Raw genomic sequence first — 125,571 nt, 5'->3', positions numbered from 1 at the left:
TTATCGAGGCAGGCGGATCCAACATCCAAACGGTCCACAAGCTGACGACAAAGACGGAGAACGCAATACGACTTGTACGCAGGGTGGCCAACCGTCACCACGGCCTTAAAGAAGACAATCTGCTGCGTCTCGTACATGCGTTCGTCCTATGTCACTTCACCTACGTCGCAGCAATGCATAAGTGGAAACAATCGGAGCGTGAGAAGCTCAATACACTAATCCGAAAGGTAGTGAAGCGGGCCCTTGGGCTCCCGATCACGACGCCGACGTATCGACTCCTCGAGCTCGGGGTGCACAATACCCTCGAAGAGATCGCTGAGGCTCAGGAGAGAGCGCAGATGATACGACTGACGATGACGAAGACCGGCCGTCACATCTTGCGCGAGCTCGGGTACTTCCCACTGAACACCCAGGATCCACCGGAGCTTACGCCGGTTCCCCGCGAGCTCCGCGACCTGATCACGATCGCGCCCATTCCGCGAAACGTCCATCCGGAACACAATCGAGGCAGGCGCCAAGCCCGGGCCACCGCGTTCCTCAAACGAGTAAACAAGAAAGCGGATGACGTCGCTTTCGTGGACGCCGCCGCCTACCGATGCAACCGAGCTTTCGCCGCGGTAGCAGTCTCGTCTTCGCAACGAACTTTAAACGCCGCCACGGTACGCACACGTGATCCCGAGGTGGCGGAGCAAGTGGCCATAGCCCTGGCAATGCTCGACGATAAGCGAACCACAATATTTAGCGACTCGAGACCAGCCATCAAAGCGTTCGAGAGAGGAGTCGTCTCCGTCAAGGCATTACGCATCCTCCGCGGCGCTGATCCAAGCACCCTCAAACACCACACCGTCATCTGGTTTCCCGCCCACCTGGGTCGGATTCCGGGCGCCCCGCCCAACCTCAACGAGACAGCCCACGACGCTGCGCGCGTGCTTACCGACCGCGCCGTCACCCCCGGGCAACTACGTCTCGATGAGTTGGAGGCGAACAGGGATGCCCCAATAACATACAATGAAATAACCAAACACTTTTCCTTGGGACGACGACTCTTTCCGCCCCCGCACCCCAAACTAAACAGGCCGCAGGCGCTAACGCTACGCTTATTACAGACGGATACCTATCCAAACCCGGCCACCTTACACATAATCTACCCGGACGTCTACCCAGACGATGCGTGCCCCTCGTGCGGGGTCACGGCGACACTCGCACACGTGCTCTGGGAGTGTAGAAACGCTCCGCCCGACTCTACCTCCGACAAGTGGGAGAAGACCCTAAGAAGCCCGCTCCTACAAGACCAGCAATGGGCCGTCCAGCAGGCTCGCGCAGCGGCCGCTAGGTATTCCCTGTCGGTCCCTGCGTGGGAAACGCCCACTGCGCGCTGACGTGCGTCCTGCAGGACTTTTATTAAAGTTTTTCCAACCCAATCCAATCTCAGCAACATACCATACAACGGAGAACACATTTTAATGGCTCTAGACATAAAAGGAGCTTTTGACAATGTAAGCCACGCGGCAATCCTGGAAGGCCTTAATAGCGTAGACTGCGGGAAGAAAGTACACGGATACGTCAAAGCCTTCCTCTCCAATAGAACAGCAACAATATGTTTGGGAGAGATTCGATCGCAAAAATTCGCCACACCAAACAAGGGGACACCCCAAGGTTCAGTAATTTCCCCGATACTCTTTAACATCGCAATGATTGGCCTAGGGCATAAACTAAGCAAAATCGAAGGCATAAAACACGCCATTTATGCAGATGACATCACCATCTGGGCCACTAAAGGCTCGCTGTGCCAAAAAGAAAGCTATTTGCAAGCAGCAGCCACTTGCGTGGAAGAATACGTCGGGGAAAGAGGCCTTGAGTGCTCCTCGGAGAAATCCGAGCTTCTGAAAATTAAACGGGGCAAGAAAAGCAAAGAAAGCCTTAACATATGGCTAAAGGGGCAGCTCATACCGGAAAGCCAACAAATCAGGGTCCTTGGAATGTGGGTGAAATCCAACCAGCGCTGCACCCACACGCTGAAAACACTTAAGCAGTCAACAACCCAAATAGCACGCATGATCACGCGGGTGTCACAAAAGAGAGATGGGATGAAAGAAGGAGACACACTTAAGTTGGTTGGCAACCTGGTGGTCAGCAGGGTCGCATACTCACTCCCGTACTTCAACTGCACCAAACAGAAAATACAAGAAGCGGGCACAATTTTACGCAAAGCGTACAAAACAGCAATTCACCTGCCGAACAATACATCGACAAAGAAACTAATGGCACTTGGTTTAAGCAACACCTTCGAAGAACTAAAAGAAGCCCAAAGTATCGCACAGCTCGTGAGACTCCAGCAGTCCAAAACGGGAAGGTAACTGCTAATAAGGCTAGGCTTCGCGGAATCAATCAAAGAAACCCAAAGAACGGAGGGGATTCCTGATGAATATCGGAAAACATTCACTGTTAGCCCCCTACCCAAAAACATGGACCCAAATCTCCACACGGCGCGAAGGGACGCAAGGGCGAAATACGTCGAAAAGTACTTGGCCACAAAAAAACACAACAGTATGCACAGATGCTGCAGTATACGCCAAGCAAAGAGGCACAAACATAGTAAAGACAGCTGCGATAGTAATAAGCCAGGACTACAAAGAGATCAGCAGCGCGTCAATGAAGGACTGCTCGGTAACGGAAGCTGAGGAAATAGCCGTAGCGCTAGCGGCAGTGGAGGGCTACCGATCCGAAAGGTCCTTAACAATACTCACCGACTCGCAAACTACGCGTCGGAATTACATGAACGGCAGAATAGGACGCAGAGCGCTTCACATCCTCCGCTCCTGCAGGGCTAACAACAAAGTCAGGCATACAATTTTCTGGGTACCGGGACACGCTGGAATAGAAGGGAACCTAAGGGCAGACAAGGCAGCTCGAGTGCACACAAACCGAGCGGCCACAAGCACCGACCCTGAGGAACCCATACCAGTCAACTCAAGCTACTCAGACATATTGAATTGCTATAAGGGGATCCGAATCAAATACCTTCCGCCCCACAACTGCCTAAATCAGCATGAAGCAACCTCTTGGAGGAGGCTGCAAACAGGAACATATCCAAACCTAAACACACTAAGCAAGATGTTTCCCACCCAATATAGAGACATTTGCCCCTGGTGCGGCGCCAAGCCCACCTTATATCACGTTACATGGGAATGCGTTCAGAATCAGCAATTCCTTCAAATAAAAGACCCGAGTGCGGAACAGTGGGAGAGGGTGCTCTCCAGCAGCGATCCGAAAGTCCAGCATGGACTAGTAAGGCACGCTCGCCGAGTAGCCACCCTCAGTGGTGCCCTGGAATAGGGGCGTCGACTCTGCGCAGATGGGGAAGAAGACCGTGAAGATGGCCGACCACATCTGCCACCGCTAATTTCTACACCATTAGATCAAATAAAGTTTTTCCTCCTCCTCCTCGTGGAATATATTGCCTGCACAAATGGTGCTGTAGGCTAGTCGTTCGGCTCACTGTGGCGGGAAAAAAAGGCTGCAGGAGCCATGGCTTTAAGTTCTCGCCACACTATCCGTATCAGGTCATCTGATAATGATGGTCGCTGCTATCCTAGGTTGTCGTCACAAGGGGATGTCACAGCTGTGTTCGGGAGACGTGCGAATGGCATTGGAATGCGGCGGCTCTTGGCTTGCTCAAAGTGTTGACACTCTTTTATGATGTAATGTACTGTTTCACAATTTTTGCACTTCAGCAGGTTGAAAGCATCGCCAGTGATCCTCTTCAGTACATGCCCAAGCTTGTCTGACTCAACCATATCGCTGTTGGCGTTACAGCACAGAACCAGCACGGCCTGGATGTAAGAGACGTGTGATTCTGTAAGCTTCTGGGCGCAGGTCGCTTGTTCTTTCAAAGCAGTACTCTCCCGCCCGACGGGCGGCCGAATAATTCTGACAGCTTCGTTTTGCGCCTGTCCCAGTCGTTAAACTCTTCCTCGTGGTTGTCATACCACACCTATGCCGTGCCTTGCAGGTATAAGACCAAGTTAGCGGATCTCATTGGTTGTGGGCACTTACACGCTTCATACTTGGTGATCCAGGCTTCCATGACGAAGTGGTCGGTGCCGCAGAACGCGAGATTTTTCAAGTGATGGGCTGTTTCGGACAATCCCATTTCTTGGCTACCATATTACATGGAATCCCAAAATACGACAAACAAGTGGACATAGAAAGAATTCTCGCGAAACAAAGAAACCGGAGCATTCCAGATGCTAGGCGAATGGGACAAAAATGTTAGGCGGGAAGTAGTGTGTGAAATAACATGTGTGCCGTATTTCTTTATTATCGGGGTGCAGACTACATATTTTCCTTTTACAAGAAGCATTAGGAAACAGGCACCACTTGCGGAAGACTCAGACACAGTGCTAATGTCTGTCCACAACCTGAAAGAAGAAAAGGGCACCATGTTTTCGGGACACCAAGCCCACCCGAAGAGCACAAATGTGAGCCACATTGTTTTGTGCGCGGTAAAGGACACTTAACAGGAGACAAAACATCCAAGGGTGCTTCAAAACACCCTACTTTTAAAAAAAGGAGATGAGAACAGCGTAAAGGACAACCGCAGAAGGAGGAAAAAAGAAATGAAAGTGACACGCTACTACGCAATCCGACCGAATTGGTTACAACGCAAGACAGAAGGCAGAAACCAGTGGACAGAAGTGGTCTCCAACTAAAAGAAAGAGCAAAGCGGCTGGAAGTACTTTCCACAGACTCTAAGAGATGGAAAGAAAAGGAGCTCCATACAGGGCCAGGTGCATATCCGGGTCCACGTCAAGACCCGGTTGAAAGATAAGGGATGGACCAAGACCAAGGGCCCGTTGTGGATCGAGACTGAAGACAGCAATCGGAGCAAAACCCATAAGTGGACTATGCCGGTGGCCACTCATAGGCGAACAGAGGTGAGCTCCGAGAGGGCGCCGTCCGTGGCTTCCCCCTCGACAGGGAGGGCGCTCGGAGTGGCTGAAGAGGGAGCCGCCCTAGGGTTGGAGTCAATGCAAATTAGCAAAAATGATTGAGCAAATCACAAAAGAAAATGCAAGAGAAAGACAAGAAATAAAACAACTGATATAAAAAACCCAAAATCAAGAAAAGACTAGCAAAGGGATTTAAAATACAAAACCTGTGATAACTCAAACATCTGGTTCGCAGGCGGCCAAAAGAAAAGCCAAGGATTACGTCAATGATGACGCACAATATGCCTTAGGCAAACGTGTGGAGAACATGTTCGAGGAACTAACCAAGGGAATGCAGAAGCAATTAGCGGGTATACAAATGCAGCTCAGTGCAATTAGACAAATATTCAATAGTGCAGAAAGCAGATTGATAATCGTAGAAAACATGCAAGAAGATCACACGACCATGGAAGCAGGTCCATTCAAAACCATAACTAACCCATATAACAGGCGAGCTACGGCTGGAATGAAAAAAAAAATTCCTGTGAGGCTTCCGGAAATAGCACACATGACCAAACGTAATCAGTACAAAAAAATGGCAATGCAATTTTAGGCGATACCCACAAAAAACGAGGAACTCATAACAATTTCTAAATGCAAAGCAGGAGGCATCTGACGTCATCGCCCCGCAGGAAAGTGGAGGTACCACCAAATTTGCAGGCTACACAGAGTATGGCACCACTAATGTCAATAACAAAATAAATGTCAGGACGCTAGTGGGAAGGAATATCACGACAATCAGACATGACACAGTACTCCATGGCATGGACGACATTCTAATCACGATCACTCTGTCCAGGAATAATAGTTTCTGTATCAGACGTATACAGGGTGTCCCAGGTAACTTTAACCAGCGTTTAAAAATATGCGAATGCCGCTTAGCTGGACAGAACCAAGGTAACCTTTGCCATCGCTTGGAGATACTCAGGTTATTTTTTTAAATTCTACGTAATTGCATAATTATTCCTACTTGATTATTCAACTTCTCAAACATTATAATTAGGTGAAAAGTGTCAATGAGAAGATTGTAGTGACATGAAAAACTCCTGGCACAGCTTTCTGTTGCTCAATAAGTACTACATAAAAGTGTTTTTCCGAGCATGAAAAACGCCCGCAAATGCGGGCAACATTGCCGCGCAACTGGCCGCTCGAGGCAAATAGCGTGCATTCGTGGGCTTCTTTCACAACCGCCAAAAACAGTTTCAGGTAGCACCTATTGAGCAAAAGAAAGCTGTATCGGGACTTTTACATGTTGCTCTACAACTTTCTTATTAGCACTTTTCGTATAAGTATATTATTTGGGAAGGTCATTCATTAGTGAACACAAATTATCTAATTAGGCGGAATGAAATTGATTGTAGCGAAAAATACGGGCGCCAGCAGAAGGCGAAGAGATAAGAAGAGACGAAGACGAAGAGGAGAAGAGAGGGTTTGTTGCTTCCGCTCGCCCCGCTAGGCCATTGTTTCTTTCCGTGCATTCATATAAAGCGCCGAGTGCATCTAACCGTAAACGCGTGCTATCTATAAAACTAAAGCATTCCTTAATATTATACAGGATGAAGTGCATACCAGATAGTTTCTAATTTTCAACGAGAGGGCGCTGACGAGTTTCTTTCTTTATTTTATTTCGAGATATTCCCGGACACGCTGAGACGACGCAAAGCAGATTTGAGGCTTTTGGGGCCCCCACGCTATTTTTTGAATTTTAGCGTTAAGGGCGTGCGGAAACCCAAACACAAATATACCAGTTGGGTCTGACGCATGCGCTGTGCTGAGACAATAATCATAGTAGCCTCCTATCCTAGGGGACCCCTGTTCATAAAGGTCCAAAGAGGCTTAGACGCACGATAAAAACCGCAATCAGTCGAAGCCAAGCATGATGCTCCCAGTGCATGCCCCTTTCTGTTAGCCTGTCTTTTGCTTTGAGACCTAATATGCAACGATAGCATGAATCAACCAATCAATAAATTGGGAAATGACTAAAGATTTTCTTTCATTTCTTCTTAATGTGCGCATGAGGAAAAAGGACAAATGCAATTTCGAAGAGAAGCATAATAATTTAGTTACGGCAAAAAGATTTCTGTCTCAGAGGCGACAAAAATAGCGATCGGAAGCTTTGAGTAAACAGCACAGATAATGAATGAATGAATGAATGAATGAAGGAATAAATGAATGAATGAATGAATGAATGAATGAATGAATGAATGAAAAACTTTTATTTCACATAGGAGTTATCCCAGCGAAGGTGGAGCCCTCAGTCAAGGGCCCCTGTGACCTTTGCCATCTTGCTAGGTCTTTCGATGAGCTTGAGCTAGCGTCGTCTCTACAGCGTAGTTAAGTAGCCACGTCTGTTCTGCATGAACTTTGCAAAATAGCGTTCCTGGAAAGAAAAGCACGCTCGCTCGCCGCTGCCAGCGTTTTCCATCGCGTTGGCGTTTCGACGCGCATAGAAACCAAATGAAGTACGTGTCACAACTGTTTCTAACAGCGAGAAGCTATCTTGTGACACACGGAAGACATAAAATTATTACAAAAAACACACACGTGTGACATCTACGTGTTCGGTTTTCCTAGCAGCTTGGCAGTGTTCCTAAAGTAGGACCCCTGTGACTATAGTGATAAAGCTGATGTTTTGTCCCTTTTTATGGACGCGTATGCTCGATTCTCTATGCATGCCTTTTCTCGCCCTGCCATATTCCACTACACAGTATAAGAACTATCCCAGCAGCACATTATTGCTAAAAGCAGTCAACCAATAAAACACTCCTCTTTATCTTTTTCAACCGCCTTGCCTTTGCAATTATTACGGTCAAAATGTTTGTGCTTCTTTTTTTCTTTCCGGAAATGCAATTTTTCCTGGTGTCTTGCCGAACAGACGCCGATATTTAGCGGGCCCCTAAGTACCCCATAGATGGCCAGGCCAGATAGAAAATTTTGGCTACCCGTTGGAAGTTGTTACGGGCTCTATGAGGAGCGTTCTACCACAAGAATTTATCAAATTGCTCCAGTATTAACCAAGATTTCCGTGTCACGAACCCATGATTTCAGGAAGCGAGCCTCACCGCCAATATAACGCTCTCTCCACTTGCCCCCATCTAGCCTCCGCAAGCTAAATTCCCTCTCTGCGGTGTCCCATACCAGAGCTGGAAGATCGCGTGAGGCATACGTCATGGGCCCGCCTGTCTTTTTTCTCGCTTTATTATTGCGCGGCGCACCTCCGCTGACGTCGCACGCGAGCTGCTGTGTTTGCATCGTTCCGCAGAGAGTATGAGACGAGACATTTTGCGCGCTGTGCATGAGAAGACCTTACGAGCGGAATAAGTCAGTGCTACACGAGCACTGAGACAGACGCAAGCGGATCACAGAACATGATCGCGCGCTGCAACACGGTAGAAAATGACATGGTTTCGCTCACTGAGCGCGCAACTGTACGACATGTGAACAAGCAGACGATAAGGAAGTCCATCTCTCTTGAAAACAAGACCACGCAGACATTCGGATTGTGTGTTTTATTATTTTTCTAAATTTTATTTCGTCTACTGAAGCAACAGATTACACAAATAGCAGATGTTGCTTTGAACAATTCTCGAAATCACGTGCCACTACGAGCGACGTCATAGCACTGCCATGACGAGCTCTACCACTGGAAAAGCCGGCTCTGCCGTCGGCGTGACCTGGCATAAGGGATCACGTGGACACAAAGGACGCGTCGGCTGCATCGGAAGCGCCGAAGCAAACTGAAAACGAAAGTTTACAAAGTCCCACCTGCGCTGCGGCTCTGATTAAGTGGGGAGGTTTTCCCGCTTCGGGTGTCTGCTTGACAACACTTGAAAGCACTGTAATACGTGGTGCCTGCGTCCGAAGGCACCCAACATAGCATACTCCTGCTCGGTGCCGCAGTGCCGGATGCACGCAACGTAGCCCCCTTTCAGCTTCCACACGTACCAACAGGACGAGAAGCTGCGTAAAGCGTGGATCCCAAAACTCATCGCTACAACTCGGGTGTGCAGCAAGCGATTCCGTGAGAAAGACTTCTACTATGGAGTCGGAGTCGCAATGTTCTCGGCGAGTAGCAGAAAGCCCGTGCTGAGACGCTCGCCCGCGCGCGCTGCCCGGCTAATGTCGCGAATCTTTGGTCTATGAACTTGTTGATGCCAGATACTGGCAAGTTCACTGGAAAGGAGAGGGAACGGTAAGAAGCACATAAAAAAGGCACCGCATACGCTAATGTTTGTCATCATCATCATCGTCATCATCATCATCCCATTTTGTGTCCACTGCAGGACAATGAATGCAATTGATTACGAATAAGCAGCAGGGAATTGCTCGCCGGGAAAAACGATAAACATACAATACGACACAACTTTAGAAATAATGGCATTGAAACACCAAGGATTTGGAAGAAACGAAAAAAAGAAGGTTGAATCATCGTGGTAGCATCTCAAAAGTTGCTGTAGGCATCGAGGTCCCTAGTTATAAGGAAATTATTTTTGAACAGCTCTGACAGCCGTCCACGCAACAATGGTCGCTTGCTTACAGTTAAATGTTCGTATGTCGTGGCCTAAAGCTCATACCACGGTGCGAAAACGCGCTCACAGCGAAAGCGAAACTTTGTGCGTGGACATTCATGCAGACGCGCAGTCGGTCGCTGAGAACCAGTGCGATCATAGCATTAATGCTTCATTCTGTAATGCATTATTTAGTTATACCGACAGCCCACTATGAGAACATATTTCACATAATTTACTCCAAGCGATTCCTTACCTTTCACGCAAGAAACTGGTGCGAGGTACTCCACCACTGCAAACGCGCACAATAGGCGTCGACCTTACGTATTGTGTAAAGAGATCACGTCTATAAACCATTCTGTGCTTTCTGGTTGCCCTGGATTATTATTTTGAGAACAAGAATACCTCTCTAATTTAGAGAATACTTACAGAAATGCCCAGGAGGGCTACCGCGTGGTGTTTTTCTCGAGCGCCGATAGCCAAAGCTACAAGGAGCGCGCCGCGTTATTCCTCATACTACGCAAGCGAGGCGCTTCCGGTAGATGGCGACTCCGTAAGTCCTTAGTAAAGGGGTAGAGAAATGCAGCCAAAATGAAGGGCCGAGCGGAATGGGGATAGAATAGTTACGATGTGCTCCGGGATATGTGGAAAGGTGTAATGGCTCTAGGATTTACTTTTGGAATGCGGTTGTTTCCTTGAAATCAGGGGTAGAATCAGGACTTGATGGGAACCAAAGGTCAGTGGGTTGCTTCGCATTGGGCGCTCACGGGAAGACTACAAATGAAGCTGTGCAGGGTGGCATGGGCTGGACTAGTTTTGAAGGGAGGGAAGCTCACAGTAGAATTGACTATGAAGAATGACTGAAGAATATGGAAGTACGTAAATGGGCTGGGAGAGTGTTAAGGCATCTGTACAGGAAAAACATTGATTCGCAGTGGAAGAAAAAAAACTAGGAAGCTTAGCAGCAAGTATGCGGCCTGTAGGGTGGGCAACACTGCAACAAAGAACGTCCAGCGGAATGTCAGAGAGGCTGAAATAATCTCATGGGTGGAGACAATGGAGAAGAAACCGGCCATGAGTAACTACTTAAGAGGAAAAAAGGAAATCAGCAAAGAAACAATTTATGATAACTCAAAGGGAAGCTCATTACTTTTCGAAGCGAGATCAGGATGCCTTAGAACATGCACCTATAAAGCGAGATATAAGGAAAAAGAAGAAGCATGTGCTTGCTGCGGTAAAGCTAGGAAAACGTTGCAGCAGGTTTTATTAGAATGAGAGAACATATGCCCAGCGGTCGATTTGGGCACCGCTGGGCTCCTTGAACCCCTTGGGTTCAGCGAGAGCAGTGGAAAAGAAAACAAGTCCGTAATACAGATTAGTACGAGGCGTTTGGATGATATGTGGAAGAAAAGTTCGGAAACGACAAAAAAACAGATACGTACAAAAGCAAAGTTCGCGAAAGGGGGACATAAAATTCGGTTGTGGGAGTTCACAGTGTTTTTCTTTTTTTTCTTTTTTAACTTATGTAGGACATTAGGCAGTATAATAGCAAGAGCTTGATGGCACAACTCACCGCCCTGTTCTAAATTGAACGCTCATAACATCCATCCATTCATCCAACCCGCCGTGGTTTCTCAGTGGCTATGGTGTTGGGCTGCTGAGCACGAGGTCGCGGGATCGAATCCCGGCCACGGCGGCCGCATTTCGATGGGGGCGAAATGCGAAAACACCCGTGTGCTTAGATTTAGGTGCACGTTAAAGAACCCCAGGTGGTCAAAATTTCCGGAGTCCTCCACTACGGCGTGCCTCATAATCAGAAAGTGGTTTTGGCACGTAAAACCCCAAATATTATATTATTATTATCCATTCATCCAGCCGCCAATAGGGAGACCGTGTGATGGTGAGACAAAAATGGTGGCTGAAAACGTGCTGCCTTCCCGTGTGCTTTACGTGGCACCCACTGTTGGGGGTCACGGGGTCTGCTCTATTTTTGGGGCTGCAGCGCAATTAAAATGACGAACGAGTGGCAGCGTGAAACTTTCGCTTTTTGACAAGCATGTTCGCTCGCAGCTGCCAGCGTTTGTCATCGCGCTGCTGTTTTGACCACGAATTCAGATGGTCATGTGAACTCTGCTCACATGTACGCTTGGGCGTGAGATAGCAACCTTGTCTAGTTAATAAACGAATGGTTATTTCTTGATTTTATACTACCTTTTAAGCAATGGCCTTTCAGCGGCTGTTTGCGCTGCTTATGTCGAGAGCGCGGGTTCGTTCACGGCCACCCTTGGGGAGGTAATGCATTTCCATCAGGACGAAGTGAAAATGCGCTCGCTAAAGTTAGCTTAATAAAAAAAAATGATAAATTAATGAAAAATTAAAGCGGATGCAGAAAGCAACCGGCAGCAGGCAGTATACGAAGCCACGCCTTCGCATTACGCATGCGATGCTCTTACCGACTTACCTACCACGGCGTCTTTTCCCCATCCACATTACGGGAAATGTTAGAGGTTGCGCTCGCCGACACTGTAGATGCTACGGACTGAGCCAGCTACGGATGCTACGGACGCTAGGATGCTACGGACTGAGTCTGAGACAGCAAGTACGAGCCAGGTCACGAGCAGGGGCACTCGTGACGGGGCATCGCAGTCGTCGCAGTAGCTGCCGTTGCGCAGCTACAGACGACGCCGGCTTTTTCACTCAATGGACCATTTGACGATTTTGCATGAATGAATGATGCGTACATATCCTCGCTGCGACATCTTCAAAGAAGTGGCGGCGCTCATAGAAGCCAGAAGAAGCACGTCTCGCAACGTTTTTAAGGTCGATAATCAATTTCGTGATGCACTGAAGAATAAAAAAAATTATCTGGCTCTCCCTTAATTGTCAGAAGACGTAAGCATGAATGGCAACTTCAAAGCAAATTGCGTAGGGATGACGCTAGCCAAAATCTAAAAACGGGTGCATTGCATGTTCGCAACGGCACACCCCACCACACCGCAAAACACCGCCCCACGCCATAGTTTACACTAGTCGATATGGACGCTGTCCAGATAAAATAAGAAAACCAGCTGAAGCCGCCTCGACAGGCAGCGAAAAACGCCAGGGAGACAGCACACCGCATAGGTAGAAGAAGAAAAGTGCCTGAAGCAGGCGCCACGCAGCGTGGCGCCATCTCTCGAGGCGATTCAAAACCTGCGCCATGCAACTAACGGACCACTGGCGTTCAAAAGAGCGCAGGCAACCTTGTATCAATGAGAAATGATGACAAGGAAGTGTATGGTACCCTGAGTCGGCCTTTTGAACGTCGCAATTGGAAACGACAAGTAAAACTTCAGCGTACCAGACGTTACAGTTTGATTGATATTGTAAACAAACAATAGGATGAACTCGGAAGCAATATTTTAGTAGCTTGTTTGTGTAGTAATTAGTGAATATAATTTAGTCCGTCATAAAGCGTTCGACGCCGGTGACCGCATTTTCTTAAGTTTTCACTGGTTGCCCGGAGCATTTCGTTTTGTTCTCACAATTTGTCCGGACAGCGGCTCCGGCTTTTCGCTAAAGGTTATTTGGCCTCCTATCGGCCTCCGAAATGTACGGTAAAATACATTGGCGTTAGGGTTAAAATAGTTCTGAATTCGTAGTGGGGGTATTGGTGGCCATGCTGCAGGTTACGTTAGCCTGGCATACCTGGCCTGTGAGTTGCTCTGCCTGGGCATCTCTCTCTGCGCCATATTTGTTCTCTTGAGTCTATTGGGCCTGACTCTCGCAGGTATGTGAGAACTAGGGTCTGAGAGGCTTTCCTAGCCCGAAAAGGGAAGTTGGTATTCCGGGCGAGTTCAAGCAATTTTGCCAAGTGCATAACGACGCATTTCCTATCGCGTGATATTTTAATTCCCGCATCAGAAATGTCCTGTTATATTACGGTAACGACGAGTACGTACATTAAATCCACAAAAACAACAGAGCTTCAAACTGACACCATCACTGACAGAGCGCCCGCGTCGTCGTCGTCTAACTTGGTTCACTTCATCGTTGTCACCTTCTGTGGCAGCGTAAAAGGCCACAATCCGGCTGACAGTAATTCCACGCCACGAAAATGGGCTGTTAAGCGCGGCATTGTAAAAGTGTAAATACCCAAGCTGAGTTTAACATGCAGCATTGAAAGAAAACAAGTACTGGTCATATTTTCGTGTGCCGAGAACTGAAAGTCGCAACTCGTTTCACTCTTGGTTACTGCCTTTTATAACCAGCTTCCTTTCAAAGCCACCTGCTTTTGGTAGGCAGTTCACAAAGCGCACGGCCCGGCACAAGCCCGATTGCAGTATTAGGTAAGTCTTTGTTGTTCTTATTTTTTTATTTTTCGTAATCAAACTAGTTAATTATTTTCTTAGCTATCATGACTACTGTATATGTTTACGACTTGAACGTTAAGAGAATTGCATTTGAATACTAATTTGCTTGAGCCTACTGTAGGTGGGAGGGGCGGGCGCTTCTATTCCGAGATGTTTATAACCAAACTTGCCACTCAGTCAGCTAATTTCCATTACAGGAATCGCGATCTCGGCAGAACGTGAACGTGCGCTTGTGATGTAGCTGACTGCGTTTGGGACATAGTTTGCAAGATTCGCAAAACCGATAAAAGCTACGATCTTGCTTTCGGCTGTTGAAAACAAGGTATGGCTGAATTTTTCTTTTTCCCTCATGTTGACGTGCGTTGACGGCTTGACGTTGAGTCGAGATGCGCCTCTGCGCTCCAAGCGTAGTTCGTGCGTGCATCGACCATTGGATTGACGCATGCAGGAGGTTGGTTGATTTGTGATTGATTATGTTGAAAAGAATAGAGTTTAACGCTCTGCCATGGAGCACCCCGTGTTTAATACCTTAAGGAGTGCGGCAGCCGTTCCTCGTCATCGTATAGACACTGCGCGGAACAGTAAATGTCAAATCAAACAAAGCAGTCATCCTTTTAGCCCTAGACTATGCACACGGTACAATAAACCTACGCGGCCAACTGGGTCCAAGCCCCGTGCGGTGAAAAAGAGCAATTTTCGTCCGTGTATGGCTACGATATGCCCAAGCCACTCAATGTATAGTGTCTTTTACCGCGACAGCGGTTTCGGGGTTTACTTTCCTAGTCATTACGGTCCTCCCTTGTCACTCACAGGAACCTGCGAACCTAACTTGGAATAAGAGACGTTAATTCAAGAGCGGCACACACCTATTGGCACATATGCAGTGACCCAAGTTGGCATCGAAGAGGTTCATTGAAGAGCAGCACAGACCGAGTGACACATACCTAATGTTTCGAGTAAGCGTCAGACTTGCTGCGAACAGAGGTACCTACTCAGTTCCGGATATACAATGGCACACCTCGGAGAAATCGAGGATTCCCCTCCCTATCTCTATGAGATGGCTCACAGGAGCGCGCGATACCTTACATTCCGCGACGCCACCTATTCTGGTCGTGACCATCCCAGCGAGAATCGGAACCCTTCCTCCACATACAACGAGAGCACAAAGCACTTTTATCTAGACCGCAAAATATAGAGCACTCCTGACAATAAGCTCACCAGGCGTCGAGCACTCACGTTCAGAATGCTTCAACCCAACGCGTACCCCACGCAGAACAGACTACATCACTAAATGTCTTAGGTATACACAACATCATATTGCGAAATTTGCCTTAGCACATTAGAGGTACATCACTTGCTCTGGCTGTGTGGTCGAGCCCACGCAAATAAAAATCAAGACTCCGCGCATTACGCAGCATGGACCTTCCGCAACAGCTCTGGGCAGTCCAGAGAGCTCACGATGCGGCCAGGGAGTTAAAACTCCCGCTCCCAACGGTGGAGTAGCCCGCTCTATGGGGACTTGCGCCCCGTAGCTCGCAGGGCCTTTCAGTAAAATTATTCCATCCATTCATCCACGGCCCACGTCGGGATAAAATAGGTTATTTGAAAAGCGGTACGTATGTAGACATCGCGAATTATTCAGTGACCCAAGTTCGGCCCATGCTTGATTTCGAATTCTGTTCACTCCGAATAGCATCCGGATGCGCTACCCATTCGACCACAAACTACCCAGTGTGCCAGGTAGGACGTGAAATGATTAGATCCAAATTAAGTGCATATAACGTTGCGGCAGAACGCATCTCACGATGACTGCCGGCGGTAATGCGTTAGCATTACATCAAAATAGGGACACAACGTATTGCTACCATCGAAATGAGGTATATATGACGCGCTTACTGCCTCTGAACTCCTCTTTCGCGTAATTTCAAGGACACTCGTCACCATCTAGCGCCGCTGCCGTGATGCCTGCGCGTGGCCTGCGAAAGGCATCGCGTGGCCGTCCTCCCTCGATTTTCGTTAAGGACACGCTGCGCCAGCTGGTGACACTGCCAAAAAGTCTGCGCATGGCCTCCGAGGCTTGAGGCGTAGCGCACCAGTGCCTGCGAGTGCTGAGAATCTTTTATTTGCGACCCCAATTGGTGAGAGCTTCGTCGAAGAGCGCCACATATCCAGTCAGTTCATGGCTTAGCTCACAAAAGCTTGGGAGTGAGAGGCTTTAAATGAAAAGCGGCACGTACCGGTGCATTTGTGGCGCTGCCTGATCATGCGTCAGGTAGGTGCCCTTGAGGAACGCTTGGGACGGCGGTTGCGGTTCAGCTTAGCGTAGGATAATTTATGGGATCTTTTTCAAAACTGTAGAGCGGTAGATGCACCGGAGCACATATCTAGTTACCGAAGTAGACGCCAAAGACGTTGATCAAAAAGCGCCACGCAGCTACTGGCGCAGCATAGACCGAGTGGCACATGCCCAATACTCCAAGTCGGCGTCAAACAGTTTCTTCGAGCAACGGTCCCAGTCCTGCAACTATATTGACCCACGTCGGCGTTGAAGAGCTTTGTTGCATAGACGCACGTATGGGGCACATTGGCATAAACTGAGCGACCTAGCTTCACCCGATGGTTGGTATACAACCCAGTTACCTTAGCAGAGCAGCACGATGCACTAACCATTCGTCCACGGACGCATTAAAATCGGGCGAAAAGTGTAATATTTACCCATTCCTAACAAAAAAACTATTTAATATGTGCCAAATAATGACAGCCCTTTCTTTCTGAATTTATTTGCCCCGGAGAAGGATGCACCTTACTTACCAAAGAGGCCCGCAACCCATCAAACCTAAAGTACATATATCATTTCTTGTGTTGAGAAGACCATGGAGCGTATGGTGCTTATGCGTCTAAACTAGTACGCAATCTCTTAGCCAAAATGCTCTTATACTAAGATTAGGGTGCAACCAAAGTGATGGCGCATGTAACTTACGGCGTCATATGAGAGCAAGGAAGGAGCAAAGATTGGAATAAACGTCAAGAAATGAAAGAAGCGTGGTCAACTCATTGCATGAACGCACATCAGCCATCTGTAATATCGCCTATATTCTTACGGCAAATCATTACACACTCCTATGCGACAACTTCCCTTTGCGGAACAATAAGGTCTCCCGGCCCGATACGGCAATTCTTATGCAAAAGCACCTCACTGCCAATCACTCCCAATTCGACAGCGTCGATATAGAGCACGATTTTCTAGAAATTATTCCTCGCAAAAATAATGCACCTGGCCTTTACATTCTCAATATCTATAGTCGCCCACAAGACAAACATCACCGCTTTGACTCCCTTTTCGCTCAAGCTATTGCCGCTGCCACCCACCACCCCCTCCTAATCCTTGGAGATTTCAACGCACCCAACCATTTGTGGGGTCACTCCGTTTCTACTCCTAAGGGCAGAGCCCTATGGATCCACATACAAGACCACAGACTCACATTACATAACGACATCGATGCGCCAACCAGGCTAGGCAATAGCGTAGCTAAGGACACCTCCCCCGATCTTACGCTTACACACAGAATACAACACGTCACATGGCACAACTCACAAGTTAACCTCGGTAGCGACCATTACATCATTACCATCACACTACAATTCAAACACAAACCCTTTGCACCCAAACGCCTCAGCCTTACCAATTGGGACAATTTTCGAGAGGCCCGCCAGATATCAGCTCCCACAAACATTCAAGACATTTTAGAATGGGTTCAGCAGCTACACTCAGACGCCCAGATGCACACTACCACTCTGCCTCCCGAAACCGCTCTCACTACGGTTGATTCCAAGCTTCTACACATGTGGGAAGCCAAAGAGTCTCTTCTCAAACGGTGGAAGAGGCAACGGTTCAACCGAAAACTAAGACTCAGAATTGCCAAATTAGACCTTCAGATCCAGGAGTACGCCACACAACTGGCCTGCCAACAGTGGGGCCAGGTATGTGAAAGCATGCATGACAACCTCGATAACAAGCGCACATGGCAACTCTTGCGACACTTATTAGACCCTACCACATCGCGCACACGCCACAACCATAGCATAAACAAACTACTACATGCACACAAAAACAATCTCAACGGATTCTTCGACGACCTCCGCCATAAACATCTGCCTCCCGCTCAGAAGTATGACATGCCAAAATATACTGGCGAACCCAACGAGCTACTTAGCGCCGCTATCACGGAAGCAGAAGTTCGCCATGCCCTCGCTTCCCTGCGCACAATGTCAGCACCAGGCCCCGACCTTATTAACAATAAAATACTCCGCAATTTAGACGACAACTCTGTCACAGCCATCACGGCGTACTTCAATCACTGCTTTGACACAGGCACCCTCCCTAGTTCGTGGAAAGATGCCAGGGTAATCTTTATCCCAAAGCCAAACAAACCACTCAACATTTCTAATCTCAGGCCTATATCACTAACCTCTTGTCTAGGTAAAACACTCGAACACGTCATCCTCAACCGACTTAGTAAATACATGGAGGACAACAATCTTTATCCATCAGAAATGGTAGGTTTTCGAAAATCTCTGTCATGCCAAGATATCATGCTTCGAATGAAGCATGACATCATTACACCTAATAGCAGTCTAGATACGCAAGCAATTCTCAGTCTGGACCTCCACGGAGCTTTCAATAACGTTTCACATTCCGCCATCCTCCGAGAGCTTAATCTCATTGGGGTTGGCGGAAAGACATATGACTACATATCTACCTTCCTATCCAACCGTACCGCAACGATACACATAGGCACAGAGCAATCCCTTTCATACGCTTTAGGTAGCTACGGCACGCCCCAAGGCTCAGTGCTGTCCCCTTTTCTTTTTAATCTTTCTATGATGCCGATGGCGCAAGCATTGCGGTCTATTCCCAATCTCAAGTTTTCACTCTACGCCGATGACATCACTCTTTGGATGACTGGCGGTTCCGATGGAGAGATTCAAGACACTCTACAGGCCGCAGCAGACGCCGTCATGGCTCATGCCGGGGCTATGAATCTCACATGCTCCCCTCAAAAATCCTAGCTGCTACTTCTGCCATCCCACCGGGGGTCCGGAAAACACATGTCTAGTATAGAGGTCATCCTAAACCACATCCCCGTTACTAGAGTGGACAGGCTCCGGGTGCTCGGCTTACACATTCAAAGCAACCGGCTCAACACATATACCCTACATACACTCCACACTACAGTCGATCACACCCTGCGCCTTCTAGGGCGAGTCTCCAATAAACATGGCGGACTAAAGGAGGCCGAACTTCTCCGCTTGATTCAGGCCTTCGTTATCAGTAAGATTACATTCGCAACACCATATCTACATTTCCTTAAATCAGAATCAGATAAGATCGACACTCTTTTACGCAAAATATATAAATTCGCTCTGGGAGTCCCCATACGTACCTCCACTGATAGGCTAATGCTTACTGGAACTTTCAACACACTTACTGAACTCACAGAAGCCCACCTCACATCCCAATATAGCAGACTTTCTAACACCGCAACAGGTCGACACATTCTACAAACCCTTTCTATCACTCCGGCACCCATCATCAAGACTAAATACACCATTCCACATCACATACACGAGAACCTCTGCATCCCCCCACTTCCTAAAAACATGCACCCTGTGCATCACAAACAGCGCAGGAGGCAGCGAGCAAAGGCTCTCCAAAAACAATTCTCCACCTCTAAAGACGTGCTCTATGTCGATGCCGCCGAATATGGGAGCAGAAATCATTACGCAATATCAGTCATTAACTCTCACGGCCAGGTCGCTGCGGCCGCTTCCATTCCTGGCTCTTCCTCGGAGGAGGCGGAGGAAGCGGCCATAGCCCTGGCCCTCACAATTCCAAATTCATCAGTTATCGTTAGCGACTCCAAAGCAGCCATACATAACTTCGGAGCGGGTAGGGTCTCTAAGCCAGCCCTTTCTCTCCTCTTGGTCCATCCTTTCCACCAAACTGTGGCATTAATCTGGACTCCCGCGCATGCGGGCCTTGCCGGAAACGAGGCGGCTCATGCCAGTGCCCGAGGATTTACTGTCCGGGCTCAGGCATCAGATGTGTCGGACCTCGCCACGGAGGAGGCGTCGTTTACAGCGCGGGATCGACTTATTACTTATCACGACATCTGTGCACACTACCGATTAGACCGCTTAACCTTTCCGCCACTCATGGGCAAATCCCCGCGTAGGTGTGAAATTCTGTGGCGACAGCTGCAGACTCGCACCTTTCCGTCCCCTTACCTCCTCCACCGCATTCATCCCGCCATTTACCTTTCTCCCTCTTGTAAATTCTGTGTCTCTCCCAAAGCAGACTTAAACCACATCATGTGGGGGTGCCCTAAGCACCCCCTTCCCCCTTTCCTCAAACAATTAATATCTAGTGAGGAGCAGTGGGAGGCTGCCTTGCGCAGCTCCAGGCCCGATCTTCAGGAGGCCATCCTGGAGTGGGCTGAGAGGATAAAGGAGGCCTACTTCAAGTAGTTCCTCCCCCCATCCTCTATTCCATTGCCCCCTTCCCTTTAAAGAGGGATAAATAAAGTTTTTCATCATCATCATCATCCCTTTGCGGGCGTGTGCTACAGCACCGCCAAACAGAACTACGCTAGCCCGTTCGCCGCACCACAATGAAAAGAATGGCAGCGGAAGTCTGACGCATTCTTCTCATATTTCTGTGAGAGGCAGCACTTATGGGAGCATGGTGGCATATTTGGCACAGAAAAAGATGCTGAGGCGCAGCAATGGCCGCCCAGGCCAGCCAGGCTAATTCCTCTCGTCCTCGTCTTTTCAGTGTCCCTGCGCCCTGCTTCGCTCTCCACTACTTGACATTATGGAAAGCCAACTAGCCCAAACTAACACCCTTCTATGCTAATCCCGGCTGTAGCAACATCACCAGCACCACCACCACTATATTACAAAACGACAAAATGTCTTTATTACGATGCTAATTGCGGGAAAAGAAAAAAAAGGAAAGCTGCTTAAAACATAGTTCGCATGGCTTCAAAGCAACGCAAGTAGCACCCGCACGCTTACCGGCATGGTATGTGATCGCGCTGCACAAGTTTTCAGGTGCGGTTACAAACAGAACATTCTAGCACATAGATGCAGTTGTTAGTGTCAAACGTGAAATTACCTTTACTTTCATTGTGGAAGTTGGAGCAGTGCTATTGGCAATACATGATGTCGTCATGGTGCACAAACTTTGCACCGTGTCATCTTGCAAGGTAGATAAACCAGTCTCCGGAATCCCCGTTTTAGATGACGTTAACATGTCATGCAGGTTCCTAGATCATCTGAAGACTACCCGAGGTGGTTCTGGTAAGATAACCTTAAGGTGATTACTCTTCGCTAGTAAGTTAAAATGTTGTTGTAATGATTGAACGAAACATTTGGAACCGATGCTGAGTAAGTTAGAACAAGGTTACCTTGTGTCTGAATGGACGATTGCATCTTCGCGCGGAATAAATCCGTTCGACTCAGCGCACGAGATTTTTTAGAATTATCCTCAACAATGTGACGTGAATATATATATACGTCTGCTACCGCATCTAGCTGCGGGTGTGCGATTCCTACTCCACCCTGTCGTCCTGCCGCCCTATACACATACAAATTCCTTTTCTTTTCTTCGTAGCCCATGCGCCTCTTCACCCTAATTATCTATATTATACCGCACTCAGCACGTTTACTCTTTTACTCTTACACACCTACGATTATTGCCAGCGCCTGTAGATGGAAGGTATTGCTTTCCAGGGAAGGTGGGAAGTGCGCAATGAAGAGGTGCTCAGCCTGTTTAACGCTCGCCGCCATCGCTCACACCTCGTGGGCTTGTTTCCAACTGACGCGTCACTAGTCACCACTATACCTGGAAGGGCGGTATACTGATAAAGCGGTGCAGCGCAAAATCATAAACCAGATACCTTTAACTTAAGCATACAATGTGGGACATTTAACTGGTACTGCGGAGGAATAACAGAGCACATTAGCGAAGGCCCGAGAAATTACACTGCACGCGTACGATGCAAGAACAGAGAAGTCATTTGGGAAATAACTACTTTACACATCTCTTAAATGACTTCATTTTTTTTAGGAGCGTCTCTAACAGCTTTTGGTTTAGGTCCTACGTGTGGCTGCTCAGTCGAAAGCACATATCAACACACACCCTTGCTCAATGATGCTCAAAAAGGTTTAGGATGCTTGCTTTTAATGACATGGCACATCCCAGGTTATGATCCTAGGCGTCATTTGTAGTGCAGCACGAAAAAACGCGGTCAGTTTATTTTTCCCGATATTTGTATTTCACTCCATGTCCACTTCTCGATATGAATTACGCCACAGCGACACACCGCTGCACAAAGAATGACATTTATATGATCGCTGTCCCACTTGTGAATATTTTATTACAAGAAGGAAAATGATCGTGAACACTAGTGAAGCATCACGCAGTTCGCGGCCTCATACTAAGGACAAGCTCAATGCCTCCGTCCGTATGTCGCCCCAAAGGTCCATAATAACGCTAGAACAACTGGTGTTTCCCGCGATTCTGTCCTCCATGCGTCGTAGCTGCTCAGGCGAGAAGTGCTCCTTCCACTCTCCCATCTTGGCGTTTCTGACAAAATTATAATGCTTGGTGTCTCCTCCGTTGGCCACTCTCGATGAGACGTCCAGGCTCTTCAGCTGCTTGTCAATCTCCGGGTCGGGATGCCCGCTTAGGTTGAACACCATCACTTTTCTCATGCTTTCGGCGCTACTCATTTGGACGATAGCGTCCAACTGCGTATCCCCTTCTAAGCCACGTTCTTTGATGAGGTTCCCGTAGTGTTCTCCGAAAAAGTTAGCCAAACGAAGTACCGCGTCCCGTATGTCTCTTTGCAATTCTTCGTACGTGAGAAAAAGAACGTTTGGCTTGTCCTTGAGCAAGTAACCGGCCTCCAGGTGCTCGAAGTAGCAGCCGTAAGGAAGAGAGCCTGTCAAGAAGGCCTCCAAAAAGTCATCGAATGTGCCCTCTTGGAAGCGATAGAAGCTGAGGGAAGTCATCTGCAATTGAAAAATGCAAAACAAGAACGCTTGATTAGCACTTTTAACTGCGCCTATTTCCCAGCGTACACATTTGATGCACTCAACGATGCCGATTTACTTAATAGTGCATTCCGTATTTTTAGGATACGCCACGCACTATCTGGCCCCCACGGCTGCCTATGTCTACCCTCATTCACGCCACCTAGATTCACAGGGTATGTCCAATTGGACGTGTGCTGCACTTCAACAAAACAAAAAAAGGAAAAAGAAAGAAAAAGAAGCGAGGCCAAGGACCTCCCACCTAGGACGATCCAAATAGGTCGCGAAGTTCCAGGCGAACAGCTGTTCACACTTTAGGCTGCCCCTTTGCGAAAACCAGCAGGTGACATCCACCACACATTATCCAACACATCCGTGATGGGCGGGAGATCTCCTACGCGTTCCTTCCTGCATGCTACCACATATTCGTGAAATGGCTGATGCATTGTAATGGCTTCTGCCCGCTGCCGCTCACTTTCTTCTTGAAGCGCTAAGTCGGAAAGTAGCTGTGAAGGACTAGACAAACGTGTTAATCGATAAAATCTGCAGCTCCTCGTCACGTTTACATCCTGATGAAAGCGGAAAACTGGTTTTTGCAAAACTTCCGTTTCCCGGCACAATCTGGCAGGGACGGGACATCTCGACAGCCAATCAGAGATTCAACATGGCGGATAACGGCGGCGGTGGTTCCGCCATGCGTGTCGAGAATAGAGCCTCTGGCTGCAGTAGAGCGGGAATAGAGCTTCTGGCTGCAATAGAAATGTTGTCTACAAAATTACTCAGATAGAAAACAAGCGGAACCAAAGTGAGTGCACTGCAACAAACATGCGTCATCAATACCGCAATACCTTTATGGAGGTAACCTTTTCCAACCTTTCTAGCGATCCGGTATCGAAGCTTCCGTAAAAGTCTGTACGTTCGAAAAGTGGCTGTTCATCGACAGTTCACGGGGTTTAGCTCCACGTGTGTGACGAGGCAGCACTTCTAGCGGAACAAAATGATGTAACGCCATTTACGTTAGAAACAGAAGTGATGACATTAAGGTTGTCAAGGGCGCAAGATTTGTTTCGTGGCCTGCTATGGGAGCTCTATTTTCAAATGAGCCGCAATTCGACTTGATCGGCATTTCGAGCCTTGGACGTGGAAAGCACTGCGGCATAATGTAAGCCGTGCGGGTGTCAGAATTACACCTATGCATGGAACATAATTTCTTGACAGGCAGAAGGTATTGGGAGCGGGGGGCTGGTCGCTTCATCGTACGCCAGGCTTGTTGGCCAGCACAGACAGGCGAAGGCAGTTAACAGTTATACGGCGGTAGCTAGTCATTACTTCTGACTGAACACTTTGTACAAAGATGAAACGCACCATGCCAACAACGCGCCACCAGAATTCGGACAAAGGGGGACAAGCAAAGCAGCACATGCGAGAGGGCCATGTTTTGGCAGCTTAATTTTACATGCGCGCCTTCAAGAGCTGCATTGCATTGTATTTGATAGCAGCTTCAATACTACGCAATTATCAGCCGATTATGATAAAATATGGATTTATTCAATCGATAAACTACAAATGAGTTGTATTTTCTATCCTGGCGACACATATATAACGTTCCTTAGGAACTTTATTTAGTTCAACGCAATCAAAGTACGGCTCTGTTTTAATTAAAAACAATATTCCCATTGGGTTGTTTGTTCCCTTCTCATATCGTCGAGCTTCAATCACTGCTCCCATATGTTGGTGAATATTGCTTTGGGACCGTTTTGACCCAAAGCTTCGCGAACCATTTGGATCGACCTTGGTGGGATAGCAAGTTGTTCCACACGCTATCATCTTTATTACCCGTGTAGATGTCGAGGCTGCCAGGCATGTTTCTCTGGATTAACTCAGAGATAAAACAAATGATACCAAATATCTCTACTGCAAGATGTATTCGTCACCAAGACAACAATTCTATTATCAAATAAAACCATTCTAGCATTTCTATGGTTGCTTTCCCAACATCTACTTAGGCAAAAACAGCAAGGCTATCGCCATGTCATAGATTTGCGGCATGACAACTGCATGACGTACGTGCATGAGAGAGGTTCTCGGGGCATCCTGGCCTATAATACTTTCGTGAATCTCCGTAGCATATAAACATGATTACTAATTACACAACCGGCATAAGAAATACTGCGGATCGTACTAATGTACGAGTCATGTCCAAAGTATGGATGGACTGTGAATATTTATTAATTAATTAGTTTATTTATATAGATATTGGTTTACCTACCTATGTATGTATGTAATAGAAACGTTCGTGACAATCACACTAGAGCGCATACATCGCCACTAATTATAATGAGTAATGAATTAGGGATGTTGATTTGTGGTATAAAAGAGTTTGCATGAAGTGCGACGTGGGCACTCGCCAGTAGAAGAAAGTTAAAAAAGTGCGAAAATAATAAACGCTGCATATCTCAACACTCCCTTACGTGATAGTAGAGGGACACGCAGACGTCCCAAGGATTGCGGGCCACGTAGACATACTTCGCCTCTGGGTTCAGCTTCTCCGTGCGCAAAGGCAGGTGAGTGCAGAACGTCCGCACTGGTGCGCTGGTCTGGTGTTTAGCAGCGTTCACGTGGTATTCGATGAACGGGGCCCGTTTAGTGAACTCCTCGTACGTGTCGAGAGGTTTCCCGCCATTGAGTATCAGCTGGGTGATGTACTGGACCCAGTGGGTGCCGCTTTTGGGATATGATACCTGCAGCAGGTCGCCTTTCTGGGCCACAAACTGCAGAGCATTCCTGATGGACTCCGGAGTCGTGAAGGGGCACCTCGGCTCGCCATCGATGATTTGGGCATACGGTTTGAACCTGTTCTGAGCCATTTCACTTCCGGTTCCACTTTTCGAGCAAGTGTCATTGAACCTGCAGATATAAAAAAAAGATAAAGCATTGACCATTTTAGTATACTATATATTCCTAACCGAGCCCAAAATGTCGCTAATCGAAAAGCATTATCAGCTGGCAAAGAATAAAGTTCGTGGTTTGGCTTAACTCTTGCCGTATCGTGGTGAAAATAGGGGTTTTTGGTAGGTTACGCGAGATTTTTCTTCTGAGGAAACTACGGAACTGAGTATTTTATGTTGTGCACAAAAGAAAAGCAGAATGAATGCACTTTTCGCGCATTAATGTTTTATAAACATGGTTTGTGTCGTAAACAAAATATAAATTGAGAGAATCAAGGTTGTGGAAAAAAATTGAGCAGAGTTTGTGAAGACACACTGGTATCTACTGAGGAAAAGAAAATTATGAGACAAAGAACACGTATGGCCTCCGAACTGCCACTACCTCCAAAAAATCAAAACTGTTTATTGAACAGGCCTTCCATTAGAAAAACCTAACTGAGCACATTATAGAGTTGGGTGTGCAATGCGGAGAAGCAGTTGCTCGATGCAGAACATAGCGGAACGTTGAATGTCTTGCAGTAAATTCTGATTTCGGCTGAGTTTTCCTATCGTTGTGGCATTTCTTGCAGTTTTTACAAGTCTCCAACTTGGCAGGATATCAAGCACTTCGAACGACAACAAAAACGGGGCGAAGCAGAAACAAAGCTAACTTGGCTGTGGCCACCGATTTTGCCGACTGGTTTGCGTTGTCGTCGCTATCAATGCGCGAGGAAAAAGCAGCATCCTCAGACTCGATGATGCTTCAGCAATTTACAAAACCAACCGCAGACGCAGCGGAATCACGAGATCTGCTGTGGTTCGAAGCGTGCGCCCCCCTGCAGGAGATGGCTATTTTTTATTGATTTATTTGTTTATTTGTTTATAGTGCTCGCCAAAGAAAATGCCTTCACGGGTGGGGGAAGAAAAATGCAAAAAAGTCGAGCAAAAAATGACAAGGCAGTACAGTCGCAATATCCATAAAGAGTGACATGCGGTGAACAAAGACAAAATACACTTGTTTCATGTGCATCAGAAACAAAAATAGATGCTTAGACGCCTACATATCACAGAAGACAAGACTCTGAACCAGCCGTAAAAGCACTGACGGAGGCAGATATGCCGACTGAATTTGGTAAGTAATACCATTCTCTATTCAGCCTCGGAAAATGCTGTGTGTGATTGTGTCATTCGATGTAACTGGCGGTTGTATCTATAAACTGCGCCTGAGTATAGAGCCTTAATCTGGCCAAAGTTACACACAATTTAGATGAATTAATTCTAGCCTCATTACCAATATTTAGAAATAAAAAGGATAGTCACTCAGACTTAGCCCTAACTTCTAAAGCGAAATGTTTTGTACGACTGCATAGTTGAGTGGGAGACTGCACGCACTGATTTTTCTACAAAACGAATATAGACGCCAGTCGTTGAACACGGTCCGATTTGTGACGGTTAGTAGCTGTGTGAAGGTCGCATACTATCGTAGCATACTCAATATTGGGCATACTTCAAAATACTGTTCACGAGACTGGAGGTAGGATGTAAACCAGTTATTAATATTTGCATTTCTAAATATTTCAAATATTTTTCGCAATAATTTAGGGTGCTAAATTTTATCAAATACTTCGGGAAATCCTAGGAAGGTCAGGTAAATCTGTCCTCAACTATTGTTTGTTTGTGAAAGATTGTAAACTGTCAGACCAAGCCACGCTGCTGTAGACAACCCCTTACGAAAACCATGTTGCACTGCTGATAATTGAAAGTTTGAAGATAATTTAAGACATGTCTACAGGAGTGGTTCGAAGCAAGTGCGCGTAAGAGAAATTGGCCTGCAGTTAGGCACGTCTGATTTGTGCCACTTATATGAACTTAAAATATATTAGCTTGTTTCCAGGCTACAGGAAATGCTCCCTTTGCAAGCTTGAAAGAGAATGGTAAGGTATTTAGTGACTCAGTGAGCCCGTCTATGTAAGAACATATTTGCGATGCTGTCGGGGCCAAATAATTTCTTAGGGGTAATGCGGTTAAAAGGTTAAGCACTCGTTCGTTGATCAGAACGTACGAAACACATCATCATTCATTGTAATTAAAAGAAGACCATGAGTAGTCCCTCCATATCTTTACTGCCTGGTTCCGAACAAGCTTTCCAAAAATGAATAAATGTACTTTTAAATTGCATGCATCACATCATCATGATGGAGGGGAATATTCCGAATAAATAAGAAAGACAGGAAGGAGGGCTTCTTTATGTCTAGCCTGGCCAAAATCTCTTAATAAATGGTTCTTGAAAACACCTCACTAGTTGAAGAAAAAAAAACTAAGAGCTCATGAAAGAGATTTGTGCTGTAGAAACATGTACAAGCACCCGCGGCAAGGGTAACTGCATACATTGTAGCGTAAAAATCAAATATGCTGTATGATTTAACTACAAGGAACATTATATTACGGACTACAAGCAAAAGTAACAGATCCTCTTGTAGCCTTACGCTGGAAAATGGAAAACAAAGCTCGAATTACTCATTTTGTTTCTGCTTTGCTTGAAAAACATTTGTCGTTGTTTCACTTCATGTAATTTGGAATGGATTGTTCACAGATGGACCATAGTAACCCGACTTTACCAGTCGGTTGGTGCAAAAGATTCAGTTACTTACGGCATTAAAAGTACTGGATAGTTCATTTTCGCATACGAATACAATAGGTTATATTTATTATTCAATTTATGTTCCAAACCTTGAATATTGGCCTACCTTTATTTATCAGAGTTCAATAAACGAGAAATAACACCGCGCCTAACGCCACACAAACACCTAAATTGAGTTGCAAGTTAAAGCCACTAAAAGGTTAAACAAAAAATTATATTTTTACCTATATCAGCGTGAGTAAACAAAATCTTTTCAGTTTTTCTTTCGCTGTTGTGAAAAAACCTACTAGTAGGTTACAAATTTTGTATTATTAGCAGGAAATCAAACAAATCTTCGATTACTGGTACATATAAGTGATGTAGTTGGATAGCTAAGGTACATGAGAGGGAGCCTATTTAGTTACATAGTACCAAGGCCACATTGCTATAATTCTTATTCCGAAAGATAATAATCTTTGTGTGCGTGATCATAGGAAAATTTTTTTAAAAATGCGCCTGGTTAGACATTGCCTGTACTATGGGAAAATGTAAAAAGCAAGGCAGTTGAGCTCATCATCAGCTCTTTCATTCTTTAGTAAATCTGAAGGCAGAATGCCTTGAATGGCTTAAGATATGCATAATTAAAAAATGCTTTATTTTTGCGGTGTTTCATGCTGGTTAGCAAAAAAGCAATGAGATGATGGCGCCTTCATGGTCACAGATGTTCCGTGGAGAAGTCTGGTTAACCAACCGAAAGATGTTACTTTTTGCTATTTTATATGTGTAGATCTCTAATGTCTTTCGAAACTGTCGTCATTATGTAAAAAAATTCTGTGCTGCGCCATCTAAAGTTGAGGAGGAAGGTCATATGACTGTGACCGAAACTCACCAGGAACGCCAATGTTGTAAAGAAGTTAACGAGAAACCTTGGGCCAGAGCATCAATGCGCTTCTGCTGTTTTATGAAGTTTACTATGGCGCATACAAAATCATAGGCCTGCATAAGAAGATATTCTTGTCTGTAATTTCTAAACCACGGTAATATGATGATTACATTGGTTACAATGTAGCTTCTGTACTTGCAAAAATGTGCAAGGCACCACATATATTTTGGTGTGATAGCGTCTAGTAATCGCTTAGGAAAAGTAAGAGAAGAAAACAGAACACGTCCATTGTTACTTGCCTGTGTTAAAGGGTGTCTCTAAAAACTTCTTGCGTGTGGAGCCAGAGCAGCGCTGACGATGGCTTCTTCATGAGTAAATGTTGCGGGCAGATATATAGTGCTTGTCAGTTGTCACGTCAGTGATTTACGCAAGAAAGCCGCGCAAAATATGAATAAAAGCATGAGTATTTTTAATATCGTCTTTTAACGCGAAGGTTCCTTTGCTTCTACATTTGACTTTCCCACTGCTTCTGCTGTCGTGGCTGCCACCTGGGACACCGCCTCAAGGGGTCGTTTAGAGCGTGTGTGTTCAAGACAGGAACGAAGCAGAGAGCAAAGACAACGCGATAAACTCGTTTCGATGCGCACAATGCTCTCTGGAGCTCTCTGCTCATCGCTATTTTAGCTTCTTGACGGCTCTAATTATCCACGACTCCCCACAAGAATATTGCTTAAATTGCAGCGCACCTTTATACAAACGTGCAAGTCCAGAGATAAGCTAGGTAGAAACGAAAGGGAGAGGAGTCAGAGAATAGGTAGAACCGAAGCAGTCGCGAAAAAGTAAAAAAAAAATCCCTGCCGGTTTTCTCTCGCAGTTCCGATAAAATGAGGGATCGGAGGTTGGGAGGAGATGACGTGGAAATGCAAGGAAACGATATAGACACGACAGTCATTGCCGGCAAACAGGATGAATTTACGTTCAAAGCAGTTACGGTGCTGCTTTTTCCTGGAGAATAAGCATCATGAAAATTTGTCAAGCGAGCAAAAAATTAGACAGGGCGCGCAGAAACAGAGGCACATTAAAGCCCACCTTATGGTCTAGGCGACACTACGGAACTGGCGACACCTGCAATCGACACTTCTGTGGCCACCGCGGTAGCGTTGCGGTTTGGCACTGCTCGAGGTCGCAGGTATGTTCCCGACCGCTGCAGCCACATTTTAACGAGGGCTAAATAAGAAAAACAAAAACACTCGTGCACTTAGATTTAGGGGCATGTTAAAGAAAACCATGGTGTCAAAATTAACAATGAGTCCGCTACTACGGCGTGCATCGTAATCCGGTTGTGGCTTTGGCACGTACAGGCCCATAATTCAAATAGAGTGTAATACTTCTGTCGCGATGCGATGTGCCATGTGAAGGAATGAATATGCTGAACCCTTTCAGATACTATAAAGTACGGTGTACAGCAAGACCTCTAGTAAACACTTCCCCTGTGTGTTCTGCACTCTACACCCAGGTGGCACGTGAGGTTGGGCCAACGTTGGAAACATATTGGCACTTCTTGGCCCAATGACGGCCTAAGATAAACAGCGTACGTGGTTCCAATATTGGCAGTGCCATTCTGGTAGAGATCCAACCTTGGCCCACATTACACAGTCAGTAAACAATATTGGTTGTGTCATTCTGATAGACATCCAATGTTGGCCCACATTACACAGTCAGTAAACAATATTGGCAGTACCGTTCAACAAGGCGAGAATTATTGGACCGACTTTCATATGGATTTGCCAATATGGATTACTAGTTGGCTTTTTTTGGAGGACATTGGCCCCTTAATAAGCCAGTTTTCGCCTTGTCGGCTTTTAGTGCTCTACGACTGGCTGAGATTGAACAACGTGTTTTGAAAACTAACCCACTGATCACAGGAACACTGCGCAGGAACCAGAAATATGTTCTCCCATGTGAACTCCATGAATGGTACACCGCCATTTTTGCACTTCTCCTTTACTGAAATGCGTCCCCTAAAGAGAAAAGCCAGTGTACCACGTAGCAAGCAGGGGAAGTCGCATAAATTTAGCCGGTGCTCTATTGATCGTGAATAAGAACATGAGCTTTCCATAAGAAGCAATGGTATTGCGAATTTGCCTCCGCATTGTATATTTTGCATGCACGCTCCGCGGCTTTGGTGGGTCAGGATTCTGAGGAGAATCGAGAATTACAGTGCCTCAGAGCTGATGGAATCGTTTTATATTGCATCGAGATGGAGCGCATATGTATCAGTGAAACTTTTGTTTCTTTCTTTAGCATGCATGGCATGTTGCGGCGACATAATCAACATGCTCCTATTCTAATATATTCTTTTGTTCGTGCATATGTAGTAAGTTCCTTGTATGAATGCCCCTGACAGAAAAAAAAAATTAATTGCACGTTTTGGCATTTGCGTGTCAACAACCTCTTGTCTTTGCCTTTAGTAGGCATGGCGCGTTCCTGAATTTTTTTTTCGGCCTAGCTTTCCATCCTTCAGCCACCACGCACCCACGCGAGCCTGGTCAATGCTACCAGTTAAGCGTTCAGACAGCCATAAGCTGCTGCGTCGAATTGGGTGCTCTCGGAAGCATGGGGGAAAGCGGCGGGGTCACTATTGTCCTCCTTGTCGCCCTCCGTCGCTGTCACCCCAAAACACGGTCGGGCTAGGTCCAGCGGGGGAAAGTGGCGTTTACGCCATATTCTTCGTTCACCATTTCCTTTCACTCTTTCCTTCTATGCGTCGCTACACTCTTAGGCAAAGTTACATCCTTTGGCTTGCCCCTTCTGCCACACAACAATAATCGTTATCTGCCTTTATGCATTTCCTTTTTTAACGCTGCGAGCCCGGTACTTTCCAGTAACAAACGGCAAGTGCGTTATCAGCATAGAACAGTTTACACCCTTTGGAGTGCCCCTTCTGATAACGCGCGTGCCGTTCGTTACTGGAAAGTTCCGGGCTCGCAGTGTTAAAGAAAGGAAACGCATCAAGGCAGATAACGATTATTGTTGTGTGGCAGAAGGGGCAAGCCGAAGGGTGCAACACCGCCTGATTGCTTGCCGTCTTGTCCCTTCTTGCCCGCGCACTCCTCTCGTGAAAAATGCTCGCTTGCGGTCGCCATCCCTACTGAGAAGCCTACATCTTGAAATACGTAGCAATGTGGCCGCGAATTTTTCTGAGTGTTAGAATTAATATAGGCGAAACAACAATTAGAAAAAAAGTCGGCTCTCGTGGCCACCGTTTTCGATGTGGGATGAACTCGGATACACAGAAGCATGGATCTTACAATGGTGAGTGCATTTGTTTTGCGCATGTTATAAGTTTTATAAGGAGCAATATCACGTGGTATATATATTAAAGAAACAGGCCTGGCTATTGTAGAGTGCCTGTAATTTGCAGCCTTTGAATAGTGCCCGGAGCAGAACCACGTGTCAATCTCTGTGAATTTCACCCAAATTCCAGGACTATAATTTTATCAAGCCACGCACGCGGCCTGATCCTGCTAGTGATACCGAGGAACCAGGCTTCTTCTCACTGTTATAGGTCAAGCATCATTTCCAGCCGACAGTATTTCTTTCTTTTCGTATAATAAATGCCTCTTTTACAAGTGTTTCTTGACGGAACTTCTCGGTTTCCACATTAAAAATTTCGCACGAAGGCCGCATTGTGTCTACACAGTCTGAAACTAGGCTTTTTGTGCTGTAGCAGGTTTTCTGGCAATTTTTTAATTATAAAGTGCTACGCTGACTAGGTGTGGGCTGTAAGCAAGGCAGATGGATCCTGCGCATTTTATGTCTGTTCTAAATATTACGTTACACCTCGTACAAGATATGCCATATATGTCGAAATATTAAGAAGTGTTACCTGACAAATCTCTTGCAAGAAAGTTTCTTGATTCACCCCTTCGAACTTTCTGCTCAGACTTATAATATTGTTGCAGTATGGCGCTTTTTCAAATGAAAACGCTGCCACATACATTTGTCATACCAACATCTCTAATAATGTTTCTTTTTATTTTACAGTGCAAGAATTTCGTCCAAGTAATGGTGAAGTCGCTATGCGATATGGTAGCAATATCAACGAAACCACCGCGTTATCGTCGTCCTCGGGGGCCTGATCAGCCCGTCGTCATCCAAGCACTGACCAACCTGCCTACCGACGTCAGCTCCCCGCCCTGAAACCCCTGGGCAGCCCACCGTCCTCGGTGCCTTGCCCAATTCCTATCCTGAGGGCAGTGCCTGTAGAGAAACTGTTTGAAGATAACCGAGCCTCACCCATCTAGGTCCACGGAAAATGCCTGTTTGTGAAAATTTCTTCGCAAATAAACTTTCATAAATATCAATTTGAGTATTCTTTTATTATTATTTGTAAGCATATATGACTTCTGCTTCTTGACATCTTTTTGTCGTGCTTTCCTACCTACTATTGAGGAAGACGGTAAGGGGACAATTGCTACAAAAAATGCCGCTAGCAAAAGGAGGAGGAAGAGTAGATTTTAATGAAGAGAAAGGAGGAGTGGTGGGCCTGGAAAGCGTGTCTCTAGCCCGCTACTCCTCATGGGGAAAGGGGAAGTGGGAAATACAGGGAAAGGTAGGTGGCGGGTGAATATGTTATGGTACAATGAAATACTATATACACGTCGTCCAATATGCGTATGCGCACTGGAGACGCAATACACGGAGAGTAATCTTATCCATACAAAAAGTAATCTTGCATCAAAAAGTTTTTGCGCAAACACGCTTCGCACTTACTGCACGTCTCACAGCTTCTAGAGGCGATCGTCTAAACCAGTCTCACTTAAAAAGTTCAAAAGTGCTTTTATGGCACGTTGGGCACAGTCAACCCTCCTCCACGCGCCCAAAAGCTTTTCTTCTGAAAAGGGGTGGGAGTCCAAGCTGTCAACAGTAGATTTGAGTTTTCTTCGTTCGGCCACACATTGAGGGCACACGCAAAGTACGTGAGCTATTGTCTCGAGAGTGTGACAGATGCCACATTCAGGGTCCCGTGCTTGTACAATCTTGTGAAGGTATCGGTGGGTGTATGCCACACCCAGCCGTAATCGATGAATGAGTGTTTCCTGGCTTCTCCGCAACCGAAGTAGAAGCCGGAATTGTAATCCAGCGTCAAGTCTATACAGGCGCCATTGTCGATGTTCGAGGTTGCCCCAATGTCGCGCCGTAGACGTTTTAATGGGTTTGCGGTAAGAATGCGTGCGTGCTCTAAAGCCAGCGTATCTAGAATATTCGTCATGCAAAGGCATTGGCTCAAAGCTGGCAATAATAATGGCAACAATATGGCTCAACACTGGTCCTACGATGGCTGCTGCATTGGCATAACATTGGTCCAATCTTGGCTTTAACGCTGGTCCTACGATGGCTGCTGCATTGGTATAACATTGGTCCAATCTTGGCTTTAACGCTGGTCCTACTCTGGCAGCACAATGGCTGCTGCATTGGCATCATCATCATCATCAGCCCGGTTACGCCCACTGCAGAACAAAGGCCTCTCCCATACTTCTCCAACAACGCCGATCATGTACTAATTGTGGCCATGCTGTCCCTGCAAACTTCTTAATCTCATCCGCCCATCTAACTTTCTGCCGCCCCCTGCTACGCTTCCCTTCCCTTGGGATCCAGTCCGTAACCCTTAATGACCATCGGTTATCCTCCCTCCTCATTACATGTCCTGCCCATGCCCATTTCTTTTTCTTGATTTCAACTAAGATGTCATTAACTCGCGTTTGTTCCCTCACCCACTCTGCTCTTTTCTTATCCCTTAACGTTACATCTATCATTCTTCTTTCCATAGCTCGTTGCGTCGTCCTCAATTTGAGTAGAACCCTTTTCGTAAGCCTCCAGGTTTCTGCCCCGTAGGTGAGTACTGGTAAGACACAGCTATTATACACTTTCCTCTTGAGGGATAATGGCAACCTGCTGTTCATGATCTGAGAATGCCTGCCAAACGCACGCCAGCGCATTCTTATTCTTCTGATTATTTCTGTCTCATGATCCGGATCTGCCGTCACTACCTGCCCTAAGTAGATGTATTCCCTTACTACTTCCAGTGCCTCGCTGCCTATTGTCAATTGCTGTTCTCTTCCGAGACTGTTAAACATTACTTTAGTTTTCTGCAGATTAATTTTTAAACCCACTCTTCTGCTTTGCCTCTCCAGGTCAGTGAGCATGCATTGCAATTGGTCCCCTGAGTTACTAAGCAAGGCAATATCATCAGCGAATCGCAAGTTACTAAGGTATTCTCCATTAACTTTTATGCCCAATTCTTCCCAATCCAGGTCTCTGAATACCTCCTGTAAACACGCTGTGAATAGCATTGGAGAGTTCGTATCTCCCTGTCTGACGCCTTTCTTTATTGGGATTTTGTTGCTTTCTTTATGGAGGACTACGGTGGCTGTGGACCCGCTATAGATTTCTTTCAGTATTTTTACATACAGCTTGTCTACACCTTGATCTGTAATGCCTGCATGACTGTTGAGGTTTCGACAGAATCAAACGCTTTCTCGTAATCAATGAAAGCTATATATAAGGGTTGGTTATATTCCGCACATTTCTCTATCACCTGATTGATAGTGTGAATATGATCTATTGTTGATTAGCCTTTACGGAATCCTGCCTGGTCCTTTGCTTGACAGAAGTCTAAGGTGTTCCTGATTCTATTTGCGATTACCTTAGTGAATAGTTTGTAGGCAACGGACAGTAAGCTGATCGGTCTATAATTTTTCAAGTCTTTGACGTCCCCTTTCTTATGGATTAGGATTATGTTAGCGTTCTTCCAAGATTCCGATACGCTCGAGGTCATGAGGCATTGCGTATACAGGGTGGCCAGTTTCTCTAGAACAATCTGCCCACCATCCTTCAACAAATCTGATGTTACCCGATCCTCTCCAGCTGCCTTCCCCCTTTGCATATCTCCTAAGGCTTTCTTTACTTCTTCCGGCGTTACCTTTGGGATTTCGAGTTCCTCTAGACTATTTTCTCTTCCATTATCGTCGTGGGTGCCACTGGTACTGCATAAATCTCTATAGAACTCCTCAGCCACTTGAACTATCTCATCCATATTAGTTATGATATTGCCGGCTTTGTCTCTTAACGCATACATCTGATTCTTGCCAATTCCTAGTTTCTTCTTCACTGTTTTTAGGCTTCCTCCGTTCCTGAGAGCATGTTCAATTCTATCCATATTATACTTCCTGATGTCAGCTTTCTTACGCTTGCTGATTAACTTCGAAAGTTCTGCCAGTTCTATTCTAGCTGTAGGGTTAGAGGCTTTCATACATTGGCGTTTCTTGATCAGATCTTTCGTCTCCTGTGATAGTTTACTGTTATCCTGCCTAACGGAGTTGCCACCGACTTCCACTGCACACTCCTTAATGATGCCCACAAGGTTGTCGTTCATTGCTTCAACACTAAGGTCCTCTTCCTGAGTTAAAGCCGAGTACCTGTTCTGTAGCTTGATCTGGAATTCCTGTATTTTCTCTCTTACCGCTAACTCATTTATCGGCTTCTTATGTACCAGTTTCTTCCGTTCCCTTCTGAGGTCTAGGCTAATTCGAGTTCTTACCATCCTGTGGTCACTGCAGCGCAACTTGCCGAGCACATCCACATCTTGTATGATGCCAGGGTTAGCGCAGAGTATGATGTCTATTTCATTTCTAGTCTCGCCGTTCGGGCTCCTCCACGTCCACTTTCGGCTATCCCGCTTGCGGAAGAAGGTATTCATTATCCTCATATTATTCTGTTCCGCAAACTCTACTAATAACTCCCCCCTGATATTCCTAGTGCCTATGCCATATTTCCCCACTGCCTTGACTCCAGCCTGCTTTTTGCCTACCTTGGCATTAAAGTCGCCCATTAGTATAGTGTATTTGGTTTTCACTCTACCCATCGCCGATTCCACGTCTTCATAGAAGCTTTCGACTTCCTGGTCATCATGACTGTATGTAGGGGCGTAGACCTGTACAATCTTCATTTTGTACCTCTTATTAAGTTTCACAACAAGACCTGCCACCCCCTCGTTAATGCTATAGAATTCCTGTATGTTACCAGCTATATTCTTATTAATCAGGAATCCGACTCCTAGTTCTCTTCTCTCCGCTAAGCCCCGGTAGCACACGACGTGCCCGCTTTATAGCACTGTATATGCTCCTTTTGGCGTCCTAACTTCACTGAGCCCTATGATATCCCATTTACTGCCCTCTAATTCCTCCAATAGCACTGCTAGACTCGCTTCACTAGATAGCGTTCTAGCGTTAAACGTTGCCAGGTTCATATTCCAATGGCGGCCTGGCGGCCTGGCGGCCTGGCGGCCTGGCGACCAATGGCATTGGCATAACATTGGTCCAATCTTGGCTTTAACGCTGGGCCAGCATTGGATTGGGTTGCACTTTGCCCATATGCCAACATTGGTACAACAATGGTACCAATTTCTGCCAGCATTGGGCCATGGTTGGACCAATGCTGGTGTGCTGCCTGGGCACAGACTGATAGCAGTGGCAGATTTATAAGTGCTACCTTGAGGATGTAATTTTTGAATGCACATTTCAGGAGCACAACACTCGTCTCGCTATTGTACTCGACTGTATCGGAAAGGCTGGTCTTGAACTGAATTTTAAAAAAATTGCATTTTCGAGAGCGCCAAACTGGTGCTAGGTCATCTCGTCCATAAGGATGGCATTAGACCCAACCTCAGAAGGCGGCAGCCGTTGAGTCATTCGAGCAACCTAAATCTGTCGAGCAACTTCGTAGTTTCGAAAACCTCTGCTCATATTACCGGCAGTTCATACGCGGTTTCCAGGATGTCGCTCCCCCTTTGACGAATCTCCTGCGTAAGAACATTCTGTTTCAGTGGACCCCTGCTGAGTGTGAAGCTGCTTTTCGGCAGCTGAAGTTCTCGTTAACCTCACAGCTCGTGCTCCGGCACTTCGATCCTTTGTCGCCAACAGAAATTCACACAGATGTCTGCCAGTTGCGTTTGCATCGGTGCCGTCCGCGTTCGGCGCTGCAGGAATAACGAACATGTCGTCGCGTACGCAAGCCGTTCTTTAAGCAAGCCTGAAGGCGACTGCACTGTGACAGAACAAGAATGTGTAGCACCAGTATTGGCCGAGCAGCGGTTTCGCTCGTACGTCTATGGTAGTCCGTTCACCATCGTCACAGATCACCAATCTCTATGCTGGCTGGTCAATCATCGTGACCCGTCCGGTCACCTCGGGCGATGGGCCCTTCGTCTACAGGAATATGTGTTCACTATTTCGCACAAGAGTGGCCGTCGACACGCAGACGTGGATTGCCTTTCCAGGATGCCACTACGTACGACGGATTGTGAAGACGACAACCTTGATCAACTTATCGCTTCCCTTTTGCCTGACTTCCCCGATGCCTTGACATTCGCCACAGAGCCGGCTAAAAGCACAAGCTGGAATGCTTATTTCGCTGTCACACAAGGGCCTATAGCCTCAGGTCGATTTTGCGTCCGAGATGGTCTTGTTTTGTATTTGTATAACAATCTTTATTTCTCTCTTTCCACGGAATACAGAATGAGAGCGGGCGTGAGGGTAAAGCCCCGTGCAGTGGCTTGAGAAAACCCCATACGCCCCACATGACGAGGAAATAGCTTATTCATAACAAACGCAGAGAAATACTCGAAACATTGCAATATATTCTGAATTTGCAAACCTACAAGGGCAAAATACTTAGAGTGGGGATCAGTAAGAAAATATACGTACAAAATTGAGAACAGCCTTATTGCATTTGTTAACATTGTGTGATGTAGCAATCACGCAACATACAAAACGCAGAATGAGACACCATTCATTAGTGCCGGAGCGGCAAAGCACTAACTTATTTTTCGATATTTCTTCCAGTGAGATGTTATTCCGTTCATGTGGGTTAAGGTAACAGGCAAGTTTAGAGGTGCTTGATTGAAATCGGTACACAGTCCGACAAAACAGCGTAGACCAAGCGGTGCAACGTCGTACATTGTACATGGGCACATGGCTTTGAATGTTGAATAGATTCAACATATCTACGTTGCTTGTTCAAATAGCATTCTTGTACAGAAGAATTAACCTGAAGGCATAAAAATTAAGCACTTGAATGATGGTAAACTCGGAATAATAGCTTTTTGTGTGGGCATACCATTGTATGTTAGCAGCTAACCTTATCGGACGTTTCTGAGTAACAATAATCTTGGATAAATTATGCTTCGTACTTGTGCCCCAGTAAGGTTGGTAGTAGTTAAGTATTGGAACTAAGAATGCGTTGTAGATTAATAGATTAATTCTTGTTGATAGCACATACCGTTGACGACATAGCACCCCATTCACTTTGTTATTTTTATTCCTATGTTATTAATTTCGGCATCCCAATTAAGCGACTCCGAGCAGGTTGTTCCAAGACGTTTGATACTACGCACGATTTCAATATAGTTGTTCCCAAACCTAAGCATATTACCTTTTACAAGTTTGTTTTTCACTCGGAATACCATGGCTTTAGTTTTGCGAGTGTTCACCTTTAGGCAATTTTCCTGCGATCACTGACACATTTATTACAAAAACTCATTATCTGTAGAGGACAAGCCATTTTCTCTGCTACCCGTAATGAGCACGGAAAGGGCATCAGCGTAGGCTGTAAAGTTTACCCGTAGCTCCGTGTAAAATATATCGTTTAAGTAAACTAAAAACAACAAAGGGCCTATGACGCTGCCCTGCGGCACGCCCGATTTTGTGTATTGTCCATCAGACAGAGCATCGTTGTGTGCTACAATTTGTTTAGGATGTGGAAGGTATGCGCGTATCAAATATTTAGAAATCCCCCTTATACCGTAGTAGTTTACTTTATTTACGAACAAGGGATGATTGAATAAAACAAAGGCTTTGTAAAAGTCCATATAAATTCCGAGGACAAGGAGCCTGTCTTCAAATGCATTTGTGATGTGTTCCCTTTGCTTCAGCAGTGCCAACTCAGTGGATCTTCTTGGTCTGAATCCAAACTGAGCATTCGACAAAACGAACGCTTATCTAAGAAATTAGTTATTCTCGCGTGAATAATTTTCTCTATATCTTTACAAATTACCGGTAGAATAGAACTTGGCCTACAATTTGACAATTCAGAGCTATCGCCTCCTTTTTGTATGACAATAACTTTTGCAATCTGCATCTACTTTGGAAATGCTCCACTACTGAGACAAAGTTTGAATATGTATGTTAAGATTGCGGCTAACAAATCAATTACATATGTTAATCGGTCATATTTGAAAACCGTTAATATCTAAAGCGGTACTGTTTTTAGGATTTCCCATAGAAAAATTATTTCATTTTTCGTTGTAGGGGACGTAAACATCGACATCGAGACTCCTGGCGCTTGGTGAATTGACGTGTTTGCCGAATGAATAGACGAGCATACTGTATTTGTGATATTCACAAAGAAATCGTTAAAGGCATTCGAGAGATCCTGCCCTGTCAGCAAAGAAGCATCACTCATAACGCAGTTTGAACCACTGTTGTAGTGACATCCAGGTAGTTTACCTAGTTGATGCCATCGATGCTGAGGGTTCGTGCTAAATTATCTGAAAACGAATTGCTGAAGTATTCTTATTTGGCTTGACGTAGTTCTTTGTTCAAGTTATTGCAATATTTTTTATATTGAGACAATTTCATGGGATGCTTGGATTTAATGAATTGCGCATATAGTTTCGTTCTCTTTTCTATTGTTTCAGTAACGCGTTCGTAATCCGTGGTTTCCTCGATTTGCGTTTGTGACAGCTTCTTTAGAGAACGCAGTTTTGATTTATGTGGTTTAACTCAGCGATTAGTGCATCGTATGCAACATCTGCATAAGATAGTGACAATATATGAGAGAAGTCGGCTCTACTTATTTTATTACGAAAAGTGTCGAGGGTTATTGAATCAATGGAGCGATAATGAGACACCGGTGATATAGATGCATGTTTATATTTGATATTAGCAATAAAGGCAAATAGTGAAAAATGATCCCTGATGTCAGTTATCTAAGTTCAGCAAGTTATAGTGCTTTTATTGTTGTTAGTGATAATTAAATCTAAAGTAGATGAAGCGGAAAAGGTTACCCGCGTTGGTACAGTAATTACATTCACAAGAGCGTAAGAACCTGATAAAGAAGACAATTCTGTCTGTTCTAGTGACGTGGTTCGCATATCAATATTAGTATCCCCGTAAAGGTGAAAGAGGAACTTCTCAACAACGAGCGCGCGCTTTGTACTGGTGGTTCCGGAGTATTTGTACATATATGTCCTGCGCGTTACGCACGATGACCCGACCTCAAGCCACTTGGGGACCGCGCGAACACTTAGTCGTACCAAAGAAAGATTGTACTGGCCTCAAATGCGCAAAGCAATGGATACCTATGTGGCCAGTTGTAGAAGTGCCAGGGCCACAAGCGACCTACCTCAGCTCCTGTCGCTCACCTGCAGCCATTAAAGACCCGCAGTTCCCCTTTTGAAGAAGTCGCATAGATCTGATTGGAACCGTTCCGCGTTCTTGAAGAGGAAACCGGTGGATCACGGTGCGTGCTGACTACCTGTCGCGTTATTGTGCGACGGCAGCCAGGTTTCCCAATTTTTTGCTACATACAACCACACTTCGATACGGGCCGCCTCAGTGATAAGTGACGGTGTTTGCCAATTCATTGCCGATATTTTCCAAGAATCACCGCGTTCGTTTCTCCACAGCTTATCATACGCAAACTTATGGGCTCCCCGAGCGCACAAATGGAACATTGATAAACTTGCTATCAATGTACGTCGCTTGGGACCACAAGAACTTAGATGAAATATTACCGTTCGTGACGTACGCTTTCAACTCTGCGAAGCACGAAACGACCGGATTTAGCCCTTTCTTCCTTCTTTATGGGAGCCCACCTTGTCATACGATGGACAGTATCTTTTCTTTTGTCACCCATTACGGTTTGTCAATTCTATCCATATTATGCTCTCAGGAACGGAGGGAGCCTAAAAGCAGTGAAGAAGAAATTAGGAATTGGCAAGAATGAGATGTATGCGTTAAGCGACAAAGCCGTCAATATCAGTACTAATATGGATGGGATAGTTCAAGTGGCTGAGGAGTTCTATAGAGATTCATACAGTACCATTGGCACCCACGACGATAATGGAAGAGAGAATAGTCTAGTGGAATTCGAAATCCCACAGGTAACGCCAGAAGAAGTAAAGAAATCCTTGGGAGCTATGCAAAGAGGGAAGGCAGCTTGGGAGGATCAGGTAACACCAGATTTGTTGAAGAATGGTGGGCATATTATTCTAGAGAAACTGGCCACCCTGTATACGCAATGCCTCTTGAATTCGAGCATACCGGAATCTTGAAAAAACGCTAAGATATTCCTAATCCATAAGAAAGGGGACGCCAAAGACTTGAAAAATTATAGACTGATCAGCTTACTGTCCGTTGCCTACAAAGTATTTACTAAGGTAATTGCAAATAGAATCAAGAATACCTTAGACTTCTGTTAACCAAAGGACCAGGCAGGATTCCGTAAAGGCTACTCAACATTAGACCATATTTACACTATCAATCAGGTGATAGAAAAATGTGCGGAATATAACCAACCCTTATATATAGCTTTCTTTGATTACGAGAAACCGTTTGATTCAGTCGAAACCTCAGCAATCATGGAGGCATAGCGGAATCAGTGTGTAGACGAGCCGTATGTAAAAATACTGAAAGATATCTATAGCAGCTCCACAGCCACCGTAGTCCTCCATAAAGAAAGCAACAAAATCCCAATAAAAAAAGGCGTCAGGCAGGGAGATACGATCTCTCCAATGCTACTCACTGCGTGTTTACAAGAGGTATTCAGAGACCTGGATTGGGAAGAATTGGGGATAAATATTAATTCAGAATACCTTAGTAACTTGCGATTCGCTGATTATATTGTCTTGCTTAGTAACTCAGGGGACCTACTGCAATGCATGCTCAGACCTGGAGAGGCAAAGCCGAATAGTGGGTCTGAAAATTAATCTACAGAAAACTAAAGTAATGTTTAACAGTCTCAGAAGAGGACAGCAGGTTGCCATTATCCCTCAAGAGAAAAGTTTATAACAGCTGTGTCTTACCAGTACTCACGTACGGGGCAGAAACATGGAGGCTTACGAAAATGGTTCTACTTAAATTGAGGACGACGCAACGAGCTATGGAAAGAAGAATGATAGGTGTAACGTTAAGGGATAACAAAAGAGCAGATTGGGTGAGGGAACAAACGCGAGGTAATTATATCTTAGTTGAAATCAAGAAAAATAAATGGGCATGGGCTGGACACGTAATGAGGAGGAAAGATAGCCGATGGTCATTAAGAGTTACGGAATGGATTCCAAGGGAAGGGAAGCGTAGGAGAGGGCGGCAGAAAGTTAGGCGGGCGGGTAAGATTAAGAAGTTTGCAGGGACAACATGGCCACAATTAGTACATGACCGGGGTAGTTGGAGAAGTATGAGAAAGGCCTTTGCCCTGCAGCGGGCGAAACGAGGCTGATGATGATGATGACGGTTTGTCTATGGGAGACACTGTGTCGTGCAGAAGGGGCTCGTCGACTTGTTCGCTTACGTACATGGGCCGCGCAAGGCCACTCTAAAACACGCTACGACAGTCACCACCAACGTGTTACCTGGGTTACTGGCGACCTCATGTGGCTGTGGACTCCAGCACAAAGACATGGTTTGAGCCAAAAGCTGCTTGCCGACTATGCAAGGTCATTAGTTATCCTCGATCGTCTAAGCGAGGTCAACTACACGATGACACGTCTCGCTTCCAATGTACGCTGTTCACACTAGACTGCGGTGGCGCATGTTGCCCACCTGAAACCATTTACACGCATGAAGCAGTAGTGACCCACCCCGAGGGCTTCGTCTGGGAGAGGAGAAATGTTACAAAGGATCACTGCAAGTGAAACACGCGGAAAGCGAGAGTGGAGAAAGAAAAGAACAATGGTGTTCCTGTGATTTCGACGGTTATCTGTGCGTTGATGATCATTAAAGCCGCCCCTTAACCATCTCCGGAGACATAGACATGCAAATTCCTTTTCTTTCCTTCGTAGCCCAAGCGATTCATCACCCTAATTCCCTCTATTATACTCTTGTACTCTTACAGACCGATCGTAATTAGCAGTGCCTGCAGAAGGAAGCTAATGTTTTCCAGGGACGACGGGAAGTGAGGGATGAAGAGGCACTCAGCCTATTTATCTTTAACGCTGGCCACCATCGCTCGCACCTCGTGGGCTTGTTACCAACTGACGCATCACTAATCACCAGTATAACTTCATGGGCGGTACTGATAAAACGTTGAAGCGGAAATTGATAAACCAGGTACCTTCAACTGAAGCATATAATGTGGGACATTCAACTGGTGCTAAGGACGAATAAGAAACCACATTACTCAAGGTTCGAGAAACTGTACTGCATGCGTACTATGCAAGAACAGAGAAGTCATGCGGGAAATAACTACATTAAATGACATCTCCTAAATGACTTCAGTTGTTTAAGGAGCGTCTCTAACAGCTTTTGGTTTAGGTCACACGTTTGCCTGTTCAGTTGGGGACACATACCAAACCGTACCCTTGCTCGATAATGCTGAAAAATCGTTTTTGTTGCGTGCCTTTAATGACATAGCACTTCGCCGGTTATGATCCCAGACGTTATATGTAATGCAGTACGGAAAATGCGGTGAGTTTTCTTTTTATTTCGGATATTTGCCTTTGACTCCGTGTCCACTTCTCGCTATTAATTACGGTTCACACAAACGCACCGCTACACAAAAAATGACATGTATAAGGTCGCTGAGCCACTTGTGAATATATTATTACGGGAAGGAAAATGGTCGCGAACACTAGTGAAGAATCACGCAGTTCGCGGCCTCATACTCAGCACAAACTCAATGCCTCCGCCCGTATGTCGCACCAAAGATAACAATAACGCTAGAACAACTCGTTTTTTCCACGATGCTGTCTTCCATACGTCGTAGCTGCTCAGGCGAGAAGCGCTCCTTCCACTCCCCCGTCTTGGTGTTTGTGACGAAATTACAGCGCTTGGTGTCTCCTCCGTTCCCCACTCACGACGAGAAGTGAAGGCTCTTCAACTGCTTGTCAACCTACGGGTCGGGATGCCCGCTCAGGTTGAACACCATGACTTTTCTCGTGCTTTCAGCGCTACCCCTTTGGACGATAGCATTCAGTTGCGTATCCACTTCTAAGCCACATACTTTGACCAGGTTCCAGTAACGTAATCCAATAAATTTAGCCAAATGAAGTACCTCGTCTCGTATGTTTCTGTGCAATTCTTCGTACGTGAGATAGAAAAAGTTCGGTTTGCCCTTGAGCAAGTAACCGGCCTATAGGTGCTCGAATTAGCAGCCGTAACCAAGAGAGCCTGAAAGAAAGCCTCCAGAAAGCCATCGAAGGTGCCCTCTTGGAATTGATAGAAGCTGAGTGAAGTCATCTGCAATTCAAAATTCAGAGCGAGAACGTTTGATTAGCACTTTCAACTGCACCTATTTCCCAGCGTACACACTTGATGTACCCAACGATGCCGATTTACTTACTAACACAATTAGCATTTTTAGGATACTTGACCTACTATGTGGAATCCTTACGAAGCAACCTACGCATAGGTTCTACCTCTTCAGCCAGGTGGGGAATAAACTTAGCATAGTATTCAACCAAGCCCAAAAATGAACGCAGCATGCTTGTGTCTGTGGGGGTGGCAGCGTGAACAATGGCATCAACCTTGGCTTGAAGGGGAGCTATTCCTTCCGAGCTGACGCGATGCCCAAGAAATGGTAACTCCGATGCATTAAACACGCATTTCTCATTGAGCTTAAGTCCAGCTTCAGAGATCCGTTGAAGAACTTGCTCCAGATTTCTCAAGTGCTCTTTTTCAGTCTTGCCAAAGATAATGATGTCGTCGAGGTAGCACAGTACCCCTTTGCAGCCTTGCAGGACCGTTGTCATGAGATGTTGAAACGCAGCTGGGGCTGATGCCAGTCCGAAGCACACCCTTTTGAAACGAAAAAGGCCATCGTGCGTAATGAAAGCAGTGAGGTCCCTGCTATCTGGGTGAAGCAGCACCTGGTACTAGGCAGAAGGTAAATCGAGCTTTGAAAAGTGACGTGCTCCATTCAGAGAGTGTAGCAGCTCTTCCGTATTGGGCAAGGGGAAGCTGTCAACTACAGTCGCTTTGTTAGGCTCTCTTAAGTCAACGCAGAGGCGGATACTGTCGTCCTTCTTGCGGACTACAACGATAGGAGAAACCCACTCGGAAGCGTTAACGCTTTCGATGACATCATCAGAAATAAGACGCTCAAGCTGGTCGCTAACCGGCTTGCGCAGAGAAAGTGGCAAACGTCTGAGCTTCTGCACGACTGGAGAGGCTGACGACCTTATTTGACCCTATGCTGAATGCCCTTGGCAAGTCCAAGGCCTGGTGAGAACAAATGGCAAAATTTTGCCCATGGCAAAGCTGGCACACCGAACCTTGGTAGACTTAGTAGGCTGTGCTGTTCCTGTGCCGTTTTAGCTTCTCCTTCTAGCCTGGCATCTGAACCTTCTTCGGCAGCTGTGTGCAGGCAACGTAGTTGTGCACCCACATTATGTAGTTCTAGAGCTTGCACAGCATCCAGACCAAGAAGAGAAGTTCCTCCGGGTGCGACATGAATTGCTATAACGGCCGTTTTTTCCTTGTCTGAGATTCCGGCTTTGAATTTTCCCAGCACAGGAATCTCCCGGCGTTGGAAGTCCAACAAAGTAAGTTTAGAGCTGGTCAATTGTATGCAGTCTTCGAACACGCTTCGGAATTCTTGTTCCAGCATAATTGACAGAGCGGATCCAGTGTCGACCAAGAATTTCACAACGCGCGGTTGCGATTTTGAGTTGATTGGCGTGACTGCCACTTCAATGTAGACACCTGTGGGCTTATCTTTGTAAACAATGAGAATGCTGATGGCGTCTGACGTGCCCTGTTCAGAAACTACTTCGCGGACGCGAGCCGGGCGTCGACCTCGTGCGCTGCGGCCGCTACGGCAGCCTTGCATGAATGACCACGGCGGCCGCATGCGAAGCAGGTCTTAACGCGAGCGCGCCACACAGACGGCTCCCAACCTTCTCTGCCGCAATTACCGCAGACACCTGAAATTCCGCTGTACGGAACAACAGTGGTGGCCGTGTCTGAAGTTGGCGGGAGAGCACAACGAACGCGGGCTTGACTAGGGACGCGGGTGTGATTGTCCCTGAAACGCCGGTTATCTTGTCTGGTCACTTCAAAAGCGTCACGTTGGCGTGGCTGTGTCATGATGCGCTGAATGGGGTTAGCAAAGGCTTCAGACTCGAGCTGAGTTCGATCACGAAGTAGCGCAATTTCGAAGGCATGGTCGAAAGTCAGTGCGTCTCCATCCAATAACAACCGTGACCGTAACTGCAGAGATGCAACGCCAGTGATGAACTGCTCGCACATGTTTTCGTTTGCTTGCTCACCGAAATTGCAAGAGGCAGCCAGTTCTCGAAGCGCGAGGGCGAAGTCAGAGATGGACTCGCCGTGTAGCTGACGGCGTTCGCGGAAGTGGTTGCGTTCCAGCCGAACGTTGCGCGTGTTGGCGAAATGTCGAGCCACTGTCTCGCGGGCCACGTCGTATGCGTCTGGGGAGCTATTCGCTGTGGCGTCGTGCTTGGAGAGCGTGGCTGAAGCAGCTTCGCTCGGCGCAGTTGGCGATGGGAGTGCATCGAAAATGCGTTGTCCTTCCGGCCCCAAGTAGTGTAGCAAAAGAGCTCGGCGGCGGGATGCAGGCAGGTCGGCAGCTCCAGACGCGAGAAGAAAATTCTCGAAGAGGCGTATCCAGTGGGGCCATGGAATGGCTGGAGTGCCCGGGGTAGCGAGGAATAGCGGCGGCGGCGAAAGTGCAGCGGATCCCATCCTCGTCGCCAAATTGTAGTGTTGGTCAGCAGAAGAACGAGACAGATGTCAACCCATATCACACCAGACGCAAGACTCTTTATTCATGGGAGCACCCATATATATACCCCGGCAAAAGTGGTGCCATCTCACTATGGCTTTGATAGTTATGCAACTAAGGGCACCTAGTGTCGCCCTACGACACTACAGAATCCTCAACCGCGACGCGGACCTTACCCCCGCCAGTGGCGCACCTTCGATGACTGCCCAATATGTTTTGCTTGCGGTGGTGCTGGTCACGTGGCGCGCCATTGTCGTCGTGGCATGCTTCCTCTTCAGAACATCCGGCGAGCGCCACCTTTCCCGCTCCGTTTTCCTCTTCGCCTTCCAGCCTTCCTACCTCTTCCTCTTCCCCTGCCCGCCCAACCGCCTCTACTCGCCGCTCACCATCTCCCCGTCGTCGCTCGCTTTCTCCGATGCGGCACCGTCCCGTGTCCACCGAGCAGGACAACTGATGGCCGCAGTTCCCGATGCACGAACTGCTTCCACGTCGCAATGCCCAAGACCTCGTCCCTCTCCAGCCAACGTAATTGAAGTCTCTGTCGAAGGAATCACTGTCCTGGCACTTGTAGATATAGGAGCCGCCGTATCCGTAATTTCCGCCGAATTCTGCCGCACACTACGAAAGGTTTTGACGCCTCTGTCCGACTTCTCCCTTGGAACCACGAACGCTCAGAATATAACGCCTCTCGCTGCATGTACTGCTCGCGTCTTCATTAAAGGTCTACTGTATACCGTTGAATTCGTCGTGCTGCCCACGTGTTACCATGACATCATATTAGGCTGGGACTTCCTCGCAAATAATAACGCCGTTATTGGCTGTTGTCACGCCGAACTCGAACTTTCTGTACTTCCCGACGTCGAGACTATTGAAAACAACACTTCGAGTGTTAGCTGCTTGCTTCTGAAGACAATTCCGTCCCTCCACGCTCTTCCCTGCTTGTGCCTGTGCCGTGCGCCGCTATTTCTGATGCCACTGTTCTCTTTACGCCCTCTGAGCTGTTCATTCGCCGCCGATGTTCTCCGCTGCCCTTTGCTCTACTTACTCTTAGCAATGGCGTCACGAAAATGGTCGTCGACAATCCCACGGCCTGCCCTTTAGCTTTATTTCATGGTGAATGCCCAGGCCTTGTTCAACCGGTCGACACCTTTTGCATCATGGACGCTCCTGCCGTTTCTACTTCTGCGGGCCTTGGCGCACTTACTTGTGACTCTGCGGTTGATCAATCACTCCTCGACGCTTTCCACTGCTCCATCGACGATGGCACGTCATGTTCAGAACGAAGCCAGCTTATTGCTCTCCTGCAGATGTTCAGCGCTTCTGTCGACAGCCATGCTTCCGGTTTGGGCCGCACATCGACCGTTTTTCACCAGATAGATACCGGCAGTCATGCACATTTACGGCAGTGCCCTTGCCGAGTATCCACCTCTGAGCGGCATGTCATTGACCACCAGGTTGCTGACACTCTCAAGCGTGGCGTTGTGCAGCCTTCCAACAGTCCCTGAGCATCACCAGTCGTCCTCGTTAAGAAAAAGGATGGCTCTATTCGATTCTGCGTTGACTACCGGTGTCTGAACTAGATAACGCGCAAGGACGTTTACCCGTTACCACGCATCGACGACGCGCTCGACTGTTTGCAGGAAGCTGAGTTTTTTTCTTCACTGGATTTACGTTCCGGATACTGGCAAGTCCCCTTGGCACCATGTGATCGACCTAAAACAGCATTTGTAACACCTGACGGATTGTGCGAATTCATCGTAATGCATTTCGGCCTGTGTAACGCTCCAGCCACTTTTGAGAGAATGATGGATAGTATTTTACGCGGCCTCAAATGGAACACATGTTTATGCTACCTGGATGGCGTAGTTGTCTGTTCCGCTGACTTCCGAACCCATCTCAGCCGTCTCGAGGAAGTTCTGAAATGCCTTGCTGACGCGGGACTTCAACTTAACTTTAAAAAATGTCGTTTCGGCGCCCGAAAGCTCACTATTCTTGGCCATGTTGTATCGCGAGACGGCGTCCTTCCAGATCCAGCCAAGCTCCGCGCTGTCACCGACTTTCCGCAACCAAATCAGTTAAACGAGCTTCAAAGTTTCCATGGTTTATGCTCATACTTCGGACGTTTCATTCGAAATATCGCTTCCATAAGTGCACCCCTGACAGCCCTTCTAAGTGGTGACAAAGAACTTTCCGTTTGGTCGCCCGCCTGTGATGACGCCTTCACGAAATTACGCCCCCTGCAACAAAAAGCGGGGTTTGATGAATATGTCGTTGCCTACGCGAGCCGATCTCTGACAAAGGCCGAGGCTAACTACTATGTTACAGAGAAAGACTGTTTAGCCATTATTTGGGCCCTTAGAAAATTCCGTCCTTATTTGTATGGTCACCCTTTCGATGTCGTCACTGACCATCACACCCTTTGTTGGCTCTCTACCCTTAAGGACCCATCTGGCCGACTTGCTCGCTGGGCCCTTAAGCTACAGGAATACAACATCCGCGTTCTCTACCGTTCCGGCCGCAAACACACGGATGCTGACGCCCTTTCTCGCTCATCGATCTCCGCTGACTGCGTTTCCCTATCCGCCCTTGAGCCCACAGTTCCATCTCAATCACTTCGCAACATGCCGTCGAAGAACACAAGGATCCCTGGATCACTGCTCTCATCAGCATCCTTTCTGATCCATCCACCTCTTCACCATCTCGCGCTCTTCGCCGCTAGGCTACCCACGTCTGCATGCGCGACGGCCTTCTTTATCGTCGTAATTACCTCTCTGACGGTCGCAAGTGGCTTCTCATGATACCCCGCCATCTCCGTGACCTTATCTGTGACGCTTTCCACGCAGACCCTCAGTGCACACATGCCGGCCTCTTCAAGACCTATGCTCGACTACGCATCCGATTTTATTGGCGCGGCATGTATAACTACGTCAGAAAGTTCATTCGCTCCTGTGCTCAGTGCCAACGCCAAAAATTACCTCCCGGAGAAGTCTACCCGTCACAACGCCTTCCCTGCCCTAGTCGGCACTTTGATCGTGTTGGTATGGACATACATGGACCGCTACACTCCACTCCAGCAGGCAACCGCTGGATTACTGTTGCACTGGATCACTTGACCCGCTATGCTGAAACAGCTGCTCTGCCGACTGACACCACCCGCGACGTTGAATCGTTTCTGTTACGACATTTCGTTCTTCGCCACGGTGCCCCTCGCGAACTTTTGAGCGATAAAGGCCGCGCCTTTCTTTCCGATGCTTTGAAGGCACTACTCGACGAATGCCGAATCGTTCACCGCACCAGTACTGTGTACCATCAGCAAACTAACGGCATGACCGAGCGCTTCAACCGTACTCCTGGCGATATGCTCTCCATGTGCGTCGCCTCTGATCATTCAAACTGGGACCAAGTTCTCCCTTTCGTGACGTATGCGTACAATACTGCCGCCCAAGCAACTACTGGTTTTTCCCCTTACTTTCTCCTATACGGACGAGAACCTTCTACTACGCTCGATACCATTCTGTCATATACACTTGACGCGTCCGAAAGTACTCAGCTATCTGAAGCTGCTCATCATGCCGAGGAATGCCGCCAGCTTGCCCGCTCTTTTTCGACCGAGGACCAGTGGCAGCACCAATCCCGTCAACCTGCCGGCCGTTCTGCACCAACTTTTTTGCCTGGCTCTCTCGTATGGCTTCGGGTACCCGCTACTACACCCGGCCTCTCCTCAAAACTTGTCGCAAAGTACCTAGGACCCTACCGCGTTCTGGAGCAAACGTCCTCCGTCAATTACATCGTAGAGCCCCTCACGCCATCGACGGACTTCCGCCATCGCGGCCGCGAACTTGTCCACGTCTCTCGCATTAAGCCGTACTATGACCCAATAGTAGTCTCTTCGCATTAAGCCGCCAGGATGGCGCCTTTTTCTGCGGAGGGCGATTGTAACGAAGAAGAGTAGCCTGCCCGCACCACAGCACCATCGCTACCGGCATGAGCTCGTGGTTGCTGTCTTTCGCCGAACGCTTGTCACGGCTACCCATTCGCACCCGCTGCTAATAAATCTCTTAGCACTTCATTTGCTTATGTTTTTTTGCGTGTCCTACAAGCCCGTTGGCCATACCTCTTGGTGCATCAATTGCACAAAAAAGGCAGTAGCATTGGCTTTTTCCGGTTACCATGCGACAAGTGGCAAGAAACGTGAGTGCTGGCAATGCGCTGCAACAAATAGAGCTGTTTGATGCCAACAGAATCTGCATAGTCACTCACGCTTTTCTCGAAATATCGAACTCAGCGGCAGCTGTTTGGGCAATGTGCTGCTGCTTTCATGATCAATGACGTTATTCTAAATCCCAAACACTGGAAAGAACTGCCGGAGCAAGTGCAGCCACGTTCACATTTAGGTTGTGAAAGCAGCGCATGACATTTGGGTAGCTCTTGATATATCGTATTAGAATATTACAAAGTATGTGAATGGCGGTTCGCTACTGCAGCATCAACAATTTAAACTTCCTGCCGACTGATGCCCCTGTCACACAGACCCTTTTGATTCGGGCAGGGTGAGATCTAGGCAGTGTTGCGATCGGCCGTTCGCACTGCGACAACCTCCGGTCACGGCCCGCGCGATTATAAGGAACGGGCCCATGGCCTCGTAAAAATGGTTCTCAAAATGGATGATTTATGACCAGCATGGGAGTACCTCGTTCAGCAGAGGTTTGAACAATGAGCGTGGATGCGGCCATCACTTGTCAGTCGCACAAATTTGCATGTCCAAGCCGGAGACGCGGTCAGTGCAATGATACGGCCATCACCTGCAAGCTGCCCAAATTGGCATGTCCACGCCAGGGACGGACTCAGTGTACGATCGTAGTCAGCGTAGGTTCCGCTCCTGTCCCTGCTTGTGTCCAGTGATGCGCGTGTGTTATCGACCAAGTTACTCTTTTAGGGAAAGGGCAATCGAACTCCAGGTTGGTTCGACCTGATGTCATTTGTCTCCTGACGCCGGATTGGGAGCAGTGACTGAACAGTGATCACGCTAGGCATAAAAGGAGCAACGGACGGCGGCAGTGATCGGCTGCTACAACTTCTTCAAGACATTTTTTTATTACATTGAATTTTCTTGTACATATGTAAGTATAAACGTGTTTGTCAAACCTCCTGAAAATCTCCCCCAGCCTCACGTTCCCTTACTGCTCCAAGATGAAAGTAGATTCCACATCTTCAAGCCCCGAATCTCAACAGTAGGGTGCTGCAACACGGGCATTTCCGATCACTATTTTGCTCGATCGTAATCCATTCAATCGTCATCGAGCTTCCTTAACGCGGCCGTAGATCTCCATCGTCTGCACCCTCAATGCTCAGTGAGCTGAACCAGATGTCCACACATATCCGTCCTTGGAAAGGCCAGTGTCTTAAGCAAGAGGTACGATTTTAATGCTGAGGTAGTGCATGGTCCAGATGCGTTCACGAGGCAAATTCACATTTCACCAAATAGCACGCTCGGCCAACACTTCGAATCATTTTTCTAGCTATCTATGAGGTAGGGATTTCGGTTTGAGGTAAGAATTAGGATAGCGCTCGCTACAGGTGAAGAGCGTCTCGACATACCACTAACGGTCAGATTCGGGCAGCGAGCTGACTTATTGAGATAAATCAATCGTGGCAGATACCATGGTAGCCATGGCGTGCGGGAAACGTTTTTTTCCGCCGGCCATTTGCACACGTCTTGCATTTCACTTTGCACATGGCCCACAATGGCACACTGCTAGAAAGATACAGTCCATTGCTGTTTTTCTGTAAAGCAAACGGGATATCCAAACAGTTAGCCACGTACCTGTTTCGTGCGGTGTACCCAATCCCAGATTAGTCGTCGGCTAACAAGTCGGCTGCTTCGTTAGATGTCAGATTTCTCGCAACAGCGCGCATCTCCCGGATGACAAGAAACGGCTGCTGCGCACTTTGTGATTCGAAGGAACCTTAGGGCACTGTTTTATGCTCTAAGGATTTCAACATAGTAATATCTAATTTGCCCAGCCTACTGCCTACGCCAATTCAAATATCATTGTATGCATGAACTAGGCATATAGGCAAAACGAAAAGGCAGCTGAGTGTGGCGAAACCATGAGAAAAGGGAGAAAGTCAGTAGTCGCTTCTTTTTGCCAGTCGTCAGCAAGTCGCCCTTGTTATTAGCTACTGTGACGCACTAAAGTGCGTCACAGTAGGGCGTTGACGTATCAAAATTGACGCCTCTGAATACAAATGCGATGCCGGAGTGCCAATCAGATGATGAATATTTCGGAACAGAAGCACTCCAGGGTTGCTGTGAAGGATGCCCCGAGTTTCTAGCTCGCCTGAGTTTGCTCGACGGCAGTCAGCGAATAAACATAGCGTGGAATGTGCGAAAGCAACAGACAACAAAATGTCGAGTTAAAGCCATGTATGGAAGCACGAGCACACCCTGCACATGACACATTTTCGTTACAGACACAGACGAATGGGGAATTTGACGCTGCAGTGCCAATTTCAGCTATCAGAATAACGCAATTACGTGACCATCCCTCTATCTACTCGTATGAAAAAATCAGCTCAAGCCACTTGCCACGTCTTTCTGGGGAACCTCCCGGACGTGTCTCATCTTTCGAACATTGTCTATACACCGTCCAATGCGAACAGTGCAGACGTGGGGCATTCTCACGGCAGCCGATTCTCTTTTTTGGAATGCGGTAAGGATTATATGTACACTCCATGCGCGTTTCATGCGGCGGTGTCGCCATGAAGTTCTTTATAAAGTCCAAGGGGGATAAAATCATGGCCGCGCACCGCATGCTGTATGTGCGAGTGAAAGCTTGCGAGGATGAGCCGGCGAACGCGGTTAAATCTCGCGCGTTCAAGAAAGGGAACGCGGGTTGAAGCGTACCCTCTTCTGTCATGCGCGAGGCACGGAGGTGAAACGAGGGAAGGTGGCGGGGGCGTTCTTCTGCGGTGGCTGCTCCATAGGAGAGGCCGTGCAAGGCAACTTATCTTGAAAGCGATCTACGGCCAGAACAAAGTGTGCGCCCGTGAGGGCTTCATTTTCGAAGCGATCTGCGATGCTTGCAGAGTCCGCGTAGTGCCGCCAGGTTTGTATGCGAAGAATTCCTGTTTCCTTCGATTGAAGCCACAGGTGCAAGAAGGTAGAATCACTCGTTGCTGCTGCCGCGATTGCTCACTCCAGCGTTTTCCCAGCTAGTTTCCGCAGTCATCGAGCGTGATGTTATCACGTTTACATGTTTACACGGCCAATAAAACTACTATCCTTACTTCGTACCGCTCACTACTTATGTGCTAATCGATGCTCCGCCTTTTGGACGAAACAGTGCCTTTATTTTATAGCTTACTTGCAGAGGTAATGTACAGGGTGGAACGATAAACAAATGAGGGAAGGCATGGATGGTTCGACCATATAAGTCGTTCTTTTAGGCCCCCCATGAAGTAAGGCCCAAGTGATGATAGCCCAACAGGGAATCTAGATAATCGAATGAAACAAGAGGTGTGGCGGTGGTTCAATTGCAGGCGCAAATAAAGTTTGTTCCAATCCAATCATGTCTCGACACCTTTCGCTTGTTCATTTCAGAGCGTCGCGCTAGCTCCCAGAGATACCGAACTTTGCCGAACTCGGGGCTTCCTGCACAGTACCCCAGAAAAATAAAGCAAACTGAAGTTATCTTCAAATAGTATAGCCTTAATGTTTCAAATATACACATATAGCACAATCGGGACAGCTAGAAAGTTAAATAAGAAGTTTTGTTAATTTCGCATATGGTGACTCTAATTTTTCCCAAAAAATAGTGTCCACCAAACGTAGAAACCCTCTGTACAAGCAACTATTGCATAGATAGCATAGAATCTTAACTAAAAATGACATTAGTTCAAGTTTGGAGAGCCTGTAGAAAGTCCCCAACCTGAGCAGCAGCGTGCTCGCTTCATTGACCGGTTGAAGATTTTGACAGGTGTCCTCTACCATCAACCCAATCGCTTCAACCATGACCATGCCCTGATAACCAGAACTGTGCCGTCAGCGCCATTCAGATTTTTTCACAGCAAAGCTGTATGTGGCTAGCCATCCGTCCGTCCATCCGTCCAGCCATCGGTCGCCTGTACGCCGAAAACTCCACTAGCGCAACCCCATGCGCATGCGCGAAAACAAAATGAGAGAATGAGAAGCACGCAATTTGCCAACCCCCGCTAGATTGCACAAGGCCTGTTTATGATGTCGGGCTACATGGGCCAAAATTACAATCGACATGGGTGGCGTGATGAAGGCGGCGACGTCAAAATTACGGTTGGCTACACGGCAGCATCTCCATTAGATTCTCTGGCAGTCGGGCCAGGTAACATGACGGCATGGGTCGGAGTGAAAACGACTTGCGCTATGGAGGTGGTGGTGGATTAACTGCGCCAGTAGTGACGTTGTTGCTCTCCGTCGCAACCGAACGCGAAGGCAGCGGTTTTTCTCCGGGCCCGAAATGGGTGGGCTACGCGTCATACGTACTTCTTAGGTGAAGGCAGCTTTCGATCAACAGCGTCGTTAGCATAACAGAGAACGAGGTTGTCTACGCCATGACGATGCTGCAGCCCAGGCCCAAGAACAGGCTCGTGCAGCCGAGCAGAAGCAGCAACTGCATACCGAGGATCCGGCAGCCTACCAAGACGTCGTTCATTGAACTATCGTGGATTACCGAGCGATGAACACAGAAGCCAGAAGTTTCAGCTTCGTTGGTTAACGAACTGAACGGAGTGTTCGGGCGGGGATTTTTTAGGAGAAACTGAAGTTGGTAGACTACTTGTGAGCAATATTAGCAAGCTTAAACTTCTGAGGCCATGGTTTGTATTCTCAATTCGTCAGAATTTCTATGCCTACCAAGTGAGGAAACATGTCCATCCGTCATGTAAAAGGAATAGGTAGGAAGAATTCATTCTGTAAAACGACAAAAATTTTGCAGGAAAAAACATTAATGCCGAAAATCCTCTGGCAGTTCTCTGAGTATGTGCAAGCCTTGTGCCGCTATCTCTTCTCCACGCCGTCCGGTGTCATTAACAATGTTAGGAACTTGATCTGACCAGTATATAACCTTATCGACCCTCACCGGCTGTTCGCTTATCATGTTCCATAGATAAAATGATATAACACTTTAACTAAGGTATAGTTTATTACGGCACTCGAACCAGCGAACATTGGTGTTTATTAAGATAAAGTTAAGTAGGCATATTTAATTGAGATATAGTAAACTAGGGCACTCGAACCCTCAACCTTGGGTAGGAGTCCAGCCCGAGGCCTTCCGTGGCAGTTAAGGTGAATTAGCATTAAATTACCGAAGTTGTTGCAAAAGCACCACTATATTTGCTGAGAGGCTATGCAGCGCTTTACTGGTGGCTCGGATAATTGTTTTCAGCTCGTTCTCTATTGAGACGTGTGCTGTTTAGCGTGTTGTGCGGCCGATTCCATTGAACACATGCCCTATTCGCTTCCTTTTAGTGAACGCTTGTAGCCACTGCTTTACTTGAGTATGAGCCATTGCTTAATGGGGTAAGAGGCATTCGTAGTCTTAGGTGACGGACAAATTTCTCGTTCGGTACGGATAGAAATGTTTACGCATTAAAGCGCTAGTGGTGCTGAGTTTTGCACCTACGGCTCGATGCTTGGAAGGCGGGTATCATAGCCACTGGGCTGAATACCCACGCGTGCAGAAGGTGAATATATCTGAATGTATCGGAACCATATGCATGTGTTGTACCGGTGGTGCAAAAAAATCTCCAAGGGCAACAGTTTCTCTGCAGCCTTCGTTGAAATATTTGGTGATGTTTGAATGAAAGCGATACCTAGGACCACATGTTGGGAGGACTTGGATCATTGGAGATATCAAGAAAATTCCGACTTTGCGAAAATTTAATGCCCGACACGTTACTTTCCACATGCGTTTCGGGGGTCGCCGGATGCGCCGTCCGTTGGCGAGTTTTTTCATCGACCACAATGCCACCGATCTCTGAGGCCTCATGCACTTCGCGTCGCACAACACTGGCAGGTAAGCAGTTAATGAGTTGATAAGGATGATAATCAGTGATGAGGGGTTATCTTGGTCTCATTACAGTTGATTATGCTTTGACGCGGAGGGATAAGCTTATAAGGAGGGATACGCGTATAAGCGCATATAATTGTCGGAAAAATATTGATGAGATTGATAAGGACCAATAAGGGCTGACAGGGGTGACATCGAGTCCGATAAGGGCCAATAGTAGTTGATAAGGTTCTGATAACATGCGATAAGGTTGATAAAGACTGATAAGGATTTATGAGATAGAGCGTAAAAACACTTCTAAAAATTCTCGGACTGACGTCACATTTCACGGGGAGGTTCCTGTAAAAGTATTAATGCCGTTGAATAAGAAATTAGGTTAATTTCAGTCTGGGTGCGAGGCGAGCATGCTTCCTCGATGCTAAGGCGGATCCACGGCATTGCCTGACTAAGGCTGTGCGTGGTGCTTGCGTCATTACACACGTCACGTAGCAGCCATCTGGCTGAGTAAACGCGTGACCTAGCGTGTGCGTCGTTGGGGCCATGACGATGCAGGCTTTAGGGAGGTTGCCACTTCAGTAGTCTGGTATTACCTCAATACTCATACAATATTTATTGAATAGTATAACAACATTGATTGGTAGCATTTATGAGTAATTAATGTGAATTCAAATGAATTAGGGTGCATTTTGTTGTAGAACAGTGAAGTAAAGCGAATTAAAATGAGAACGCGTTAGAGGGAGGGTAGTTTGGGTTGAGTAATAGGAATTAAGGTTAATTAAGGTACATTTAAATGACATTCACATCACGTAAGCATAGCAAAGTGACTGTCAACATTATTTATGTTATTGCGATTTCGAAAGAACGCTGCGAGTTGTATATACGAGGCACCGTCATACGCAGTCTCAAAAAGAAAAAGAAAATTGAACCAGCGACGAGCAGTGCGGGTAGCGTTGGCATCACTGTTATGAAAATGCTCGTCTTCTTTACAATTTGCCCTCACATTAATCACGGCGGCTTGGCTGGAAAAAGTAAGAGGGCCATGGTTGAGCGGGGAAAGCTTGAGATGCTATACGCGAGTAAGCCCGTAGACATCCACGTGGACATGCAGTGTTGTATGCGAATGTTACAAATAGACTTCCAAATTCCAAATGACATCGAATTACCATTATCGGTTGCCACGTACGTCGCCAGCTGATCGGCGAGGGTTGAGCTGAACCATTTGGCAAGTTGGTTAGTGGGAAGATGATATGCTATGCTCGTTCTAAGGATAATGTGGTATGCGTAAATTAAAGCTTCAGCGACTTCTGAACCGAAAGCACGCTTTCCCTTGGTGAGAAGTTCTCAAAACGCTACGATGAAAGGTGAAGTGATGCAGGACGAAACAAGCGACGTCCTGCACTGCAGACGCTCATTCAAATGCCACACAGAACAGCGCAGTTCATGCAGGAAAAAACAATAAAGATATCTGCGCTTGCTGTGCGACCGGAGTATGAGCGGCTCACTGTATAACGGAATCCTATTTACAGAACCCGCCATTATGCAACCCCTTTTGTTAGGCGGTCTTTTTTCTTTAGTACAATATTCGACTGCTCAGCGCCCACTTTTATTTTGTTCTTTGTTTTTTTTTCTGTTTCGTATGGCTGCCGGATTTTCTGATAACACGTGAACCGTAAATACGTTTGTTTGCGGCTTGTGTGGGCAGCCTCCTAGCCACAATTGGGAACCTTGTATTGTGTCGTTAACCACGCACGGTGCTAGTTCGAGTCTTTACTAAAATTGCTGTGTGTGCTTGAAATATCACCGATACCGGTGCCCGTGCATACCCTTTCCATCATTTAAAGGTTTGCCTTGTGCAATATATATGTCTGCGTGGCGTCACTTGAAAGTATATAGTATTCACACTTGTACGTGTGCTCTAAGGTGGTGGTGACGCTCTTGCTACAGGAGGGGTTAGCTTGCAAGCCCTGACTAGCCACTGCTCTGCATCCAAGCGCGAAGGAGACGTCATTGCTTCAAGTGATGACGTTTATCGTAGAACATGATACGAATACCTTGCTGCTGGCCTAAAGTTCGAATAGCAAGAAAAAGAACAAAGTTTCATGGCAAGGCAGACACGAAGAATCACATCTGCGGAACAAAGCTGTATCACGAGGCCCACGCTGTCATTTACAATAATATTGATCGTCTGGCTGCCTTGCTGACGTTCGGATTTTCTTGCGTTGACGTCAACTGCTCTGCATACCTTGTGTGACGTAGAGACTGCTTAGGTTTGCTGCTTTGAATGCGTCGGTGCGTTTTAAATCCTACATGACACTTGACAAATGGGCTTGTAGGAGCGAACTTTCTTGGCAGGAAAGCAATAGTTCCTTCCTACTACCGAATCATTAAACAACGCTATATGTGCTTACACTCCCGGGTTCAGCATGGCTGCTGGCTGTATCGCTCGGTATCTCGAGTGTATATGTGCTAGCGGATAGCATACAAAGTTTGCATGTAAGCCCAATCCTAGTTCCAGCGAACGGGCTTTGTTACCCGCGTCTGCTGTCCAACTAATTCTAGGACGAGAATGCGCACCGCTTTCTTCTGTGATAAAAAAATACCTTCCTGCATAACCCCTGAACGCACAATATTGGCTCATAGAGCACACCTAACTTCTTATTGAATAACAGATTATATTTCAGAGATTGTTTGATTGATTTGATACTTGATTTACCCATTCGGTATGGCTGCCCATGGCTCATTCTTGTTTAATCCTCCAGATTAGGTAAGTCGTATACTGTGAGACAAGTAGTACATACTTCTCAAATGTAGGAAGATCTGTGTTATATTTGGTGGAACAACGTGATCATTTCATTAGTTTGCACGATGAGCCGAACAAAACCAAACACAATTCCACCTATTTGCACTATTTGGAAAGCATTTAATTACCGCTTCACTAAAGGCTCGTTTCCCATGTATTCCAACTTGTGTTTTCAATATGCCTAATTTTTTTTTTCATATTTTCCGCAAGAAATTAGCAGAAGTGCTCGATCAAAGATTGTTTATAAATGTGTGCGATGGGGCTACTTATCTCCGTGTGCGCGACCTGGAAGGTTCCGTAAAGCATTGAAAGGAAAATGCTATACTTGTACGAAATATTCGTCATGGAAAAAAAATTATCTGCTCCATGCGTATCATTACACATATGATAGCTATAGTATAGATATGAGCATGTACAAAACAGCGGTTGGTTTCGTTCCACCAGAAAAACCTATTTTAGGCTTATCCTTGTGCAAAAAAAAAAAAATTGGGGGGTGCCTAGGCTTCGTCTTTAGGAGTGAAGCGTGATAGCACCCAAAATCTCTGACTGCTTCTCACACTTTCGGGCAACCGCAGCTTTCTTGCGCATGCGCAGAGGTGAGCACCACCAGGATAGTGTGGTTGCAAAGAACCGAGCGGTCTACGCTGCTCTAGGAATGGTAGAAATGCTCAATGAGGGTCGCGTTTCTGTTTCTGCGTGGCAAAATTGTGTCGTCGGTATATTCAAATTAGAATCCGACGCTATCCTGTCTGTAGGTTGTGCTTAGGTTTTGCTTTGCGATTTTCCTGACGTATTCTACTAAGAACATTCAATAGGTTCAGCAGCGTACGCCTCCGTGCAACGCGGTGGGCCTGCGTGGTTGTGGTTCGGAATGATTTTCCGCGTAACGAAGTCCGACGGCAAAACTAGATTTTTGGGCGCATGGAGTCTTAGCGCTGTCGCGTTAGCAACGCACTCATCCCCTGTTTGTGTGCGTGTGTGCTGGTTACCTGTGACTCCAAACACTTCTTTACTAAAACCTAAAATTATTACCATGAATTCATGTTGTTGAAACACTTACCTTGTTCTGTATTATTACTGACGTCAAACAAGACGGATACCATTTACTATCTTCTGTATTAATACTGACGTCATACAAGACGCTGATTACGTGACCGATACTGATGCTCTTTGATACCATCGCTTTATTACGCCGGATTTTCTACCTCATGAGACATGCCCTGTGTTTAAGCGACCCCATTTAAAATTTTAAAGCTTGCATGTGGCTCATAGCGCAGTTCTAGCTCTTACTTGCACAAAACAGTTGAATACATAATCAAATAGTTTACAAACATTCACTCATTAACTTTCTAACTAATTAAGTATGGCAGATATTGCAATTTACAAATTCTAGCCGTGGAGTTCGGAAAGCGGATCCAATTGGAACTTATTTTCAAGATGTCACCATTATCGAGATATTAATTCCCGAACATTGCGGAGATATACAGTGTCGTTCCAGTTACTTTCTTAACAAAACTTCGTTAAGTACACTCAAGCACAAAAGTAAATGGTGCGTCAATGCATTTATCCGCAAATTCCGTGAATTATTATCTGGAAACTGGTGTCGTCCTGAGAATTAGTTCCAAATGGATCCGCCTTGCGAACTCCATAGCTGCAATTTGCAATTTGCAATATTGGGAAATGAGTAATTAGCTGAACAGTAATTAGCAAAATTTTCGTTAATTCTGAGATTATGCATTTCAATTTTTTTCATGCAAGTAATGTCCGCCGTTCCGAGTAGACCCCCTCATCAACGAGAATTGGGATATCTCCCATGGTGAACCTTCAAGAATTTTTGAAAGTGTTCGCTGAAGCACCATGTATAATACTTTTGCATGAAAGAGCGTGCGAATCTTCAAAATATCCTTGATTATATCTCTTAAATTGCAATTTTATGTAGCTAAGGTAAAGAATCGGACGAGAACCTGCGTATTCAGATTGGTATGGCCGATGGCCTGTAGCTAAGGTAGTGCGATACTTCTCTCTATATATCTTTCAATAGCTCGCACATGTCACTTCACTATTGCTTAACATTGATTCGGAAGAATTAATCTTTGATTACAGACTAGCCTAATCACAGTAACTCCCCCAATCGATACATTAATTCCCCACAAAATTTATTCCCTTGTGAGTTTCAAATAGGTTTTACCTACATATCATTCCCTTTTCTGTCGAAACATTAAGACATTTTATTGACAGCAAATCTTACGTTCACAAAATGCCTTGACAATGTATCGCTAAAACGCTTGATCACAACAAAGTGCAACAACACGCGCGAGATCTAAATTCGGCGCCCGGTTCCACTTTAGCTGCCCTCGCTCCTCTTCCCCTTTCAGTGCTCGATGCTCGTCTTTTGTTGTTGTTCATTCGTACGCACATTACGGCCACTTCCCTAGGAAATGTGTCCTTGTGTCCCCAACGCGGCAGACGACTGACTCCATAAGCAAACATTGGGTCCTGTGGAGGCATATATGAGAACGCCTTAGGACTAAGTATGACTAATAAATTTATGGTTACGACTGTATATAGTCAGTACTAAAGACCTGTTAAGACAAATTAGGATTAAAAAGGCTAATAAGATTAATTACAAAGAAATCAATTAGGCCTTCGAAAGACATTAAGAGTAGCGAAGGATAAGAAGGCCTAATGGAAATTAATTAGGTAAATAATTATTTGTTGAAGTTCAATTTTCCATTCACTAATTGTTGACCCCAATCAATATTAAAACTAAGGCGAGGTAACATTATGTGAGCCTAAGGTCGTTTTATAATACAGACTCGTTAAGGCTATTCAGGATTTTTTAGGTGTAACTGAGCTGATTTAAGCATAATTTCAAATTGATAACAATTCATTTATTTAGGTAGTTCAGGAATAATTATCGGCAATTAGGATGACCTACGCCAAATCACGGTTATTCCATTTACACAATTAAGCCTTATCCGAAGAATAAGGGTAATGAAATGTGGTTCTTATGACATAACCTAATACAATTCACATTATTTACGTTTAGAGCAATTTAGCCGAACGAGAATAATTTCGACTAGTGACGCTTGCCATTTAGGTAACTGCAACAAATCATTCCAATACTTGCAGTACATTGCGTCACCTTCGACACAATGAGCCGCGGTGCGCCTAGTTCGGCCACCCAATCAGCCATTCGTTGCAAGTGCATGATGAGCGACATTACATAATGCTGACGCATTGTCTGCCAAGCCCTGCTCGGTAACTTCTGCAGTAATTTTGTCTCCGTGCGCTGCAACGCCAGGAGAAAACGGGGGACAGGGCATGATACCGGCGGTGACTTGATGGGCGTCGGGGCAGTGGCTCTGAATGGAGTAGAAAGGGGGAGGGGAGCTGGGGGCGGTGGTGACAGCAGTAGCTCTGAAGGTAGCAGAAGAGGGGAATATAGAATCGCGTAATACGGTGACTAACGTTATTGGCGCCATTTCTGACAGTGGTGCATGTATGCGGTTTTTTTGGAAAGAACCTTTGCGTGAGTCCAAGCGGGCCAATTAGGATTCGGTCATGGTTACCGCCGCTATCGAGGGCCGCCTATAAGGGGGCTCCTCCGTCAAAATAAAGAGGTGCAGGTTATATGCAGGAATTTATACACGAATTAACAGAGAGTGTAGCGGCTAATTCAGTTGTTTCGGCGTAGCGTGTCAGATGTTTGACAGCAACTATTATCCGTCGATTTCCGTTCGGTGACATGGGAAGCGGGTTATAGAAGATAACGCGGACACGGTCAAATGGTTTCGCAGTGCAGGGAAGCGGTTGTAAGTTACCGAGTGCGCATAGAGGTGGTTATTTATGGCGGTAGCCGTCAGAGTAGCAGAAAACAAACTTACGAATAAATTTGCACGTATTGTACGAGTATAGTAGCAATGGCCAATTTGTTCGTATGTCTCAGAAACTCTGGCTTGGACATATAGCGGATTGTTGTGAAAAGAGGCGAAGATTTGTGATAGTAAGGTCCTTGTAATCGCTACCAACCATCAGCAATGTCGGAATTTTAGTGTAGCAGGGGAGAAATGTGATCGCGAATGCCCAAATGTTGAGCTTGGCGCTGAAGTGAACGCCAGACAGGAGGACTATTTAAGCGAGGGAGGAAATCTAAATGATACGGGATATCAGGTCAGCGCACTGTAGATGTCAAGAGGTGACAGCGGTTGGTTTTACAAATGGTTGCGTATGCACTAGGATGGTGCAGACAATCGGGACAAGTCGTCTGCGTCAATGTACATCAGCACGTAGCGGTAGACGACGCGAATGCAATCCTGTATAACGGAGGGTACATGGTGACTAGGTCGAACGGGTGGCTATACAAGTACGGGCGGAACGTTCCAAGCTCCCAGACGAGCACCAAACGCTCTTTTTCGATCACACTGTAATTGGTTTCGGCGTTCGTCAGTGTACAACTCACATAAGCAAAGACGTATTCGGAGTAGCCGGGCTTCCATTGTACTAGAACGAAACAAAGGCCAACACCCGCCGATTTCTGCATGCACTTCAGTACCGGCTGCCGCGTCAAACTGCTGAACAAAGACTCCAAAGTGAAAAGACGACGCAGTGTTGTAAACATGTCGCCGCATGCAGGAGAGCGGGTAGAGTGGTGCACGCCGAAGAAGCTGTGTCAGTGACGACATGATCGATGTGGAATTGCGAACCAATAGTTGAAAATTTGAGCAAAGTACAACGTGACTACGAAGTTCCTTCATTGTAGCAGGCTTATTTAGCTCCGCGACCGCACGAAGTTTGCCAGGGTAGGGAAGGCCGCCGTGCTTGGAAACGATGTGACCTAAGATGTCCAGCTCCAGTGCGGAGAAGAGAGGCTTTCTGAGGTTGGCTAAAGGACATTGTTGGTTAGACATGTAAAGACATGGTTAGATGAGTCCGTCACGTGGCCGGAATTACTCTTCTGCAACCTACAGCATCAAACCGCCAAAGGAACGGTCATCCGTCACAGTTCGGCCTCAGTTTATTACGTATTCATTATGTATTGCCCACCGTTAGGAAACAAACTGATCACAACCGCTTCTAAATTTCCTGCAACATCCTACTATCGCTTTATTATATATGGTGACGGAAAAATAAATCTGTACACTGCTGCTGAATGTTTCAGATTTCTTGTGTAGGCACAACGTAAAATTAGCCAGCGCGAGCCAGGGGTAATTACAGGTCGGTGGGAGAGGCGTTCGAACCGCAGTGGAGATAAAAATACGCTGATGACGTTAGGCAATATGCAAAATGTTTTCCGGGATTTGAACTCTCGCTTACTCTGTGGGTTTATTGACCAGTTGCCTTCACCCAAAAAGATCACGTTCTCGTGACCCCTGCGGCAAAAAAGACGTTCTACGTCCGCCGCCAAGGTCTGTGAGTGGTGGTGCTGGCTAACACTCCCAGGGTTCTACTAGTAGACATAAATAACCAAGAAAGTGGATGGGGAAACAGCGCTGCGGTAGTTCAATTGGTAGAGCATCGCACGCGAAATGCGAAGGTTGTGGGTTCGGTTCCCACAACCTTCCTGCGGCAAGTTGTTTTTCATCCACTTTAATTTACATTAAGTTATCGTTTCAGTATTTTATTTATTAGGCACAAGTAATTTCCCCTATTTTGTCCTTGCTGTCAGTGTTAGTTGGCTTCTTATGATATGACGAATAAACATCGGATCGGGACCCTCGGTTGAATCCCACTCTTCTCGTTTATATATATATATATATATATATATATATATATATATATCAAAACGTTTATTTAAAAGAAAAAAAAATGCAGAAAGCGAGTGGGTGGAGCCCCTAGTCCAGGGCCCCACTGGCTTGAGCGGTCCGCCGTGCTTGGTCGAGAAGCGCTAGTTGCATCTCCCGATCCTCGCTGGCGAGCCAAGTCTCCCACTGCTCCCTTCCGGAAAGTTTGCCGGCTATTTTTGGTGTATTAATTTTGGGTGGCCTGTTCTGGCAGTCCCACGTAATGTGGGCGAGAGTTGGCCGGCCTCCGCACCAAGGACAGCGAGCGCTGTACAGCGTTGGGTGAATGGCATTTTTCAAATAAAGGTTTGGAAATGTGTGCGTCTGTATTCGGCGCCAGTCATAAGAGTCCTGCCTGGATAGGTCAGGGTGTGGTGGACTGTACTTTCTTCGCTCGCGCCGCTGGTGCTCAAGGATTTCTCGTGGTAAAAAGGGGTTTTCGTCAGAGTGGTCGGCCGCTCGGTTGACAAAAGCACGAGCTGCGCCGTCCGCTCTATCATTGCCCTCGAGTCCTGCGTGACCCGGGCACCAGACGATCATGTGTTTCTGCGTTAGGTTGGATCCTAATAGGTGAGTGGTGCTGTGTGGTAGCCTCCCGGTGAGGAATAGTCTACATGCGACTTGGGAATCTGTAAGAGTTATCGACGATTGTCCCAGAGCGTCCTTAGTTTTAATAGCTAGCGCGATGGCTGAAGCTTCTGCGGTATTCGCAGATGACACTCTAGCCGTGGCACAAGTCACAAGCCCTTGATTTGCAGCCGCTCCTACCACTGCGAGGGCGTATTTGTCAGCACCACATCGAGCGACATCTGTGTAGACTGTATCCGGGTTTCCATCGAATTGCTGCATTAACTTTCGAGCTCGAGCATTTCTACGTCCCTGGTGGTATTTTGGACTCATGTTCTTAGGGATTGGGGCTACTACGATCCTTTCACGAAGGACTCTGGTCAGAGATTCGAGTTCTTCTCCCGCATACTGTGGATGAGTAGGGTAACCCACGCGGCAAAGTAATTTTCTGCCAGAGGTGGTTAAGCTAAGCCGCTCCCGTTGAGATATGAGCGTCGCTGCCCGTAGCTCCTCGTAGTTATTGTGAATCCCGAGGGCCAGCAGGCGTTCAGTAGAGGTTCCCTGTGGTAGGCCGAGAGCCGCTTTGTACGACGTTCTAATCAACGCATCTAGGGCCTTTAGTTCTGTTTTCGTGGGGTCCTGGAAAGGGAGGCTATATGTGAGACGACTTAGCACAAAAGCCTGAACGAGCCGGATCGTCTCTGTTTCCTTGAAACCTTTTCGATGATAAGTTACTCTACGGATCATACGAGAGATCTGTTTCACCGTAGTCCTAAGGGTTTTAATGGTGTGGTCTACTCGTTTGTTGCTTTGCAGCCACAGTCCGACGATTCGCATTTTTTGGACTTCCTTTATCTGGCTGTCTCCTAGAAAGACGTTCACCGGCTCGTGAGTTTGACGGCCTCGCCCTCGTATCCTGATAAATTCTGATTTATCGGGAGCGCAGCTCATTCCACTGCTGCGAGCGAAGGTTTCAACAACGGTCGCTGCTTCTTGCAGGATTTCTTCTTTTTGTCCTAACGTGCCGCTGGTTGCCCATAGGGTAATATCGTCTGCATATATCGCGTACCCTAGCCCAGGTATGACGTCGAGTGTTTTGGCTAAGCGTCTCATACCGATATTGAAAAGAAGGGGGGAGAGTATCGCCCCTTGCGGTGTACCTCTATTAGGCATGGGAAAAGGGTCTGAGCGCGTAGTGCCAATGCCTATTGTCGCGATGCGAGAGGTCAGGAAAGAGCGGGTGTAATCATAGATTCTTTGTCCACAACCGATGTCACTTAGCTCAGATAAGATAAGTTCATGTGAAATAGTGTCAAATGCGCTTTTTAAATCAAGAGCCAGGACGAGATGTTCCGCACCAACCGTGGTGTTGCATAGAACTTCTTCGCGAAGTAGTAGGAAAACATCTTGTGTCGACAGATGCTGGCGAAAGCCGAATATGTTAGTGGGAAATAGGTTGCGGTCTTCAATGTAAGACGTGAGACGTGTGTGGATCACCTTCTCAAATAATTTGCCAAGACAGGAGGTTAGTGATATCGGCCTGAGATTTTGTAGATCATGAGGTTTTCCTGCTTTCGGAATAAGCACGATTTTGGCCTCCTTCCACTGTTGTGGAACTACGCCCCTTTCCCATATCTGTTCATTAAAATACCGGGTAAGCTGTTCTAGGTGGTCGTCGCTCAGGTTCCGAATCATAGCATTTGTGAGCTGATCTGGTCCTGGAGCAGTATTTCTCTTCGCAGCTTGCGCTGCCGCGAAGAGTTCTGCCTTAGTTATCGGAGCGTCTAGCACCGCGTTTTCTTGCCCTTGGTATGGCAAGGTGCATGGGGGAGTGATTACTGCTCTTACGTACTTCTCTTTAAGCTTAGTGAGGAGGGCCTGATCTGTTCCTGAAAATTCTCCGGCAAGTTTTTGAAGAGTGCGGTTATTGGCCGTTTTTGTTTTTCCTGGTTCCATTATGCTGCGAAGTATCGCCCATGTCTTGGAGGTGTGTAACGTTTCGCGAAGTGAGTCGCAAAAGCTCGCCCAACTCGCTGTCTCTAACTGCTGTGCGTAAGCGTTTGCCCGCTCTGATATTTCAGCAATTCTGTGGCGCAGTTTGCGATTAAGTCGCTGTTTTTTCCATCGTTTATTTAGCCCCCTTCTGGCTTCCCACATATGTAGCAGATGGTTGTCAACTACCGGCGTTTCCGCTGTGAGCGCTAGCCGCTTAGATGTTGCTTTATGAGCGTCTCGAATGTGTTTTGCCCACTCTTCAGCGTTCTCAGGTGATATCTCCGGCATGGGGATTTTGCGATAATTTACCCAGTTCGTGATTACCACCTGGCCACAGGGTCGCCGAATTTTCGGGGAGCCTACCGACACACTGATAATGAAATGGTCACTGCCTAGATTCTCTCCTAGATTGGTCCAGAATACCTCGTTGACATTATTTGTGAATGTGAGATCTGGAAATGTGTCTGCACTGACGCTGTTACCTAATCTTGTCGGGTTTTGAGGGAGAATTATGAGTTGGAGATCATATGCTTCGGTCGCTCGCTCGAGCTCTCAGCCTTTGGGGGTGTCTGTTCGGTAACCCCAGCTGGTGTGAGGAGCATTGAAGTCCCCAAGAAGCAGTAGTCTATCCTGGGTGCCGGAGTGACACATGACGTACCGAATGATGGCCTCGAAATCGGCCCTCTTTTCTTTAGGGGGGCTATACACGTTCGTGATTATTGTTTTTGCCTTGCTACGCTTCTGCGGTAGTATTGTTACAATTTGATGATTGATGCTGCTAGTCGCCAGATAATCTGTACTGTTTGCTATGTCCTTGAGCACCATCGTCGCGACCTTAGGGTAGTCTGGGTGGGTTATCGTGTAGTAGCCAGTCAATCTGACTGGCTTGTTACCGATCTCTTGCAAACAGATAACATCAGGTTTGACTGGCACCGTGTTAATGTATTGTTGTAGAGCTGCCGCCCGTTTGTGGAAGGTGCGGCAGTTCCATTGCCAAATTTCGAGATATTCGTGATGTACTCGCGTTCTACTCGCCATGAATAGTGCTTTCGCTGTCCGAGGTTGATATCGGTCGCGGACGGCGGTTAGATTGAGCGCTGGGGCTAATGCTGGCTCGCTTACGAGCCGCGCTCTTTGCACTGGCCACAGATTCATCGACGTAAGTTTTTAGGCTTTGAAATTCTGCGTACATCTGCTGCTGAAAATTTTGCATAGTTTGTAATTGATGCACAACTTGTTGGAGTGGAACTTCCACAGAATTCGGCGTGGTTATAACCTCGAGAGGCATGCCTGCTGCTTTAGTATGTGTTGTTTTGTTCGTTTCGGTACAGCGACTAGCTTTGAGGGAGGCCAACTCTCGCTTAATTTCTGCCAAGGTCTCGCGGAGGAGCTTGTTCTCGTTAACGATCTTCCGATATTCGGGATTTTCTGTTATAGGAGCAGTAGGAGAAACGACTCGTGCCCAGCTTACCGTGTTATCTTGTGGCACTTGCTTGCTCACAGTGCCGAAAGCCCCCGATTTAGGTGGTTTTGGTGATTGGTAATGCGGTGGGTTTTTGCGATTGGAGTTCTTTCGGGTCCGCGATCTTGACCTGGATCGACGGCGAGTGGGTTTAGAAACGAAGGTGCACACTTACGGAAATTGCATCTTTAATGTTTTTAACGTTTCGGCCGTGGCACGGCCTTCGTCAGAACAAAAACTTTATCTGGTTCTTATTCTGACGAAGGCCGTGCCACGGCCGAAACGTTACAAACATTAAAGATGCAATTTTCGTAAGTGTGCACCTTCGTCTATAAACCTACCTATGCACCGGACCTACAGAACTTCTCATTGAATTATATATATATACATTGTTGCGTGCGAAGGAGACCGTTTGTAACCCTTACGGATGAAGGGGACCGTTTACTTTAAGTCGCGAAGGTGAGCGCAAGAGCGGTCAGCTGGTTTATCAACTGAGCGTCGTCCTCTCCTCCCTTCCTCCACTCGGGACCGCAAGCACATTCACTGGTCTTCGTTTTCTTCATGCGTAACATTTTCCTCTCGTCGCAGACGAAGCCCGCCGGGCGAATCAATCCATGTGTCTTGACGCGAACGATTTCAAGCGGGTGACATGGACCACTTGTGTCTTGGCAGCTCTTCTACCACTCGCCGTGAGGCGAGCTATGTCATACGTGACTTCCGTGAGTCTGGTAATAATCACAAACGGTCCATCGTAGGTGGCCAAAAGCTTTTGGCATAACCCGAGTTTCCGTACTGGAGTCCACAGCCAGACTAAATCGCCAGGGCGATAGGTTACCGGACGGTGGCGAATGTCGTAGCGTGCTTTTAATCTGTCCTGCGAAGCCAAAGTGCGCAAACGAACAATACGACGAGCTTCTTCGGCGAGGCAGAGAGTCTCGGTGACAGTGGGATTTTCGTGACTGCAGAAGGGGAAAACAGTGTCCATTGTCTACAGGGGTGGCCGTGCGTACAGCAGGAAGAAAGGGCTATAGCCGGTGGTCTCGTGCTTGGCGGTGTTGAACGCGTACGTGATAAAAGGCAGTACGTCATCCCAGTTCTTGGGGTCGGATGAAACGTACATAGATAGCATGTTTACAATTGTTCGGTTGGTGCGCTCCGTAAGCCAATTCGTTCGTGGATGGTATGGTGTCGAGTGACGCAAGTGGGAATCACACAAACGAAGCAGCTCCTCTACGTCTGCTGTGAATTGTCGTCCACGGTCGCTGATGATCACGCGAGGCGGACCATGTCGCAGGATCACATTTGCAGCAGGAATGTTGAAACGTCAGTGGCAGTTGCGGAGGGCACGGCCGCCGTCTCGCAGTAGCGTGTGAGGTAGTCGACGCAAACAACTATCCAACGGTTTCCCTTGGCTGATTTTGGAAATGGGCCTACGAAGTCAATGCCCACTTGTTGGAAAGGCGTGCTTGGAGGCGGGATCGGCTGCAGAAGACCTGCTGGAGCAGTAGATGGCCGTTTGTGGTGCTGACACTTCATGCAGCTGGCCACATACGTCTCAACAGATTGTCGCATTCCAGGCCAATAAAAACGTTCCTGAATCCGGTAGAGCGTCCTCGCCGAACCTAGATGGCCAGACGTAGGGTCGTCGTGCATAGCACTCAGAATCGCTGTGTGAAGGCTCTCCGGCACCACCAGGAGAAAACGTGCGCCAGTGCTGGAAAGTTCTTATAGAGGAGTCCATCACGTACACAGAAATGGTTTGCTGTCGTCGAGGTGGTCGTAGCGGTGAAGAGCGGTGTTAATTTATCGTCTTTTCGCTGTTCGGTTTTGAAGCAGTCGACGTCTGGAAAACGCGGCGACACAGAAGCCACGAGGTGATCGAAGTCGTCGGCGTCACAGTCCGTAGTACTAAGTGGCATACGCGAGAGACTGTCCGCATCAGCGTGTCGTCGACCACTCTTATAAGAGACGGTGAAGCTGTATTCTTGCAGTCGGAGCGCCCAGCACGCAAGGCGGCCACAAGGGTCACGAAGATTCACAAGCCAACACAATGAGTGGTGGTCGGTGACGACTGTAAAGGGGCGTCCATACAGGTAAGAACGAAACCGCTGAACCGCAAATATTACCGCGAGGCATTCTTGTTCCGTCACAGTGTAATTCTGCTCGGGCCTACTTAATAAGCGGCTTGCATATGCGATCACGTGTTCGCGGTCACCGTAGCGTTGAACTAGGACGGCAACAATACCTGTGCCACTGGCATCCGTATGGAGTTCTGTCGGAGCTGAAGGACTGAAGTGTTGAAGAACCGGTCGTGACGTCAGCAGGAACTTGAACTGACGAAAAGAAGAGTCGCACTCCGGAGTACACTCAAAGGGGGTGTCCTTTTGTAGCAGGCATGTCAGCGGATACGCAACGTCAGCGAATTTAGGAATAAATCGGCGGAAATAGGAACAAAGCCCCAAGCAAAGTGCTAATGCTTCAAAATCACTGGGGTACTTACGCCGAAATCTACGTAATTCGCCCTCTAACATCCGTAAGCTAGCGTATCAGACCTTTGTTCGCCCCCAGCGCGAATTTGCCTCCCCAATCTGGTCACCCCATCATAACAACCTAATCAGCTTATTAGAATCAATTCAAAATAGGGCCGCCAGGTTTATCTCGCGTAACTACACTTACAATTCAAGCATCTCACAAATAAAACTTGATATTTCACTTCAACCACTAAGTACTCGACGCGATTTTGCACTCATATCATTATTTCACAAGTACGTTCATGCGGATAGGAAATCTTCTTTACGGCTTGAAGTCGCACCTTTCACATCTCACAGATTACATAATCACCTCAGCTTCACACGCATCTACGGGAACACGCATGCATTCAACTGGTCGGCGCTTCCTCGTGCCATTCGATTGTGGAACGCTCTTCCTGATTTCATCGTCTCCGAACCTAATCCCGATAAATTCCGCCAGCTCATCATTTCATATTCCACCGCGCAACTTCAATAAAGTGCACTATGCTTTTTTCCTTTTTTATTCCGGTTATGTTCTCTCTTGTTTATGAGCTCATTTCGCTTATTATTCTTGTATTTCTTTAGTATTGTTATTATTTTACAAGAGTGGCAACGTTATTTTTCATTGTTTATTAAAGAAACTGTATCGTTTGTTTTTTTCTAATATGTACACTCCAGACCTTGTTATGTTGTACAATGCTTTTAATACTTGTATAAGATAGGCATATAGTTTTTCACTGTCAATTAATAATGCATGTCTATTATGCTTTTATATGTTCTATATACTCTGTTAATCTTATTGTAACGCCCCCCTTACCCAATGCCTCGTACGAGGCCTGTAAGGACATTGTTAAATAAATAAATAAATAAAACTACGGAGCTCCTTGACACAGCGCGGTGCACTGAACGCTTCAACGGCTGCTGTTTTATGGGGATCAGGGCGGATGCCATCCTTGTCGACGAGGTGCCCAAGCACAAGGGTTAGGCGGTCTCCGAAGTGGCATTTCTTAGAGTTTAACACTAGACCAGCGTTTCTGATGCAGTTCAGGACAATATCCAGACGCGAGTTGTGTTCGCTGAAGGTGCGGCCAAAGATGACGACGTCGTCGAGGTAGCACATGCAGATGTTCCACTTCAAGCCGCGCAATACAGTGTCCATAAATCTCTCGAAAGTTGCCGGAGCGTTGCACAATCCAAATGGAATCACATTAAATTCAAACAGCCCGTCAGGGGTTACAAAGGCAGTCTTCTCCTTGTCGTCAGGATGCATCGGAATTCGCCAATAGCCGCATCGTAAATCTACTGAGGAAAAGTAAGAGGCGGAATGAAGGCAGTCTATTGCGTCATCAATACGTGGGAGTGGGTACACGTCCTTTTTTGTTACAGCATTCAAACGGCGATAGTCGACGCAAAATCTCCAAGATCCATCTTTTTTTTTTTAACAAGAATCACTGGAGCTGCCCACGGACTTGCTGACTCTTGTACAACTCCCTTTTTCATCATTTCGTGCACTTGTTCGTTGATAATCTGGCACTCTGATGGTGAAACACGATATGGCTTTTGTCTAATCGGATTTGCTGAATCCGTGTTGATGGTATGACGCGTTCGAGAAGCAGGAATTGAAGGTATACTGTCCTTCTGCGCAAAGTCAAATAGCGAAACGTGCTTCGAAAGCGCACCCACTAACGTTCGGCGTTCACTCGTGCTGAGCGATTTATTTACCATCGAGAAAAGGGCCGTTTCCGAACTGTGGCCATCAGGTTCTTCCGGCACATCTGTAAGTTCAGCCACTGATAAGGACGCGTGTTCCCTGGCGAAGGCTAATTTCATGCCATCTGATAGTATAACGGGCTCCTTAGAACAGTTTACGGTCCATAAGCCAGTGCGTCCACCTTTGATCGACACCACACAATGTGGCACCAACACGTTATTCTTCATACAGTTAAAGTGCATCGGTTCTACGGTAGCTTCGAAGTAGTCGGAATCGGCGCCGCAACAGACAACGGGAACGCAAACGGTAGATGATGCAGGTATGACCGTATCACCACAAACACACAGTGTAGTTTCGCGATCTACAGGGTTCTGCAGGAGTCCTGATGGAATCCTACCACTTAAGAATACTTTTCCTGTGCGGCAGTCGACAGTAGCACCACACTCCCGCAAGAAGTCCGTGCCGAGAATAACATCATGAGTCGACCGAGGAATAATTAAAAACTCTGACGTAATAACATGGCCTCCCAAAAATACGTCAGCACTACACACACCAATAGGTCGCAACGGCTCACCACTCACTCCACAGAACTTTGAATCTTCGTCACATTTATACAAAACCTTTCGCCCTAACACGTGTTTAAAAGAGACACTCATGACCGAAATTGTTGCGCCTGTGTCCACCAGAGCCATCACAGGGACATTATCTACAAGCACGCGCACTTTGTTTTTCAGCATCAACACAGGAGGTATTTCTGTCAGTAGCACGTCTCCAGCGACCCCACCTTCATCGGCCGCGCTAGCTAGTTTTCCGGTGACGAAGGGGACGTGGTGCGATGCCGCGGTGAGGGAGAACGGGGAGCGCGACGTTGCGGTGGGGGCGTCAAACTCCTGTCAGATGCCGGGGAGCGATTCCGGGAGCTGCTGAGCCAATACTCGTCGCCAGATGATATGTGTGCTGGCCACGGGGCACCGTGTGACCGTTCGGAGGGCCGAGAAAACTCTGAGGGCTGGCCATACCACGTGGTCATACGCTGTTTGCAAAACCGCGATATCTGACCCGGGACACCACAGGAATAACACACCGGGAGAGGTCGAAACCTTGGTTGTTCGTCGACGAAGCGGATATTATCATTTTCCCGCGTGTAGTGGGTTGGTTCGTGGCGTGTGTCACGACGATACATCGGGCGTCAGTAGGCGTGCGTTGAGCGCGTTGGTCATAGCGCGGAGTCGGAGGGCGTGTTGTCATCCTCGACTGTGGAGCTACGCTGTACTCGACGGCCGCTGCGGTAACCATCGGTTGCCAAGGGGCCGAATGTGGCGTCGTCATAGCCTCACGTGACGTGTACACGCCATGGTGGTCAGCAGTTGAATGCAACTCCTCGCGGCGGGAAAGTTCCTCGCGGACGATCTGTCGGATTGTGGAAGGAAGGTCGAGGCAAGGACTCGTGTCCACACTGGCAACCGTCGTAACGTTTGCCAATCGACCAAACTTTGACGCAATCCGACGCATCTTGAGCGTTTCAAAAGTTCTGCAGTGCCGAATGACGTCAGACACAGAACTGAGGCTCTCCTTTCCAATTAGAAAATTGTACACATCCTCAGCCACTCCTTTCAGCAAATGTCCGACTTTATCTTCTTCCGACATGCGAGCACTGACCACCTTGCACAGCTTTAATACTTCTTCGATATATATTGTGCAGGTCTCACCTAGTAGCTGCGCCCGTTGAGACAGTGTCTGCTCCGCACGCTTCTTTTTGGCGACTGAGTCCCCAAAACACGCCTTTAGCTTGTCAACAAAATGTTCTCACGTCGTAAGCGCGTCCTCGTGGTTCTCATACCATACGAGGGCGGTATCGGTCAGGGAGAACACCACATTGGTGAGCTGAGCGGTTGCATCCCACCCGTTGGATTTGCTCACTCGTTTGTAGTGGACGAGCCACTCGTCGGCATCTTCCCCCGCTTTGCCTCCGACGGGGGGTAGAACTCGGTAGTATGGCAGTGGACTGCTAGGCGCTGCCCTCGGAGTGGCTCCTTCTTCTGGCATGTCGAAGATGGTCACGGCTGATGGCGGGAGGCCGGCAAGTCGACGGCTTCGACGAAGCTGTGGCAGTGATGGTTCCGTTGTTGTGAGCGGTACCCAGCACCTCCACCACTTTGTTGCGCGCGAAGGAGACCGTTTGTAACCCTTACGGATGAAGGGGACCGTTTACTTTAAGTCGCGAAGGTGAGCGCAAGAGCGGTCAGCTGGTTTATCAACTGAGCGTCGTCCTCTCCTTCCTTCCTCCACTCGGGACCGCAAGCACGTTCACTGGTCTTCGTTTTCTTCATGCGTAACAATATATATATATATATATATATATATATATATATATATATATATATATATATATATATATATATATATATATATATATATATATATATATATATAATATGTTGCTATGCCGCAAATACATCGACAATGTGGTGCCGGTTTTCAATCAACAACAGTGCGTTCCACTGGACTTGGCAGTTAATAATACTAGTATTTAAACCTATTATTGAAAAAATAACTGAAAGAAAGTGTGCTTTGGATTTCAAAATATCCATTCATAAAGGGGCCTACCTGGACTTAATGGAGCATTAGAAGGAGCGAAGTCTTCGATAGCTTTTGTTGCTTTCACGCGGTAATTTGTTCATTAAGGACAGTCAGTAAGAAAATTGAAGAATATGTAAGGAAGAGGCATAATAATATTTGAATTTTCGATAAACTACTACTTCAAAGTAACAAAAAGCCTTCGCGCAAGATAATGGGAAGAAAATGGAAAGTGAATGTCTGAGAACCAAAGTAACAATTCATAAGTGCGAACGTTCTAGTGTATTTAATGTCCTTGAATGCCATGTAGAAAAGAAAAAAAATATTGGACTGGGCAAAAACAGCTTTACACAGTGGTCACTATCGTGTGCTCAAAAAACCTTTCTTGATTAAAAGAATAGGTTCGGTTGAGTCAAGCGACATCAAAAAACAAAAAGTAAAATGAAGTAGAACTTTATCTGAAGAGGGCAATAAGACAACACAACTGAAAAAAAAAGGTGCTTGGTTGGTCATGCACATTGTTTCACGATATAGCGCAGAATATGAGTAGGTAACAAGTAAAACATGTCGAGGTGTTGTGAACCGCATAAATTATGCCGAGAAGAAACTCGACAAAGAAATTTACAAAAAAGAGAGATGACGGAGGAGCAAACAATGGAGGCTGAAAAAGCGAAAACGATCGAATAGCAACTATGATTTTCTATTATTAAAAAAAGAAGATCTAGCCTTTATATTATTACGATATGATTGAGCGATGCTCAAGAGACAAGCCGCCGCGAGAATGACGAAGTTGGTCGGTGCCCTTGGCACGAGCGAGTGTCAGCCTGGCTTCCTGGCTCCAGTGTAAATAGCGTGTAAATAGAATCTCTCGTCTGTGTCTTTCCACACGTAACAATACGTAGCCAGGAGTTCTAGAAGACGGAAAGACGAGAAACAGTTTGTGGCTGAAATATACATGGTGCATACACGTATTGTCATAGAAGTATCGGAATTTAAATATTTTTAACGGTTATGTCGTCCGTGTTGCATGTTGGCCCTAATTTAGGTATTGCGCTAGTCTTGGGAAGTATCCTCTTGAACATCAACAGCCACGGAATTCACAATCCGTAAACCTGCCTACTGTAGACACTGCTTGCGTGATCGAAAAACGTAGCAAGGGGAAATTTTAAACATCAGCCAGCATTGCCACCATGATCATGCTGTGAGACACACCCTGAAGATAACTCTAGATGTTAGTTGAGCTAGAAGCTAGGAAAACTAATATAACTTTATTGTGTATAAGTAGAGTCGGCCAAAATGAGCATTTTCGAATACGAATCGAGTATGAAGTGTGAGTACGAAATATGGGATTGGGTTTTGAATCTAACTCCGACGCATATATTAGCAGCAGGAATGTTTATTTGGGTGACACGCTTCCCGGAATTGAATGTGTCCTTCTCACTTGAGGAATTGGACGCTGCTCTGGCCTCATGCAGGCGCTCATCGTCGCCAGGACCAGACGGCATCACCTACGCTGCTTTATGCCACCTAGGTGAAGATGGCCGAAGCAGACTTCTGGAATGTTATAACCAGTCATGGACTGATGGCGTCGTTCCTGAGCGGTGGAAGTCCAGCCGCTTGATACCACTCCTGAAGCCTGGAAAGTCGCCACTTGACCTAGCGTCCTACCGACCCATTGCGCTGTCCAGCTGTGTTGGGAAGGTCATGGAAAGAATGATTCTCACCCGCCTAGAATGGTATCTTGAGCGCCACAACGTATACCCCGATGCCATGGCTGGTTTTAGAAGAGGCCGTTCCTCTATTGACAACGTCATCGATCTAGTCACCTCTGTACAACAAGAAAAACACCACAAGCGTATACCGGTTGCACTATTCCTCGACGTGAAAAGCGCCTACGACAATGTAACGCATGAAGCCATCCTTGAAGCCCTGGAAAATAATGGAATTGGTGGACGCATGTTTCGGTGGATTCGGAGCTATCTATTCAAAAGATCCTTCTTTGTGCACTGTGCAGATGGCCGAACTACTGACCATTACACTTATCGTGGCGTCCCTCAGGGTGGGGTTCTTAGCCCCACTTTGTTCAACCTTGCAATCCTTGGCCTTGCTGACGTTCTACCGCATACAGTAAACCTCTCAATATATGCTGACGACGTATGCATATGGGCCTCGGCAGTTACACGTCTCCAGGTGCGTGCACGGCTCCAAAAAGCAGTGACTCTAACATCATCGTACCTGCGTGCGCAAGGCCTAAGCATTTCGACCGAGAAGTGCGCCTTAGTCGCCTTTACCCACAAGCCCATGACCTGGTACCCCATTTCTATTGACCACCAACCAATTTCGTACGCAAAAACTCACCGATTCCTAGGCGTTATTATAGACAGAGACCTTTCATGGAGCCCCCACATCTCATACTTGAAGAAGAGGCTTACTTCTATCTCCCATATACTAAGGTTTCTTGCCGGTAAAACGTGGGGCACATCCGTGGCATCTATGCTTCAACTATACAGGACGCTCTTCCTAGGATACTTGCGATACAGCACACCAGTGCTGTCCAATGCTAACAAAACTAGCATCCATGTCCTACAGAGCATTCAAGGCCAAGCCCTTCGAACATGTCTGGGGCTACCTCGAAATGCCTCAACCGTGGCAACAATTGCCCTCGCGAGAGACAACCTAATAAGGACCTATATAGATATCGACACACTACGGGCGCATGTTCGCCATATATCCAGAGTCCCTGACCACCATCTCGCTCACTTGCCTGAGAAAAGACCCAAGGCAGCGTTCTCCAGATCGATTGCGGCTAACCGGCACTCTTTGTCTTTGAGGCACTCACCCGCAACAAGAACGCCATCCCCTATGTGGTGCTTGAAGAAGCCTCCTGTGTACCTTGCTGTTCCAGGAATAGTGAAGAAAGCTAGCCTGACCACCGCGGCTCTCAAGCAGACCACATTGGAACTTCTACATTTTTCATATGCTAACCGAATTCATGTTTACACGGATGGTTCCGTGTCCGAAAATTCTACGGGCGCCGTTGTTCTACCATCTCAATCGGTCGTCATCAAGTTCAAAACTTCTCACGTAACGACATCTACAGGTTCTGAACTGGCCGCTCTTCGCGCTGCTGTCGAATACATTGAAAAAGAACCGCCCAACAAATGGGCAATATTTTGTGACTCGAAAGCAGCCCTCCAGAGCTTGCGAAGCTTACGACGTGGTAATTATGAACAGCTGGTGTCACAAATCAACGAAACCTGCCATTGCGCATCTGAACGAGGACATGACATCATATTTCAGTGGCTGCCGGGACACTGTGGCATCGTTGGTAATCACCTCGCCGATGACGCTGCCCGACGCGCCCAGGCTGGCTCACCGACAGTCCTTATTCCTTTATCCAGAGTCGACGCTGCAAGAGAGCTTCGCAGTCTTGCTCGTGCAATCACGTTAGGTTGCTGGCATACACCACAGAACTCTAAGTGTCGTTTACACAGTCTCGACCCATCACTAAAACTTACATTACCAGCGAACCTTCCACGACGTGACGCAACACTGCTGTGTCGGCTGTGGGTAGGAGTAGCTTTCACCAACTCCTACAGCTACCGCATTGGAATGGCGGATTCACCAATGTGCGCTAAGTGCAAGTGTGAAGAGACCATCAGTCACCTTCTGTGCCACTGTTCTCGCTTCGATAATCAACGTGAGACTCTCCAGTGTGCATTAAATAGACTGGATGACAGGCCATTCACGGAAGCGAAGATCTTGGGAGCCTGGCCTCACAGCTCATTGGCCCAAAAAGCAGTTAGAGCGCTTTTTCGCTACCTGAAGGCAACGGACTTGAGTGCCCGACTATAGACAACCTACACTTAAGTTCTCTCTCTTTCTCTTTCACTCCCCATTCCCCTCCCCACGCGTAGGGTAGCAAACTGGACTCAGTCTAGTTAACCTCCCTGCCTTTCCGTCTTCCCTTCTCTCTCTCTCTCTTTATTTGGGTGACTTTGTAGCAGGCTTGGACTGACAAGCTAAGAAAATCTAGCTAGCTATCACGGGAATCAGGAAAATTTTAAACACAGTCTCACTAATTGTAAATAAAAGAAGCGCATAAATAGCCCCTCCCTCCCCCCCCCCCCCCCCAGCCACATCTTTACTGCCAATTCCAAGCAAGCTTTCCAAGACTGAATACATGTAGATTTAAATTGGATGCGTGAGATGTTTCATTCTTGAGGCAGACTTTCACATAAAAAAGACAGTATAAAGGGTTACTCTATGCCTAGCTTGTCCTAAAGCGCTCAATAAGAGGTTTTTGAAAAGACCGCCAAAGTTCAAGAAAATGAAAAACGTAACAGCTACTGAAAGACATGCGCCATAGAGACATCCACAAGCATCCACTGCAAGGATAGCACCGCACGTTTTAGCGTAATAATAAAAAAACGCTACGTCATTAAACCGCAAGAAACTCAACATTGAGGACTACAGATGAAAATCACATATCGCCGTGCAGACTTTTGCCGCAAAACTACATACAAGCTCATGTTACTAATTTTGTTTCTGCGTTGTTTCAAAAACCTTTTGTTGCTGTTAAAGTTCTGGGAAATTGGAATACATTGTTTAAAGATGAACCACAGTCACCCGACTTCAACAGTCAGTTCTTGCAAAATATTCGTTTAGTTTTGATATTCAAATGTACCGGATAGTTCGTTTTCCCATACGAACACAATACTAATTCTTTAATATTTGATTTGCATTCGAAAGCTTGAATATTCGCCCACCCTTAGTTATCACGATTAGCTAAAAAAGAGAGAACAAAGCATCTAATCCCAAACCCACACAAACGCCTAAATTTCGGTGCTAGTTAAACCCACCAAATTGTGAAACTGGAAATTATATTTGTGCCTATCACAGCGTCCGTACACAAAATCTTTTCAGTTGTTTTTTTGGCTTTTGCGAAAAAATCTAGTAGTGGGTTATACGTTTTGTGTTACTAGCAGACAATGAAAAGAATATATTCGGTTCGCTTACGGATACGCAAAAGTAATATGGTTGGGTAGCTATGCTACATGACCGGTGGATGGATGGATGGATGGATGGATGCAAAACTTTAATGTATGCTACATGATAGCGAGTTCTGTTTTCTTTCATAGAACCAAGGCCGGGTTTAATAGTTCTTACTCCAAAAGATTATAGCTCTATGCGTGATAAAAAAAGATTAAAAAAATGCGCGTGGTGATATGTTGCATGGTCTATGGCACATAGTAAAAAGAGGGAGCTTCCAGCTCATCATTATCTCTTTGAATGTTCAGAAAGACGGAATTCAGAAACCCTTGAATAGCGTAAGATCTGCATTATAAAATATTTGCTTTATTTATTGCGTATGTCTGGCAGGTTAGCAAAAAGTAATGAGTTTTTAATGCGTTCATGTTCAAAGATTTTGCGTGGTGTAGTCTAGTTAACCAACCGAAGGGTTTTACTTTTTCTTCTTTTATAGGCATGGATCTCCAATGTCTTTACAAAGTGTCATCATTATAAAAAGAAGGAATGCTGTACAGCGCAATGTAAAGCTGAGGAGGAAGATCAGTTTGTAGAGGAGGATCATCACTTTTGTAGGGGAGCGAACGAGAAACTGTCGACTAAAACATCATTGCACTACTGCTGTTTATCGAGACCCGCTGTGGTTGCTTAGTGGCTGTGGTGTTGGGCAGTAAATCACGAGGTCGCGCGATCGAATCCCGCTCACGGTGGCCGCGTTTCCACGGAGGCGAATACACCCGTGTATTCAGGGTCACGTTAAAGTACACCAGGTTGTCTGAATTGTGGGAGTCCCCCAGCACGGCATGCCCCATAATCAGAATGTGGTTTTCTCACGTAAAACCCCATAAATTGTTTCTGTTTATCAAGTTTACTGTGCGTGCAAACAAAATTATATGCTTGCAGAGGAACATATTCTATCTGTGCAATTTCGAAACCAGGGTAATATGGCCACCAGTCTGGCTACAGTATAACTTCTTGACTTGCAAAATGTGCAAGCGACCCCATATATTCTGGAATGGTAGCTTCAGGAATCGTTGAAAATAAGTAACAGGAAAAACAGAAATACATTGATTGTGACTTGCCTGTGAAAGGGCTAGTCTCTTAAAACTTGTGTGTGAAGCTAGAGCAGTCCTGGCGATGGCTTCTGCATGAGTGAATGTCGCGCGCGTATATATAGTGCTTGTGAGTTGTCACGTCACTAATTTAAGTAGGAAAACAAGAGAGCTGCGCACGGTATGAGCCAAAGCATGAGTATTTTGTACATCACAAGGAGCCTGTCCCATACCTTCAGATGTATTTAAAAGCAAAGCTTGCTTCACTTTAACCTTTGACTTTCTCGCTACTTCTGCTCTTGTGACTGCCGTCGGCCACAACGCGTTGAGCGGGGCTTTGGAGCATGTGTTCATGACAACAGCGAGGCTGAGGGGAAAGACGACGCGATAAACTCGTTCTGACCTTTGTACCGCATTGCATATGCGCAAGGACTTCTGCAGCTACCTGCTGGTTGCCATATTAGTATCTTCACAGCTGTATTTATTCACGACTCCCCATATTAACATTCCGGAAATGGCAGCGCTTACCCTTCTAATAACGTGCATAGAGGGAAGCTAAGTAGAGTGGTAGAGAGTTGGGGGAAAGGAAGCAGAGCATAGGCAGAACCGAAGCAGTCGCGAAACAAGTGAATAAAAGCCTTGCCAGTTTTCTTTCGCAGTTCCCATAAAGGGGGGAGGGAAGTATGGGAGGCGATGACTTGAGAAGGCCAGAGAGAGAGAGATATAAAGATAATATTTAATGGCAGAAAGGTGGAGAGGTCGGCTTGAGTAAAGTGCCTCTAGCCTGCTACTCCATCCAGGGGAAGGGGTTTGGGGAATAAGAGAGATAGGATGTGAAGTGAAAGAAGGGTGGTAGTACGGGGTACATGGTGAGGGCAGCACAGCATACTGTTTCTGTGCAATGCCAACGTGTACACTTCATAGCATAGCACCGTTATCTTCGCGGCCCTAGGTAGAAGTTACTGCAGTTTAGCTAGGAGACTGTCTATAGCGTTCATATTTTTCCTGCTGTTTGAGCCACTGGTATATTTAAACTGGACAGTAGCAGCTGCAGGGCGTCGATTATATTTCACAGCATGGCTTTGATGACCGAGTCCGATGGTGATATCTGAGTGCACTATCCTTGCTAGCTGTGACAGTCGGAGGTCCGTGTGCGCGGCGGCAAGCGAGGCCATGCATTCGATTCCGGGCTTGCGCGGCTCGCTTGAAGCAATTGTTTGGGGACATCTATCGATGCCGATTTTTCAATGCTGGCGTTTCTGTAGTAGCAGCATTTCCATGAGAAGGAAAGAAAACGCTACTACTATACGCAGGACTGCAGTTTCGGACAAGCAGGACAAATTTAAGTTCAAGGTACGATACGTAACTGTATTTTTAAGATAAGCACCATGAAAACTTGTCAAGCGGATAGTAATTACACAGGGCATGTGTAAATAGAGCCGCTTTAAAACGCACCGTAGGCTATAGCCGACGCTACGGAAGTGGTCACACGTGAAATCGAAACTTCTGTGTCCGCCGTGGTCGCTTTGCCGCATGTCATTGCTCGAGGTCGCGGGTGTCATCCGACCGCGGCTACCTCACTTCGATGGCGATGAAAAAGAAAGAACGGTCATGCACTTAAATTTAGGAACTCGTTAGAGAACACCATGGTGTCAAAATTAATCTGGAGTCCGCCACTACAGCGTGCATTATAATCCGATTGTGGTTTGGGCATGTGCAGGCCCATAATTCAATTCACGTGTAATAGATTTTCACGACGCGACGTTCCATGTGAAGGACTGAATATGCTCAACCATCTGAAATGGTATGAAGTATTGCGCACAACACTTCAAACAAACACTTTCCATGTGCGTTCTGTATACAGCGCAGACAAACACCAGTAGTAAACGCAAAGCAACGTTTAACATCAACTCCCCGCTCTCGTGTTGGCCAAACGTTGATCACCGCTAATTATCGTCAATGAAAGTAAACAGCACAGAAGATTCGCTCCGATGTATTCCCACAATGTATGGGATCCACATTACTTTTTAATGTACGATTTATTGTATTTACTTGACAGCTGCAAAAAATGGTAAAGAAGCGTGTGATAGCACGAACACAAACATTTGCCCTTAGTTTCATGTAGAAAATGGAGAGAAATCAATATTGGGCGTCGCAGTTCTGAATAAAACGGTACTGGTGTTGCCTTCAGACAGGAGGGTGCCATGGCGGGCTTCAGTTTCTATAGTCTGAAAGAAAATGCAAAAACATTGCTCGCGCACTTCCGTGTAGCTGCCTTAATTTTAGTGCGATTAGCCTTTACCTACTTAGGCGTCTTGAGCCTGCCTGCCTGCCTGACTGACTATCTATCTATCTATCTATCTATCTATCTATCTATCTATCTATCTATCTATCTATCTATCTATCTATCTATCTATCTATCTATCTATCTATCTATCTATCTATCTATCTATCTATCTATCTATCTATCTATCTATCTATCTATCTATCTATCTATCTATCTATCTATCTATCTATCTATCTATCTATCTATCTATCTATCTATCTATCTATCTATCTATCTATCTATCTATCTATCTATCTATCTATCTATCTATCTATCTATCTATCTATCTATCTATCTATCTATCTATCTATCTATCTATCTATCTATCTATCTATCTATCTATCTATCTATCTATCTATCTTCGACCAGATGACCCAACTTATTTATTAGCTTGGGCCACTATGTACAGTCGGCGAACAGAACGGTATTATGTTTCGCATTTGAGTCCTCCGTGCTAGACTTACGGCCCAGTATGCTGGTGCTGCGTTATGTCGCACCACTGTAGCCTAGGGCAATATGCTCTTGAACTCGAGCCTTATTCACAACGCGAAGCCCACCCACCGGGCAAGGAACTTGCATATTCAGGTATTTATTTATCACAGGGAAACCTTACGTCAAGCAGATGTCAAAATACCAGTGCCATGGCGAGAAAATTTTTATTGACATGCGAGAGGTTAGCCAAGCAATAGACTAGGCATGCTACTCCGGGTTTAATGTAATCATGAGAAAAAATTACAAGACAAAAAAAAACTGCGAACGTATCCACTCGCTCAAACGCTTTGAAAAGGGCAGCATTGCATGCACAAAGTGGATAGTGGAGCTTTGCGGCACGCTCGACAAACAAAGAGTTATTCATCTCTGAGCTTTTGGCAGCACCACAGAGATGGATATCATCTTCGTTATCTGCGTGAGTATGCTGCACTTTCTACTGTGTGCATTTAATGATGCCCACTTTTGCCGCTTTCGCAGAGTTTGTGCGAGTGATTCGTGTGCGCGTTTTTTTTTAAAGCGAAGCTTTTAAGGGCTAGTTCCTCAGGATTTTATTCGTGTGCAGACACAAAACTCCCCATACGTGGACCGATCTCGAAAGTTGTGCAATGCCGGGCCGACCCGCGGCGGTGAAGCAGGCGTTAAGCGCTCCCCATACGTGGATCAATCCAGAAGGTAGTGCAATGTCGGGCCAACATGCAGTGGAGGCGCCGTATGCCAATATGGGGCCCTCATACACAGCTTCGCTGGTCGTCCTTGTTCACAGAAAAGAAAGGCACTAATTTTTTATCTCCTTATACCTTGTCTTGTTATATATTAAACCTGTATCAGCATGCTAAGCCATTTGCTGGGCTAACTTCTCCTCCTATCAATGAAAATTCTCTGGGGGCACGTATTTTGACGTCTGTTTAATACAAACGATTCCTTCTGAAGCATACATGAAACAAAAAAATTGTGGGCATAGTGGGGTGTGCTTAGTTCTGGGCGGTGCCATCTGAATCACGTAAGGTGACAGGTACTAATCGCCACAACCTGAGCAGTAATAGTGAGATGGACTTTGGTGGATTTCGTTTTTCTTTAGAAAGTTCTGGAAAAGCATTTTGGCGTTCATGTAACAGAACAATAGTAGACATTGCCGACGGGGAAGTAAGCTTGTAGCAGCTACTGCTGTAATAAAACGCCATTCGTTAGGTGCCTTAGCCATGTCCAAGTCAAACAAGCATGAAAATCTACCTCTCCCGGCCTACGTGACGACGAAATGCTAACATAGTTTACTGGTACACGTACACTTAGGAGTTTTTGGTGGGCAAAAATTACGTCACATGCGCGTTGGCACGCGCTCACAGCTTCGTGTACTACCTGTGTTGTTTTTTTCTTCATTTTGTATGTCTTTTGCGTATCCGACAAGCCCGTTCGCCATGCCTGTGGATGCATACATTGCACGAGAAGAATACAGTAGCATTAGCTTTTCCGTTTACAAAGCCACAAGCGACGAGAAACGTGGGTGCTGGCAAGGCACCGCAACAAATGCATCATTTTGACACCAGCAGAATCTGCGTAGTCATTCGCGTTTTTCTCGAAATATTGAACTGAACGGGTGCTTTTTGGGCAATGTGTTGCTGTTTTAATGGTTAATGAAATTAGTGGTTAATGAGCCCGAACACCCGAACGAATTGCCGGAGCAAATGCGGTCATGTTCCCATTTACGTTATGGAAACAGCCCACGACATTTAGGTAGCTCTTGACATATTGTATTAGAATCCATGGTAGAGTGTATGAGCGCGACTGCACGAGGACGAAGAAAGAAACAGATACACAGACACAGAAGCGCTGTGTCTGTGTATCTGTTTCTTTCTTCGTCCTCCTCCAGTCGCGCTCATACACTCTACCATGGATTCTAACCAACTAGCCCGCCAGCGTGTTTTAATATTGTAGTAGATTAGTGCGATCTATGTGAACAGCGGTTCGCTACTGTAGTGAAGAGCCATTTAAACTTCGTACCGTACTGATTGATGCTCCTGTTACACGGCCCTTTCGATTCGGGCTGGGTCAGATTTAGGTAGAGTGCTGTTACAATTCTATTTCCGATCACGATCTTGCTCGATCCGAATCCATACAATCGTAATTGAGCTTCTTGATCACTGCCGTAGATGTCAATCATCTGAACCCTCAATGCTCAGCGAGTTCAACCAGATATCCGCGCACGTCCCTCCATGGCAAGGCCATAGGCCTTAAGCGACAGGTACGATTTTATTGCTGCCGCAGTACATGGTCCAGGTGCGTTCACGAGGCAAACATAAATGTCACTAAGTAGCGCGTTCGGCTAACACTTCGGATCGTTTTTCTTGCTATTTGTAATATGCGCTTGACGTTGTAGCTGCGTTGTGAGACGTCAAGGACGTCTCACAAGACCAAAGCCATAGAAGGAACGAGCCACAGCCCGGAAAAATATGGAGCGGCCATCGGAAAAGGGTGAAGAGAAGGAAGAGGAAAGCGTACGCTGGGGGAGCTCGGAAGACGGGCTGGTTCGTCGAGTAGAGGAAAGAAAGCCGTGCCTAGGTGGAGCCAGGAGTCAGCACTGCTATTCCAAGGGACCGGACAGTTTCGGGGTTCTTCGCGGTCGACGGTCTATGGTGGAGCTCAGCCTGGTGGATGGAGCCAGCTACCCGGTCAGGAGAGAGGACACGGGCCTGCCGTACAACCTGTGTCCCGCTGACCGTTGCGGAGGGCTGCTCCTGCGCCCCAGCCCTACCGACGCTTTTCGAAGACCAAGGCTACGGTCCGTGCGTCAACCTTTCCTAAGCGCAGATCCAGGACACTGCCGCACCGACATATCCTGGAGAACGCAGCTGGGACCTGCTCATCGACGGTACTGGCCCCGACTTCGCAGCGTAGCGTTGAGGCAAGCGTCGACCAGGGACCCTGCGGTTCATCCACGGGAGCATCCTCGGCAATTGCCCCGTCATCTGGGCCAGCGGGATTTTTCTCAGTGAACCCCCGTTTGGGGAATCATTTTGACATTTAGTTATCGGGTCGTCAATGCTCAAATAATGAAACCTGCAGAGCAATTCTATACTTTTGACCAGGCCCCTCTTGATTTTTTGCAGCTATAACGACGTTTTTTTTTCTGAGTGACTTTGCATGCGTTGTAAATACAGCTTCACTGATCGTATGAAAGTAGTCTGAAAAGATTCAATTTTTTGTACAAACGGCTCTGTCTATTATTCGCACCGAGGCTGCCCTTACGTGCACGATATTTTTTCAAGAACCTGACGTTACAAATTCGCGTCCACAACAGGACAAAGCTGGTTGCGACACAGTGGGATTCAAGCAGATACAAAAGGAGTACCCACGAGGTCAGCATGTTAGGTGAAGTCCAGGGTGTTGTCGGTCCAGAACTGGAAGAGTGGATTGATAAGGACAAGAGAAGGGCGCGTGAGGAACTCGTAGCGGAATGTAAAGCTACAAAGGATCGCATAGAGCGCGAGGAAAGGATTCTGCAGCTGCGCATAAGGCTAGCGGAGATGGGTGGAGCACACAGCCACGCAAATATGTCTCAGTCACTTGTAAGCAACTAGTCAGAATCCCCGATTTCCGTAATGATCCCTCTGTTCAACGAAACCCATGAGGCCTTGGACGCATATCTGAGGTGGTTTGAACAAGTAGCCACCGGACATGGTTGACCAAAAGAAAAATGTGTTACAGCTCTGAGCCAACGTCTCGATGGTGAAGCTTTGAGAGTGCTTGGTCGGCTGTCTCCGCAGGGCTCTCCCAACTATGACAAACCAGCATTGCTACATAGTTTCAGCTTTACGACGGCTGGCTACCATGAAATCTTTTGCTGCAGGAAGCCCCAAGATGGCGAGACTGGGGAGCAGTGCTCTGTCAGACTATTTAGCTTATTTTGCCGGTGGGACGAACTCTCCAATGGAGGAAATACTCTTGATGCGGTTCGCGACTTAGTTGTTGCAGAGCAGCTCACGAATAACTGACATAGCTGGTTAACGCTGTTCTTGCATGAAATAACTTGCAGAACAGTGGAGACGATTGCAGAAACCACTGATAATTTCTTAGAAGCAAGGCGGCAAAACAATTCACTCAAATTCAAGGAGAAGAAAGAAGACCACTACACGAGACAGGACTAATAAAATGCTGAAAGAAACCAAACCAAGTGCTTCCTGTGAAATAAGAAGGGACACAAGCCTTCTGACTGTAAGGGGAAGTCGAAGAAGCCTTACTGCGACTATTGTCAACGGCCGGGACATGACTAGCGGGACTGCCGAAAGAAGCGCGTCACAAGTTCTACTGCAGCCTTTTGTATGTCGCCAGAAAAGAAAGTTGGAAAACAAGAATTCTCGTGCGCTTTAGAATGTAAGATACAGGGTTGCAGCAGATGTGCCGTTCCTCACCCACGACATGACACTCTAGAGTGGTGCACTTTTCGGCCAAATGGTTTCCGTACTACGGGACACTGGCAGCAGCATCATTATGGTGCGCCGGGCACGCATACGCGATGCGGCTTTAACGGGCTCAACGGCAATCATGCTAATGGCGGGTGGCCGGAGTATCGAGGTGCCAGAAGGTGTAGTGGAAATTCATTTGCCGTATTGTTCAGCTACCACAGAAGCTAAGTGATTGGCAAGTCAGTTGTAGGATGTTATCATAGGAAATGGCCGTGGGTCGCGTCAACCAACGAATCCAGATGGCAAATGGGAGACGCCTTCAAATATTTCGACATCTCAAGCCGGAAACGCATCCATTGATGAGATTAGTCCACATTGGGCGGCTTCGTCTGTTGTCAGGGCACAGACCGAGAGGGGAGACACGAAAGTCGGTCACAACTCTTTACAAATGTCAAAACCTACTTCTTGTGCTGAACAGGAAGGGGACAAATCTCTGCATGACTGTAGAGGAAATGTTGGGAAGATGCTGTCGGTGGAAAACCCAACTCAGACATTTCTTTAACGAAGAGGTCTTGTATAGGACTTCTCAGCTTTGTCCGGGTAAATCAGTGCAGCAAGCAATGGTACCGAAGTTTCTGCAAGACTACGTGCTATCTGTGGCACACGAAAACAAAATGTCAGTACACCAGAGCATCAAAGAGACAATGATCCAACTCACTGCATCCTTTTACTGCCCGTAGCGCAACAAGTAGTCCGCCGATACGTACGTTCGTGCGATGCTTGCCAACGGACTATGCTAAAGGCACACTGGGAATTTCACCATTGGGATGCATGCCACTTACAGACACGCCTTTCGAGCAAGTAGCCGTGGACATTATTGGCCACTGTCTCCTGTGTTTTCTAAAGGAAACAAGTGTATACTGATGCTGATTGATTTTTCCACAAGATATCAGGAGGTTGTTCTTCAGCCCTCCATTGACGCAACCTCAATAGCTGCAGGATTGGCGGAAATTTTCTTTCAGATTGGCTTTCCCCAAGAGCTTCTATATGACCAAGCATCCTGTTACGTCTCTACAAAAACTAACGGCTTTTGTTCAATGGAGTGCGTGAGTTCGCCGCCATACAATCCCGTGCACAGAGAAATGGTTCAACTCATTAATGGCCCCCTGATACAAGTGTTGCTCCAGTTGTGGCGCATGAGCAGTCTATGGCTTAGGACCATTTCCTTGCGTCACTCCTGTTTACGTACAGAGGAGTGCCTCAAACAAGTCTGCTCTTCTCGCCATTCGAGTTGATATATGGAAGCTACGTGCCGAGACCACGTACAATTCTAAGAGAACTTTGGACAAAAGAACACTTGAGTGACGAACTCAAGATTGCATGCACCTACCGCGTGTATCTGAGGCGACGTCTCGGCCGAACGTTGAAAGTAGTGCATCAAAACTACCTGCGAGCTCAGAACCGGCGGGAAGAGTACACCAAAAGATCTTCCACACTCCGACAACTCAACGTGGGAGATTGAGTATTGCCCTTGTCCCCAGAAGCAAACGACAAGCTGCTTAGTCGTTGGAAAGGCCCATATCACGCATTTGGAAAAATGAACGACCACTATTACTGCTTAAAAGTAGGTAGTTCAAGAAAACTGTTCGACATCAATATGCTGAAGCCCAATGATGAAGGTGAGGCAACCGCGTGCCAAGCTTCGTCGATCGTCATGGTCCAAGGAACAAACGCATCCAAACAAGGTTGAAGCGCGACTTGGACGCCGAAAAACAACGTGGCTCTCGACCTATTCTCCATTGCCAGAAAACAGCTTTTACTAAAGGCAACACTAGACTCACCTGTAGAACGCGAACATTTCATGCCCTGTAAATACATCGAAAGATTTGCTCACGTTGACGTTAACTGCATGAGCAGCTTTGATAGTGCAGACGCCCTGTACTCTGTGAAGTATTTGTGCACTCTTGAACTATGACAATTTTTCTATTCTTCGCTCGTGCAAACGTTTACCGGCAGTTTCTTTAGAAAAACAAAAAAGCTCTTTTAAAGAGGGGGCTCTTGTGACATGCGCTTTACGTTGTACTTCTGTTGTGAAACGTCCTTGACGAATGCAACATAAGCCGATGAAGGAACAAGCCACAGCCTGGAAAAATAAGGCGCGGCCATAGGAAAAGGGAGAGGAGAAGGAAGAGGAGAGCGTGCGCTGCGGGGGGCTCGGAAGACGAGCTACAAGGAGGCTGTGTCGCTTCGTGGAGCATAGAAAGGAAAAAGGGTGATTAGGCGGCGCCAGAAGGCCGCCCTGCAATTTCAAGGGACCGAACTGTTCCGGGGATGTTCGTGGACGACGGTCTGTGGTCGACCTGAGCCTGGTAGATGGAGCCTATTGACAATCAGGCGAGAGGAGGAGCGGCTGTCCTACAACCTGAGTCCCACTGACCGTTGGTGAGTGCTGCTCCTGCGCCCCGTGTGGAATAAAAGCTACGACCAACACTATGAAGGTCACTTCGCGAGTGCGACTACAACTGCGTGAGACTCTTTCGGGTGGCGTAGCGCCGCGCGCGCAGGAGCCTTCAGGAACGATGCTCAACCGTCGGGGTACGTTTCAAGACTGAATGTTTATTTTACAAAAACATCGCACTGAAGAGAAAAGAAAGAGAAAACAAAACACAAAATCCAAAGTGTCCGTCCACCGCATCGACGCCTTCGTCCTTCTTGAAGGCGCCGGTGACTCGCACCAATCAGGCTGTCCACCAAGAACACGGCTGACGGATCAGGTTGCGGATTGAGGCACCGGCCGGGACGCCAGACCAGCTGGGCGCCCCTCGTCCGTTCACAGGCTGCTTCTTGGTGCGTCGTCGGGCCCCTAACCATAGGTACAAGAAATGAGCGCCGGTCGCGAGCAATTCTTAACACCCTGGCGTAACCGACGGTTTCCGAAGACCGCGGCTACGACGCGTGCGCCAACCTTTCCTAAGCGCTGGTCGAGCACCCGGCCATACTGACGCCTTTCGGGGAACGCATCTGGGACGTGTTCATCGACCATGCTGGTCACGACTACTAGCGTCGATATGGGATCCTGTGGTTCATCCATGGCCGCATCCTTGGTGACGGCCCCGTCGTCTAGGCCGACGCAATTTTTCTCACTGAAACCGAGTTTGTACAATCATTGTGACTCTGACTTATCACGACGTTAATAGGCGAAGTAATGAAAAGTGTAGAGCAATTCTATAGCTTTGACAGCGCCCTGTTTCTTGATTCTTGACAGCTATAACAATGTCTTTTTTTCCTGAGTGCCTTTCCGTATGTTGTAAATAGAGCTTCATCGATCTTGTGAGAATAGTGTGAAAATAATGCATATTGTGTAGAAATGGCTTTGTCGAATATTCGCACCAATGCTTTCCTTGCGTGCACAATATTTTCCCAAGAACTTGGCATCACACTGTGTATGAGGTAAGAATTAGGTTAGCGCGCGACACAGGTGACGAGCTTCTCGATGTACCACTGACGGGCAGCTTCGGGTAGTGAGCTGACTTACTCAGACAAATCAATCGTGGCAGATACTATCGTAGTCATGACGTGAGGGAAATTCTTTGTGCCCGATCTATATGCATACGTCTAGCATTTCGCATTGCGTACGGCCCATGATGTCACACTGCTAGAACGACAGAGGGTCATTGTTGTTCTTTAGTAAACCAAACGTGCTATCCAAACAGTTAGCCACGTAGCTGTTTCATACAGTATACCCAATCTCGGGTTAGCCTTCGGTTAAAATGTCGGCTGCTTCGTTAGATGTCAGATTTCCTGCATCAACCCATATCTGCGGCATGACAGGAAACGGCTGCGGCGCACCATGTGATTCGAAGGTGCCTCAAGGCACCGTGTTAGGCCCTATTTATTTCAACGCAGTAATGATTATATTGCCCAGCTTGCTGCCTACGTCAATTCAAACATCAATGTATGCATGAACTACGCATATAGGCAAAGGGAAAAGGGGACTACGTGTGGCGGGACCATGAGAAAAGGGTGAAAGTCAGTGGTCGCTTATTTTTGCCAGTGGTGAGCAAGTCGCCCTTGTTATCAGCTTTGCCCAGCTTACAAACGGTGCTCCAAGCGCAATAAACTTCCTCACAATACCGTGTTGACGTATCGAGATTGCCGCCTCTGAATGCCGAATTGGCTGATGAAATGCCAATTTGGTGACAAATCTCTCGGAACAGAAGCGTTCCGGGGCTGCTGTGAAGGATTCCCTGAGTATCTAGCTCACCTGAGTTTGCTCGATGGTAGTCAGTGAAGAAAGATAGCGCGGAATGCGCGAAATCAACAGAAACAAAATGCCAAGATAAAGCCATGTATGGGAGCATGAGCACATCTTGTACACCCCACTTTCTCGTTTTAAACACAGAAGAATGGGGAATTTACTCTCCAGCACTGATTTTAGCAATCACAACAACGTGGTAACGTGATTCTCGCACGTTACCACGTTTCCACGATACCATGGTTGTATGAAACAATCAGCGCAAGCCGCTTGCCACTTCATTCTGATGAGACGACGGAGGTGTCTCATCTTTCGAACGCTATTTGTCTACCCACAGTCGAATGCAAACAATGCAGGCGTGGCGCACTCTCGCACCAACCCACTCTCTCCTTTTGAATACGGTGACAATTATATCGACACTCCAGGCGCATTCTTCCGTCGGCGTCACCTTGAGGTTGTTTATAAAATCCAAGGGTGATAAAATTATCGCCTTGAACCGTATGCTGTATATGCGAGAGAAGGCGTACGAGGGTGAGCCGGCGAACGCGGCTCACCCATCATAACGTTCTTTTAGAAAAACGTTTTTGCATACTGAATAAGAGGCAATCCGCTTAAGCTGATAAGGTCGTCATACCTTGAAAAACGGCAGCAATCTGTATGTGTCGATGGTTGTAGCTCAAGTTTTGAAAATATAAGCTGCGGAGTACCGCAGTGCAGTATCTTAGGTCCGTTCCTTTTTACCGTTTATTTAAACGATCTCGTACACATCTCCAAAAACACTAGATTTATATTATATACCGACGACACTAGTTCATTCGATGAGTTTTCAGATAAAAATAAACTCCTATTTGAAGTAAACGTCATATTAGAAAGCCTCCATAACTGGCCACATGTAAACAGTTTAAAGATGAATTACAAAAAAACAAAGGCGGTTATTTTTCGTTTGATAAATCGGAAAGTAACCATATCCATCCCACTGCTTATTGGAGACAACGCTATCGAAATCGTAAGTAACTCTAAATCTGTTGGCGTAATATTTGACGAAGATCCTAAATTAGCTGATCCCTTCCGTCATCTTTCTTTAAACTTGTCGAAATCTGTAGGAGCTCTTTCACGAGGTCGCGAGTTGTTTCCCGTGAAAGTTAAAAAAAATGCTATATGATTCATTATTTCATTCTCAAGTAAGCTACTGTCATCTTGTGTGGGGAACTGCGGCTCGCATGTATCTACATTAACTACTGCTTCTGCAAGACAAAGGTATCCGCATTGTTTCTGGCTCAGATTACCTAGCTCATACCAAACCACTGTTTATTCAACATGGAAAACCTCCTATTCATCATCTAGTGTCATATACCATTCTTCGCGCCTTGAATAACTTGAGCTTACTTCGGGCTAAGTTCATGATCCAACTCTCATCGGTGACACAAACGCACACTCATACAAGCACCAGACGCAAAGAGAAATGGCATCTAACCCGACTTCGCACAACTTATGGCTCCCAAATGTTGCATTGCCTGGTTCCGAACACCCATAACGCAAACAAATGCTACAAAGAAAAAATGAACCTAAACAGAAAAACAGTTGTTCAGCAATTTTTTTGAGCATGTGGTGGGTTCAAACCCAAACTATGCTAATAGTTTTATCTTTTTTGCCATTGTATAAAAAGAAATATCGCTATGTATTGTGTTTGAACTTCATATATTATACCGTAGTGTTGAATTGCAATTATGTTTTAATCCTTCTGTTTCTGCTATACCACTGTTTTAGTCTCTTTATTACTTCTCAGTGCATGTCATACTTCAATTTTACTTTGTCTTACATTAGGTTTAATTGATTCACGATGTATGTCAAAATGTACTTTTTTCCCTTCACTGCTGCCATTTTGTAAAGGGCCCCGTACCCCGGCAAGCTGCTACAAGGCAGCTTTTTTTCCCCGCCATTTTTCTTTTGGAGAAATAAATGGATCTTGAGTCTTGAATCTTGAATCTCGCGTGTTCAAGCGAGGAAGGTGGGGTGGAATCGTACCCTCTTCTGCCACGAGCGAGGCCTGGCGATGAGACGAGGGAGGGAGTGGGGGCGTTCTTGTGCAGCGCCTGCTGGAAATGGAAGACCGTGGGAGCAACTTATCTTGAAAGCGATCTGCGATGTTTGCAGAGTGCGCGTAGTACCACAAGGCTTGTATGCGCTGCAGTTTGCATGTTTCCTTCACGTTGAAGCGAGAAGTGCGAGAAGGTCGAATCACTCGTTCCTGCTGCCGCCATTGTTAACTCCAGCGTTTTCACAGCAAGGTGCTGCAGCCGTCGAGCGTGATATGTTTACGTTCACATGTTTATATGGCCGATTAAAGTACTACATCTATTTCGTACAGCTATCTACTAATTTGCCAATCGATTCTTCGTCTTTTGGACGGCACTGCGCCTTTCTTATGACTTACTTGCAAAGGTAAGGTTCTGGGTAGAACGATTAACAAATGAAGGAAGGCACGAATGGTTTCACCATACAGCTCGTCCTTTTCGGCCGGCCATGAGGTAACGCCCAAGTGATTATAGCAAAACAGGGAATATAGATACACGAATGAAACTAAAGAAGCGCCGGTGGTCGAATTACTGGCGCAAATAAAATTTGCTCCAATCCAATCATGTCGTCATACCTTTCGCTTGTTCATTCGAAAGTGTCGCGTCAGCCTGCGGAGATTCAGAACTTTGCCAAGCTCGGTGCTTCCTGTATAGTACACCAGAATAATAAAGCTAACTAAAGTTATCTTCAAATACTATTGTTTTCTCGTTTCAAATATACACATATACCAAAATCGAATTAGCGAGAAAGTTAAGAAGTTTTGTGATTTTCGCGCTCGATCACTCGACTGAGGATGGGAGACGAGGAGTTCGAAGCCAACGCGTACGAGTCGGCTCCAGAGGATACATCTAAGGGAGTGATAAGAGGAGTAACGCACGAGGTGTCTCCTAGAGAAATAGTGGAGATGCTTGTAACACCAAGGAATCCGACGGTCCTCATGGCCAAAAGGATGGGAAACACCACGAATGTCATCATCCTTTTCGACGGGAATCACGTCCCAAACTACGTGGGATACGGAAGGGCACTGGTCAAGTGTTCACTATACCTTCAGACTGGGATACATAGCGCAAAAAAATTACACAGGGACAAGCAGAACACAGGACGAGCGCTCGTCCTGTGTTCTGCTTGTCCCTGTGTAATTTTTTTTGCGCTATGTATCCCAGTCTGAATGCATACCACCAACACGCCCAAACTTCTTCCCTGCTAAAGTTCACTATACCGGAAGCAAATAGACATATGCTACCAGTGCGGACGCCTTGGACACAGAGCCGATGTCTGCCCGAACCCGAACAGCAGGATATGCAGAGGCTGCGGCATGGAGAACCCGCCACATGACCACGAGTGCGAAGCGAAGTGCCAGCTCTGCGGCAAAGACCATCCTATGGCGGATCGCCGATGGAATGCCAGATACAAGATACCGTATTTGGTAAAGAGGCGCCGCTGGGAGCGAGTCCGACGAGAGGAAGAAGAAACGATGTACCACGAAAGGGAAGCTTCAAGACTGTACAGGCCAGGACGGGAAGACTGGAGACAGCGGTCGGAATATCGGACAAAGGACGGATCTGGACTAGAAGATTTCCCCAAGCTCCAGGCAAGGGAAAGGGGCCGCTCGACGTCGAATAGAATCAGATCGAGATCGCGGTCCAGATCCAGATCCAGACCCAAGACCAGTAATACCGAATGTACCAGAGCACAGGGGGGAGGAAGATCGCAGAGCCCAAAAGGAAAGAGCAACGTCAACGACGCCGCGGGACCCTTACAGGTGAGCTGGGCGGACGCGGCTTCCGGGGCGCGTGCGGAGGCAGAGGCTGCTTTTCAAAATAGAGTTAAGACGCTAGAGAAAGAATTGGCGCAAATCAGGCAGAGCAATGTTGCGTTCATGGATGAAATTAAAAAAACTCAGACAAGAGAACGACCGTTTGAGGAACGGGAAAGTGCCACACAACGAGGAAAGCTCGCAAGTTATAAGGGAGGAAAAAGAGACAGCAATGGAGGAGGACGTAGCCCTCACCGCCATTAAACGTAAGACCGAGAACGCTCCGATTGAAACCGGAGTAAAGAAACCCAAACCAGCCACGACGCTCCAAGGAAGACAGGAGGAATTTGAACAGAAAATCGAAACCAGCATCAAACAGAACGAAACAAAATTTGAAACTAAACTAGAACAACTGGAAGTGAGGCTTGAGGCGAAGATAGAGGCAAAGATGGAGGCGCTAGGAAAGGCGATACTACAGCAAGTGCAACAAATGATGGCTGACTTCGAAGCCAAACTAGCAATATGGGGACCGCAAACAAGTAATGGGGGACCGGTTAAGACGGCCATTAAGCCGTACACTAGGCCCCCCGTACCCGCCGAGGGATTGGAGAACCTGTAACGCCGCCATGGACAGACGAATTAGATACACGATTTGGCATTGGAATTGTAGAGGATACGATCGAAAACGATACATTCTGCAACAACACCTTAAAGACAAAGAAAACCCGGATATTATAATGATGCAGGAAACAAATGGGCGGGCTAAATTGTCGGGTTACAAGTCCTTTGGTAGAGCCGAAGGGGAGACGAAGGCGCTAACGACGTTGGTAAGACGAAATCACTCGGTAGTTCAACACGACACGGAAGTTAAGTCAATCAATCACATTCTTTTAGAACTCATACCCATGCGGAAAACGAAGGACAGCCTCTTTGTATTAAATATTTATAGCAGTCCAAAGTGCAGACACCATAAATTTCGATCGCTCTTTAAAAAAACTCTAGCCATAGCGGACAACCGAGCGGTAGTGATCGCAGGCGATTTTAACGCCTAACACGCGGCATGGGGTTACAAAATCGAAACTCAAAAAGGCAGGAACCTATGGCTAGACGTGCAGCAGGAAGGCCTGACCCTCGTGACCAACCCATCTGTTCCCACGAGAATAGGTACCAGCGTTTGCGCGGATTCTACGCAAGATCTAATATTCACCAAGAACATACGGGACGCGCAGTGGACAAATACGCAACACGACTTTGGGAGCGATCACAATATACTAGAAATAACGGTAAGGGTAGGACCGCGCAAGACAAAGGGTAGACCACTTAAGATTGTCGACTGGGACAAATTCAGGAAAATAAGGGAGGAGGCCGACGACACGACACAAGATATTGAGGAATGGACCGAAAAACTAAAGGGAGATGTGGTGGCAGCTACGAAAACGGTCCCGCCGGAGGCGCATCTAGAGAACGTAGACAGTAAGCTTCTACACATGTGGGAAGATAAGGCCGGGTTGCAACGAAGATGGAAAAAACAAAAACACAACCGGACGCTTCGTAGAAAGATAGCCAAATTGAACAGGGACATAGAAAAATACGCCCTGCAGCTATGCAAACAACAGTGGGATGAAAAATGCAACAACATGGACAGTCAGATAGGAATGGCAAAAACGTGGAACATCCTTCGATATTTGTTAGACCCGGACGGGACAAAGTCGGCACATAGGCAAAATATAAATCATCTAATACAAACGTACCGAGGGACAGAGCAGGACTTCCTCAAGGAAATCGAGAAAAGATACATCTCGCAAGTGCTGCCCGTCGTACACCCTGACTACACAGGGCAGGTAAATGACGAATTAGACAGCAAAATCGGCGAGTCAGAGGTCAGGGCTGCCCTGCAGAAACTCAATACCAAGTCGGCACCAGGACTAGACGGTGTAACGAATAAAACGCTAAGGAACTTGGACGATGAGTCGATAGCTAAGTTAACCGAATATATTAACGAATGCTGGGAGGTAGGGCAGATTCCGCAGCAATGGAAGACGGCACAAATCGTGTTAATACCTAAACCGGGCAAGCGACTGCAAATTGAGAACATGAGACCCATATCTCTCACTTCTTGCGTGGGGAAACTCATGGAGCACGTGGTCCTAGCTAGGATGACCACCTACCTCGAAGACTGCGACGCGCTCCCGCCCACGATGATAGGATTCAGGAGAAACCTCTCAGTGCAGGACGCTCTGTTACAACTAAAACATCAGATCATAGACGATTCGGGCAGATCGACAAAGGCAATTCTCGGGTTGGACCTAAAAAAGGCCTTCGATAACGTAACACATGCAACGATACTGGATAGAGTAGGCGAACTAGGACTGGGAAAACGCACGTATACCCGCCGTGGTTGCTCAGTGGCTATGGTGTTAGGCTGCTGAGCACGAGGTCGCGGGATCGAATCCCGGCCACGGCGGCCGCATTTCGATGGGGGCGAAATGCGAAAACACCCGTGTACTTAGATTTAGGTGCACGTTAAAGAACCCCAGGTGGTCGAAATTTCCGGAGTCCCCCACTACGGCGTGCCTCATAATCAGAAAGTGGTTTTGGCACGTAAAACCCCATAATTTAAAACGCACGTACGATTATGAACGCAATTTTCTAACGGGCAGAAAGGCAAAGATCACGATAGCGGACCTAGTTTCGGAGGATATCGAGATAGGCAGTGCAGGTACGCCACAGGGCGCGGTCTTATCACCGATGCTATTCAATCTGGCGCTTATCGGGCTGCCAGCCAAGCTACAAGAAATCGAGGGTCTAAATCATACGTTATACGCAGACGATATCACCCTATGGTTGAGAAACGGAAGTGACGGGCAGATAGAACAAAAGCTTCAAACAGCGCTCGAAACAATCGAAAAATATCTAGAGGGGACGGGGCTAACATGCTCGGCAGAGAAATCGGAGCTGTTACTGTACAGACCGACTCGCAGAGGTCGCAAACCAGGCAACTACAGGGAAGAGCTCACCCATAGAGAGGAGATACAGTTAAAGACTTCCGATGGGAAACCCATACCCAAGGTCGATAGGATAAGGGTATTGGGACTCCTCATTGAAGCCAAGGGCAACAACGGAGAAACCCTCAGAAGACTGGCGGGAATTGTAACGCAAATCATGAGGCTAATCAGAAGTATAACAAATAAACATAGCGGGATGAAAGAGGAAAACACGATCAGGTTAATACAGGCCTTCGTAATAAGTAGAATGGTGTACGTAGCGCCGTACTTAAAATGGCAGGTCGCGGAAAAGATCAAACTAGAATGCCTCATTCGGAAAATATACAAACTAGCCATAGGACTACCGATCAGCACCAGCACGGACAAGTTGCTGCAATTAGGCCTACACAACACTATAGACGAGCTCATTGAAGCGCAATGTACGGCACAATATGAACGCCTCTCTAAGACTAGAGCAGGCAGACACATCCTAGAGAGATTAGACATAGGTTACCACAAACAGCATGGTGTCAAGGTGGACATTCCGAGAGATACAAAGGAAAGATTGGTAATACCTCCCTTACAAAAGAACATGCACCCAGAACACAATGAGGACAGAAGAAAGAACAGAGCGAAGCAAATACAGAAGAAATTCGGCAGGGACAAGGACGCAGTGTTCGTAGACGCGGCTCGATACAGTCGCAGACGGGGATTTACAGCAGCCGTAATCGATAGGGATAAACGGTGCAAGACATGCGCGACGATACGCACCACAAGTAACGAGATAGCTGAAGAAGTAGCCATAGCGCTCGCAGCAGCTCAGACTAACGCAACCGTGATAGTCAGCGACTCTCAGACGGCAATAAGAAACTTTGCGAACGGCTGAATCTCCCCGGAGGCACTACGAATTCTTCATGCAGGAGGGCAAAATGCATGCAGGAGGGCAAAAGAAAGATATACATCACCTGTACACCGGCTCACACCCTCGCGGAGGACGGCAACAACGAGGCGGCACATGACGCGGCTCGAGGGCTTACGGACCGAGCCGCAGTCGCAAGTGACGCCCCGACACCCTCAGGACGTGGTGGTGCGGTAAATGAGTGGGAGCGGGAGGACAGGATGACAACATATAATGACATTACGAAACATTATAGGTTACAGAGGTGCATATTCCCGCGACCTCACGCAAAATTGACAAAAAAGCAGTCTGTCGCATGGCGGCAGTTACAAACTAGGACGTATCCGAATCCTGCGCTCTCGCACATCATATATCCGGATGTATATCCTACGGAAAAATGCAAAACATGTGAATCCAGAGCCACCCTGGAGCATATATTATGGTAATGCCGAGGGCTAAATAGCAATAAAGAAAACGCGGCCTCTAGCAGCAGCCTTCGCACGCACTGGGAAGCCGCGCTGCTCAGCCCGGCCCTCGAAGATCAATTATGAGCCGTCCAGCGGGCCGAGGATGCCGCCAGGACCCAAGAAATCCTGGCCGTCACCTAGGCGGGTCTTTGGCCCTCCCCACCAACTCGCAGGGCACACAATAAAGTTCTTTCCTCCCTCCTCCTTTCGCACATGGTTACACTAATTTGTCCCAAACATCGCGGCCTATACACGAATAAACCATCTGGAAAAGCAAATATTGCGTAGCTAGCATAGGATTTTAATTAAAAACCATTATTTCAAGTTCGAAGAGCCTGTTGAAACCTGCCCATATGAGCAGCTGCGTGTTCGCTTCTTTAAGCAGCTGAATATTTTGACATGTGTCCTCTACCATTGAGCCAATTGATTCATCAATGACCACGCACTGATAAGCGAATCCGTCCCGTCAGCAACACCCGCATTTTTTACAGCGAAGCTGTATATGGCTAGCCGTCCTTCCGCCCGTTTGTCTGTCGGTCACCTGTACGCCGAAAACTCCTCCGGCGCAACCCTATGCGCATGCGCAAAAAGAAAAAAGAGAGAAAAAGGGCGCGTGATTGGCCAACACCAGCTAAATTGCACAAGGTCCGTTTACTCCGATTTATGAAGTCGCGGTACATGGCCCAAAATTTCAATTGACATGGCTGGCGTGATGAAAGTGGTGGCTTCACAATCGCTGTTTCCTACTCGGTAGCATCCCCACTACATTCTATGGCAGTCGTGCCAGGTAACATGACGGTTGAGTAGGAGTGAAAAAGCCTTCAGCTATCTAGGTTGTGGTGGCTTAGCGACGCCGGTAGAGACGTCATTGCTCTCCGTCGCAGCCGAGCGCGAACGCAGCGGTTTCTCTCGGGCCCTGAAATGGGTGGACCACACGTCATACGCACTCTTGAGAAGGCAGCTTTCGATCAGTAATGTCGCCAGCAGAAAAGAAAACGAAGTCGCCTACGCCGCACCGATGCTGCAGCCCGGGCCCAAGCACAGGCTCGTGCAGCCGAGTGCAAGCAGGAGCTGCATGCCGACGAGGATCCGGCCCCCTACCAAGCCGTCGTTTATTGAACTGTCGCAAATAACCGAGTGATAAACACTGGGGCCGCACGTTTCAGCTTCGCTCGTTAACGAACTGAACGGAGTGCTCGGGCGGGGATATTTTAGCAGTAAATGAAGTTTGTACACTACCTAGGAGTAACATTACCAAGTGTAAACTTATGTGGCCATTGTTTTCATTTTAAGTTCGTCAGCATTTCTATGCCTACCAAATGAGGAAACACGTCCATCCGTCACGTAACAGGAATCGGTAGGAAGAACTTATTGTGTAAAACAAAATAAATTTCGAAGGAAAAAAACATTCGCGCAGGAAATAATATCGCTGTTATTAAAGTATGTGCCAGTGTTGTACCACTTGCTCATCTCCATGACATCCGGTGTCATTAACAACGTTAGGAACTTGATCCGACCACGTCCGTCTTATGTGACTCGAAGGTGTCTGGTGTCCGCGTTCAACCATGGGCCTAATGTGCGATTAGTCGCTGACATTTGACTACTCCACCATCACGCAATTGACAAGGGGCACACCATCTACCCGTGGATACCGGGTCACTGCGTAATTTTGGGAAATCACAATGCGGATGACGCTGCCCGATCGGCCCACGATGATATCCATTCTATACCAGTACCACTGTCAAGAACAGATGCAGGCACAAGTTTTGGCTGCCTCGCCCGCGCGCTTACGCAGGATTTGTGGAACCGCAGTGAATTCACGAACGCACGTAGCCACAGATTTATTCCACGTCCGCCACCAGGGTCACCACGAGCGGAAGCAACCCTTCTGGGCCACCTGTGGCTCGAAATGGCATTCACGAACTCATTCCTTCTGCATTGGAATGGCCGACAGCCCTACTTGCGACACTTGCTGTGGCGAGGAGGCGATCGAGCACCTCCTTTGTGACTGCCCCCTTTACAATGTGCCAAAAAAGTGCTTGTGACCACGCTCGAAAAATTGGGCAATAGCCCCTTTGCAGAGGAAAAGGAAAACGTTCTAGGACACTGGTCCATACGGGCTTCGGCACTCAACGCCTTAAGGCCTTTGCTGAAGTGTTTAAGGACATGCGAATTGTGCGACCGTCTTTGAATGTTGTAGCGCGTAGGAATGTGTTACTGTGTGAACTTCTCGGTTTCCTTTTCTTCTTCTTCTTTGCCCTTTTATTCCCTTTCCTCCTTTCCCCAGCACAGGGTAGCGAGCCGGTACATACACTGGCTAACCTCGCTGTCTTTCCTCCCCTCCCCTTTTGTCTCTCTCCCTCTCTCTCTCTCTGTGATCCGACCTGTATAAACCCTTATCATCCGTCACCGGTTGTTCGCTTATGATGTTCCATAGAGAAAATTATAAGACATCTTAACTAATAGTTTATTACGGCTTTCGAATCCACGGCCATTCGTGTTTATTAAGTAGAAGATACTAGCAACATTTAATTAAGATATAGTTAATTAGGGCCCACGAACCATCAACCTTTGGTGGGAGTCCAACCCAAGGCCTATAGAGGTAATTAAGGTAAATTAGGAATAAATAAGCGAAGTTGTTGCAAAACCACCACTACATTTGCTGAGGGGCTATGCAACGATTCATTGGCGGTTCGGGTGCATGTTTTGAGCTCGTTCTTTATTGAGACATATGCTGGTCTGCGTGTTAATAATAATAATATTTGGGGTTTTACGTGCCAAAACCACTTTCTGATTATGAGGCACGCCGTAGTGGAGGACTCCGGAAATTTTGACCACCTGGGGTTCTTTAACGTGCACCTAAATCTAAGCACACGGGTGTTTTCGCATTTCGCCCCCATCGAAATGCGGCCGCCGTGGCCGGGATCGGGTCTGCGTGTTGTATGGCGATTTCATTGAATGTATGCATTTTTCGCTTCTTTTTAGTGAGGGCTTGTAGCCACTGCTTCAAATCAGTTTGAGCCATTGCTTCATGGGGTACGGAACCTCCATAATCTTAGGTGATGGACAAATTTCTCGTTCGGTAACGATGGAAATGCTTACGCATTAAATGCTGGCGGTACTGAGTCTTGCACCTAAGACGCCACGCTTACCAGCCGAGTATCTTAACCACTGGGCTGAACACCGACGCGTGCAGAAGGTGAACATATCTTAATGTATCTGAACCATGTGGCGGTGTTGTACTCGCTGTACAAAACAAACGTCAAAGGGTAACAGTCCCTCTGCAGGCTTTGTTGGAATATTTGGTGATCTTTCAATGAAAGCGATGTCTAGGACCACATGTTCAGCAGACTTGGATCATTACAGACATCAACAAAACTGCGAATTTGCGAAAATTTAATGCCCCACGCGCGACATACCGGATGCTTTTCGGTAGTCACCGGATGCGCCGTCCATTGGCGCGCACTTTCACCGACAGGATTGCCACCGATCTCTGAGCGCTCATGCAATTCGCGTCGCGCAACACTGACAGAAAAGCAGTATATGAGTTAATAAGGATGATAATGAGTCATGAGGGGTTGTCTCGGTCTCATTACGCTTGATGATGCTTTGACGCGGGTGTATAAGGTTATAAGGAACGATGAGTGGATAAGAGTACATGATTGCCGGAAAAATATTGATAAGGTTGATGAGGATCAAAAAGGCTGATATGGGTCACATTGAGGCCGACAAGGACAGTTGATAGTTCATAAGGTTCGGATAGCGTCAAATAAGGTTGATAAAGACTATAAAAATTCATGAGAGAAAGCGTCAAAACACTTCAAAAAATGCTTGAATTGACGACACATTTCACGGGGACCTTTCGTAAGCGCAGTAATGCCTTTGGAAATGAAATCTTGTTAATTTCTATTTGAGTCTGAATCGAATCTAGTACTCCAGGGTTCGAGACCGGCATGATTCCTCGAAGGCAAGGCGGCTCCACGGTTTTCGCTCACTAAATATACGCCTGGTGCTTGCGTCATTGCACACGTCACCTCCCAGTTGCTGAGTAAATGTGTGGCCGAGTTCGTGCACGCTTTAGGGAGGAGGCCACCCTGTTAGAGCGTGGCATGACCGCACTAGTATTACAAGATTTATTATATGCTATAACAACATTATTTGTAGTAGTTAAGGGTAATAAATGTGAATTCACATGAATTAGGTAAATTAAAGTGAAATAACGTAAGAACGTGTTAGAGAAAGGGTAGTTTAGGCCGAGTAAAGAGAATTACGGCTTATTAAGGTGGATTTAAATCGCATTCACATAACTTAAGGATGCCAAAGTGACTGTCAAGTTTTTTTGGTAGTGCGATTTTGAAAGAACGCTGCCAGTTAGACAGACGAAGCACCGTCATAGACAGTCTCAAAAAGAAAGAGCAGAATGAAGCAGCGAACAACAGCGCGGGTAGCGCTGGCGATGTTGTTAGCAAGATGCTCTTCTTTTTTAGAATTGCCCTCACAATAATCCTCGTGATTAAGGTGGAAGAAAAAAGATGGCCATGGCAGAGCGGGTGGAGTTTCAGATGCTCCATGTGACCAAGACCACATCAACATGGGCACCTGTAATCAGATGTCAGCAAACTTTCAGTTCCTGGAATGGTTCGATAGAAGGCGCGATAAAGGCCGTGGTACTTGGAATGTGTCCTGCGGAAAACACAGTATTTCGGCTAGTTAGTCCGAGCCAGACGAGAGACTCTGGATCTTAGCTTGAATCTGACAACGAATCAGCGGGGTTTTCCCAAGTGTACTGTCGATCCTGCAATGGGAAGTAGCGCGCGAGCTAGCGGAACTCTTCATCTTGTTTCAGCTTCGGAAACCGGTTGGCATTTAGAAGCATCAGGATGGTATTGAAGCAGGGTATTGATGGTGTGCGAATGCTCAGGCTCTAACAATACGAAGAAATGCGAAGAACCCGTAGTAGCTTGCACAGCAGTGTTGTAGGTGAATGTTCGAAATGGAAGCGAATTCTAAATTCCAAATGAAATGGAATTACCATTATCGGTTGCCACGTACCTTACCAGCTTATCGCCGACGGGTGAGCTGAAGCATTCGACAAGTTCGTTAGTGCGAAGAGGATATGCTGAGCTCGTTCTAAGGATAATTTCGCATTCGGAAAATAAATCTTCGGTGAGTTCTGAATGGACAGCGTGTTTTCTCTCACTGAGAAGTTCTCAAAACGCTACGATGAAGGATGAAGTGATGCAGGACGAAAGAGGCGACGTCCTGTAGTGTAGACGCTCAGCAAAATGCCACAGAGAACAGCGCAGTCTATGCAGGAAAAAGTTAAATATAACTACGCTTGCTGTGCGAGCGAGGTATGAGCGGCTCACAGTATAAAGGATACCCTATATACATGGCCCGCAATTTTGCGGCCCCTTTTGTTAGCCGGTGTTTTTTTCTCTATTACAATATTCGACTGCTCATCACCTTGCTTTTCCCCTTCATATATTTACCACAGTTTATGATAACAGGTGAACTGTAAATACGTCTGTTTGCCGCTTATGTGTGCACGCTCATAGGAACAATTGGGAACCTTGTATTGTGTCGTCAAGCACGCACGCTGCTAGTTCGGTTTGTTTAACCCCAGAAATCGGTCTTTTCTATAATTTCGGCGATTGTACTTGCAATATCACCGATACCGGTGCCCGTGGATACATTTTCGATCATTTAAGTGTTAGCCTTGTGTAAATGTATGTCTGAGTGGGGTCACTTGAAAGTGTATGGTATTCACGATTGCACGTGTGCTCTAAGGCGGTGGAGAGGATGTTGCTACAGGAAAGGTTATCTTGGTAGACATGATCAGCATCATCTCTGCATTTAAGCGCGAAGGAGATGTTAACTTTTCATGCGGTGACGTTTATCGTAGGACATGACACGAACACCTTGCTGCTGGCCTAACGTTCATACAGCAAGAACCAGAAAAACGTTTCATGGCAAGGCAGACATGAAGCAATACATCTGAGGAACCAAGCTGTATCACGAGGTCCACACTGTCCTTTACAATAATATTGATCGTCTGGCTTCCTTGCTGACGTGCGAATTCCCTTGTGTTTACGTCAACTGCTCTGCGAACCTTATGTGACGTAGAGACCTCTTACGTTTGCTGCTTTGAATGCGTCAGTGCGTTTTAAATCCTACATGACACTTGACAAATGGGCTTGTAGGAGCGATCTTCCTTGGCAGGAAAGCAATAGTTCCTTTCTATATACTCCTGCATCATTAAACAACGCTATATGTGCTTACAATCCCCGGTTCAGCATGGCTGCTGGCTGTATTGCTCCTTATCTCGAGTGTATATGTGCTTGCGGATAGCACACTAAGTTTGCATGTACGCCCAATCCCATTGCCAGTGTACGGGTTTTACAGCTCACGTATGCTGGCCGACTAAAAACTAGGACGAGAATGTGCACCGCTGTCTTGTGCAATAAAAAAATATCTTCCTGCATAAACCCTGAACACACACTATTGGCTCATGGGTATCCCTACACGACACCTAATTACTGATAGATCACTAAATTATATGAAACAAATTGTTTGATTTTTTTGATATTTGATCTAACGATTCGGTATGGCCACCCATGGCTCATACTTGTTTCATCCTCCAGATTAGGTAAGTCGTATACTGTGAGACAAGTAGAACATGCTTCTCGAATGCAGGAAAATCTGTGCTATATTTAGTGGAACAACGTGATCATTTCATTAGTTTGCACGATGAGCGACACAAAACCAAACATGATTCCACCTATTTCCACTATTTGCAAAGTATATAAATTACCGCTTCACTAAAGTTTCGTTTCACGTGTATTTCAACTTGTGTTTTCGATATGCCAAATTTTCTTTTCATATTTTCTGCAAGAAATGAGCAGAAATGTTCTGTCAAAGATTGTCTCTAAATGTGGGCAATGGGGCTACTGATCTCCGAGTGCGCGACCTGGAAGGTTCTCCAAAGCGTTGAAAGGAAAAGGCTATACTCGTGTGAAACATTCGGCATGGAAAAAAAGTATCTGCTCCATGCGTATCCTTACACATACACTAGCTATAGTATAGATATGAGCAAGTACGAAACAGCGGTTGGTTTCGGTCTATCCGACAAACCTATTTTAGGCTTACACTTGTGCAAAAAAATTTGGAGGGCGCTTAAGCTTCGTCTTTTGGGGTGAAACGTGATAGCACTCAACGATCTCAGACTGCTTGTCACACTTTCCGGTAACGGCAGCTTTCTTGCGCATGCGCGGAGACGAGCACCATCGGGATAGTGTGGTTCCAAAGAACCGAGTCGTCTACGCTGCTCTACGAATGGTAGAGATGCTGAATGAGGTTCGCGTTTCTGTTTCTGCGTGACAAAATTATGTATTCTGGTATATTCAAATTAGAATCCGACACTACGTAGTTAGTAGGTTGCGCTTGGGTTTTGCTTTACGATATTCATGGTGCATTTTACTTAGAAAATTCATTAAGTTCAGCAACGCCTCTGCGCAACGCGGAGGGCCTGCATTGCTGTGGTTCAGAATGATTTTTCCCGTAACGAAGTCTGACGCGAAAACCAGATTTTTGGGCGCATGGGAGCTTAGCGCGGCGGTGTTAACAACACACTCATCCCCTGTGTGTTTGCGTATGTGCTGGTTACCTGTCCACTATGACTCCAAATATTTATTTACTAAAACCAAAAGGAAAAGATTACGGTCTCTTCAGTGTCCTCACGAGATTTGATTCTAAAACATTATGACTTCCCTAATATGATCGGTTACGTAAATGACACGTGGCTTCATACATTGTCACGTGTCCTTCACAACTCTACCGTAGCATGCTTTACCCATCTTAATCCATCTTGCTCTAATTTGTACCAACCTTATTCCACCTTAATCCATTTTAGTCCACCATAATCCACCTCCAATAGCCTTCATTTGAATTCCTATACTTCAACTCACTTTAGTCCACCTTAAGACACCTTACTCTAACTTTTCCTAACTTCATTTCACTTTACTTCAGACTAATTCACCACAATTCATTTTTGAACTACATTTATTCACAGTATTTACCCATAATTACCATGAATTCACGTTGTAACCTTTACCTTGTTCTGTATTACTACTGATGCCAACGAGACGCATACCATTTACTATCTTATGTATTACTACTCACGCCATACAAGGCGTTGATGACGTCACTTATGCTGATAATCCTTCATACTATGGGGTGATAACCCCGGATTTTCGGCCTCAAGGGACATATAGGGTATTTCAGCGAACGCTTTTAATATTAATTAAAGCTTGCCTGTTGCTGGTAGCGTAAGTCTACCACTTACATGCGCAAAAAATTTAAATACGTAATCGACTAATTAAAAAATTTCCACTCAGTAACTTCGTAACTATTTACCGTATGACCAATACTGCAATTTACAAATTCTAGCCGTGCAGTTCACAATTTGGAACGAATATTCAATATCTACCATTTTCGAGATATTTATTCCCGAAGTTTGCGGAGAATTGCAGTGTTGTTTCAGTTACTTTCATGACAAAAAATCGTTACATACCCTAAAGCGCAAAAGTAAATGGAACGCCAATATATTTATCCACAAAGTCCGGGAATTGATACCGCGGAACTAGTGCCTTCCTGATAAGTAGTTCGAATTGGATGCGCCTCGCGAACTGCACGGCTACAATTTGTAACTTGCAATATGGGCGATATGGAAATTAGTCAAACAGTTAATTAGTGAACGTCTGTTAATTATCCGATTATGCAGTTCAATTTTTTCGTACAAGTAGTGCCCGTCGATCCGTGTGACAACCTCATGAAGTAGAATTGTGCTATCTGCTACAGATAAACTTTAGCAAATTTTGAAATTGTTAAATTGTTGAAAAGTGCCCTCAAGTTTAGTCTCCTAAAAGCCAATTTTGTGTAGCTAAGGCTGTGCAATACTTGTAACTATATATTTTTCAAAAGTTTGCCCATGTTTCTTCACTATTGTTTAACGTTGGCTCAGAATAATTATTCTTTCATTACAGCGTAGCCTAACCCCTGTAACTCCCTCAATAAATACATTAATCCCTCACAATATTTATTCTCTTGTGAGCTTAAAATATGGGTTACTTACACATCATTTGCTTTTCTGTCGAAACAAAAAGACATTTTATTGACAGTAAATATTCAATTCACATAATGCCTGGAGAATGTATCGCTAGAACAATTGATCAAAACAAAGTGCAACAACAAGCACGAGATCTAAATTCTGCGCCCCGTTTCACTTTAGCTGCACTCACTCCTCTTCCCCTTTTAGTGCTGAATGCTTCTTTTTAATGCGTGCACACATTAGGGCGACTCCCTTCGGAAATCAGTCCTTGTGTCCCCAACGCGGTAGACGACTCACTCGATAAGCATACATGGGGTCCTTTGGCCGCATATATGAGAATGCTTTATAGGTGAGTACGAATAATGAGATTTATAGTTATGAATGTATATAGTAAGCACTGAAGATCAATTAAGAATAATTCAGGCTAAAAAAAGCCTAATAAGATGAAATATGCCTTCGTACGAGATCAAGAGTAACGAAGGAGAGGAAAGGCTAATGGAAATTAATGACGCAAGTAATAATTTCTTGACCTGCAATTCTTACTATATCTTTAATTAGCCTAATTAGTTTAACTAAGGTGACGTAAAAATGTTGAACCGAACGTCCGATTAACAATAAAGTGGTTAAGGCTGTTCAAGATTAATGAAGTGTAACTAAGAGGATTTAAGCATCACTTCAGCTGAATAACAGTAAATAATTGATTTAGGTTCATCAACAATAATTTTCGGAAATTAGGATGGCCTACCCATAATTACGGTAATGAGGAATACACTACTAAGCCTTATCAGAATTATAGGGCTAATAAAAATAATTCACATGATTTCACCTCACCCAATTCACATTATTTACGTTTGCAGTAACTTAGCCTAATGAGAATAATTTCGTCTAGTCAGGTTTACCAATTAGGTAACTGCAACGAGTCATTGTAATACTTGCAGTACGTTGCGTCATCTTTGACGCAAAAAGCCGCGGCGCGCGTACTTCATCCACTCAATGAGCCATTCGCTGCAAGTGCACGATGAGCGACATTACATATTGCTAACGCATTATTTGACACGCCCTACTAGGCAGCTTCTGCTGTAATATTTCTCTCTGTCTGCTGCAGCGCCAGTAGAAAATATGGGGACAGGTGATGTTAGCGTTGGCGACTTGATGAGCGCAAGGGAAGTGGCTACGAATGTGGTAGACAGGGGGAGAGGAGGTAGTGGCGGTGGCGACAACAGTGCCTGTGAATGTAGCAGAAGAGGGGAAAAGAGAATCGTGTCATGCGGTAACTAGCGTTATTGTCGCAATTTCTGACAGTGGTGCATGTATGCGGTTTCTCTGGCAGGAAGCTTTCCGTCAGGCAAGCGGGCCACTTTAATGTTCGGTCACGGTTACCGCCGCTTTCGAGGGCCGCCTATAAAGTGGCCACTCCGTTAAAGTTAGGAAATGCAGGTTATCTGCAGGATTTTATACACGACTTAACTGAGGGTGTTGCGGCTGGTAATACAGTTGTTTCGGCGTAGCGTGTCAGATGTTTTACAGGAACTATTATCCATCGATTTCCATTCAGTGACATGGGAAGTAGGTCACATAAGTTAACGCGGACATGATCAAATGGTTTCGCAGTGCTGGGAAGCGGTTGTAAGTTACCGAGTGCGCATAAAGTTGGTGAGTCATGGCAGTAGCAGTCAGAGTAGCAGAAAAGAAACTTCCCAATGAATTGCACTTATTGTACGAGTATAGTAGCAACGGTAAATGCGTCGGTATGTCTCAGAGTCTCCGGCATGGACACATTGCGGATCACGGTAAAAAGAGGCACAGATTTGTGATGGTAAGATGCTGCGAATTTCTAGCAACCATCAGCAATGTCGGAATTTTAGTGTGGCAGGGGAGGAAAGTGATCGCGAATACCCAAATGAGGACTTTGGCGCTGAAGTGAACGACAGACAGGAGGAATGGGTGAGCGAGGGAGGAAAACTGAATGATACGGGATGTAAGGTCATCGCACTGTAGATGTCGAGAGGTCGCAACGGTTGGTTTTACAAATGATTGCGTATGCACTAGGCTGGTACAGGCAATCGGGACAAGTCGTTTGAGTCAATGTACTTAAGCTCATAGTGGTAGACGTCGCGAATACAATCCTGTGTAGTGGAGGGTACATGGTGACTAGGCTTAACAGGTGGCTATACAAGTACGGGCGGAACGTTCCAAGCTCCCAGGCAAGCCCCACAGGCTCCTTATCGTTCACGCTGTAATTGGTCTCAGCTTTCGTCAAAGTTCCACTCAAATAAGCAACGACGTACTCGGAGTAGGCGTGCTTCCATTGGACCAGACTAGCACTAAGACCAACACCTCTGGTGTCTCCATGTACTTAGTACGGGCTCCAACGTGAAACTGCCGTATATAGACGCCACAGTGAGAAGGCACGGCAGTATTGTAAAGATGTCGCCGCATGCAGGATAGCAGGCGGAGAGGTCCACGCCGAAGAAGCTGGGTCAGTGGGGACATGATAGATCTGAAATTGCAAAGAAATAGTTGAAAATATGAGCATAGTACAACGAAACTGCAAAGTTACTTTATTGTGGGAGGCTCGGGTCAACGCCGCTACTGCACGACGTTTGCCTTGGTAGGGAAGAGCGACGTGCTTGGACCCGATGTGACCTTCAGCTCCCATGCGGAGAAGAGACGCTTTTTTAGTTTGGGTAAAGGCCAGTCTTGGTTGGGCATCTGAAGACATGGTCAGATGTGCCCGTCACGTGGGCGGAGCTGCTCTTCTGCGACTGCGGAAGGGTCGGACAATTGACGAACCGCGGCATAAAACCACCAACAAAGCGAGCAACTGTCACAGTTCGGCAGCAGTGCCCGTTGTACTTATTATGTATTGCCCACCGTTAGGAAACAAACTTATGTTCCTCGGTATTGTAGAACAGTTTCAACATTTCCTCTCATTCTCCTACTCCTTTATTATAATTGGGGACCTAAATATTTAAATCTATGCACTGCTGCTGAACTTATCAGTTTTCTCGTGTGAGCACAACTTAGAATTAGCCAGCGCAAGCGAACTGTAATTAGAGGTCGTTGAGAGAAAGCGATTACGAGAAAGCGAGTCGAAACCTCAGCAGTCATGGAGGCATTACGGAGTCAGGGTGTAGATGAGCCATATTTAAAAATACTGGAAGATATCTATAGCGGCTCCACAGCCACCGTAGTCCTCCACAAAGAAAGCAACAAAATCCCTATAAAGAAAGGCGTCAGACAGGGAGATACGATATCTCCAATGCTATTCACAGCATGTTTACAGGAGGTATTCAGAGGCCTGGAGTGGGAAGTATTGGGCATAAAAGTTGATGGAGAATACCTTAGCAACTTGCGATTCGCTGATGATATTGCCTTACTTAGTAACTCAGGAGACCAATTGCAATGCATGCTCACTGACCTGGAGAGGCAAAGCAGAAGGTTGGGTCTGAAAATTAATCTGCAGGAAACTAAAGTATTGTTTAACAGTCTCGGAAGAGAACAGCAGTTTACGATAGGTAGCGAAGCACTGGAAGTGGTAAGAGAATACATCTACTTAGGGCAGGTAGTCACCACGGATCCGGATCATGAGACTGAAATAACCAGAAGAATAAGAATGGGCTGGGGTGCGTTTGGCAGGCATTCTCAAATCATGAACAGCAGGTTGCCACTATCCCTCAAAAGGAAAGTGTATAACAGCTGTGTGTTACCAGTACTCACATATGAGGCAGAAACCTGGAGGCTTACGAGAAGAGTTCTGCTGAAATTGAGGACGACGCAACGAGCTATGGAAAGAAGAATGATGGGTGTAACATTAAGGGATAAGAAAAGAGCAGATTGGGTGAGGCAACAAACGCGGGTAAACGACATCTTAGCTGAAATCAAGAAAAAGAAATGGGCATGGGCCGGACATGTAATGAGGAGGGAAGATAACCGATGGTCACTAAGGGTTACGGACTGGATTCCAAGGGAAGGTAAGCGTAGCAGGGGGCAGCAGAAAGTTAGGTGGGCGGATGACATTAAGACGTTTGCAGGGACAACATGGCCACAATTAGTACATGACCGGGGTAGTTGGAGAAGTATGGGAGAGGCCTTTGCCCTGCAGTGGGCGTAACTAGGCTGATGATGATGATGATGAGAGAAAGCTTCGACCCGCAGTGGAGACAAAAATACGCTGATGACATCAGACAATGTGGAAACAATTTTTCCTATATTTCAACTCTCGCTCACTCTCGAGCAGCAGTTGGCTCGTACTGCAAGGCCGCATTCGCATGTACGCAAAACGGCAACTGTTGCCGTTTAAAAGCCACTAACCCTCCTAACTTGGCCAAGTGCTATATGTATAGTGACGGTTTCTAAGAAAGTTCGTCAGTGTAGCAGGATGAATGACTTGAACCGACTTGATCCGAAAGCAGCTGGAATGTTGAACCTTTATGCGCTCCGTATGCATTGCCGCCGAATATATTTTGCATGACGTATATCCGATTCTAATGAAGCTGGTAAACCTGAGGCAACGTTCGCGCTGATATTTATAGTGATGTTGTCTAATGACCCTTGATTTTTCTGAGGTTCGGTAGGGGCTCTGAGAGACAGTGTAGATAGCGGCTCCAAGCATCGACGTCACAGGCCTACGATATATTACTGGGCCCCAAAAATCTATGAGCGGTTAAAAAGAAAATTCCGACCTTGCGAAAATTTATTGCCCCACGCGCCACATCCCCGATGCTTTTCTTTGGTCGCCGGGTGCGCCGTCCGTTGGTGCGTACTTTCACTGACCGGATTCCCACCGACCTCTGAGAGCTCATGCACTTCGCGTAAGCGAAACACTGACAGAAAAGCAGTTATTGAGTTGATAAGGATGATAATCAGTGGTGAGGGGTTATCTTGGTTTCATTACGGTTGATTATGCTTTGACGGGGGTGGATACGGATATAAGGAGCGATAAGCGGATAAGCGTATGTAATTGTCGGAAAAATATTGATAAGGACCAAAGGGGTTGATATGCGTCACATCTAGTCGGACAAGGACAAATAATAGTTGATATGGTTCGGATAACCTGCAATAAGGTTGATAACGACTGATAAGGATTAATGAGAGAAAGCGCAAAAACACTTCAAAAATGCTTGAATTGACCTCACATTTCACGGGGTGGTTCCAGTAAGCCCCGTAGTGTCCTTGGAAATTAAATCTGGTTAATTTCTATTAGAGTGTGAATCGAACCCGGTACGCCAAGGTTCGAGACGGGCATGATTCCACGAAGGTAAGGCAGCTCCAGGGTTTTGGCTGACTAAAGCTGTGCCTGCTGCATGCGTCATTGCACACGTCTCCTCCCAGTCATCTAGCTGAGTAAACGCGTGGCCGAGTTCATGCACGCTTTAGGGAGGAGGCCACGCCATTAGAGACTGGCATGACCGCATTAATTATGCAAAATTTATTATATGGTATAACAACAATATTTGGTTGTATGTCAGGGTAATAATTTTGAATTCACATGAACTAGGTAAATTAAAGTGAATGAACGTAAGGACGTGTTAGAGGAAGGGTAGTTTAGGCCGAGTAAATAAAATTTCGGCTTATTAAGGTGGATTTAAGTCACATTCAAATAACGTAAGGATGCCTAAGTTGCTGTCAAGTTTTTGATAGTGCGATTTCGAAAGAACGCTCAGAATTAGACAGATGAAGCACCGTCATAGACAGTCTCAAAAAGAAAGAGAAGAATGAAGCAGCGAACAACCGCGCGGGTACCGCTGGCGATGTTGTTAGCAAGATGCTCTTCTTTTTTAGAATTGCCCTCACAACAATCCTGGTAATTAAGGTGGAAGAAAAAAGATGGCCATGGTAGAGCGCGTAGAGTTTCAGATGCTACACGTGACCAAGGCCACATTTACGTGGGCTCCTGTAATCAAATGTCAGGAAACTTTCAGTTAGTGGAATGGTTCGATACAAGGAGCGATAAAGGCCGTGGTACTTGGAATGCGTCCTGCGGAAAACACAGTAATTCGGTTAGTTTGTCATAGCCAGATGAGAGAGTGTGGATCTTAGCTTGAATCTGACAGTGAATCAGAGGGGCTTTCCCAGGGGCACTGTCGATCCTGCAATGGGAAGTAGCGCGCGAGCTAGCGCCACTCTTAATCTTGTTTCAGCTTCGGAAACCGGTTGGCATTTAGAAGCATCAGGATGGTATTGAAGCAGGGTATTGATGGTGTGCGAATGCTCGGGTTTTAACAATACGAAGAAATGGGAAGAACCCGTAGTAGCTTGCGCAGCTGTGTTGTATGTGCATGTTCAAAATAGAAGTGAATTCCAAATTCCAAATGAAATGGAATTACCCTTATCAGTTGCCACGCACGTTAACGGCTTATCGCCGACGGGTGAGCTGAAGCATTTGACAAATTCGTTAGTGCGAAGAGGACATGCTGTGCTCCTTCTAAAGATAATTTCGCATTCGGAAAATAAATATTCAGTGAGTTCTTAATGGACAGCGCGTTTTCTCTCGCTGAGAAGTTTTCAAAACGCTACGATGAAGGATGAAGTGATGCTGGACGAAAGAGGCGATGTCCTTTGCTGTACACGCCCAGCAAAATGCCACACAGAACAGCGCAGTCTGTGCAGGAAAAAAGTTAAAAATACCTACGCTTGCTGTGCGACCGGGGTATGAGCGGCTCACAGTATAACGGAACTCTATTTACATGGCCCGCAATTATGCGGCCCCTTTTGTTAGCCGGTGTATTTTTCTCTATTACAACATTCTACTGCTCATCGCATTGCTTTCCCCCTTCAAACAGCTACCGCATTTTATGATAACAGGTGAACTGTAAATACGTCTCTTTGCTTCTTATGTGTGCACGCGCATAGCCACAACTGGGAACCTTGTATTGTGTCGTCAAGCACGCACGCTGCTATTTCTGGTTGTTTAACCCCAGATATCGGTCTTTGCAATAATTGCTGCGAATGTGCTTGCAATATCGCTGATACCGGCGCCCGTGGATACATTTTGGATCATTTAAGTGTTAGCCTTTTGCAATATGCATGTCTGAGTGGGGTTAGTTGAAAGTATATGGTATTCATGGTTGTACGTGTGCTCTAATGTGGCGGCGATGATGTTGCTACGTGAAAGGTTAGCTTGCTGCAGAAAGGTTAGCGCGAAGGAGACGTCAATCCTTCATGCAGTGACGTTTATCGCAGGACATGACAAGAGCACCTTGCTGCTGGCCTAACGTTCAAACAGCAAGAAACAGAAAAAAGTTTAATGGCAAGGCAGACACGAAGAATTACATCTGAGGAACGAAGCTGTACCACGAAGCCCACGCTGTCCTTTACAATAATATTGATCTCTGGCTTCCTTGCTGACGTGCGCTTTCCCTTGTGTTTACGTCAACTGCTCTGTATACCTTATGTGACGTAGAGACTATCAATGTTTGCTGCATTGAATGCGTCGGTGCCTTTCAAATCCTACATGACACTTGACAAATGAGCTTGTAGGAGCGAGCTTTTTTTGACACGAAAGAAACAGTTCATTCCTATGTACTACAACATCCTAAAGCAAGGCTATATGTGCTTACACTCCCGGGTTCAGCATGGCTGCTGGCTGTATCGCTCGGTATCTCGAGTGTATATGTTCTAGCGGATAGCATACAAAGTTTGCATGGAAGCCCAATCCCAGTTCCAGCGAACGGGCTTTATTGTTCGCGTATGCTGGCCGACCAAAATCTCGGACGAGAATATGCACCACTGCCTTGTGCAATAAAAAAAATATCTCCTAAATAATCCCTAAACACACATTTTTCGCTCATGGGTATCTCTACAGGGCACCTAATTTCTAATAGAATACTACATTATATTTAACAGATTTATTTGATACTTGATTTAACCATTCGGTATGGCCACGAATGGCTCATTCTTGTTTAATCCTCCAGATTAGGTAAGTCGTATACTGTGAGACAAGTAGTACATACTTCTCAAATGTAGGAAGATCTGTGTTATATTTGGCGGAACAACATGATCATTTCATTAGTTTGCATGATGAGACGAACAAAAGCAAACACATTTCCACCAATTTCCACTATTTGCAAAGTATATAAATTACCGCTTCACTACAGGCTCGTTTCACGTGTATTCCAACTTGTGTATTCAATATGGCCAATTTCCTTTTTATATTTTCCGCAAGAAATGAGCAGAAATATTCTATCAAAGATTGTCTCTAAATGTGGGCAATGGAGCTACTTATCTCCCAGTGCGCGACCTGGAAGGTTCTCTAAAGCGTTGAATGGAAAAGGCTATACTCGTATGAAACATTAGGCATGGAAAAAAAGTACCTGCTCCATGCGTATCCTTACACATGCACTAGCTATAGTATAAATATGAGCATGTACGAAACCGTGGTCTGTTTCGTTCTATCGGAAAAACTGCAAAGTTACTTCACTGTGGCAGGCTCGGTTAACTCCGCTACCGCACGAAGTTTGCCTGGGTAGGGAAGAGCGCCGTGCTTGGACCCGATGTGACCTTCAGCTCCCGTGAGGAGAAGAGACGCGTTTTGAGTTTGCTAAAGGCCAGTCTTGGTTGGACATGTCAAGACATGTTCAGATGTGCCCGTCACGTGGGCGGAGCTGCTCTTCTGCGACTGCGGAAAGGTCGGACGTTTGACAAAACGCAGCATAATACCACCAACCAAGCGAGCAACTGTCACAGTTCGGCAGCCGCGCCCGATGTAGTTATTATCGGTTAGGAAACAAACTTATGTTTCTCGGTATTGTAGAACAGCTTCAACATCTCGTCTCATTCTCCTACTCCTTTATTATATTTGGTTACGTAAATAAATAAACCCATGCACTGCTGCTGAACCTCTCAGTCTTCTTGTGTGAGCACAACTTAGAATTAGCCAGCGCAAGCGAGGCGCAATTAGAGGTCGATGAGAGAAGGCTTCGACCGCCAGTGGAGATAAAAATACGCTGATGACATCAGACAATATGGATAACTTTTTTCCGGTATTTCAACTCTCGCTCACTCTCGAGCAGCACTTGGTTCGTACTGCAAGGCCGCAATCGCATGTACGCAAAACGGCAACTGTTGCCGTTTAAAAGCCACTAACCTTCCTAACTTGGCCATGTGCTATATGCGCAGTGACGCTTCCTAAGAAAGTGCGTCAGTGTAGCTGGATCAATGACTTGAACCGACTTGATCCAAAAGCAGCTGGAATGTTGAACCTTTATGCGCTTCGTGTGCACTGCCGCCGAGTACATTTTGCATGACGTACATCCCATTCTAATGAAGCTGGTAAATTTATGGCAACGTTCGCGCTGATATTTATAGTTATGTTGACTAATTACCCTTGATTTTCCTGAGGTTCGGTAGGGGCTCTGAGAGACAGTGTAGATAGCGGCTCCAAGCATCGACGTCACAGGAATGCGATGTATCACTGGGCCCCAAAAACCTATGAGCGGTCCTTCGGGCCCGCGACGAAGAGAGGTGTGGCATTTCTGTATCGATGTGGGGGCGGCCAGCTACGTGCTGACGGACGTTTCGAAGCACCGGAATAAAGTTTTACCATACCATACCGAATCTGAATGGTACGTGCCTTTGTCCATTTGAGGAGAATGGAATGCGGCCACCTGTACCTGAAAAAAACGATCTCTTGACTTGGTGCGAAGCACCATCGGCTTTCAACAGCTGAGGAGAAGCCAAGACAAATTAACGAACGCTGATACCACATCAGTCTCACATTGAGCGAAACTTGCACGTGCGGACGTTACGTTACGAAATTTGTTTTCGTCATTTCCGGAATGTCGGGATGCCGACTTCATTCTTTATTTGTCTTTCAGGACTCTATTCATAGATCTCCGTGCCCAAGAGAGGAATCCTATGCGAGGTGAGCCTGCGTTTCTCCATCGGTTGGCGCTGGAAATGTCGCGGGCAACACCTTAGACATTATCGTTTACTGAGCGATCTGCTATTCAGCCTGTTTGCGGCGTCAGAATCTCACTTCGAGCAACTTGGAGCACTGTCAGGTACCATCTCGATGAACCTGAGAGTGATGCTGCCCTGGTCTTGAGGTTCTATGGGCTATTCATTATGCATTTATTTTTCTTTCACCTAATAAAATTGAAATAAAGATATTTGGTCAGTTTGGAATATCTTCAACTGTTGTGGTGGTGGTGGGGGGGTGGTTGTATTGTTGCTTCAGGCGGGCCCTTAAAAGAGGCCAGAAACTTTAAGGCTTGAACTGAAGACGTAAGGGTTCGTAAAGGGCAACAGTGCGACGCGTTAGCAAGTTGTGCCGACATTGCATCGACAATGACCTGGTTTTAAATCAGCAACAGCGCGTTCCATTGGACCTGGCAATTAATTACATATTATTTGAATGTTGAAGAAATTTATATCTGCGATATCATTAGAAGCCAAGAAGCACATATGTGAAAAGCAGTATAGAGGAAATTTCCCTTATGCTGTCCTTAGTATCTGTCTTTGTTGCCTTCTTATGACATGACTAATAAAATGGGATCCTAGGTTTCATTTCATCTCCTTAAAGCTGCGATTTATTTCAAGACGTTTCCAAAGAGAACTTAAGCGTCCTTTTGTCGTTGTTTTCTTATCATTCTTTCCTAAGCTGTGTGCTTTGGATTTCAAAATACCCAGCCATGAAGCCAGTCAGCCCTACCAGGGTATTATGTAGTATTAGAAGGAGCGAAGCCTTCGCAAACTTTTGTTGCTTTCACGCTGCAGTTTGTTCAGCAAGGAGAGTCAGTAAGAATACTGAAAAATATGAAAGGAAGAGGAATAATAATATTGGAATTTTCGATATAACTTGTAATGTAACAAAATACCTTTGTGTAAAACAAGCGGAAAAAAGAAGATCAGTGTCTGCAAAATAAAGTAACAATTCCGAAGTTCAAACGTTCAAGTGTATTTAATGTCTTTGAATACCATGTAGAAAACAAAAAAAACCATTGACTGGTCGAGAAACAGCTTCACACAGTGGACACCACTGTCTCCTCAAGGACACCACTGTCTGCTCCAGTTGTGGTGCATGAGCAGTCTAAGGCTTGGGACCGTTTCTTTGCGTCACTCCTGTTTACGCACAGAGGGGGGCCTCAAGCAAGTCTGGTCTTCTCGCCATAGGAGTTGATATAAGGAAGGCATGTGCCGGGACCACTTACAATTCTAAAAGAACTTTGGACAAAAGAACACTTGAGTGACAACATCGAGATTGCATACACGTACGTCGTGTATCTGAGGCAACGTCTCTGCCGAACGTTGAAAGTAGTGCATTACAACTACCTGTGAGCTCGGATCCAGTGGAAGGATACATCGAAAGATGTTCCACAATCCGACAACTCAACGGGGGAGATCGAGTATTAACCTTATCCCCAGTGACAAACACGCTGCTTAGTCGTTGCAAAGGTCGATATCATGTATTTGGAAAAAAGAACGACCTAGATTACTGCTTAGAAGTGGGTAGTACTAGAAAACCATTCGACATCAATATGCTCAAGCGCTTTGACGAAGGCCGCGTGTCAGGCTTCGTCGATCATCGTGGTCCGAGAAACAAACGCATCCAAACAAGGTTGAAGCGTGACCTTGGCGCCGAAAAACAATGTGGCTCTCGAACTATTCTCCCATGCCAGAGAACAGCTTTTACTAAATGCAACACTGTAGAACGCGAAGATTTCATGCACTCTGAACACTTGGAAAGATTTGCGCACGTTGACGTTAACTGCAAGAGCGGCTTTGATAGTGCAGACGCTCTTTACTCTGTGTACCACTTGTGCTCTCTTAAACTATGAACATTTTTCTATTCTTCACTCACGCACACTTTTACCAGCAGCTTTATTAGAAGAACAAAAAAGTTTGTCAAAGAGGGGGCTTTTGTTATATGCGCTTGACGTTGTACTTGTGTTGTGAAACGTCCTTGACGAATGCAACATAAGCAAAGGAGGAACAAGATACAGCCCGAAAATATAGGGGCGGCCATCAGAAAAGGGAGAAGAGGAGGAAGAGGAGAGCGTGTGCTGCGATGGGCTCGGTAGACAAGGAGGTGGTGTCGCTTCGTGGAGCAGAGAAAAGAATAAGGGTGATTACGCGAAGCCAGGAGGCAGCCCTGCTATTCCAAGGGACCGAACTGTTGCGCGGACGACGGTCCATGGCCGACATGAGCCTGGTGGATGGAGCCATTGATGGTCAGGCGAGAGGACAAGCGCCTGTCCTACAACCTGAGTCCCACTAACGGTTGCTGAGTGGTGCTCCTGCGCCACGTGTAAAATAAAAGCTACGACCAACACTGTGAAGGTCACTTCGCGAGTGCGACTACAACTGCGTGAGGTTCTCTCGGGCGGCGTAGCGCCGCTCACGCTGGAGCCTCGACGAAATGATGCTCACTCGTCGGGGTTAGCTTCAAGACTGAATGTTTATTTTACAAAAACATAGCACTGAATAGAAAAGGAACAGAAAACAAAGCACAAAGTCAGAGTTGTCTGTTCGCCGCACGGACGCCTTCGTCCTTCTCGAAGGCACCGGTGATTCGGACCAATCAAACGGTCCGCCAGGAACACGGGTCACGGATCAGGTTGCGGATCGAGGCGCCGGCCTGGACGCCACCCCAGCGGGGCGCCCCTCGTCCTTTCGCCGGCTCCCTCTTGGTGCGTCTTCGGGCCCCCAACCACGGGTGCAAGAAACGAGTGGCGGTGGCTAGCAATTCTCAACACCCCGGGGCAACCGACGCTTTCCGAAGACCGCGGCTATGGCGCGTGCGCCAATCTTTCCTAAGCGCTAAACCAGAATCCGACCCTACTGACGCCTTTCAGAGAACGCCGCTGGGACGTGTTCATCGACCATGCTGGTCACCACTACCAAGCGTCGCGTTGAGGCAAGCGTCGACAAG

At 46.5% G+C, this 125,571-nt stretch overlaps 1 protein-coding gene across 1 annotated transcript; it reads right to left on the bottom strand.

Moving 5' to 3' along the window:
• Positions 1-22,346: 22,346 nt before the first annotated feature.
• LOC135911727 (amine sulfotransferase-like) lies at positions 22,347-54,501 on the bottom strand. The gene is made up of 3 exons (XM_065444076.2): positions 54,228-54,501; positions 25,422-25,857; positions 22,347-22,929 (listed from the first exon to the last, which is right to left on the bottom strand). The coding sequence occupies exons 2-3, from the start codon at positions 25,815-25,817 to the stop codon at positions 22,348-22,350; spliced, it is 978 nt and encodes a 325-aa protein (XP_065300148.2). The 5' UTR covers positions 25,818-25,857; positions 54,228-54,501; the 3' UTR covers position 22,347.
• Positions 54,502-125,571: the final 71,070 nt, after the last annotated feature.

This window comes from Dermacentor albipictus, chromosome 5, assembly GCF_038994185.2.
Source record: "Dermacentor albipictus isolate Rhodes 1998 colony chromosome 5, USDA_Dalb.pri_finalv2, whole genome shotgun sequence".
Lineage (NCBI taxonomy): Eukaryota > Metazoa > Arthropoda > Arachnida > Ixodida > Ixodidae > Dermacentor > Dermacentor albipictus.
This window is presented reverse-complemented; position numbering and strand designations above follow the sequence as displayed.

Coding starts and splice junctions, on each gene's coding strand:
- LOC135911727 (XM_065444076.2), bottom strand. CDS start 25,817: ATGGCTCAGAACAGGTTCAAACCGTATGCCCAAATCATCGATGGCGAG. Junction 22,930..25,421: donor GCGTGTCCCTCTACTATCAC/GTAAGGGAGTGT, acceptor TTTCAATTGCAG/ATGACTTCCCTCAGCTTCTA.